The sequence below is a fragment of the Oncorhynchus masou genome, chromosome 12 (assembly GCF_036934945.1).
Source record: "Oncorhynchus masou masou isolate Uvic2021 chromosome 12, UVic_Omas_1.1, whole genome shotgun sequence".
Classification (NCBI taxonomy): Eukaryota; Metazoa; Chordata; class Actinopteri; order Salmoniformes; family Salmonidae; genus Oncorhynchus; species Oncorhynchus masou.
Window position 1 is genome coordinate 24,590,637 of NC_088223.1, and position 118,142 is coordinate 24,708,778.

A 118,142-nucleotide genomic window follows, 5' to 3' on the forward strand; every position below is an offset into this window, starting at 1 on the left:
GAGCCGCGCGTCAGGGGGGGTGGTACTGTCACGACTTCCGCCGAGGTTGGCTCTCCTGCCTGTTCGGGCGGTGCTCGGCGGTCGTCGTCACCGTCCTACTAGCCACTACCGATCCCTTTTCGTGTGTCTGTTGGTTTTGTCGGATTGGTTTCACCTGTGTGTAGTTTAGTTAATTAGTGTCTGTATATGTAGTAGGTTGTCCCGCCCTTGTTTTGTGCGGGATTGTTATTTGTTTTCATTTCTGTTGGTGTAGTACTTGTGTCTTTATTCTCCGGTCTGTCTTTGATCCTGTGTTGGATTGTTCACCCTGTGTGTGTTGGGTTGACCGTGTTTTTTGTTCACCGGAGAATAAACTGTCATATCACTATCTGCTCTCTGCCCCTGATTCCACCCACCTTGATAAGACGTGACAGGGTCAGAAGTTTACATACACTCAATTAGTATTTGATAGCATTTCCTTTAAATTGTTTAACTTGGGTCAAACATTTCTGGTAGCCTTCCACAGCTTCCCACAATAAGTTGGGTGAATTGTGGCCCATTCCTCCTGACAGAGCTGGTGTAACTGAGTCAGGTTTGTAGGCCTCCTTGCTCACACGCGCTTTTTCAGTTCTGCCCACAAATTTTCTATGGGTTTTGAGGTTAGGGCTTTGTGATGGCCACTCTAATACCTTGACTTTGTTGATCTTAAGCCATTTTGCCAAAACTTTGGAAGTATGCTTGGGGTCATTGTCCATTTGGAAGACCCATTTGCAACCAAGCTTTAATTTCCTGACTGATATCTTGAGATGTTGCTTCAATATATCTACATAATTTTCCCGCCTCGTGATGCCATCTATTTTATGAAGTGCACCAGTCCCTCCTGCAGCAAAGCACCCCCAGAACATGATGTTGCCACCCCCGTGCTTCATGGTTGGGATGGTGTTCTTCGGGCTTGCAAGACTCCCCGTTTTTCCTCCAAACATAATGATGGTCATTATGGCCAAACAGTTCTATTTTTCTTTCATCAGACCAGAGGACATTTCTCCAAAAAAGTACGATCTTTGTCCCCATGTGCAGTTGCAAACCGTAGCTTTTTAATGGCGGTTTTGGAGCAGTGGCTTCTTCGTTGCTGGGAGGCCTTTCAGGTTATGTCGATATAGGACTTGTTTTTACTGTGGACATGGATAATTTTGTACCTGTTTCCTCCAGCATCTTCACAAGGTCCTTTGCTGTTGTTCTGGGATTGATTCGCACTTTTCGCACCAAAGTACGTTCATCTCTAGGGGACAGAACACGTCTCCTTCCTGAGCGGTATGATGGCTGCGTGTTCCCATGGTGTTTATACTTGCGTACTATTGTTTGCGCAGATGAATGTGGTACCTTCAGGCATTTGGAAATTGCTCCCAAGGATGAACCAGACTTGTAGAGGTCTACATTGTTTTTCTGAGGACTTTGCTGATTTCTTTTGATTTTCCCATGATGTCAAGCAACGAGGCACTGACTTTGAAGGTAGGCCTTGAAATACATCCACAAGTACACCTCCAATTGACTCAAATTATGTAAATTAGCCTATCAGAAGCTTCTAAAGCCATGACATAATTTTCTGGAATTTTCCAAGCTGTTTAAAGGCACAGTCAACTTAGTGTATGTAAAATGTAAATTACTTGTGTCATGCACAAAGTAGATGTCCTAACCGACTTGCCAAATCTATATTTTGTTAACAAGAAATTTGTGGAGTGGTTGAAAAATTAGTTTTAATGACTCCAACCTAAGTGTATGTAAACTTCTGACTTCAACTGTATATATTGCCATTAGTATATTACCATAAGTACTTATACACTATTTTCCTGCTACTAGTCACTTTTCAACCCTGTTTACATGTACTTTATATCCGCCGATCACGCCTACATTGACACTCTTGTACACACACACCCTGCTACCATACTGTTTATTGTTATTATTATTATTTACCCTGATACCAGTCATTTTCTACTAATCCCTACCTACATGCTACATAGCTACCTCAAATTACTCCAGTATCTCTGCACATTGTAAAATTGGCGTTGACACTGACCCTGTCTATAGCTTCCTCTCTTACTCATTGTGTTCTTTATTATATACTTTTTTATTAGTTAAACTATTTTAGATATTGATTACTGCACTATTGGGTAGAGCTCACAAGTTAAACATTGCACTATACTTGTGCATGTGACAAAACGTTAACATAAACTTGAATGCAATGTTTTTGTTTTTACCTCATAAATTGTACTTCAGCTAATCTCTAAACCCAGAACCAAATTGGAAATATTTGATTAATGTTTAACATTTTAACTTAAAGGCTGTCATGAGTGACTGTCTATATCTCAGTCACACACTATTCCCTATGTGCAGTAGTGCACATAGTCCCATAGGGATCTGGTCAAAAGTAGTGCACTATCTAGCGTGTTAGGTGCCATTTGGGACGCAACCTATACTTCCAAAAATAAAACAATTACAAGATCCCTAATCCCTTTGATCAGGTGCCATGATTTCTTAGGGTTTATGACTAATTTCGTTTTATGGGTGGACGTTCTGGCCGTTTACAAATATGATCACTTTCAAAATCATGCTGTGATCCGTCCATCTTATCAGTCACGTGCACTACTCCACTTGAGATCATGTGCACTTGAGATAAGAAATACTCACACTGTTGCCATCTCTGCACTAACACTTGTCTTTTCTTACTAGAAATATCTAATGTTGGACTTTGCTTATAGCTGCTTTATTGAGAAATAATGCAATTACCATAACTTATGTGTGGTTTTTCACCTAGCTACCTTGTTAAGATCAATGAACTAACTGTAGGTTGCGCTGAATAACAGCATCTGCTACATGACTCAAATGTAAACATAACAACATGACAGATGAGACCAGCTGGGACCATGCAGTTGAAGCAGTTTGATTGATCTCAGGCCAGACATCATGTCTGATTCTTGATAGAACGTGCAGGACAAGTGTCAACATTTTAACACATCTTGGCTAGTCAAGTTCATGATTTCCCAATGCTGGATGGTAACTGGGATTCCCAATGCTGGATGGTGACTGGGATTCCCAATGCTGGATGGTGACTGGGATACTCAATGCTGGATGGTGACTGGGATACTCAATGCTGGATGGTGACTGGGATACCCAATGCTGGATGGTGACTGGGATACCCAATGCTGGATGGTGACTGGGATACCCAATGCTGGATGGTGACTGGGATACTCAATGCTGGATGGTGACTGGGATACCCAATGCTGGATGGTGACTGGGATACCCAATGCTGGATGGTGATCGGGATACTCAATGCTGGATGGTGACTGTTATATCGAAGAATCAGGCAAACATAATGACAGATGAGGCCAGTTATGACCAGCTGAGGCCATCTCTTGCCAAAAATCACATTTGATTCAATCTGTGGAGGAAGTGTCAACACTTGAAAGAATAGCCATCTTCCATTCTTAATGATTTTCCAATGGCTGGATGGGGATTGTAAAAGTATTGTTATGAGTGAATCAAACCCTACTCTTCTCGTTTGCCCCTCCTCTCAAACCCTACTCCTCTCGTTTGCCCCTCCTCTCAAACCCTACTCCTCTCGTTTGCCCCTCCTCTCAAACCCTACTCCTCTCGTTTGCCCCTCCTCTCAAACCCTACTCCTCTCGTTTGCCCCTCCTCTCAAACCCTACTTCTCTCTGCCCTAAATAACATCACAATGTGTTCAAATCCATTCAAAGATGACGTGTGACACACTTTTCCCTTGTTGTACATAACACTCTAATCTGTTTATTCAAAATATTTCAAAAGATGCTGCTTGACACACTTTCCAACCTTTGCCAAATTTCTGTTTGTTTTGTTTCCCTATTGATCTTTTCTCACAACACACCAGGGCCCATATTCATCAAGAGTATCTGAGTAGGAGTGCTGATAAAAGATCCGTTTAGCCTTTTAAATCATAATAAGTAATATTATATGGACAGGGGGACCTCTGATTCTAGATCGGTACTCCTACTCTGAGATGATTTGTGAAAACAGGCCCAGTTATCAAGTTCCATGGACTCAGCCAGCCAATATCTAGTATGTTTGCTTTCCCTGTGAAATGTTTGCTTTGGATTGTACAGAGTAATGAAAAGAACCCACAAGGTGTGTTTGCTACATGAAACATATTAGTTCCCTCAAGATATAAGATGACTAACTCGTCAAACATTGAAACCATTCAATAAAAAACACATTTTTATTTCAATATAATTCCATGGAATGAACAAGACTGAGGTAAAAGATACACCAATGTAACAAGTCCTACAAACCTCCAAGTATCTGCATGCTTTATCTGCATGGCCTGTGAGTGATAATGTTCGTTCAAATCCATGGTTTCAACACCAGGGCAGGGAAGCTGTATTGCGTCAACTGAAATATTACAAAGTTCGTCCCAAATTGCACCCTATTCCATATTTAGTGCACTAGGACCATTGGTCTAAAATAGTGCATTAAATAGGGAATAGGGTGCCATTTTGGACATAATGAAGAAAAAAAAAGTTTTACCCCCAAATTTCAATCTTGTCTCATCGCTGCAACTCCCCAACGGGCTTGGGAGGCAAAGGTCGAGTCATGTGTCCTTCGAAACATGACCTGCCAAACCGCGCTTCTTAACACCCGCCCGCCAGCCACATCAATATGTCAGAGGAAACACAGTTCAACTGACGACCGAGGTCAGCCTGCAGGCGCCCGGCCCACCATAAGGAGTCACTATAGCACCATGAGCCAAGTAAAGCCCCCTCCGGCCAAATCCTCTCCTAACCCGGACGACACTGGACCAATTGTGTGCCGCACTATGGGACTGCTGATCACGGCCAGTTGAGACACAGTCCGGGAATGAACCTGGGTCTGGAGTGACGCCTCACACACTGAGATGCAGTGCCTTAGACCTCTGCGCCACTCAGGACATAACCACTATTGCCTCGATATCAATACAGCAGAAATTAATGAATGAATGGGTTGTAAAATGCGTCAAGGCATAGAAATGCAAGTGGCCTTGAACAGAAGCATCAGATAATATGGATTGAACAGCCATGGAGTCCATTCTACTACACAACCTGTTTAATCACTAAAAGGCAGCCATGATTGTTTTCTGAATGACACGGTATGGCACATCTTATTTCCATATAGGCTGAGAATGAATTTGTGTCCCAAATGCTACCCTATATAGTGCACACATTTTGACCAGAGGGTCAAAAGTAGTGCATAGGGTACCATTTGGGATGTAAAATGGACCTCTATTACAGCAAGGACATAAAATAAAACAATTGCTATCCCTGGGATAGAAATGCTTTCTCTTTTACAGGGTTATAGTAGTTATATGCATTTCGATTTTCTTTCACAAAGTGGATGAGAAATGTATTCGGTTATCAGCGGTGTGGCAGCTTTGCCATTCTCATTTGCAAAGTGGAAGGCAAATCAATTGTGCAGAAAAGTCCAAAAGGGACAGACAGATACTGGTTTAAAGTAGGGGAAACAGTGCCACCGTCTGCCCCACGGCCATTGTTAGTGTTTTGTTGACAAAGCAGAGTTGGGGAGTGCTGCACATTCAAGGGAGAAGAAAATGGCAGTACTTATACTGTTCTTCTATCGGTCGTGCAATGATGTCTGAGACGGTGTTCGCTGTTTGCAGTAACTTCTTTGTTGCTGTAATGTCGCAAACTGACCTGGCAGTTTAACCATTAAGGATTACAACTTTAACAGAGGACTTGATGAACAGAAAGATTAAAAGTCAGCAACATCCATGTGTGAACTCAACTTTTTTTAATTATTCTCTAATGGCCAGTTTCCCGGACACAGATTAAGCCTAATCTTAGACGAAGAAGAACTTTCAATGGTGAATCTCCTTTGAACATGATTTTTAGGCTTAATACATGTGTCCGTGAAACTGGACCTAATAGTTTTAGCCAGGACTTGTATTGGACAGAGTGTTACATTCTGTTACAAGAGCCCACTCAACGAACCACCATGGTCAAATACTATGTACTATATTCAATACATCAAATAATGCAAACATTTACATTTCATATTTTTGTCACGTTCTTAACCGCTGGGCTACCTACCGCCTGCATACACTTGTATATCACATTTCACAACACGTTTACAATGATTTCACATATTCAGTGTCTTAGATTAGCACTAACATAGAAATAAATAATTATTTACCAATTAGGTTTTCCTCATTGAAAAGGGCCTTACCGCGTCAATGACCCAGTTGCATAGAACTCACCATAGAACTAAAGTGAATGGCAGCCAGGTGTGCCCACAGACCTAAGGCTGTGTCTCAAAAGGCAATCTATTCCCTACATAGTGCACTACTTTTGACCAGTGCATGGTCCAAAAGTAGTGTCATATGAAGGGAATAGGCTGCCATTTGGGAAGCAGACCTCGTTTCCTGACCAACATTCATTGTCCTACTGTATCTATTCACGTATGACCTCAGGCAGTAAAATATATCAGAACTGTAACAGTGTTCCTAAATAGATCACTTTACTTCCTGGATTACTCCAGAGACTTTAAATAGAAAGACTATACTATACTATACTATACTATACTATACTATACTATACTATACTATACTATACTATACTATACTATACTATACTATAGGGGGATGGAGACACCATCATCATCACCATCATTAGAGTAATATCCCCCAATTAAAGGTGGATTTAAAATCCTGGTGTTGTACTGCTCAGGTGACTCAGGTGCGCTCTAGTGTCATAGAGACCAGGCCTAAGTCCCAAATGCCCCCCTATTTCCTATATAGTGCACTACTTTTGACCTGGGCCCTGGTAAACAAATAAAAGTAGTGCACTGTGATGGGAATAGGGTGCATTTAGCATGCAGACTAGGTTCCCTCGGGCAGGACTCCCATACTCACGGGAACCGTACCCTGACACCTGCTATTGTTTTGTTTGTGGCTCTCTGGTAGATAAAGGAACAGGTGAAGGGGGGTTGAGAGGGGGACAGGTGCGTCACACTTCTCTGGTTTCGCCTCTTTGGTTTCATCAGTTCAGCCAGTACTGCCTGGGAGAGAGGGAGACACACAGAGAGAGAGAGAGAGAGAGAGAGAGAGAGAGAGAGCGAAGATAGGGAAGTGCGATGAAGGAAAGGATTTGCTGGTCTTGTGAATTGCAGAGTCAAATTCTTTCAAACAGTGCTGCAAAGAGATAGAGAGGGGGATATTACTGAGGGAGAGGAGCTGGAGACAAGATTACATCATTCATACGCACACAGAGACATACACTGGAATATTACTGCTTCAGACACACACAGAGAGAAACAGACACCAATACACAAAACACACTGCACCTAAATAGAAGAGGACATGAAGACTGGCAAGAAATCCTTCATAGGTAGGAACTTCTTTCATTTCTTGTGTGATAATAAGCTTTATCTGACAACGCCTATCCCATGGGTGACATGTTTGAGGCCATTGTTGTAGGTCTAGAACAAGTGGAGTTTAAATATAACTTTTCGTGCTTTATTGTCTTCATTTCACTTTGTTTGTTTCTCTCTTTCAGTCTGTTCCATCATCTCTTTCAGATTCTCTTTCCTTCCTTTTTTTACGTGACTTACTTCTTATGGTCTCTCTCTAAATAATTTAGTCAGGGAGAGAGGCAGGATTTCATATCACCTCCTGCTCCATCTATCTATCAATCACACCTCTATCTGTCCCATCACAGGTGACATAATCCACTTTACTCTTATAATCATCACTCACCTGGATGGTAGGGAGCTGCCAGTAATCACTAAACACGCTGAGATTATGTACGAGGGAAAAGAAAGTGACAGGAAATATCAGACAGACTGAACACTTTGTTTAAGCACACTCTGTTCTTTGAATGTAAGTGCATTCCAGCCAGCTACCCACTCATTCATTGCTTCATTCACATTTACACATCTTTAATCATGATCCATCCCATGTATGGATTAGTGAGAGAGAAACAGGGTCGTTCCACAAAAAGAGGGCCTTTTGCATCTCTTTGATATTTTAAGTAGAAATTGTCCACCAATATTGCATTTTAAAATATTGTTATATTAAATGAAGTGCCTTTTAATATAGACCACATGGATTATTCAATAAATCAGATTTTTATAAAGGCTTGCTAAAGTGCGAAGATTCAGCATTTTGAAATATCCCTGCGTCAACCCTGTGTCACTTCTAGGAATATTTCAATTAATTTAACATCATTGTAAAGCCCAAATTATTTTGTTTTTCTTGACAAAGTAATTTCTGAAGATTAGTATTTATTTCATGTGATTAGTCTGTCCCTCATTGTACGGTCAACACTGTTAAGTGAACTGAACTCTCGTTTTAATATGGTAAAACTATTGTTTATATATTTTTAAATTCAAAAGAAACAATGAACATCTAATAGGCAAATCATTTTGTAAAGCAGGTGAGCTGGTTCTACTCTTTTTTGACATTTTCTGGTGTTTTTTGGAATACTTTTCGGGTCGTGTATAATATGATAACGCAGTTACCCATAGACATACAGGTTAGAAATGCTGAAGGAATTTGATTATTTTTTGTGAAGCTTGCATTCAATTGCACCTCCCTGTTGCACAAAACGAGCTTCCATTCCCCCTGTCATGAGGGGATTTATGGCTGGTACTGTTACAGTCAACTCTGTTACTTTCTTTGGCATATAGTATTGTTTTTATTTTACATCTTACGATGGGAAAACATGTTTTTTATTAAGTTGAACATGTGCTTATTATGCCAAAAAAATTTAATTAGGTGAAATCACAAGGTTTTTTGACCAAGCTACACTTTTCATAAGTCACCGAAATTGGTGGAACAACCCAACAAAGGAAGGGGGAAGCAGCATCTTGAAGAGAGAACTTAAGTCACAACACTCCCCATTGATTAATTTATTGATGCTTGTAAACATGAGTTGTGTTGTCATTTTGAATGAATGTGAGTGGTTGTTCTGTGGTATAATCCCTAGACGCTCCCTTGTACCATCCACTGAACCGTGTTGAGCTAGGTAATGCTGTGGAAGTCAGTAGAGCGTGACAGGCCTGTTGTAGAGTAGTCACCTGGCTCTGGCTGCACCAGCAGAGTTGTATCTATTTCCCTTTTTAGTGCACTTCTTTTGACCAGGGTCCATGGGGCTCTGGTCAAAAGTAGTGCACTATGTATGAAATAGGGTGCCATTTGGAACAGCCAAAGAGAACAGACTCAGGGGGAATTTGGCTTTGCCCATAATACAATGGCTATTGGTATTGGTCAAATTAAATATGAATTTAGAATGAATAGTATTAGCAGTAGCTAGTGAAATGTACTAGTAATTATACCATCAGCAGGAATATTAGAAGGTGCGGTTGTGGTAGGCCTGGTATAGTAGGATAAGTTAAAGTTAAAGTTAAGTAACAGTTGGCTTAATGCAGAAGCTTGAAGGACATTGCTAATAGAGTACTTGGTGATGGCGCCAGAATCGTTACATAAACTCTCACCTAAAGTGAGCTTCCGTGGCTGTTAACCATTGAGTTGATGTTGAGTCATTGGGACTCAAAGGCACATATCCGTATCCCAGCTGACTGTGATTTGAATATCAGTCATCTCTGTTTCTGGGAATTGTAGAAGGAAATGGAGTTGTACGTAATGCTACCGTACAGATTGTGCTAGGATGATGAGTTAAGCCTCCTACTCACTCGGACCTGAAGCTGCATTGCAGTGTTCATTGTTCAAGGACCCCAACATCTCCAGTACTCTAGTCTCTGTGGGTCGACTTTGAATAATGCCAAAGTTTCCTTGAGCATAGACAGAATGGACAGCACAGACGTAGATAGGTACAGAGAAAGAGCAATAGAAGGGAAGAGGGAGGGGTGGGATGATTCTCTCGAGGAAATTGAGAAAAAAGGGCAATCGAGAAGCAGTAGAAAAGGCAAAAATGATGGACGTGGAGAGAGATGGGATGTAGCAGGTGAGAAATTGTAGGGAATTACACTGGAGATTCATTACTCAACCGGGCGACTCACACCAGGTGGAGGGGACGGGGGGGGACGGGGGAATCAATGGAGCTGCTGGCAGCATAACTGTGGGGGCAGGAAGTCAAAGCCCTGGGCTAAATCCCAAATGGAACCCTATTCCCTACATAGGGTAGTGCACTATTGGCCCTGGTCAAAAGTAGTGCACCATGTAAAGAATAGAGTGCAATTTGGGACGCAGACCTGGACACTACCTCCCTCTCTTAGACAGTCAGAGGGAGAGGGAGAGGCTGGCTCCCCCGCCCACTACCCACTCCTCCCTGGAGCCACGACCCACCTAGAGTGAGTGGTGCGGGGGAGGCCTGGATGTGCGCCCCCCTCCCCTGGTGGTTCCTTCAGCCCAGCAACAGCAGCAGGTTAACCAGCCAGGTGGGGGTCTAGCTGCACAGCAGGCCCTGCCTTCCCACCAGATTCATCCAAAACAGATGCAAATGGAACCCTACTCCCTTTGTGCACTAGGGGCCCTGGTCAAAAGTAGTGCACTACAAAGGGAATAGGGTGCCATTTGGGATGCATCCGTGGGGACCTAAACCAGCAACACACTGCCTTGGATGTAAATACTAAACTCAAACATCCGTAGGAGCAGAACATAGAGAGATAGCCAAAAGCAAGTAGCCAAAACAACGCGAAGTAGTAACGTAAAAGAAGACAGTCAGGCTGGGGACTGGGGTTTAATAACAGATAGTACTAACAGAGGCATTTATCAGCCGCTGCTGGCGAGGACAGGGGTCCTTGGTGAGTAGTGACTCATCATGGGTAGTATTCACCAGTGGAAATGTTGCCTATACTACCACCTGTCTGCTTGGCATGAATCAGACAAAGAGATGGTGGCAAATGAAGGGCTTTTTTTTTAGGATTGGGAGGATGCTAAATATAACCGTTAAGGCCATTATGTGGTGTTGTTGTGTGAAATAGTGTTGTTTAATGAAATAGAGAAAGGTCATCTTTGACTGTTAAACATGCAAAGCTTTTAAACTGTAGATTCAGCACCTCTGATTCACCACATGTTTCCATTGCCATAAAGCATCTCCAAAAGCAGACTAAACACAAGTCGCAGGCTTTGAATGACTAATTTGTCAGAAGGAGAATCGGATTGCAGCCAAACCTGGATAGAAGGGAGTTCCCCCATCTACACATTGTAATCCTGATCCTCTCTTTTGGTGATTGTAATGATGTGCGTACACACTAGGAAACCTCGTACTGGCATTATAGTAGATGACAGATGGGCAGGGTCTAAGCATTATTTGATTTCGGAAAATACATGGGACATCAGAACTTTTGTGACACAGCACAGTGGAAAAATATGTGGCAATTAGAAATCCAAAATATACTGTGTGTGTAAAATGTAAATATAAACTGGAAGTAGAAGTCTAGGTGTTGTTGTCCATTAGTTTACTCTAATTAGGGAAGGGGTGATAGGGTTAGGGAAAATAATAAAGAAAAATAGATTTAAAATAATAAATATATATGTTGTACATACATACATTACAAGTCAAAAGTTTGGACACACCTACTCGTTCCAGGTTCTTTATTTTTTACTATTTTCTACATTGTAGAATAATAGTGAAGACATTGACACTATGAAATAACAAATATTGAATCATGTAGAAACCAAAAAAGTGTTACAAAAATCTAAATACAGTATATTTTATAATTGAGAGATTCTTCAAAGTAGCCACCCTTTGCCTTGATGACAGTTTTGCACACTCTTGGCATTCTCTCAACCAGCTTCTGGAAAAAAAGGACAGATTTCCACAGGTCTAATGTCCATTGTTCGTGTTCCAAATTCTGATGCTGGTAACTCAAATAAATGTATCCTCTGCAGCAGAGGTAACTCTGGGTCTTCCTTTCCTGTGGCGTTCCTCATGAGAGCCAGTTTCAATTGGCCCGGTGTCGTCTGGGTTTGGCTGGTGTAGGCCGTCATTGGAAATAAGAATTTGTCCTAACTGAATTACCTAGTTAAATAAAAGGTAACATTGTAACAAATAAAAGTTGGTTCAGAGTGTGCAAAGCTGTCAAAGGGTGGCTAGTTTGAAGAACATAAAATATATTTTGATTTATTTAACACTTTTTTGGTTACTAGATGATTCCATATGTGTTATTTCATAGTTTTGATGTCTTCACCATTATTCTACAATGTAGAAAATTGTAAAAATAAAGAAAAACCCTTACATGAATAGGTGTACCCAAACCTTTGATTGGTACTGTATATATTGAACAAAAATATAAAATGCAACATGTAAAGTGTTGGTCCCACTTTCTATACGCACAAAAATCGTATTTCTCTCAAATTTTGTGCACAAATTTGTTTACATCCCTGTTAGTGAGCATTTCTCCTTTGCCAAGATAATCCATCCACCTGACAGGTGTGGCATATCAAGAAGCTGATTGAACAGCATGATCATTACACAAGTGCACATTGTGCTGGGGACAATAAAAGGCCACTAAAATGTGCAGTTGTCACAACACAATGCCACAGATATCTCAATTGGCATACTGGCATACTGCAATTGACATATTCCCTACAGGAATTCCACCAACGCTATTTCCAGAGAATTGAATGTTCATTTCTCTACCATAAGCCACCTCCAATGTACGTCCAACCGGCCTCACAACCGCAGATCATGTGTATGGCATTTGTGTGAGCAAGCGGTTTGCTGATGTCAACGTTATGAAACGAGTGCCCCATTGTGACGGTGGTGTTATGGTATGGGCTGGTAGAAACTATGGACAACAAACACAATTGCATGGCAATTTGAATGCACAAAAGTACTGTGACAAGATCCTGAGGCCCATTCTGAGGCCATATTTTTTTTAAGGTATCAACAGATTCATATATGTATTCCCAGTCATGTGAAATCTAATCTTATATTTAACCTTTATTTAACTAGGCAAGTCGGGTTAAGAACAAATTCTTATTTACAATGACAACCTACTGGGGAACAAGTGCCTTGTTCACAGGCAGAACAACATATTTTTTCCTTGTCAGCTCAGAGATTCAATCCAGCAACCTTTCAGTTACAGGCCCAACGCTCTAACCACTCAGCTAACCTGCCTAGATTAGGACCTAATGAATTTATTTCAATTGACTGATTTCCTCATATGAACCAAAACTCAGTAAAATCAATGAAATTGTTGCATGTTGTATTTACATTTTTGTTCAGTATATATTACCAAAAAAATTAAAAATACAACACGTGCACATGATGAAAGCGAGGTGTATTTACTGCAGTACAAACACACAACCAGTCCTGCAGAGCCGGTATTTGTGCACAAAAGAACTTGTGTTAAAATGTGTATTAAAGTCAAGCAAAACTGAAATAGATTCAACTGTGCGTGGGAACTTGAATATCCCTAGCTGTTTTCAATCATTTGTGGTTACAAATGTTCCCTTTAAAGTGTTGATATCACACCAGCATGACAGAGAGGAGGTTATGTGTATGAATAAGGGCTTGATGAGGTCAGGGAATAGCCTCTACCTAAGCTCCTAACAAGGGTTATGTCCAAAATGAAGCACCCTGGAGCACCCTTTTGTATGTATTTTTTACAATTACATGAATGGCACCTTATTTCCTGTAGTGCAGTACTTTTGACCAGTTGTGCACAATATAATATAGGTAATAGGGCCCCATTTGGGACACAACCCAGGTGTCAATGTTGTGCCATCTGATCCTGACAGTGTGTAAATAGATATTTGCTGGGAAAGTATACTACCATAACCTGACATGACACGATTAGCTGTTGTCTTCACACCATTTTGCCTCTTCATGTACTTAGCTTGGCAACATGCTTCCTCTTATATAGTAGGAACTATCGGTCAAATTCAGTCCCGAGATGGGACATCCTTCAAAGTATGCATGACTATCACATGCCATTGAGCAAGCAAAACATCCCAAATGGCACCCTATTCCTTACATAGTTCACTACATTTGATGAGAGCTCTATGGGCCCTGCTCAAAAGTAGAGTGCTCTGTGGGGAATAGGGTGTCATTTGGGACATAGCCTAGGAGTTACCCCTGACAGTTCTCTGTTTTGATCCTGCAGTTTGTTTTAATGTTTTGATCTGCACTGTCACTGTATGCATAGGTCCATAACTGGGCCTTATGTCAGGGAAATGGAGAGAGGCCGTTTTGTAAACAACAGGGTTAGGATTTGATGGTGTATTGTAGAATATAATGTCTTGCAGAATATAAAAGAAAATCACTTTTTTTGTTGGCATATTTTCACCTGCATTTGAATGTTCCTTGCATTGACTTGCTTCCATCCTTTCATAAGAACATATTGGATATTTGCTGATGATGCAAACAGGGAATTGGCTACAGAACTTAAAAAACTTTAATCTTGAAATGCCTTTCTCCAAAAATGGGCCTCGGGATCTTGTCACGGTATTTTTGTGCATTCAAATTGCCATCAATAAAATGCAATTGTGTTTGTTGTCCATAGCTTATACCAGCCCATACCATAACACCACCGCCACAATGGGGCACTCGTTTCACAACATTGACATCAGCAAACCGCTCGCCCACACGACGCCATACACATGGTCTACGGTTGTGAGGCCAGTTGGACGTACTGCCAAATAGTCTAAAATGACGTTGGATGCGGCTTATGGTAGAGAAATGAACATTCAATTCTCTGGCAATAGCTCTGGTGGACATTTCTGCAGTCAGCCTACCAGTTTCAGTGGTATAAAGTACTTAAGGAAAAATACTTTAAAGTACTAATTAAGACATTTTTTGGGGTATCTGTACATTACTATTTATATTTTTGCCAACTTTTACTTTACTACATTCCTAAAGAAAATAATGTACTTTTTACACCATACATTATCCCTGATAGCCTAAAATACTTGTTACATTTTGACAGGAAAATGGTCCAATTCACACACTTATCAACATAAGCTCCATGGTCATCCCTACTGCCTCTGATCTGGTGGACTCACTAAACACAAATGCTTTGTTTGTAAGTTATGTGTTGGAGTGTGCCCCTGGCTATCCTTCAATAAATAAAAAAAATCAATTGTGCCGTCTGGTTTGCTTAATATAATGAATTTGAAATGGTACATTTTAGCAATTCCATTTACTTATATTTAAAACCAAATACTTTTAGAGACTTTTACTCAAGTAATATTTTACTGGGCGACTTTCACTTTTACTTGAGTCATTTTCTATTAATAAGGTATCTATACTTTTACTCAAATATTACAATTGAGTACTTTTTCCACCACTGGCCAATTGTACATTGTGTTGTGTGACAAAGCTGCACATTTTAGAGTGGCCTTTTATTGTCCCCAGCACAAGGTGCACCTGTGTAATGATCATGCTGTTTATTCAGCTTCTTGAAATGCCACACCTGTCAGGTGGATGGATTATCTGGGCAAAGGAGTTATGCTCGCTAACAGGGATGTACATTTTTTTTTTTTTTGAGAAATAAGCTTCTTTTTGTGTTTGGAACATTTCTAGGATCATTTATTTCAGCCCATGAAACATGGTGTGTTTATATTTTTGTTCGGTGTGTTTATATTTTTGTTCAGTGTATTTTTTGAGGCTGGTGACAGAAGTCTGTGTAGGATCAATGCACCTGTTATTCCATTTTTCATTATAAATGATCCAGGGTGCCTTTAATCCTATCGGTTCTAGAGAGATTACAGCCATCCGTATCTTTCCATTGGTAGAAAAGGGGGTTGGGGGAGCGATGTTCAATCTAGCGCGCTCCACCTATGCGCTGCTGCGTGCCTCCTGTCATTCCCCGCCTCCTGCAGGCAAGAGATGGAGCTGCGGAATCCCGTGACATCACTGCCTCTGACAGTTGCTTGGTAACCAAGTGACGTCAGTAAGCCGCTCCTCCTTATACCACGTGTTCAGTATATAACTCCTTGCCGCCCAGCGCCCTGGATAGACATTTTGGACTGATCGTGTTCGCAGGCAGGATTCTCTGTAGCCAGTGCGCATGAAGTGGAGCAATTGGTACTAGAGCAACCAGCGTGTCTTCTCCATAAAGGGGCTTTCTTTTGGCGCTGTTTTACAAGTGGATACATATTTTTATTCACCATGGCTGTTACCAAGGCTCCATGTGACTTGTCTTATTGCAAAATGAGAGGAATTGTGTCAGTCCTCACTGGTAGGCATATTATTTCTAAGTTCAATTATTTTATTTAGAATTTAGTTTCTACACTGTGGTATTTAATAGTATGCATCAATATTCTTTGGATTATGATTTGTAGATGGACTGTATGCTCCTTTACTCATGTCAATGTTTGTGATATAGGCTTTGAGTGTTATTTTTCACTATGCGACGCGGCGGTTCGCCAAAGGAATAGTAATATTTTGTTGCATAACGACTAAATTTGGCACATAATGCCTTATAACGGGATCCATTCCAAAACACTTTTGAACCTCTGAAACATTTTAAAATGAAAGCTTTGAACAGACTTAGTATAGGCATACGGCTATAATTTCTAGACTGTTCACCGCACTGTGATGAAAAATGTAACCTGTTATCTATCCCAGGTAGATAGTAGAGGCCTATCCATGGCCCTAGTTCTGCAATGGTGTAGCTTAGGTCTGATGAAGGGCTGTGTTAAATCTGTGACGTTGTGTTCTCTGGGCGCCCAGCTGACATACATGCTTATTTTTGATTTGCAGCTTTCATCAAGGAGAGGAAAATTGGACTTAACGACTTCATATCGAGGCTGGTGTCAAACCCACATATGTGTCAACAGTAAGTATTATATGGAGCACTTGTATAGCCAAATGAGATGTTTAGATATTATATATGAGCTACCAGCTGCCAATGAAATATGATAATATTATGACAAATGATATTTTCTGAAAGTATAGATATTTATCAAATAATCAAGATATGTGATAGGTGTGCACACAATAGGCCTCTGTGCGACATTTCATCTGCTTCCCATGGCATTAGATTAGGTCTTTGTGTTTATTTATAATTGTATAGGTCTACCTAGGTCAGTGTAAGCTACTGTACATTTCCAATCCAATCAACTGCACGTTACTATTCACATTTTGAGTCAAAGCAGTAATCTGGGGCCAAGCAGGCAAAGCCAGCAGAAGAATAGTTATGTCATGTCAAGTGTGTTCCCGCCATGGCCTCTCCAGTGCTTAAGCACCTTTTCTGCAAATCCCCTGTGTCCCCTTGACTGGGATAACCGGGTAATTCAATTAAGCGCGCACTACACAATATGGTTTGTACTCAACAGCCTAAAAAAGGGCCAGGTGGGGGGTCTAGCTCAGTGGAAAATTCCACAGGGGCTCTTGAGTGGCACAGCGGTCTAAGGCACTGCATCTCAGTGCAAGAGGTGTCACTATAGTACCCGGTTCAAATCCAGGCTGTATCACATCTGGCTGTGATAGGGTGGCACATAATTGGCCCAGTGTCGTCCAGATTTGGCCGGAGTAGGCCGCCATTGTAAATAACAATTTGTTCTTAACTGATTTGCCTAGTTAAATAAAGGTTATATAAAATATACAAAAAAAGAAATACCATCATCAGGTGCTAGGTTGTTATAGCAGTCAGATTCTGGGCTGTTTGTGCTAGTCATGTCTGATCCCCTGGCTTAGAACTACTTTCAGATGGTGCTGCAGGCTACATGGTGTATAAGGAGGGGCTCAACAACAACTGAATAGTCTCTCGGCAGTTAGAGAAAAGAGACCCTTATTGTCTCTCAGGAGTTAGAGGAGAGACCATTATTTACAGTCTTGGCCGGTTTGTATCTCATTTGGGTCAATTATGACAAATGGAACCTTCTCTATCTAACTACTCAATTAAATCACTGTTAAACTCACCATTTTACTGCGATGTCCGACTTTGAAAAATAGTTTGAATCGTAATATTGGCCTGTGATGGCAATCTAAGTATTAGACTACTGTTATAATTTAAACACTCTAGAAAAAACATTGTCAACTTAGAGGTCACTCATCCCTATAAAATCACAAAGTGGCAATGAGTGTATCAGTCAAAATAACCATAAGTTATTTTGAGAATCATAAGTGAAGGAGGATTCCATTCTAACATTCTCTGTTCATTCCTCAGTTCTGAAGTTGACTTCCTCAAGATTGATGAGAACCAGAATGAGAAGCTGGACAATGCTGAGCTCTTAAATCCGGTGAGCATCAGCATAACACATGCCTTGGCCACTGGGACAGACTGAGCCAAAAGGAACCCAATTCTCTATATAGTGCACAAGTTTTTAAAAGAGCCCTATGGTAGTGCCCTATATAGGGAATAGGGTGCCATTTGAATTACCAGTGTGAACTGTAAATAGATAATTTTATCCAGAGCCAAGATGGTCATTCTTAGCTCCTTCTCTCCTCTTCTGTTCTTAGATGCTACTGACCTCCCCCAGAAGCTCACTAGCTGAAGAGCTGGCGATCAAACCATGTGATTTCGACTACCTGAAAATCATCGGCAAAGGGAGCTTTGGGAAGGTGCTGCTGGCTCGACACAGGGAGAGCAACGAGTATTATGCCGTCAAGGTTCTACAGAAGAAAATCATCTTGAAGAAGAAAGAAGTGAGTCTTACTCTACTGATCTTCACCATAAAAACACACAGTCAATACTCCAAGCAAGGTGCAATAGCCACAAACACATACAACCACTCAGTCGCTCGCTCAGTTGCTCTAATTTAAGTATTGCACTGATGTCATTGTGAGTGGTATGCTCATCTTTCTCTTACTCCCTCATCTAGCAAAAGCATATAATGGCGGAACGAAGTGTCCTGATGAAGAATATCAAACATCCTTTCCTGGTGGGGCTGCACTATTCCTTCCAGACTACTGACAAGCTGTACTTTGTGCTTGACTACGTGAATGGAGGAGAGCTGTTCTATCATCTACAGAGAGAGAGGGTGTTCCTAGAACCCAGAGCCAGGTTCTACGCTGCAGAGATCGCCAGTGCTCTGGGATACCTCCATTCCCTGCATATTGTTTACAGGTATGAACTAAGATCCTATCATACACCACCCTCTGGTGGTGACTATATTTCATAGCACATGACAGAAAAAATGCCACTTATAGAAATGTGTACTCTGGTCCAGTGAATAAGGGCCAGTGGTTTAGAGGAAGGTAAACGGACGTAAACACTGTTTATCCACCTTTTGCATAAAAATGCATTAAGTATAGGGAGAGTTGCACTTTCCTAACCCTCTCCCTCCAACTTCACAGAGATCTGAAGCCTGAGAATATCCTGTTAGACTCTGCGGGCCACATCGTCCTGACAGACTTTGGCCTTTGCAAAGAGGGCCTTGCACCCACTGGGACCACCACCACCTTCTGTGGAACCCCGGAGTACCTGGCCCCCGAGGTGCTGCAGAAGCAGGCATACGACCGAACCGTGGATTGGTGGTGCCTGGGATCCGTGCTTTATGAGATGCTCTATGGACTGGTGAGGCATTACCGATCACTGCTCTTTTCAGCATCTCTTTCATGGTTCAGTTTTCACAATGCATTTACCTTAGTTATGATATCCACTATCAATGCATCCCAAATGACACCCTGTTCCCTATATAGTGCACTTCATTTGACCAGAGCTCTATAGACTCTGGTGGGACACCATATGTCACCATGTCAGTTATATATAAGGAATGTCAGTATGAATCACACAAGTACACTGACAATCATGGTGCGTGGTGTGTATGGATTTTGGCCACGTAGCATGTACTGATTTTTGCTGTCTCTCTCCATAGCCCCCCTTCTACAGCCGCAACACAGCTGAGATGTACAACAATATCCTGAACAAGCCTCTCGTACTGAAGCCCAACGTGTCCAACGCAGGCAGAGAACTGTTGGAGGGACTCCTGCAAAAGGACCGCACTAAGAGGCTGGGAGTGAAAGATGATTTTGTAAGTACCCACACACACAGACATAGACACAGACAGAGCAATCAATGTACAACAAACAAATACATTATATGAATAACACACAATAAAAAAATACTACTAAGGTCTCCGTATTGTTCCGTACCAGTGGATTGATGTAGTGTTTTTATCTGCCTCTAGATGGAACTGAAGTTCCACACCTTCTTTTCACCCATCAACTGGGATGACCTGATGGCAAGGAACATCACACCACCCTACATTCCCTCAGTGGTAAGTACATCTACCAACAATGTATACATGTAGTCTTCCAGGTTAACATGAGAGAAGTACAAATGTACCCTTTCTTGTTCACTTCAAGTAGAATTTCCATGTTGTTTTACTCAAATGGTCACAAACTGCATCCCAATGACAGCAATGTATATATTTAGAGGCTGTATGGGTGTGAAATGTGAATTTGATGTTTGTGTTTTAGAGCACGTCTCTAATATAGTGCTCTGTTTGGTTGGCTTTCACAGAGCGGGCCTACGGACCTCAGGCACTTTGACCCAGAGTTCACCCACCTCCCTGTGACCTCATCTCTGTGCAACACGGACGGCCTGCTGGTGACCAGCAGCATCAAGGAGGCAGCTGGAGCCTTCCCAGGCTTCTCCTATGGACCCGCTGACAGCTTCATGTGAAGGACTCCTCTATCCACCTCGATCCTCATCCCCTCCACAGTCGAAAGGGGGAATAGGAACAGACAAACACTGCCTGGGACAATGACCACGCACTGTTAGAGCAGTTTAGGAGGTTTGCATGGCCTGCTAATGGAAATCCTGAGTGACATGCCTAAGAGGCATGAAAAGGGGGTCCAGAAACTCCAGATCTTGTTGGATTGTTGCATGAGGGGTGTAGATTGCATGGGACTCTTATCTTCAACACCAATGGCCCTACCTACTCACCCACCCCAAAACTGATCCAAAGTGTGCCAAGGTGGGAAACAGAGATTATGTTTTGTACTACAGGGAAAAAGGACATTTCTCTCAAATCGATGTGGACTACAACCACTGTTGGAGATAAGGGTGAAGTGCCTGAAGTTTCAAGGCAGCGAGAACAGTACTGTACCCACAGAGCTAGGCAAGAAGAGCCGGCTGCATCAAACCCGCAGACTTTCCAGTCTGTTTGGACTTATGACCCTGGCGCTAGCAGTAGAGAGGTCCATGCCTTCCTAATCTTTCTGCATATATTGAAGATGTACATGTCTGTTCGAGTCACAATGCATTTGTTATCTGTTTGTTATGTGAATGGTCGATTGCACTTGAGGAAACAAGGGTAAAGAAAATGTTTGCGTTGCTTAAGCATCCATTCTGTCTCTTGATCAACTGCATATCTTTTCACCCACAAAATCATATCTCAAACAAGTAGGAAAACACCAGAATGGATAATGAAATTTAAACTATTTTGTTTTGGACCAAATAGGGTACTATGGTACCATCTGAACCAAATTCTACTGGTGGTACTGATGATGATGATAATAGAGCAAATGAATGCCGATGCATAGAAAGCAGACACGGAATATGTTATTTTACAAGAAATCTGCATATCATGTCATGGCATAGTAATTTAATTGTAATCTTACCAAATAATGCATTGGTTTACTATTTTAATGGTACTGTTCATTTTACTACAGTATTTCAGTTTGAGAAATTACAAAGTACTCCTTTTAAAAACACATTTTCCACTTGAATCTTTAACAAAAACCATAGTAATATATTAAGAAGCTCCAAATGTTTAACTATTTATACTCCCTATGTGAACAAAATGTTCTTGCCTTTGTTCTTCTAATACCTGCACTTTTACCCCCCTGAGACTGTGTTGACATATTGTGTTGACATAAATGTTTGTAGACTCATTAATATATTTTTTATCATAAATACAGAAAATGGAGTATACAGTTTTACCAGCAATAATAGGTCTTCTGCAGTAATAACACATTATATCAATCATTATTCTTGCGAGTGAAAGTGATTGCTGTTTTGCTGGCAAAACACTCTAGAGAATCCATTATATTGTTATGTATATCCATTTGCATTGTGTACAGAACTCCTGCTAGATTGATAATAGAAAGGAAATGTACATGCATTTCGTTTTGTAAAGTGTGCCTGTCTGTTCCAGCCATGTTACAGTAGGATAGGTAGGCCTGATCCATTTGTATCTATTTCTTCCGTTATCCTCATGGTCTGGAGACCACGACCTGAAAAGCTGTGCTGCTGCAATGACAAGAGCTTAGACTGAAATGACTCTTTGTAAACAGCGCTAGCGCCGTTCATTTACTGATGGCCCTAAATAGTGCAATAACATTGCAGGCTTGGCAAGAATCACCTTTAATTGATCAGAGATATAATTTTTCCATTAGTCATCATGCCTTAAAAAAATCATCTAAAATGACAGATTATGGAAGATCAGTGTTTACCAGATGTCAGTAGTCAACATGTTAAAAAAGGGCATGAACTGATTTTATTTTATTTGGCCTTAACAGATATAACCTTGTAATGGCTGACAGAACAAATATCTATTCATGATGAAAATCACGTTTTTTTTATTTTTATATAGTGTAAATTGATAAAGGACTGACACTTAATTTGATATGTCACTTTAACTTCCTTGATCCTGCCAAGTCTGAAAATGTTGTTCTGCAAAGAAGTGTTGACTCTGCAGTGAATATCTACAGACCATTCTGTGGTACCGCTTCCTTCTTGTAGAAAATTACAAACAACGCAATACAGTTCTAGGTGATTTTCTTCCATATTTGGAAGCTCTACATATGTTATTTGTATTTTATTTCTCCATATATATTTATTTACGTCATGACACATAATGTACTGTATGTTTAAAGACCAGAGGACAAATTCCTAGTATTGATAAATTAAAATATTGAATTGTTATCTGTTCAAAATGGTAAATAAAATGTATTGACCAAATTCAAATGGAAGTGTGAACCAAGTGATTTTTCTGGAGGCCAGTTAGATACTAAATAGGAGTTAAGAAAATATATGGTAAGTAGAATGCTAAAATAGTAAGTAGTCAGTTTTCGCTGACTACATTCTATTCCAAGGAACATACATTTTTTTATTTAAAAAAAGCACCACACACTTGGTACATTTTGATTGGTGCTGGTCTCCTGGAAATATAGGCTACATTAAATTTTATGCACTGAGTGTACAAAACATTAAGAACACATGCTCTTTCCATGAGACACTGACCAGGTGAAATCTATGATCCCTTATGTCACTTGTTAAATCCACTTCAAATCAGTGTAAATGTGGACAGGTTAGGATTTTTAAGCCTTGACATGGATTGTGTATGGGCACCATTGAGGTTGAATGGGTAAGACAAACTATTTACGTGCCTTTTAACGGGGTATGGTAGGTGCCAGGCACACTGGTTTGTGTCAAGAACTGCAAAGCTGCTGGGTTTTTCATGCTCAATAGTTTCCCATGTGTATTAAGAATGGTCCACCACACAAAGAACATCCAGCCAACTTTACTCAACTGTGGAAATTGCTGGAGCCAATATGGGCCAGCATTCCTGTGGAACGCTTGACACCTTGTAGAGTCCATGCCCTGACAAATCGAGGCTGTTCTGAGGACAAAGGGGAAGGACAACTATTTTTTCCCATACTATTGGTCTGAAAATTTGATACGATCTGATGTGACACGCGTAGTTAGTGCAATCCGGGTTGCTTAGGACGTCCCTACCCTAACCACAAACATTTCCTAACCCTATAGGGGTACGTCGGGATTTTGGCAATGAGGCCCTTTATCTATTTCCGCAGAGTCAGATTAAATCATGGATACCATTTTTATGTATCGGAGTCCAGTATGAAAGAAGCTAAAATTTCAAGAAATGTCAGTGGAAATGTGCATATATATATACACAGTGGGGAAAACAAGTATTTGATAACCTGCAAAATCAGTAGTGTTTCCTACTCACAAAGCATGTAGAGGTCTAATTTTTTATCATAGGTACACTTCAACTGTGAGAGACAGAATCTAAAAATCCAGAAAAATCACATTGTATGATTTAAGTAATTAATTTGCATTTTATTGCATGACATATGTATTTGATACATCAGAAAAGCAGAACTTAATATTAGTAGCTCTTGACCAGGTTTGCACACACTGCAGCAGGGATTTTGGCCCACTCCTCCTTACAGACCTTCTCCAGAGCCTTCAGGTTTCGGGGATGTCGCTGGGCAATATGGACTTTCAGCTCCCTCCAAAGATTTTCTATTGGGTTCAGGTCTGGAGACTGGCTAGGCCACTCTAGGACCTTGAGATGCTTCTTACGGAGCCACTTGTTAGTTGCCCTGGCTGTGTGTTTTCGGGTCGTTGTCATACTGGAAGACCCAGCCACGACCCATCTTCAATGTTCTTACTGAGGGAAGGAGGTTGTTGGCCAAGATCTTGCGATACATGGCCCCATCCATCCTCCCCTCAATACGGTGCAGTCATCCTGTCCCCTATGCAGAAAAGCATCCCCAAAGAATGATGTTTCCACCTCCATGCTTCACGGTTGGGATGGTGTTCTTGGGGTTGTACTCATCCTTCTTCCTCCAAATACGGCGAGTGGAGTTGAGACCAAAAAGCTCTATTTTTGTCTCAGACCACATGACCTTCTCCCATTCCTCCTCTGTATCATCTAGATGGTCATTGGCAAACTTCAGACAGGCCTGGACATGCGCTGGCTTGAGCCAGGGGACCTTGCGTGCTCAGGTTTTTAATCCATAACGGAGCAGTGGGTTACTAATGGTTCTCTGAGACTGTGGTCCCAGCTCTCTTCAGGTCATTGATCAGGTCCTGCCGTGTAGTTCTGGGCTGATCCCTCACCTTCCTCATGATCATTGATGCCCCACGAGGTGAGATCTTGCATGGAGCCCCAGACCGAGGGTGATTGACCGTCATCTTGAACTTCTGCCATTTTCTAACAATTGTGCCAACAGTTGTTGCCTTCTCACCAAGCTGCTTGCCTATTGTCCTGTAGCCCACCCCAGCCTTGTGCATGTCTACAATTTTACCCCTGATGTCCTTACACGGCTCTCTGGTCTTAGCCATTGTGGAGAGGTTGGAGTCTGTTTGATTGAGTGTGTGGACAGGTGTCTTTTATCCAGGTAACGAGTTAAAACAGGTGCAGTTAATACAGGTAATGAGTGGAGAACAGGAGGGATTCTTAAAGAAAAACTAACAGGTCTGTGAGAGCCGGAATTCTTACTGGTTAGTAGGTGATCAAATACTTATGTCATGCAATAAAATGCAAATGAATTACTTAAAAATCATACAATGTGATTTTCTGGATTTTTGTTTTAGATTCTGTCTCCCACAGTTGAAGTGTACCTATGATAAACATTACAGACCTCTACATGCTTTGTAAGTAGGAAACACTGCCGATTTTGCAGGTTATCAAATACTTGTTCTCCCCACTGTATATATTGATATAATAACCATCATATCAAAATAAATGTAGAGTCATGCAATGATGTGTGGTCTTCCCACTATGACTCGTTGGGAAAGCATGCAGTTTATTAGGCTACAGATGAAATAAATTATGATGACTTTCACAGTGTGGTCAAAGTGCAAAATGATGATGCAGGTGCTTCTACACCTGCATTGCTTGCTGTTTGGGGTTTCCGGCTGGGTTTCTGTACAGCACTTTGTGACATCAACTGATGTAAAAAGGGCTTTACAAATACATTTGCATGATTGATGAGTGATTGATGAGTTTGATGCTCCTTTCCAATAAATATCAAGGGTCATATTCTGATGACATGATCATTGATGCTTGGCTGCCGTTTGACAAATAACAATATAATCTCGCTCTTTTATCCATAATAATCTTATTTTGTAGGTTATATGTGCGCAGTTGGCTAGAGCGCACATGCCAATACCAGTGGGCACACTTGCTATATAACGCAACAAAGAAAGTGAGAAAACCATTAGTAGAGTTGAAAATGCGATGGAAACCCATTTAACTTGTGCCATACATCATCAGGCACAGCCTTTTATCTGCGACAAGTCAGTCAATTTGATGCAAACATATCTAAAGTATCCCTTAATTAACCATTTAACATTCAGCTTCAATTGTGGGTAGTGACGTCCCAAAGATCCCGGATTGCAAGGACCTTGCACACGGCGTAACATGAATAATCAAAACTTCCTGCTAAATAGTGGTCGAACAGACAAAGCGGTGTGGATTCAGTACGAAGATATTCGACTAAAGCAAAAATACATTACACCAATGGTAAGGTTAAGTTTGACTAACTCCAATGTAGACCCACGGGCGATAACGATTTCTAACTTTGGAAGGGAAGTTCCAACACGTTGCGGTAATACTCCGTTAGCTAGCATAGCATCCCGAGAGCGTTGGCTAGCTAGCTAAAAACAATGCCGTTTGCTATACGCTAGCTAACACTTTCTAGTTAGCTATGTTCCCGATACTCAGCTAATTGTAATATATAAAACCATATCTATAGATTTTCAATTCCTCCTAGTTTGGTAAAATGAAAAGTCCGTTGGATAAGTAACGTAGTAATTTGGCTGGCTTAGCTAGACATCGTATTTGCTAGCAATAACTGGACTTCACCTTCACAAGCTGTCCTTGACTCTACAAATGTAGAATGTTCTAGTAAGCGTGCCATCGCTAGCAACACTTAATCGCGTATACAGTTCCTGGATAAAGATGAATAGAAATTAGGAACCAATGTTGAGCGTGGAGCAGTTAACGTTAGCACACCTGTTTTGGGCATGCTAATTACTTATTAGTATCCCCCCACTCACTTGTATAGAATTTAACTTGGATTTGCCTTGGAGGCAAAATTGGCTAGCTATTTTACTAACATCTGCACGCTTATCATTGAAATAACAGTCTAAGTCTGCCTCAGACACCCACCACCATAGCTGCCGTTAGCAAGGCTAGTATTTACACACTAAAAGCAGCTGCCACCAGATGTCAGATGTCTTGTAAAAAACGGAATAGTCCGCAGGAAGCCTGAAGTTAATTACATTTAAATGTATTCTGCCTGTTGTCCGTAGTGTTGGTCCTTATGCAGGGGAGATTGAGAAACAAATTAAACGGACATTCCAAACGTGGGTCTATTGTAGACCCACTTCCTCTCTGCTTACCTAGCTATATCTTAATATCTGGGGAAGAGTAGCTTGGTGATTCTAATATACTAAACCTCATGTCAAAATCCTACACGTGCACCATACCTGCCTGCACACGTAAAAGCAAAAACTTGTGCGGGATTTATTTTGACATGTCCATAAGGTAACAGTTAACAGAAACTGCATGGGTCTACAACAGACTCACGTTTGTTCCATTTAGATGTTTTTTCTCAAATTCCCTCGACAGAGTACGTTGAAATTAAATTTTTCCGGCGGACTATTTTTTTTTGTAAACTAACGTTAATTCCCAGGGACGCTACTAGTAACGTTAGTGTGTAAAAACTAGTTGTTAAAATCAGATAGCTACCGCAACCACAGATAATGGCATGCTGCCAGCTTGTCATTGGTTTTTACCTGCGTTAGCTAGCTACTACTATGAAGGTCAAAGCTTATAATTGAGTAGCTTTTAATTAAAATAATTTAATTGAAACCATAGCAGGATGTTATCGAAATCCAGCTAGACAGTAGATTATTTGTTACCAATAGTCCACTAGTCAGAAAGAAGCAAGAACAGAATCCAAAGGTACATCAGTTTTCAATGGGCTGGTTTCCTTGACACAGATTTAGCCTGGTCCGGAACTAAAAGCATGCTGAGCTTGCTTTTTTTGGTCCATGACTAGTTTTAGGTTCAGGCCTAATTTGTATCTGGGAAACGGGCCCTATATGTTATGTTTAATATGAATCAAGTCCAGCTCAATGAGCTACGTTATTCAGAAAAAATGTATACAGTGTTTTCAGAAAGTATTCATATGCCTTGACATATTCAAAAATGTGTTGTTACAACCTGAATTCAACATGGGTTGAATATTTTCTCTCACCCATTTACACACTAACGTGTCTTTAGAAATGTTTGTAAATGTATTGAAAATGAAACACAGAAATATCTAATTTACATAAATATTCACACCCCTGAGTCAATACATGTTAGAATCACGTTTGGCAGTGATTACAGCTGTAAGTCTTTCTAGGTAAACTTCGGAGCTTTGCATTCTTGGATTGTACAGTATTTGCACATTATTCTTTAACACATTCTTCAAACTCTCAAGTTGGTTGTTGATCATCGCTAGACGGCCAATATTCTTTTTAAGTCTTGCCATAGATTTCAAGACTATGTCGTGTCTTTACTATCATTAGATTGAAGACTTAGTTTTTATCAAAGATTCTCTGTAATTAGTATTATGCAATCAAACTGATTAATCATGTAACCGTAATTAACTAGGAAGTCGGTGCACCAATGAAAATATTCAGATTACAAAGTTATCATTTCCTTAAATAACTTTTCAGATATTTTCATATCTGCTCCATAGTCTTCTGATGAATGAATTATTTACTTTACCTCACGTTAGTCTCATTCCAAACGTCGTAAATTGTTGGTTATCTGCACAAACCCAGTCTTCACTATGAGTCATCCATACATCAATTGTCTTAAATTATGTATTTATTACTAAGTAATTCACAGAAATGCATAAACAAACAAACAAGGTAAATATGTTTTCAAGAAATGATAGGGGAACGTGTCCTAGTGGGCTAAACCGGCATCGTGGCTTGGTGGACAAAAGGGGAGTCAGCTGACAAGTCACTACACAGTGATAATTATAACAATTGAAATGCTAATCCTTTGCTCACTCAGGAACAATTGCAATCAATACATATTTACGCTCAGTGTGTCGTCTTGATCGCAGTTGAAAGTTTGTTTCTGTTGGAGAGTTTCGTCCTCTCGCTCTCTAGTTCAGATTGACATTCATTCATTTGTTATAGAATGGATGTTTCGGTGGTTGTTGTTCTTCGCATTCAATGATACCGAATTCCTAGCTTCAGACTAGTAATTAATATCACAGACTTGTTCTTATTCTGTTGGTATCGATAGTCTAATAGTTTAACCACGCGGTATGGTTAAAAGTTTCAGCAATCGTCTGCAACCTTTGTACTCCCGTGATTGAGAGAAACATGGTCAGGTGATAATTTCTCAAAGTTGGGTTTTATTCGGAATTGCAGAAAAGGGGCTGTCCCAGGATGCCTGACCCTAACTGGGCCCAGGGGCGGTCCTCTGATTTAGTTCTCAAAAGGGAATTGGAGTTTCCTTCATTAAACAGTTCAACATCACATTATAAAATTGTGTAAACAGTATCATACTCACTCATTCATCTTATACAACAATTAGATGTAAACCTCATATCTGAGGCTATTATATAAACAGCGTTATGGTAATGTGGCCACAACGTCTCCCATGAGCTTCCACAAGTTGTAACAGCTGGATTCTTCAATCTTTTATACCTTTTCCGGAACATGAAATTTGTTCGCACCTCATGTTCTGTGAGGTGGAAGAAATTCCTTTGTTCTCTATGAAAATTCACTCTCTTATACTGTGTGGCCATGAGGCAGGGTCTTCTCCTCGGGAATTTACGACCTTCCTCTGACCACAGCAGCCTAGTTGAAGGAGGCAAGGGGGAGGCAGGGAGAGGGGGATGGGGCTTGCTGTACCCAAAGAGGGCAACGTCATGACCACTATTTAATAAAAAATTGTAACTAGGCCACTCAGGAAAGCAGACTGAACCATGTTTTCCTCTAGGATTTTGCCTGTGCTTAGCTTTTTTTTTTTTTATCTTAAACTCCCTAGTCCTTGCCAATGACAAGCATACCCATAACATGATGCAGCCACCACCATGCTTGAAAGTATGAAGAGTGGTTCTCGTGATGTATTGAATTTACCCCAAACATAACACTTTGTAATCAGGACATAAATGTCATTTCTTTGCCATATTTTTTTCATGTTTACTTTGGTTCCTTATTGCAAACATAATGCAGAATTTATTTATATTTTTTTCTGTACAGGCTTCCATTTCACTTTGTAATTTAAGTTAGTATTGTGGAGTAACTACAATATTGTTGATCCATCCTCAGTTTTTTCCTTATCACAGCAATTAAACTCTGTTTTAAAGTCACCATTGGTCTCATGGTGAAATCCTTGTGGTTTCCTTCCTCTCTGGCAACTGAGAGGAAAGACACCTGTATTTTTGTAGTGACTGGGTTGATTGATACACCATTCAACGTGTAATTATTAACTTCACCATGCTCAAAGGGTTATTCAATGTTCAACTCCCTGGTCTTTGTGGTTGCATCAGTTTGCAATTCACAGCTCCACTGAGGGACCTTACAGAGATGAACACTATTACACACAGTGATAGTGAACTTATTTATGCTTGCCATAACAAAGGGGTAAAATACTTATAGACATTTCAGCTTTTTATTTCTAATTAATTTGTAAAAATTCCTAATCATAATTCCACTTTGACATTATGGTTTATTGTGTGTAGGCCAGTGACACAAAACGTGGAAAACGTCAAGGGGTGTGAATACTTTCTGAAGGCACTGTAGTGCCGGTTTTCCTGGACAAAGATTAAGTCAAATCAGCACAGTGCTCCTGTAAAGGTCACAATGTCTTATTAGAGGAGGCAATAATAACAGTAAGATCATCATACACACAATGTTTGCTTATCAAGATAATACTCATAGGCAGCACAGAGACATCCCAATTTTAATAAAGTTACATTTTCATTGTTGGACAAGAGAAAAATGTATTTTAACTTGAGAAATCTGAGCCCAAGTATCGTATACAAATGTAAGCAAAGCTTGAAATTATTTTCTTTTAGCCCAACATTTGTATTTGTAATTATGTTCTTGCCCCGTGACTATCCGCTCAACAAAGAAATCCACCCCCAGCTGAATCTAGTTAATGATCACTGAAGTAGACTACAGTATAGCCTATTTAAAAATAATAATAAATAAATAAAAGATTCATACCTCAGTGTCTGTGGAGCAGGTAGGCTTGCTTCATTGTTTTGCATAAAGCATACTACAGTGCCTGTGTGTGTTGTGATTCAGCTGGCTAGAAGTTTAGTGACGGTTCTGAGAACTGGAAACACCATAGGGTAACATCAGCTGATCACTGTACAGTACAGCAGGTTACCTATGTCGACAGCAGGTGCCGTGAGTAGCTCGAGCTTTTGTATGGTTGTCAGGACAACCAAGATTGCATTGGGTTCACAATAGTCTCACAAGCCAGATCTTAACACTATTAGATTATAAAGGCCAGATTCATAATATGCCTATATTCAATAGAAAATGCCAGGGCTGTTTGCAAATCTTTAAACCATCAGATTAAATTCGTATTTCAAATTTTAGAAGTTTACACTCCACTGCGAATGACAGGGATATTTTTGACTTTTTATTTAGTCAAAGGTGCCCTCATTTGAATTCTTCAGCTTTGCCTTTTGGTCTTAGTACTACTAGGCAGTTCTAGCATTATGGATGTTACATTTGCATGCAATATCACAACTTTACTGTCTCAGAATGCACAAAATATAAAATGTAACTTTTAATGTGTGTCTGTAGTACCCCTTGGGGGGAGTGTACAGTGCATTCAGAAAGTATTCAGACCCCTTGACTTTTTCTACATTTTGTTATGTTACAGCCTTATTTTAGGGTTGCAAAGTGTCTGAAACTTTTCTGTAAATTTCCAGAATTTCTCCATGGGAAGTTAAGCCTGGGAATTTTGCTTGAATTCATCAAAAAAGTTAGCTTATAACAGTGAATGTTTTTGTGGGATGCACAAGGCAATTCTAGGTCTTGTGGCATATTTTGGTTAAACTATCCCCAATTCAATAGAATTGCAACCCTATGCATGCACAGTGCATTCTTCCATCACGTGTACAGCTGATGCTCAAGATTTTTCAAAGTAATGAGATACTACTGAGCCCACACTACTACACTGTCTGAGCCAAGGACTACATGCTTTCTGGTAAGTTTTGATTACAATACTGGGTGGGGTGAATATATTTTGTATGACGTACATAATTTTTTTGGTTAACTAGGAAATAGCCTACAGCAAAGTGTGTTTTAAATAATTTCTAACTTATTTACAATGTCTTCTAGTTAGTTTTTGCTACCATGTGGGTTTTAGCTTGCTTGAGCCTGCTCACTGAGTGTTAAGTCACCTGTTTCCATGTTTCATTGTAAAACATGTATCTTACCAAAGCTGTTTAATCTATTTATCTTTACATGGAATTGTATTTTAACTTTTTTTTCTCTTTTTCTAATCTTTACAGGGAAATGCCACTGGCACTATCTGATGTATGGAGACATTTCACTGCAGCTAATGTAGAAGGAATGGCTGTATAAATGTGCAAATACTTTGCCAAATCCTATGTGAAGAATGCAACAAAAGTGCAGAATCATCTGGCCAAGTGCATAAAGTTCGCTCACCGCTCACAACAAGCAACCTCTAACAAAAGTCCCTCTACCTCTATTCGAGGTGAAAATAATGATTCAGACACCTTATCGACAGCAACAGCTCACGGTCCTCCTGGAATCAGGAGTTTTTTTATTCAATGGAGGAACGTAGTCAGAGAAATGCTGATATGAATGTCTTGCTCGAGTTGTATATGCAACTGGTTCACCTCTGATGCTCACAGGCAATGTGTATTGGAAGAGATTTCTGAATGTTCTTCAACCAGCATGCACCCTCCAACCAGACATGCTTTATCTACTCATTTGCTGGATGTTCCAGTGAAGGTCAAGCAAATCATAGAGAAAGCAGACTGTATTGCAATCATCTCTGATGGGTGGTCGAATGTTTACGGGCAAGGAACAATTAACTACATCTCCACCCCTCAACCAGTATTCTACAATGGCACAGACACACCGGTCTCTACATTGCAGATGAGCTGAAGGCAGTCATCAATGACCTTGGACCATAAAAGGTATTTGCACTGGTGACAGACAATGCTGCTAACATGAAGGCTGCTTGGTCTGAAGTGGAGGAGACCTACCCTCATGTCACACCCATTGGCTGTGCTGCTCATGCATTGAATCTGCTCCTCAAGGACATCATGGCACTGAAAACACTGAAAACACTACAAGAGAGATAAGGAAATGCTTAGGTATGTGAAGGGTCATCAAGTTATAGCAGCAATCTACCTCGCCAAGCTTAGTGAGAAGAATAAGAGTATCACATTGGACTTGCCCAGCAACACCTGTTGGGTTGGTGTTGTCATCATGTTTGACAGACTCCTGGAGGGGAAGGAGTCTCTGCAAGAAATGGACATATCAGTCTGCCGATATGGACAGCCCCATCAAGAGGATCCTCCAGGATGATGTATTTTGGGGGACAGTGGTAAAGCAGCCTGAAACCTATAGCAGCAGCCATTGCACGGATTGAGGGAGACAATGCCATCCTGTCTGATGTTCAAACTCTGCTTGCAGATGTAAAATAAGAAATCCGTACTGCCCTGCACACTTCACTGTTGCTCCAAGCAGAGGAAACTGCAGTTCTGAAATGCATCAAAAAGCATGAAGGCTTCTGCCTGAAGCCCATACACGCTGCAGCGTACATGTTGAACCCCAAGTATGCTGGCAAGTGCATCCAGTCTGGTTCAGAGATCAAGGCCTATGGTGTCATCACTACCGTGTCTCGCCACCTTGGCCTGGATGAGGGCAAGGTTCTCGGCAGTCTTATGAGGTTACACTTCCAAGCAAGGGCTTTGGGATGGAGATGCAATATGCCACCTGATGGAAGGGACTTTGTGGATCAGAGACTCATTCGCCTGTTGCCTCCATCATCCTCCAAATCCCACCGATATCAGCCGCCTCAGAGCGCAACTGGTCCTTGTTTGGGAACACACACACCAGAGCACACAACAGGCTGACCAATACAAGGGTTGAAAAATTGGTGGCCATCCTGTGAAATTTGAGGCTTTTTGAGCCTGACAACAAGCCATCCTCAACAGGGTCGGAAAGTCACAGTGAAGATGAGGCCTCAGTCTGATGTTCAAGAGTTTGATATTGAGGAGGTTTAAGGAGAAGACATGGACACCTGAGAGGAAGACAGCAGGCTTTAGTTTCTAGACTATTAGTTTACAGATGTATGTTGAAAACGGTTTTGGGAGATGCGATGAATCATTGGGGATTGTTCAATATTCTCTTTTGTTGTTCAGTGAAATCATTCCATGTGAAGAGTCAACTCATTTAAAGGTTCAATTTGTAACTAAATCGATTTTTTTGGAAGGATTTAATCATTTGCAGGATTTAATCATTTGCAATTGTCTACTTAGGTTTATGTTTCAGTCTCCATATGATATGGTAAATATTTGTAATATTAAATATTTTAATATTTAAATGGTGTTAATATTAATTTGCATATATTCCCATGGAAAGTTTCCACCTCTGAATATTCCCAAAAATGTGCAATCCTAGCCTTATTAAATTGCCCCTCCCCCTTCAATTTACACACACTACCCCATAAGGACAAAGCAAAAGCAAGTTTTTAGAAATGTTTCCACTTGCATTTTTTTACCCCCATTCTTCTCCCCAATTTCAATCTTCTCATCGCTGCAACTCCCAAACGGGCTCAGGAGGCAAATGTCGAGTCATGCGTCCTCTGAAACATGACCTGCCAAACCGATCTTCTTAACACCTGCCAGCTTAACCCGGAAGCTAGCCGCACCAATGTGTCGGAGAAAACAGTTCAACTGATGACTGAGGTGCGCCCGGCCCGCCACAAGGTGTTGCTAGAGAGCGATGAGCCAAGTAAAGTCCCCCCGGCCAAACCTTCCCCTAACCTGGACGACACTGGGCCAATTGTGAGCCGCCCTATGGGACTCCCAATCACAGCCGGTTGTGATACAGCCTGGGATTAAACCCAGGTCTGTAGTGACGCCTGTAGTGATGCTAGAGCATGCAATAGAGGCGTCACTGTAATATCACAACTTAGATCACTGCGCCACTCGGGAGGAAAATGTTTGCAAGTGTGTGTGTATATATATATATATATACATACACAACGGAAATGTCACATTTACATAAGTATTCAGAACTTTACCTTTGGCAGTGATGACAGCCTTGATTATTCTTGGGTATGATGCTGCAGCTTGGCACATCTGTATTTGGAGTTTTCCCCATTCTTCTCTGCAGATTATCTCAAACTCTGTCAGGTTGGATGGGGGACTTTGCTACACAACTATTTTCAGGTCTCTCCAAAGATGTTCAAGTCCGGGCTCTGGCTGGGCCACTCAAGGACACTGACACTTGTCCCGAAGCCACTCCTGCGCTGTCTTGGCTGTGTGCCAAGGGTTGTTGTCCTGTTGGAAGGTGAACCTTCGCCCCAGTCCGAGGTCCTGAGCGTAGGTTTTCTCCAGACGTGAAGCTTGGAATTCAGGTCAAAGAGTTCAGTCTTGGTTTCATCAGACCAGAGAATCTTGTTTCTCATGGTCTGGGACTCTAGGTGCCTTTTGGCACACACCAAGTGTGGTGTCATGTCGCTTCTGTCTGGCCACTCTACCATAAAGGCCTGATTGGTGGAGTGCTACAGAGATGGTTTTCCTTCTTTCGCTGTTTTGAATCCAAAATAGGTGACCTACGTGATTCGTGTAGATCCGATGAGATAAGTTTGGGGGTGGGGGGCTTTGGATGACTACTGGCTGTAAGCGAACAAGTGATGTGTGTTTGGAGATTTTCAGCAAAACACCGTTCCTCAAAGTTGTTGTAATGCGTTAGTTAGTGTGTGAAATGTTAACTAGCTATCAAACTAACCACTATCTGTTCACTAATGTTTTCCCTCTACAGTATGTGGTTAATTTTCAGAATGAGAGAATTAGTTGAAAATGAGGCATTGCTTGTTAAACAAGTGGATTCAGGGATCAAGTGTAGCTGGAGCTGGGCCTGGTTTAACCTGGATGCCACTATAGAGGTGAAAGGAACACCACACACTTTCCCCCTTTCTCACTTTTGCTAGCACATTGTAGAACAGATGTCCACAGCCAGAAAGTGTACATTGTAATAATGTGCCGTGTAGCCCAAAGATATTGCTTTTGTTGAACTTGACAGTAACACGTGTGAGTGAGAGGGGGGATTATCTTTTTGTTTATTTATTTTTTTACTCAGTGAATGTTATTTTTGCACACATGTAGTCTTGTGCACTTAATCGATGTATATAGTGGCCACTATAATAGAGCATAAATAGAATGCCTGTTTCATTCTATTTCTACTTAAGATGTCCTTTTCCCCAAGTGCAATATTTATGTGTGTGGTCACAAACATTCTATTATAAAGGCTGTCATGGCTAACTGCAATATTAGTGTATTGTTGTTTTTTTCTTCTCAAGATGTCAGTGTCATTTGCAGTAAAGACGAGGCAACAAATAACATTGGATTGCTTTCTTTACATTTTTTAGCTGTGAGTTAGGTTCACGTCTACCACTCTTTTACACCCAAGCTGATCATGTAGATAATTTTCTTTGTTTTAATTCGTTAACCTGCATTTCCTCCTAAGCAGGGATTTTTTTTTTGTATGTTTCAGTGGGGGGAGGGAAAGTGTCACCTTTTTGGGCCCTTACCTGTTTGCATCCCTGACGCAAGGCACCACAACCTAAATAGGGGTTTTCTTCTCGTTTTGATATATCCAAATTAACCTTAACCAATTGAAGGTAAACGCCAGGGTTCCCCAACTTGCGGGCTGAATTTGGTTATGGTTTTATTTCGAACCCAAAATTTTCTGAGCAATTAAAAAAACAAAAAATAAAAACATTTAATTGTTGGACATAAGACTGTGAAAACATACGTTCAGTGCAGTGCAGTGTCCACTTACACCCTTTGCTCTTGCCCCTTCCTTTCCACAAATATGCACTTCAGTACTCTTCCATCACCCAGGATTTCTCTGCATATCACATAACTTCTTATCATTCAGGAGAGGCCTTGAGTACACATTACTGCAGGCCACTAAATAATGACTTCTCATACACAGAGCTTGAATTTATCATTGAAATTGATCTCTAAGGATATATAAAATAATTGAAATGACTCTCTAAGGATATATAAAGACAATTATTCATACTAAGAATGCTATAAAACTGATTTATAATCTAACACAAATATATAAAAAAAAATGGTATTATAATTTTTCTGATACTGTTTGCATACAAAATATGCAAATGTTAGATGTACTAATCCACTTTTCAGGACACTGGATGAAGTCTGTATGTTTTGGGTCACTTTAATTAGAAAAATACACTCCCAGGACTATTTTAAAAGATCATTGATAGAAAGATATGTGTTTATCTGAAATAAAGAACAGTACTGCTACATATGAGAAATACGCTTAGAAAATTCACACTAAAATGTATCTTAGCTAAAACACATTTTCAATGTCAACAATTGCTTCAGTAAAAGTCTGAAAAATACATCTCAGAACAAGCGCACACAATGTGGTGAATGCAGAAGCTTCTGAAGCTATGAGCCATCAATATCAACACTTAGATGTTATGGATATCAATGCTGAAAATGGATGGGCCTACTGACAATGAAAAGACAAACCAATTGTAGAATAAATGAAGTTGACAAAAGTTAGCTTTACAGAAAAAGTTGTAAGATGATCTGACGTAAGCTGCATGGTGTACAAAAATGGTTCCTAAAAAATATGTAGTGGTCCGTTTTACTAGGAAGAGTTGTGTAAATGTTTTTGGGACACGTGCCTCGATTTATGTCTATAATTCAGGTGGCTGGCATCCTGTTCATGTGCACGGTTTTCTTTAACAAGTGTCTGATAAATTAGGTCAGGTGGGAAATTCTAAAATACTATTTTCTCCCTTCTCTTCCCGCAAATGCCAGTTAGATCAGGGCTCTATGGCCAGGGCACACCGAGAGGAGGCTAAAGGGGGCGGCCGGTGGCTGAAAATGAGGTTAGATCTTATCCAGTGGACCACCTATTGATACGACAGCTTGCACCTGAACACCTAATGCCGCTCATATAATCCGCAGAGAATACATTTCCTCAAATGTAGGCTAGGTCATGTAAGGAGGCACGCTCCCCTTAATCCAACTGTAAACACCGGAGTGGTGGGGCCACGGTGCACGTGCCTCACCTGCCGCTCCCCTGCGGTAGATTAGGCCGACCGTGCATCACTTCTTCCCCAGTAGGCGACATCACGCCTCACTGTTGATCAACTCCTATGATAGTAGGGTGGGCGGGGGGCACCCGGAGATGCGTCAGGGGGGAGGGGATCATAGCTGGCTACTTAAACCAGTGGTCCTGTCCACTCACCCTGGGCATACCGTGTTTGTGTGAAGCAGTGTCCGGACAGCCTCCCCAGACGAAGAGAGTGAAGATATGTCAGAAGGACGTGGCTCAGCAGACATGGATGACTTGCAGGACCTGCCTGAACTGCCGGTGAGTTGAGTCTCAAGACATTCATCTTAAAGGAATGGCTCGCCGATTTTTGAATGTTACATTTGTTTATTTTGCGTCTCTGCGGGATTTTCTATTGATTCCCTGGGTCATTTCATGGTTTTTCATGGGTATCTGAGTTATTGGCGTTCAAGCAGGCAGAAATCCTGCCGGTATGACGTAGCACCGTGATAAAGTCTCACTACACTGAAAGATAATAGGAATATTACTTTTGGATCAAGAAAACATCTATCATACATGTCAGATTTCAATACAGGCCAATGTCATAACTCGGGAGGATATCTCCTCGAATGAGCCATTGATCATATTTTTACTACATTCCTACCTCAAAGGTGTAATTTAACGGAGGGTCTAGCACATTTTTCCAATTAGTCTGCCTCTTTAGTCCAGAAGGCATTGCATGGTGCCGTTGCCAGAGATATTATAGAAAGGAGATAGGAATCCAATGATTGAAGGAATATGTCGAAACGTGCCTATTTTCCTCAAGTACGTAATGTCACGATTCCAAATCTATACAATACTACAGATAGCAAGTTAATTATCTCACATCTCGGAAAAGATTTGTAATATACTTCTTGTTGACAGAATTGGTGGAAATGTTGGGTTTTTGAGTAGATTTCCCTTTAACATCACTTCACAACTTGCCAGACACTAAAGTTGACACTACCTGATTGACTGTCATAATTTGTTTCTAAGGGTTGTAAGACTTAAAGAACAGTTAACATGTCATTCATGTGTGTTTTACTTTCACAGATCAAGAAGGCAAGGCATGAGCTCAACGTTGGACTGGATAAAGAGCCACGGTCAGTTTGTTTATTTCTAACATGCTTTTTAACATGGCCCATTTTGTCTCTAGAAAGCCACTTCGGATGAATGAGATCTATGTTCTGATAATAGGTGACTGAAAGAGCAGACATTTGAGAGGGTCTGTCAGCTTTTTCAGCATTCTCACATATACTAGAAGATTATTTTGTGATTGTTTCCTGTTGTGGGTTGTACAGTGGTGTTTGTTCTTATTAATGGCCTTTCAAAGATTCTATATGGTGGCTAGACTGATAAATGTATTACTGAATAGTTTGATGGTTCAGTTTTACTTTTCTCTCATTAGCACAGGTAGTGCTGTCTGTGGGTAGTAAATAGGCTTGTGATATTTGGTAAATGGATGTTGTTTTTTTAGGGGATTGGGTTGTGATGACCAGAGCCCCCCTACTCTCTTGGGCTCAGGAGGTCAGGACGACTCCTTCTCCTCCTTGTCTAATGCCCAGCTTGATGGAGGTGAGTTGAATAAATGAAAGCCTGAGAAATAAATGGCTCTAAAAAAAATGCTCATCTATGCCCCTGTAGCAGGTAGATTACGAAGTTTACCAGCAACTCACAAAATGGATGACCGTGATTTGCTCATTTTAATTTAATTTTTGGTGACCTGAGTCTTTTAACCAAAATATCAGAGACAAAATGTTCAGCTGCCCCTATAAGAGTCCTGTGTGCGAGTGACTTGGGATCTGACTAGGGCGTCTCTTCGTTATTTGTTTGAAGCAGCAGACTCAAACTAACATTGAAAAACAACAGACCTTGTGAGAAAGTGTAAATAGCCAAGAAACACGAGGGCAAAGTCTCCCTTTGTGGACTTTAGAGTAAATTAGACCAACTTTTATTGCTGTGCACAGTGCCTCAAAATGAATCTATCAGCACTGCACTTCACTGGCAGGCAGTGGTGTTGCTGCGTGAGGTGGGATATAGGATTCCTATTTCTTTGTGCGATTAGCTATGAAACAAAACAGCAGACATACTTTGAAAATAGCTACTGCCAATTTTTCTAACTCACACGTGCTCATTAGAGGTCGACCGCTTATGATTTTTTAACGCCGATACCAATTTTATTGGCGGACCAAATAAAAAAGCTGATGCCAATTTTTCTATATATATTTGTAATAATGACAATTACAACATTACTGAATGAACAATGAACACTTTTATTTGAACTTAATATAATACATAAAGAATATCAATTTAGTCTCAAATAAATAATGAAATGTGTTCAATTTGGTTTAAATAATGCAGAAACAGTGTTGGAAAAGAAAGTAAAAGTGCAATATGTTCCATGTAAAAAAGCTAAAGTTCTGAGCAAGAAACTTAAACATGAGAACTTATGAAAGCTGGTGGTTCCTTTTAACATGAGTCTTCAATATTCACAGTTAAGAAGTTTTAGGTTGTAGTTATTATAGGACTATTTCTCTCTATACCATTTGTATTTCATATACCTTTGACTATTGGATGTTCTTATAGGTACTTGACTATTGCCAGCCAAATCTCGGAAGGTGATAGGCTTGAAGTCGGCCCTGTGCCTCAATCATTTCTAATAACTGCTGGCAAACGCATTAAAGTGCTGTTTGAATGCATGCTTACGAGCCTGCTGCTGCCTACCACCGCTCAGTCAGACTGCTCTATCAAATATCAAATCATAGACTTGATTATAATATAATAAACACACAGAAATACGAGCCTTGGGTCATTAATATGGTCAAATCCAGAAACTATCATTTCGAAAACTAAACGTTTATTCTTTCAAGGAAATACGCAACCGTTCCGTATTTTATCGAACGGGTGGCAACCCTAAGTCTAGATATTGCTGTTACATTGCACAACCTTCAAGTCATGTCATAATTATGTAAAATTCTGGCTAATTAATTACGGTCTTTGTTAGGAAGAAATGGTCTTCACACAGTTCGCAACGAGCCAGGCAGCCCAACTGCTGCATATACCCTGACTCTGCTTGCAATGAACACAAGAGAAGTGACACAATTTCCCTAGTTAATATTGCCTGCTAACATGAATTTATTTTAATTACATATGCAGGTTTAACAAAATATACGTGTGTATTGATTTTAAGAAAGGTATTGATGTTTATGGTTAGGTACATTTGTGGTTAGGTACATTGTGCTTTTTTCGCGAATCCGCTTTTGTTAAATCATCATCCGTTGGGCGAAGTTGAAATAGGCTGTGCTTCGATGATAAATTAACAGGCAACGCATTGATTATATGCAACGCAGAACAAGCTAGTTAACCTAGTAATATCATCAACCATGTGTAGTTAACTAGTGATTGTTTTTTATAAGCTAAGTTTAATGCTAGCTCGCAACTTACCTTGGCTTCTTGTAGCCACAAGGTCCTTTTGATGCTGCACACGCGTAACAGGTGGTCAGCCTGCCACGCAGTCTCCTCGTAGATTGCAATGTACTCGGCCATAATCGGTGTCCAAAAAGGCAGATTACCGATTTATTATGAACTTGAAATCAGCCCTAATTAATCAGTCAACCTCTAGTGCTCATACTTGACTTTTGAATATTTTCACATTTGCGAATGCACTGCTCTCACTGTAGAGCCCTGCAAATTGACCACCCGCCAAAGTAGCTGGTGAAATAGACATTCTTACCCGCAAATACCTAAATCTACCCACATTTGGTAGGTGTTCATTTTATGCCCTGATCTATTGTGTTTATTTATCCGTTATTTTACCAGTAAAGTTGACTGAGAACACGTTCTCATTTGCAGCAACGATGAATGAGCCAATGATGAATGAGCCAATTGTAAATTGGGGATTATTAGGTGACCGTGATGGTTTGAGGGCAAGATTGGGAATTTAGCCAGGACACCGTGTTTAATACCCCTACTCTTACGATGAGTGCCATGGGATCTTTAATGACCCCAGAGTAGTCAGGACACCCATTTAACGTCTCATCCGAAAGACGGCACCCTACACAGGGTAGTGGGGCATTGGGATATTTTTTTAGACCAGAGGAAAGAGTGCCTCCTACTGGCCCTCCAACACCACTTCCAGCAGCATCTGGTCTCCCATCCTGGAACTGCCCAGGACCAACCCTGCTAGCCAGCAGTGATATGCAGGGTGGTATACTGCTGGCATGTGTGTGTGGGCATATAAGGACTAGATGGAACTTGTAGATGGCGTTAGTGAACATAAGTGGTAGTTCACTCATTGGTGTAGATGGTTGACTGTTGTCTTTTTGATTTCAGGGAGCAGGGACCAGTCTGGTTCAGACAGAGGAGGAGCAGGGCCTCAGGCTTGTGACGAGTCCATGAACCCCTACACACACACTGGTATGTGCACAACATCCTACACAGGGTTTCCTCAATCTTTGATTATTTGAATCAGCTGTGTAGTGCTAGGGCAAAACCCAAAAGGTGGAAACCGCTGCCCTGCACACGCCGGTTCGAGCACAACACTCCTTGGGTCTACACAAGCTTTTCATTTGTCATAGTGAGACCATGTTTTGTAAAACGTGTTTAAGCTGAGGCTTGCCTACCATTGTTCATGTTTTTCCAGCGGTGACCTGCAAAGAGCTCACCATGACAACAGCCTCTGAATATAACTCTCACATCTACCATGGAAGCAGGTGAGTATTGTCTGCTGTCATAGGTTATTCAGTGTTTTCTGGTCCTGGAGACCCAAAGGGGTGCATATTTTTTTTTAAATTGCTAGCACTAACACACCGGATTCAAAAAAACTAATCTAAGGCTTGATAAGGAGTTGATTTGTTAAGTCAAGTGTGTTAGGGATAGGACAAAAATGTGTACATCTTTGGGTTCCCAGGACCAGGATTGGGAAACACTGGGTTACTTGTATGTTGGGACTTGCACGACAGTTCAATTCAAACTTTATTGTTCCCGCAGGGAAATGCTTTGTGCAGCCAGAAGTAATCAGTGTGTGATGACTTCTAGTTCTACTGTATAAATGTTAATGTAAGAATATGTCTGTGGAAACTCTAGACATTAAAAAGTTCTGGTCAGGACCCATATTTATCAAGTGTCTCAAAGTAGAAGTGCTGATCTAGGATCTGGTCCGCCCTGTCCATAATAATCTGAACTAGATCAGTAATATTTATCTGAGACACTTGATAAATGGGGGCCCAGGACCATATTCTCAATGCGTCTCAGGGTATGAGTTCTGCTCTTGGATCAGTTTGGCTTTTTAAATCATCATGCATCTGATTACATGGACAGGGCGGACCTGATCCTAGATCAGCACTTATACGCTGAGACAATTGATCAATGCAGGCCCAGCTCTCCACTGCATGCTATTGGGAAGAGTTTTCCTCCAGTAGTTCTCACAGTCCCCGTCTGTCCCACAGCCCAGCCGTCACGTCGTACAGCAGCCAGGTGGCCTTCCCTCCTCTGACCCAGTCCACTGTGTACACCTCCTTCCCCCAGGCAGGACAGACCTACGGCCTCCCACCATTCGGTCAGTCCTTGATCTTTCTCGCTCTCTCACACACACAACAAACACTATTCACCTCCCTGGTCTTCTCCTAACATCACCTGCACAATAACCCAACACTACGCTTCTGTTCGTTCATTATTACGCTTGTTACGCTACGTCAAGCTTTTGCACTGATTCAAATGCCCTAAAATTTCCAATAATTTTCACTCCTTTGACTGAAAGGTCTTTCTTTAACTCTTTTCCTTCTCTACATCTTTTTTAAATTTCCTTTTACAACTCCCTCTCCTACCTTTTGCTCCCTCTCTCTCCCCCTCTCCCTCTCTCTCTCTCTCTCTCTGTCCATCCCTCCCTCAGGTGCTATGTGGCCAGGTGTTAAGACAGAGACAGGGCTGCCTGATGCAGTGCCTTCTGTTGGCCAGCCTGGGTTTCTCAGCTTCAGCTCTGCATATACCTCAACCCAGCCAGGCCAGGTGCACTATTCATACCCCAGCCAAGGCAAGCCATCGCCATCTATCAATCTCACCACCCTGACTCACATCATATAACCTAACGTAGCAGATGTAGACAGACGCCTGAGACGATTCCCTACTTCTGTTATTCAGCGCAAATGGAAGTTAGGTTGAAAATACTGTGTTCCTGAAAACCGGAAACATCCGCTTTCTGTCAACGCTACTAAGGATTCACCTCATAATAATATGCTTGATTCACACTACAGGACCAAACTGAGCCAACCTGTGCTGGGCTGGCCTGGCCACGCATCCACAATAGTTGCTCTAACTGTTCTGGAAAAGGCAATGTGGAAGAAAAATATCCAACCCAGCACATTACGGTTCTGAACAGTCCCATAGTGCAAGTCAGGCACAAGCTTACTGGACAAGGAAATCGGTGCTATGATTTATGCAGATGTGTTTTTGCACTTTTCACTACTACGGTTACTGCGCTCACTGGCGTGACTGATCTATTCATTGAAATGTATTGAGATGAAGTATTAATTCTTGTCTGCGTTTTTCCAATGTTTTGAGGTGTCTGTTTTCTCTGCCAGGCTCCAGTTTCACTACATCCAGTGTGTACACTAACATCCCCTCAGCTACCACGGCTACACCTACAGTGACTCACCAGGTAAGGACTGGCTAGCTTTGACCAGGGAAATTAGGGCCTCAAAAAGCAACACAAATTAATCTGAAAGGTCTCTGTTAGGGCTGTCGGGGTCATGAAATTTTGGCAGCTGGTTATTGTCATGCAAAAGTCTGCTGGTCTAATAGTAATTTACCATTAATTAACATAAACATGTTTAGCATCTCAAGGCTCCACTCATAGAAGCAGCATACAAGCCACTAATATGTGCCTTTTTGGAACATCTACATTTAAAGTCTAATAAATAACTGTAATATACACCATCACAATACATTCATTATTAAAAAATGAAAAATACATTTTATTTTAGGTGGTCTAAAGAAAAATGGTGGGGGTTTTTTCAGAACAGAATGAGTTGGCCTTATTGTATGTTATCTGACTACACTGTGCCATAGGCTGTAGGCTTGTTAATTTAGCTGACCAGATATGCTTATAAGTCCAGTGCCACTATTATATATTATAATTGTTTTATTTCGCCTTTATTTAACTAGGCAATTCAGTTGAGAACAAATTCTTATTTACAATGATGGCCTAGGAACAGTGGGTTAACTGCCTTGTTCATGGGGCAGAACGACAGATTTTTACCTTGTCGGCTCAGGGATTCGACCTAGCAACCTTTCGGTTACTAGTCCAACGCTCTAACCACTAGGCTACCTTTTATAGTATGAATCATATAATTGAACTTAGCTAAATAAAATAGAACAGATTTTTTTTCGGAGCGAGAGCGTAAAAGTGAGAATTTGAAACCGTTCCTATATGCTAGATGTAGAGTTTATTTGTATTAATTTTTGGGGGCTACTTTAGTCATAAATGATACAAACATTAGAAGGCCGTAGAAATCCAAAGATATTTAAGCTGCATGAAAAAAAAAGTTTGCGCTCTGTTCCATGCCTCAGGTTGCACACACTGTTCTCTCAAGTGATCATATTTTCACCCATCAGACTATTCTCACTTTAGTCTTGTCTTTACCAATATGTAAAATATATTTAGATTTAGAATGGCACATTTATCAAATGGGCAGGAACAGGGTCAAGACAAAAAATACATGTCATCCTTATGCACTGGAATAGAGAATGGAGGCCAGTTTCTCCGACGGTATGTTTTGTTCACTCATGTTAGGTAACCTCTCCGGTAATTTCGCTGCACCACAGGTGATATTCATTCCGCCCAAACTCTCTGCCATTGGCTCTCCAACCCTGTTCCAGCAGGTACCCAGTGCTTAATTTGAGAAACCAAGTGAAATCTGTTCGGGGACATCGATAGTAACATGTTTTCACAAAACATTTTTCATTAAACTGTTGACAGCCCCTCTCTGTGCGCTGGAGATAGGAATGAAGTAGATGGAAACTCAAGAGTGGTGAGATATTCTCTAAAAATCCCTATTACTAAGCTATTCAAAATCTTAAACAAATTCACTATAAGTGTAGGCTAAATCAGAATTTGTTTAATATAGGCTAGAACATGTACCAAAGATATGAGTATTTAAAATAAATAAAAACATGTTTTTCTGCCATGTGTATTATTCATTGGTTATGTATTGTATAACGGCCCAATCGTTTTGGTGGGGGGGGGGCTTGGGCTTATATAGGCCTATGCTTATTAGTAAGCTGTAATATGCCTATGGGTATTTTTGAATGAACCGTCTCCTTAGAAAGCGCTGTCCCATTTTTTTTAGTTGTTAGGCCTTGAAACAACATCCAGAATGGCCATGTTCTACTCCGTTTCAACCTATTGTTGAACTTCTTTCTTCGAATTTATCAATCACAATGGTGAGTTTTTGATGTGAATTTTTTTTTTTTCATTGCATTTGCATTGTCAGTGGTTAGAGGGACAATAGAGCCCTGAGTAGCTGGCCATTAGGACCTGAAGATCGTTAGCCAGTTGGATAGGCTACTGCTAAGGCATGTCCAGAGTGCATAAGAGGAGATTACCGTGACTCAACTTTCATGTAGAATTTTACTGCGGTCATGACTGCCGGTGTGGCGCTAATATGGTCACTGCAACTGCCCTAGTCTCTGTAGCAAAACGTCACTGGAGCATATGTAAAGTTACAACCTACGGCAAGACCAAAATCTCTACACAGAGACTTCAGTGTGGTGCAGGGTCAAAGCACAATGCATTTACGGAGTATGTCTAATGGAGTATGGCTGCCTCACAACTGCCATACTTTTGACTAGAACCCTGTGGGACACAGCCTGTAAATCCATCCTTGATTGTTTCATGTCCATTCTCTGTATGTGTCTCTCATGCTGCAGGAGTTCAGCAGCTATAACTCTCTGGGCCAGGCCCAGTTCCCTCAGTACTACGCCCCGCCTCCTAGCTACTTGCTCGCCGGCCAGCCCAATAGCGAAGGGAATGGATCCAGTGTGGGTGTGGCTGGCTATCCAGCCATCAAGACGGAGGGCAGTGCCTCCGCTGGACTGCCCAGCACTACAGGTACTTCAGCCTTACCTCATAACAATAGCTAGTACCATCTTACCTAGGGTTATAAAGCTACCGGTAGTTGACAAAAGTAAATGTTATTTTGGTAATTAACAGAATCAATAGCTATCTATGGTAACTTTGGTAATTTATACTTGAATAACTTTTAACAAATTCTTATATAGTATTCATTGTTTATCAGTGTCCATTAGTTTTTGTCTAGTAGATAGGCCAACATGAATCTAGAGAAAATATCCAAATTAATGAGAAAAAAACATCTAATCAACAATTTCATTATTTTCAAATAACTCTGTCACCTTTCCATTGATTGACGTTTTTCACAACTGCCACCAGTTTGATACCAAAACATTGACGAATAATACATATTAAAATAAATGGGTGGGGAAAAATATAAAGGATATTAAACACCAAGGGTTTATATTTAGGATAATGTTTTACAGCTTTGTCATTATATTTTGTTAAAATCATCTTGTTTAATTAAAATAGTTTACATGTGATGAGGCCACATAGAGGGCCAGAGATCATTAGACACCTGTAAAAACCTGAAGTACCCAAAAGGGCCATTAGATTTATTGTGATAGATTACATAAAATCCTTGAGAGGCCAACATTCTGGTAGTTTACTGGTAAACCTTGAAAGTTTCCAGTAATATACCCTCCCTTTGCAACCCTAGTCTTACCGTATGACCATGCAGGTATCTATAGGTACTTCTGATAACTCCCATTATCGGTGTCACAATGCCTTACCGGATGAATGTCAGTTCCATGTTTAGAATATAGCTGGATGAATTACACTGGGATCCCGTAGTTAATGTGTTATCAACATTGCTTTGATTACGGGCTTGTTAGGCCATTTAGGCTGAGGTGTTCAACATTCAACATGGGAGATTGTGTCAGTGCTCAACTGAATTGTCAGCTATCAATCCACAACCTGTCTGCCCTCTCCCTCAGACGCATCTCCACGTGAGAACCTCCCGACCGGAGTGGCCCTCCCGGCAGGCGTGGCTCTCCCCACGGGGGCCCGGGACCAGGATGAGGCAGGGAGGAGGAACCCTGCTGGCAAGGCCAAGGGGAAGGCCAAGAAATCAGACAGCAACCAGCCCACTGACAACGACCTTGAGGTAACTATAGGACCCACATGAACAGATGCACAACCACTTACTCACTCATTCACATACAAATTTACCAGCTACTAAGATGAGGTTATTTTTAAAGTAACTTTCCAGTGAAAATCTCCCTTTTTAAATGTTGTCTAACTCGTACCCAAATAATGTTGTTGACTCATCCTATCTTCGTATGTGGCCAAAGCATACATAAAAAAATCTTTAAAAAAATCAAAAACCCCACCACAGACTGTTTAAAAATGCAGTCATTCATATACAGACTTACAAATTAACCAGCTACTCAGGTGACTGGTTCTTTAATTGTCTTTGTTATTTATGTATCTGCTCTACAACATGTTATTTCGTTTTTACATGTTCATGTAATTTCATTCCTCTCCCGTCTTTCAGAGAATCTTTCTCTGGGATCTGGATGAGACGATCATCATTTTCCACTCTCTGCTCACCGGCTCCTTCGCTCAGAAGTTTGGCAAGGTGTGTCTTTGGGAATTAAGAAACATTGGGGAAATCGCAACTATCATGTTTTGCGCTGTAATCTATTATTTTACACGTCTGTATAATAGAATGAATTTCTCTGATGTGGTAAGATTTCTATTGAAATTAATATAACCTCTGTCCTGTTGGGGTTCTGTAGGACCCTGCCACAGTACTGAACCTGGGTCTTCAGATGGAGGAGCTGATCTTTGAGCTGGCAGACACACACCTGTTTTTCAATGACCTGGAGGAGTGTGACCAGGTCCATGTTGAAGACATGGCTTCTGATGACAATGGACAGGATCTGAGGTATGGACATGTCTTCAGTTATGATGCTGCTGGAAACAACCAGTAAATACAAAAGGCCATACTATTTAGCTAAATAGTGATGATTTGTGATGCTTATATCAGGAAACGGTAGAGACTCAGTGACCCTAATTTCCTCGCTCGCCACATACAATCCTCTCAGCACCTATAACTTCCTGGCGGACGGCTTCAACGGCCCCAGTGGTGGAGGGGCCCCAGGGGCCACTACTGGAGTCCAGGGTGGAGTGGAGTGGATGAGGAAACTGGCCTTCCGCTACCGCCGTCTAAAGGACCTCTACAACGGATACAAATGCAATGTGGGAGGTGAGATGTGTGACAACTGTGTTTGTCTTCAAATTTGGACTAATCACCAGACTGTGACTTACTGGGAAACCCTTAGGGCACGGTGTCCAAGCACTGATGACATCTGAATATTAATATCCGCAGTATTACTTTGAGACGTTAAAGTTGAAGCATTGTTCAAATAAAAACGGTATGCTTTTGTGTACTCTTGCCGTGTCATAGTTTCGCCTGGGAGGAATATTCCTGTTTGTGCACAGCCATTTTTTTGTGTGCAGCATCCTAGAATGTAGAATCTAACCAGACATTGATATAACAGCCAGATCTAAAGCCAGATACCAATAGATGGAAAAAGAATAGGTTGTAAATGTGTTCCTGCGCCATCTCCTGGTTGCTGTGGTAATAACCTCTAAATGCCCTGCTCTGATGGCATTGTTTTTATATACTGCATCAATGCAAGAAATTAGTGATGCTGTATTTGTTTTCTTGGGCTTTTCCTAATAACACATCTAACGCCTCTGCTCTCCTCCAGGCCTGCTGAGTCCCATGAAGAGGGAGCTGCTCCTTCGACTGCAGTCTGAGATGGAAAATGTGACGGACGCCTGGCTCAGTACGGCACTCAAATCCTTGCTGCTCATCCAGTCCAGGTCAGCACAGTGAGTTTGACATTTTAAACAATCTTTGTTCTTATTTTACAGTGTAATTTGATGCGGGGGGGGTTGTAGTGGAGTTTATTGTGGCCTTACTCTCCATGTGTGCATCCGTGTCCACAGAGGTAAGTGTATGAATGTCCTGGTGACGACCACCCAGCTGGTGCCTGCTCTGGCCAAGGTGCTGCTCTACGGCCTGGGGGACGTCTTCCCCATAGAGAACATCTACAGTGCCACCAAGATAGGTAAACTAAACCACTAACACACAGACCTTAACCCATGTTCTCCATAGCTGTGGGGTTTAAAGGATTTGTATTTGATCCAAGGTGGATGAAATGGATTAAATCCAGCATTTGAGTATCTCAGCTGAAAGTCAATCTACTAGTGTGTGTCCTTGTGACTATTTTTACTTATGATTTTGCTGTGGTCTTTCTGTAGGGAAAGAGAGCTGCTTTGAGCGCATCGTCTCTCGCTTTGGGAAGAAGGTGACCTATGTGGTGGTAGGAGATGGCCGTGATGAGGAATTTGCAGCAAAACAGGTAGGCCTATGTGCATTTGGGTATCGGCTGCATATTACAAGGTATTAAGACTGAACAAACAGCCGGCAATAATTATTCTGTGTTGCATACAGTATGTCAAGTAATTTTGGTATTCACCATTTACACTCAACACTGCAGTAAATGAGTCTTGGTGTATTGATTTGACTGTTGGTATCTCTGCTCTGTTTTTGCAGCACAACATGCCTTTCTGGCGTATCTCCACCCACGGGGACCTAGTATCCCTGCACCAAGCTCTGGAGCTAGACTTCTTGTAGAGCGGAAGGGATAGAGGTCTGACACAGAGGGAAACAGTCAGTCACACCACTGTTCGCTTGTGGAGTGACTTATTTTCTTTATTATTATTAGGTACTTGGCTCCACCCCAGCCCTCTGAAATACACACACACACACACACCTGCTGGCCCTAGTGAGTTACTCTTGCCCCAGTGTGATGGCCATGGACTAAACTGAAGTGGACTTGGGGGTGGCAGTGGTTGGGGAGCAGACTGGACAGATATACTCTCTGATGCAGGGCTCCTGCCCAGCAGCACTCTCCCTATGGCAGCTATCCTGGCACTGGGGCACAGCAGTCAGAGAGGACACAACTAAAGGGAAGAAGACAAACCTCTGGCTCCACAACTCACAGGCTGCTGTTCCTCTGTGTGCATCCCAAATGACACCCTATTCCCTATGCAGTGCACTACTTTTGACTAAGTAGTGACTATATATGGAAAAGGGTGCCATTTGGGATGCACGCTGTCTCTCATTCGTGGATTGACCAAAGCAAAGGTCTGCAGCACTGTCGGGCATCACGGACGGACGCTTTGGATTGTTTTAGAGCCCTCGGTAGCTATACATGAAAGGATAATGTCACAAAATGAATTATTTTTCTAATTTTGGGGTTATTTTGCACTCATTCCAAAGCTTGAAAACAGGATTCAATGTTACTGAGGCAGCATTGATGGGGGTTGGGAATTGTTTTAGTTTTTCTAAGCATATGATGAGATGGCTACTTAGGAATGACCTTCAATTGCCTTCTGGATGTAACCTTTCTACTAGTTATACTCTAGTACTGACAATGTGCTCCATGGAGATAGAATGTTGTGCTCATTATAAAACCACCCTTCTCTCAGCTGTCCCGACCTCTCCACTGTGTCAGACTTCAACAGCCTAACAGTCTTCTGTGGTCTTTTTACATAAACTGATGTGTGGCAAAGACAATGACTCAATGAAGAACCTAGCCTGTATTTCACTGCATGATATCTATGGACCCCAGGTTGCTGTATATTATTACCTAAGATAAGCCAAACCAGGCCTTTCTGTAAATTAACTTTAAGACTAAGGATGGGCCTTCAAAACAATGTGTAATTTCTTCAGCATTGTGCTGAAGTTCAATGTGTGTACATGTATACATAACCTTTTAGAAGCTGTCCCCACTGGGCTAACTGTTCCTCAGAGCACAGCCCTAAGTGTCCTTGAATTCCTGCAAAGGGACTTAAACTTGACAAATAGCATTTAAAAGCAGTTTGCTGAAAGGAATGGCAAATGGCACAATCCAATCACATGTTGTTTAAGATACAGTGCAATTGTTGTTATTGTTCAATACTGGAAATTACGTTAGACCAAGTCACAGGAGGTTTGTCTGGTCAATCTGGTCCTGATTACCTCACATGGCAGATATTTTCCATCAAAGATCAACTGCTTGAGTCATTGATAAATGGAAATGTGTGTAGGTCGCAATTGTAAAATCAATCTTTAGCTGATTTGCATGGTGTGGGTCACACAACCCCCAGATACCATTATTTCAATGTGGTGGGTAACTTACCAAAAATATGTGTTGATTTATTTCCCAAGTGTTTCCCACAGTTTCCAAATACCACAGATGTTCCTATCGTCACATTGGTAATTCATCTGTGAACTAGCTGGGGTGCCCAAAAAATATACAGCCGCTGCCTGCTTGCAGTGTAGTCAGTCGATCTACCCTCATCATTATACATATTGGGGGGGGAACAGGGATGACCGTGCAATACATTTCTGGTCAGTGGTAATGGTATGCCTGTTATTAACTGGTCTATATTTCAAGGGACATTTTGTTGCCGCATGTAGCTAGCTGGTCAAGAGAGGTGGTTAGAGGGTTGATATTATTAAAGCCTGGTCTGTGTGAGATTATGACTAAACAATACTGAGCCTGAAGAAGATTTGGCAATTTTACACACCCCTGCAGCTTGACCGTTAAGAATGTGTTCTTTGTGTATTTGTTTGCATCTTTCTAGAGTGTCTTGTACATATTTGTATTGTGCCTTTTTAGCCATCTATATTGTATATGAATATATCATCTCTAAGGGAAATACTTAAGTTGTGTTAAATGCATTTATCAAAGATGGTTGTTGTTACACTTTAGTTTAAGTGTTATTTTACTACTCATATCTTCTTCTTTTTTTACCGTCATTAATCGGTGCTGAAATCTTTTATTTTAACTATCAGTAGCACTGAAAAGCTTACTGTATGTGAATAATGTATTTTTTCCTTTTGAATAAGTTTTATTTTCTTGTTTTGATTGTCCTGCCGATGACAAATGTTACAGCGGAAATTCTCTCCTTTAAAGACGATTCGCAGCTTTGTTCACCAAGTCATCGCATCCTTCCCTTTTGTTGAAAACTGAATCCCAATGCTGTCATGTAGCATTTCTGAGTCGCTGTGACTGGCTTTTACCGCTTAGACAATCAAATCTGTATCACATGGTACTTTGAATGGTGCCCAGATCCACCGCCTACGGTGAAGCATGTATATAGACTTGCAGTATGTTTGGTGTATGTTCTCCTAAAACAGTACATGTTACTACCTAATGGAGTTGAGAGGAAATGGATGCATTGTAAAATGATGAATTAGATCCTTTAGAATGGAAGGGGGACATGGCATTTTGTGGAGTTGACACACATTTGGAAGTCAGCATACCCAAACCAAAATCCCTTTTATTGTTTTGTTTTTTATTGTTGAACTGTTCATTCGATCATCTTTAGTTTTGTTTGCCTTTCACCCTTTTTGATTGGTATGATTTAGTTTGTTTTATCTTAGGTGTTTACGGTGCATGTATTTCTATCAGTGATGGTTTCTGATTTAAAGTACTCTGTTGCTAAACAAGTTGATTGTTTAAAAAAAATGGTCTGCTTTTTGCATTTCCCTTGGATTTGTGTTGAAGACTAAGAACTATGTACAATTTTATAAGTGCATTTTGACAAGTCTCTGTTGGCTGTCATGTAGTGATTTACATTTCAAATGCAAGGAGCTATGAAGGCACAGCTTTGTAGGGACATATCTGGCTCAACTCGATCATGTTATTTCTTGAATACTCCGCTAGTGTGACTATCTTCTGTAGAAAAAAAGCCTTGACGATAAAACATGTAAGGGACGTGTTTTCCCACCCCACTTTTTTTGTCTGGGACCAGAACACTGTTGAAGGCCCAATAAGGTTGTCCTGTGTATAATAACACTCAAGGCAATTGTAAATACAAATAAAATGTCTTTGAAAGTGCCTGGTTTTCATTGTCTTTGCACATTTTATGCAAATGTACACCATAAAGTGCTTCAGAACCTCTCGCTAGCAGCTGTATGAAAGAGATTGTGTGAGAGATGACACTTATTAAATCCCCTGAGGTTATTACCATCGAATCCTAAAAATGTCCACGCTGGAGGCCCTGCTAACGTTTCAGTATGTAACCCTGATCCGCTGTGGTCACGAGACTGCAGTAGTAAGAACTTCATGACAATAATACACATTTCTGGAATGTTTACCGTGCTATGGGAAGCTCAATTCGTCTAATAGTATGCCCCGGTGACTTCAGAGGCTCTGTCCCCTTCCTCTGATGGAATGTACCACCGGCTCGGTTCAAATCGTCGGCAGCTCAGAGATCAGAAATGTTTCGATTTCTGGATTAACTACCTTGCGCTATCCTGGGGCACAAGGTTGTTAAGGCTATTACTCAGTGGCTTTCTTCCATGCTATGCCAGAGGCCTGGGTCTAACAACTTCAAACTGCCTAATTCGGAGCTGCTAAAGCAGGATTTTAAAGAGCTGATAACTTTAAAAGATTCAATACGGCGGTAAATCTGTGATCACAAATGTGATCACTGTCCTGTTGCATGTATTAAAACCCTTTGATGCATACAATCACATATTTGTGATCATTGTTGAGTGCACGGTCCCTGCAGCGAACCATCACTAATATGATTGGAACAGTAGCAACAGAACGTATTGTAATGACCTGACTAGATCATAAATGAACAATTGTCCAGACAGAGGCTTGAGTTTGCGAATTGACGGTTTATTAAACCAACTTTACACAGGCTACTGTTTGGGCCGTAGCACACGCCAAAAAGATGACAGATAACCCACAAGCCAATCGTGACCTTCTCTTGGGAAGCCCAGACGTAAGAGAGCGAGAACAAAGGCTGAACCTGGTCTTAACTTCCAATGCTCCACCCCCCTGCCCAACCCCCCTCCACGCCACTCCGCCAACCACCAGGATGCCCGGCATCAGAACATTCCAGGCATTCCCGTGATTGGCAGATAGCAGGTTGATTGACATGTCGGACCCCGCGAACACCGGGTACTGGTCAGTACAACACAACCACCTCCTAGCCTAACACATAACACACAGCTGTCTGTGCGGGTCGCTACAGTATGATGCAACAAACGCGTCTAAACTATCATTGTCTGAAAAGCATCCAAATAATATTTTGTACTAATTGGAAATAAGTCTTCACAACTTTATTCCTCAATTTCATCTTTTATTGTAAAAGATAAACGCGAACGTCATCCAAACATCACCCGAACACATCCACAGCCAAACTCATTCCATAAACCAGTCTAAATAACAGGTTACGCTGACCAAAACATAAGTTAGTAACCTGACAGTTAGACTTATTTACCACATCTCTGGTGAGTACAAGGGAGAAATGCAATATTGTTTAGAAAAGCGATGCGTGTCAGCTAAATTAACAGCAGTTAAATGATTTATGATGGCAGCCATGTTTGTTTGACAAGTAAATACTCCCTAATCCCAGAATGCCATTCACTAAAACGCAAATAAACTAATTAAAAGATGTCTGCACCCTTTGTCTGAAAAATATGAATTTAGATTTGTAATATGCTGAAAAGTAGCCAAACTTCAATGTACTTGTTATAATGTATACAAGAACTGGAGCACATGACTTGACAAGTCGTTTACAGTTTTTGACAAATCACAAAGCAAATAAAATGTTAGCACCTCACAGATCATCACTTCAAATAGAAGCCGACTGCCCAGTTTAACCATACGCGAAAGTTTATCAGGGTTGTCAAGTTTGGATGAAACCACTATGATGGGGGATTTATCAATAAACAGGGGCAAACACAGGAGAAGTTTATAAGTTAAATACAAAATAAAACCCCTGGAAGGGGGAGTGGGGTATGTGCTGGCAACCCTGAGGTACCATAGTTACAATCTGATGCCAAATTCAAACAACTGGGAACTCAGAAAGACAACTTTGAACTTTTTGAACGGTCATCCAACTCGGGCCTCTTTCTAGAGCTCCAACTTTCCGACCTGAAGATCACTGACATCATGATTTGACCCAGAGGAGGTGCGGTATATAGCCAATATACCACGGCTAAGGGCTGTTCTTAAGCACGACGCAACACGGAGTGCCTGGACACAGCCCTTAGCCGTGGTGTATTGGCCATATATCACAAACCCAATAAGGTGCCTTATTGCTATTATAAACTGGTTACCAACACAATTAGAGCAGTAAAAATACATGTTTTGTCATACCCGTGGTATATGGTCTGATATACCATGGCTGTCAGCCAATCAGCATTCAGTGCTGAACCAACCAGTTTATAACCTAATTATCCAACATTTCGACAGAAAAGCTGTCTTCATCAGGGTATAATGACAAACACTATGGGGAACGAGTTTAGTGTCTCAGGACACATACAAGTGTCTGTAATCATGGCCGGGTATCGCCTGATATCATTGGTTAATTCCCAGATATAAAAATAACATACAAAAAACATGAATGGATAGCGTACGATCGTAGATACAATTTGGCTACACACATTTACAATGAGTAGCATAATCCCAATGGTTTCAGATCAAAGTCTACATTGAGACCAAATGGAGCAAGGGTCTTTAAATGAAATATCCAGGCATCCTCTCGTTTTATTAATAAATTGTCGAGGTCACCCAATCTCCTAGGGAGGGTGACATGTTCGATGCCGATATAACGTTGGGGCGAAATCGAGAGGTTCACTTACAAAACGTGAGCCGCAACTGGGTAAATCGGGTTTTTGCACCTAATGGTGCTACGATGCTCCGAGGGGAGCTGTTCTGTGAGTGGTCTAATAAAAAGTCAACAAAAGTCGATAAAGGGGACGTTACTGTGTCAATGCCCGCTACAGTGGGGCGCCCTGCAGGTTTTGTAACATTCTTGTGTAATTTCGGCAAAGTATATAAAGTTACAATTTTAGGGTGTTGAATAACCAAAAAGTCGTGTTTTTTTTTGGTGATCTGACCAGAACTTAAAACCCATCTAGGACAGTAAAGATAGTGTTCTGAAATTAGGAAGTGGGGTCACTTCTGAGTTTCTTGTAAGAGGTGTTGTCAAGCAGTTGTATATGACACTCCTTTACATAAACTGTACTATTCATGAGTACAACCGACCCACCCTTATCAGCAAGGCGGGTAAGGACTGATGTATCGGATTGTAAATCAAGCAATGCTTGTGTTTCATTCTCTGTTAAATTATGGAAGGATATATACTCCTGTTTTGTTCTGAAGGAGATTACCAACATATTTTTCAACGAGTCTGCAATATGTCTCAATAGAGTGATTGTGATTGGCTGGAGGTATAAAATAACTCTTACTTCTAAAAGAAGTTGGAGTATGTGAGCAAACTACATGTTCAGTTGAAATATCACGATTAGGGGAGCTGAAGTTTTCCATTAAAGGGATGTTCCAACAACAAACAAACACTGCTAGCCAGCACCTCGCCTAAACAGGTGTTCTACTCTGCTAGCCAGCACCTCCCCTAAACAGGTGTTCTACTCTGCTAGCCAGCACCTCGCCTAAACAGATGTTCTACTCTGCTAGCCAGCACCTCGCCTAAACAGGTGTTCTACTCTGCTAGCCAATCTCCCAATCTCCCTTTTTAAATGTTGTCTAACTCGTACCCAAATAATGTTGTTGACTCATCCTATCTTCGTATGTGGCCAAAGCATACATACATTTTTTTTTTTTAAATTCAAAAACCCCACCACAGACTGTTTAAAAATGCAGTCATTCATATACAGACTTACAAATTAACCAGCTACTCAGGTGACTGGTTCTTTAATTGTCTTTGTTATTTATGTATCTGCTCTACAACATGTTATTTCGTTTTTACATGTTCATGTAATTTCATTCCTCTCCCGTCTTTCAGAGAATCTTTCTCTGGGATCTGGATGAGACGATCATCATTTTCCACTCTCTGCTCACCGGCTCCTTCGCTCAGAAGTTTGGCAAGGTGTGTCTTTGGGAATTAAGAAACATTGGGGAAATCGCAACTATCATGTTTTGCGCTGTAATCTATTATTTTACACGTCTGTATAATAGAATTAATTTCTCTGATGTGGTAAGATTTCTATTGAAATTAATATAACCTCTGTCCTGTTGGGGTTCTGTAGGACCCTGCCACAGTACTGAACCTGGGTCTTCAGATGGAGGAGCTGATCTTTGAGCTGGCAGACACACACCTGTTTTTCAATGACCTGGAGGAGTGTGACCAGGTCCATGTTGAAGACATGGCTTCTGATGACAATGGACAGGATCTGAGGTATGGACATGTCTTCAGTTATGATGCTGCTGGAAACAACCAGTAAATACAAAAGGCCATACTATTTAGCTAAATAGTGATGATTTGTGATGCTTATATCAGGAAACGGTAGAGACTCAGTGACCCTAATTTCCTCGCTTGCCACATACAATCCTCTCAGCACCTATAACTTCCTGGCGGACGGCTTCAACGGCCCCAGTGGTGGAGGGGCCCCAGGGGCCACTACTGGAGTCCAGGGTGGAGTGGAGTGGATGAGGAAACTGGCCTTCCGCTACCGCCGTCTAAAGGACCTCTACAACGGATACAAATGCAATGTGGGAGGTGAGATGTGTGACAACTGTGTTTGTCTTCAAATTTGGACTAATCACCAGACTGTGACTTACTGGGAAACCCTTAGGGCACGGTGTCCAAGCACTGATGACATCTGAATATTAATATCCGCAGTATTACTTTGAGACGTTAAAGTTGAAGTATTGTTCAAATAAAAACGGTATGCTTTTGTGTACTCTTGCCGTGTCATAGTTTCGCCTGGGAGGAATATTCCTGTTTGTGCACAGCCATTTTTTTGTGTGCAGCATCCTAGAATGTAGAATCTAACCAGACATTGATATAACAGCCAGATCTAAAGCCAGATACCAATAGATGGAAAAAGAATAGGTTGTAAATGTGTTCCTGCGCCATCTCCTGGTTGCTGTGGTAATAACCTCTAAATGCCCTGCTCTGATGGCATTGTTTTTATATACTGCATCAATGCAAGAAATTAGTGATGCTATATTTGTTTTCTTGGGCTTTTCCTGGTAATAACACATCTAACGCCTCTGCTCTCCTCCAGGCCTGCTGAGTCCCATGAAGAGGGAGCTGCTCCTTCGACTGCAGTCTGAGATGGAAAATGTGACGGACGCCTGGCTCAGTACGGCACTCAAATCCTTGCTGCTCATCCAGTCCAGGTCAGCACAGTGAGTTTGACATTTTAAACAATCTTTGTTCTTATTTTACAGTGTAATTTGATGCGGGGGGGGGGTTGTAGTGGAGTTTATTGTGGCCTTACTCACCATGTGTGCATCCGTGTCCACAGAGGTAAGTGTATGAATGTCCTGGTGACGACCACCCAGCTGGTGCCTGCTCTGGCCAAGGTGCTGCTCTACGGCCTGGGGGACGTCTTCCCCATAGAGAACATCTACAGTGCCACCAAGATAGGTAAACTAAACCACTAACACACAGACCTTAACCCATGTTCTCCATAGCTGTGGGGTTTAAAGGATTTGTATTTGATCCAAGGTGGATGAAATGGATTAAATCCAGCATTTGAGTATCTCAGCTGAAAGTCAATCTACTAGTGTGTGTCCTTGTGACTATTTTTACTTATGATTTTTCTGTGGTCTTTCTGTAGGGAAAGAGAGCTGCTTTGAGCGCATCGTCTCTCGCTTTGGGAAGAAGGTGACCTATGTGGTGGTAGGAGATGGCCGTGATGAGGAATTTGCAGCAAAACAGGTAGGCCTATGTGCATTTGGGTATCGGCTGCATATTACAAGGTATTAAGACTGAACAAACAGCCGGCAATAATTATTCTGTGTTGCATACAGTATGTCAAGTACTTTTGGTATTCACCATTTACACTCAACACTGCAGTAAATGAGTCTTGGTGTATTGATTTGACTGTTGGTATCTCTGCTCTGTTTTTGCAGCACAACATGCCTTTCTGGCGTATCTCCACCCACGGGGACCTAGTATCCCTGCACCAAGCTCTGGAGCTAGACTTCTTGTAGAGCGGAAGGGATAGAGGTCTGACACAGAGGGAAACAGTCAGTCACACCACTGTTCGCTTGTGGAGTGACTTATTTTCTTTATTATTATTAGGTACTTGGCTCCACCCCAGCCCTCTGAAATACACACACACACACACACCTGCTGGCCCTAGTGAGTTACTCTTGCCCCAGTGTGATGGCCATGGACTAAACTGAGGTGGACTTGGGGGTGGCAGTGGTTGGGGAGCAGACTGGACAGATATACTCTCTGATGCAGGGCTCCTGCCCAGCAGCACTCTCCCTATGGCAGCTATCCTGGCACTGGGGCACAGCAGTCAGAGAGGACACAACTAAAGGGAAGAAGACAAACCTCTGGCTCCACAACTCACAGGCTGCTGTTCCTCTGTGTGCATCCCAAATGACACCCTATTCCCTATGCAGTGCACTACTTTTGACTAAGTAGTGACTATATATGGAAAAGGGTGCCATTTGGGATGCACGCTGTATCTCATTCGTGGATTGACCAAAGCAAAGGTCTGCAGCACTGTCGGGCATCACGGACGGACGCTTTGGATTGTTTTAGAGCCCTCGGTAGCTATACATGAAAGGATAATGTCACAAAATGAATTATTTTTCTAATTTTGGGGTTATTTTGCACTCATTCCAAAGCTTGAAAACAGGATTCAATGTTACTGAGGCAGCATTGATGGGGGTTGGGAATTGTTTTAGTTTTTCTAAGCATATGATGAGATGGCTACTTAGGAATGACCTTCAATTGCCTTCTGGATGTAACCTTTCTACTAGTTATACTCTAGTACTGACAATGTGCTCCATGGAGATAGAATGTTGTGCTCATTATAAAACCACCCTTCTCTCAGCTGTCCTGACCTCTCCACTGTGTCAGACTTCAACAGCCTAACAGTCTTCTGTGGTCTTTTTACATAAACTGATGTGTGGCAAAGACAATGACTCAATGAAGAACCTAGCCTGTATTTCACTGCATGATATCTATGGACCCCAGGTTGCTGTATATTATTACCTAAGATAAGCCAAACCAGGCCTTTCTGTAAATTAACTTTAAGACTAAGGATGGGCCTTCAAAACAATGTGTAATTTCTTCAACATTGTGCTGAAGTTCAATGTGTGTACATGTATACATAACCTTTTAGAAGCTGTCCCCACTGGGCTAACTGTTCCTCAGAGCACAGCCCTAAGTGTCCTTGAATTCCTGCAAAGGGACTTAAACTTGACAAATAGCATTTAAAAGCAGTTTGCTGAAAGGAATGGCAAATGGCACAATCCAATCACATGTTATTTAAGATACAGTGCAATTGTTGTTATTGTTCAATACTGGAAATTACGTTAGACCAAGTCACAGGAGGTTTGTCTGGTCAATCTGGTCCTGATTACCTCACATGGCAGATATTTTCCATCAAAGATCAACTGCTTGATTCATTGATAAATGGAAATGTGTGTAGGTCGCAATTGTAAAATCAATCTTTAGCTGATTTGCATGGTGTGGGTCACACAACCCCCAGATACCATTATTTCAATGTGGTGGGTAACTTACCAAAAATATGTGTTGATTTATTTCCCAAGTGTTTCCCACAGTTTCCAAATACCACAGATGTTCCTATCGTCACATTGGTAATTCATCTGTGAACTAGCTGGGGTGCCCAAAAATATACAGCCGCTGCCTGCTTGCAGTGTAGTCAGTCGATCTACCCTCATCATTATACATATTGGGGGGAACAGGGATGACCGTGCAATACATTTCTGGTCAGTGGTAATGGTATGCCTGTTATTAACTGGTCTATATTTCAAGGGACATTTTGTTGCCGCATGTAGCTAGCTGGTCAAGAGAGGTGGTTAGAGGGTTGATATTATTAAAGCCTGGTCTGTGTGAGATTATGACTAAACAATACTGAGCCTGAAGAAGATTTGGCAATTTTACACACCCCTGCAGCTTGACCGTTAAGAATGTGTTCTTTGTGTATTTGTTTGCATCTTTCTAGAGTGTCTTGTACATATTTGTATTGTGCCTTTTTAGCCATCTATATTGTATATGAATATATCATCTCTAAGGGAAATACTTAAGTTGTGTTAAATGCATTTATCAAAGATGGTTGTTGTTACACTTTAGTTTAAGTGTTATTTTACTACTCATATCTTCTTCTTTTTTTACCGTCATTAATCGGTGCTGAAATCTTTTAACTATCAGTAGCACTGAAAAGCTTACTGTATGTGAATAATGTATTTTTTCCTTTTGAATAAGTTTTATTTTCTTGTTTTGATTGTCCTGCCGATGACAAATGTTACAGCGGAAATTCTCTCCTTTAAAGACGATTCGCAGCTTTGTTCACCAAGTCATCGCATCCTTCCCTTTTGTTGAAAACTGAATCCCAATGCTGTCATGTAGCATTTCTGAGTCGCTGTGACTGGCTTTTACCGCTTAGACAATCAAATCTGTATCACATGGTACTTTGAATGGTGCCCAGATCCACCGCCTACGGTGAAGCATGTATATAGACTTGCAGTATGTTTGGTGTATGTTCTCCTAAAACAGTACATGTTACTACCTAATGGAGTTGAGAGGAAATGGATGCATTGTAAAATGATGAATTAGATCCTTTAGAATGGAAGGGGGACATGGCATTTTGTGGAGTTGACACACATTTGGAAGTCAGCATACCCAAACCAAAATCCTTTTTATTGTTTTGTTGTTTATTGTTGAACTGTTCATTCGATCATCTTTAGTTTTGTTTGCCTTTCACCCTTTTTGATTGGTATGATTTAGTTTGTTTTATCTTAGGTGTTTACGGTGCATGTATTTCTATCAGTGATGGTTTCTGATTTAAAGTACTCTGTTGCTAAACAAGTTGATTGTTTAAAAAAAATGGTCTGCTTTTTGCATTTCCCTTGGATTTGTGTTGAAGACTAAGAACTATGTACAATTTTATAAGTGCATTTTGACAAGTCTCTGTTGGCTGTCATGTAGTGATTTACATTTCAAATGCAAGGAGCTATGAAGGCACAGCTTTGTAGGGACATATCTGGCTCAACTCGATCATGTTATTTCTTGAATACTCCGCTAGTGTGACTATCTTCTGTAGAAAAAAGCCTTGACGATAAAACATGTAAGGGACGTGTTTTCCCACCCCACTTTTTTTGTCTGGGACCAGAACACTGTTGAAGGCCCAATAAGGTTGTCCTGTGTATAATAACACTCAAGGCAATTGTAAATACAAATAAAATGTCTTTGAAAGTGCCTGGTTTTCATTGTCTTTGCACATTTTATGCAAATGTACACCATAAAGTGCTTCAGAACCTCTCGCTAGCAGCTGTATGAAAGAGATTGTGTGAGAGATGACACTTATTAAATCCCCTGAGGTTATTACCATCGAATCCTAAAAATGTCCACGCTGGAGGCCCTGCTAACGTTTCAGTATGTAACCCTGATCCGCTGTGGTCACGAGACTGCAGTAGTAAGAACTTCATGACAATAATACACATTTCTGGAATGTTTACCGTGCTATGGGAAGCTCAATTCGTCTAATAGTATGCCCCGGTGACTTCAGAGGCTCTGTCCCCTTCCTCTGATGGAATGTACCACCGGCTCGGTTCAAATCGTCGGCAGCTCAGAGATCAGAAATGTTTCGATTTCTGGATTAACTACCTTGCGCTATCCTGGGGCACAAGGTTGTTAAGGCTATTACTCAGTGGCTTTCTTCCATGCTATGCCAGAGGCCTGGGTCTAACAACTTCAAACTGCCTAATTCGGAGCTGCTAAAGCAGGATTTTAAAGAGCTGATAACTTTAAAAGATTCAATACGGCGGTAAATCTGTGATCACAAATGTGATCACTGTCCTGTTGCATGTATTAAAACCCTTTGATGCATACAATCACATATTTGTGATCATTGTTGAGTGCACGGTCCCTGCAGCGAACCATCACTAATATGATTGGAACAGTAGCAACAGAACGTATGATGCAACAAACGCGTCTAAACTATCATTGTCTGAAAAGCATCCAAATAATATTTTGTACTAATTGGAAATAAGTCTTCACGACTTTATTCCTCAATTTCATATATTATTGTAAAAGATAAACGCGAACGTCATCCACAGCCAAACTCATTCCATAAACCAGTCTAAATAACAGGTTACGCTGACCAAAATATAAATTAGTAACCTAACAGTTAGACTTATTTACCACATCTCTGGTGAGTACAAGGGAGAAATGCAATATTGTTTAGAAAAGCGATGCGTGTCAGCTAAATTAACAGCAGTTAAATGATTTATGATGGCAGCCATGTTTGTTTGACAAGTAAATACTCCCTAATCCCAGAATGCCATTCACTAAAACGCAAATAAACTAATTAAAAGATGGCTGCACCCTTTGTCTGAAAAATATGAATTTAGATTTGTAATATGCTGAAAAGTGGCCAAACTTCAATGTACTTGTTATAGTGTATACAAGAACTGGAGCACATGACTTGACAAGTCGTTTACAGTTTTTGACAAATCACAAAGCAAATAAAATGTTATCACCTCACAGATCATCACTTCAAATAGAAGCCGACTGCCCAGTTTAACCATACACGAAAGTTTATCAGGGTTGTCAAGTTTGGATGAAACCACTATGATGGGGGGATTTATCAATAAACAGGGGCAAACACAGGAGAAGTTTATAAGTTAAATACAAAATAAAACCCCTGGAAGGGGGAGTGGGGTATGTGCTGGCAACCCTGAGGTACCATAGTTACAATCTGATGCCAAATTCAAACAACTGGGAACTCAGAAAGACAACTTTGAACTTTTTGAACGGTCATCCAACTCGGGCCTCTTTCTAGAGCTCCAACTTTCCGACCTGAAGATCACTGACATCATGATTTGACCCCGAGGAGGTGCGGTATGTAGCCAATATACCACGGCTAAGGGCTGTTCTTAAGCGCGACGCAACACGGAGTGCCTGGACACAGCCCTTAGCCGTGGTGCATCGGCCATATATCACAAACCCAATAAGGTGCCTTATTGCTATTATATACTGGTTACCAACACAATTAGAGCAGTAAAAATACATGTTTTGTCATACCCGTGGTATATGGTCTGATATACCATGGCTGTCAGCCAATCAGCATTCAGTGCTGAACCAACCAGTTTATAACCTAATTATCCAACATTTCGACAGAAATGCTGTCTTCATCAGGGTATAATGACAAACACTATAGGGCACGAGTTTAGTGTCTCAGGACACATACAAGTGTCTGTAATCATGGCCGGGTATGGCCTGATATCATTGGTTCCCAATTCCCAGATATAAAAATAACATACAAAAAACATGAATGGATAGCGTACGATCGTAGATACAATTTGGCTACACACATGTACAATGAGTAGCAAAATCACAATGGTTTCAGATCAAAGTCTACATTGAGACCAAAGGGAGCAAGGGTCTTTAAATGAAATATCCAGGCATCCTCTCGTTTTATTAAGAAATTGTCGAGGTCACCCAATCTCCTAGGGAGGGTGACATGTTCGATGCCGATATAACGTTGGGGTGAAATCGAGAGGTTCACTTACAAAAAGTGAGCCGCAACTGGGTAAATCGAGTTTTTGCACCTAATGGTGCTACGATGCTTCGAGGGGAGCTGTTCTGTGAGTGGTCTAATAAAAAGTCAACAAAAGTCGATAAAGGGGACGTTACTGTGTCAATGCCCGCTACAGTGGGGCGCCCTGCAGGTTTTGTAACATTCTTGTGTAATTTCGGCAAAGTATAGAAAGTTACAATTTTAGGGTGTTGAATAACCAAAAAGTCGTGTGTTTTTTTGGTGATCTGACCAGAACTTAAAACCCATCTAGGACAGTAAAGATAGTGTTCTGAAATTAGGAAGTGGGGTCACCTCTGAGTTTCTTGTAAGAGATGTTGTCAAGCAGTTGTCTATGACACTCCTTTACATAAACTGTACTATTCATGAGTACAACCGACCCACCCTTATCAGCAAGGCGGGTAAGGACTGATGTATCGGATTGTAAATCAAGCAATGCTTGTGTTTCATTCTCTGTTAAATTATGGAAGGATATATACTCCTGTTTTGTTCTGAAGGAGATTACCAACATATTTTTCAACGAGTCTGCAATATGTCTCAATAGAGTGATTGCGATTGGCTTGAGGTATAAAATAACTCTTACTTCTAAAAGAAGTTGGAGTATGTGAGCAAACTACATGTTCAGTTGAAATATCACGATTAGGGGAGCAGAAGTTTTCCATTAAAAGGATGTTCCAACAACAAAAAAACACTGCTAGCCAGCACCTCGCCTAAACAGGTGTTCTACTCCGCTAGCCAGCACCTCCCCTAAACAGGTGTTCTACTCTGCTAGCCAGCACCTCGCCTAAACAGGTGTTCTACTCCGCTAGCCAGCACCTCGCCTAAACAGGTGTTCTACTCCGCTAGCCAGCACCTCGCCTAAACAGGTGTTCTACTCCGCTAGCCAGCACCTCGCCTAAACAGGTGTTCTACTCCGCTAGCCAGCACCTCGCCTAAACAGGTGTTCTACTCCGCTAGCCAGCACCTCGCCTAAACAGGTGTTCTACTCCGCTAGCCAGCACCTCGCCTAAACAGGTGTTCTACTCCGCTAGCCAGCACCTCGCCTAAACAGGTGTTCTACTCTGCTAGCCAGCACCTCGCCTAAACAGATGTTCTACTCTGCTAGCCAGCACCTCGCCTAAACAGATGTTCTACTCTGCTAGCCAGCACCTCGCCTAAACAGGTGTTCTACTCCGCTAGCCAGCACCTCGCCTAAACAGGTGTTCTACTCCGCTAGCCAGCACCTCGCCTAAACAGGTGTTCTACTCCGCTAGCCAGCACCTCGCCTAAACAGGTGTTCTACTCTGCTAGCCAGCACCTCGCCTAAACAGGTGTTCTACTCTGCTAGCCAGCACCTCGCCTAAACTGGTGTGCGTTTCTTTCGCCTCCAGATTCATCTGTAAAAGAGACCTTGGTCTCATCATGACTCCCTGTCAAAATAAAGTTTAAATATATATTTTTAAAGGACCTTGGTATTTTCACCAGTGTGGGAAGGGCTCACACAGCCATCTGTCATGTGGATTCCATCTCCACATGTGACAGACCATTTAGTCATTGTGGGTAAATTGTGACTGAATGACTAATTGAGACTGACTGCAATGTCGGCTGCAATGTCAAACAAGCCCATACAGCCTTCTCCGTGTTCTGGAGGTCTCTGATGATCAATTCAGGAGTAGAACTTATCAGCTAAGTTCCTCATCCTCTTATTGACTCTGATGACCGGTTCTGTAGGACCCATTCTATGACTCATAAGCCTAGAGTCCACTTCGTCATGGCAATCTGAGGTGAGATCCTCTGGCTCTGACCTTGGCTCCGGCTCGAGGCAACGCTCGTCTTCTCTCAGCTGTGTGATCTTTGGGTGACTGTACTTGTAGTATATCACCTTAAGACCGAGCCCAACAATGTAGAATGAGATCATAATGCCAAGGATGACATAGGGATTTAGTGGTAGTTCAAAATATGGAGGGTTCTTCTTCATCTGCCACACCCAAAGACCACAAAGCATACCAATATCCACTCCTATCCAGGTGTGGTCGAGGGTGCTCTGGCACCTGGTGTCCCCCTATATCACATTGAACCAGCTGAAATACCAGATGAGTCCTATGGTGGCCCGGTAGAGCCATTCTCCACCAGGGCTGTCCATGAAGTCTGGTTTGAGTCGCTAGGCGAAGAAAAAGAGAACCATCCAGGAAGACAGGAAGTGGGCAGTGATAAAGCAGGGGAAGGCTGAGGCAAAGAGGGCGACTGCTGCCACACGCGGACCAATAAGGAGCAGGTTCCACAGGAAGTAGACCACGGAGGAGAACCAGCCCTGCTTGGCCTTGTCAGGGAGGAGGATGCGCAGGGAACGGTGGTACATGGTCACACTGACGGCGATGGCAGATGCTGAACCAAGTGCCTTCAAGACTGAGGGATAGAGAACACCAACACAGGATGTTAAATAACAGACTGATCAACTAACTGACAATGGATGAAATTATAAAAATGTATCATAATGTTTGGAGTCTGTACTCGTAGATTATGTAGGGTCAGGAGAAAACTCTGAAGCCTAGTTACAGGACAATACCAGCCACAATGTGTCATACCTCTAGGACTGTCACATTTGGCTCCCTAGTTTTTGCACTACTTTTGACGAGGGCACATAGGGCTCTGGTCAATGTTGTGTATGATATAGGGAATAGGGTGTCATTTGGGACGCAGTCTCTGTCTATACATGTACGTACTTGTGATGGGCTCAACCTCTCCCCTCTGGACAATGATAGTGATCATGAGGACAAGCTGTGGGGTGCTCTCAGAGAAAGCCTCGATGAGGCACAGCAGGCTTAGGTCATGGGTCAGATACACAGCATCGCCGCCCATGTAACGCTTTCCACAGCAGAAGCCACATATCGAGATCCTCACCACACCAGCATATCTAGAATGACAGCCAAGCAGTATGTGTAACTTGAGACTATATTCACCATCTTAATTCTATAATACAAAGAAGTGTGGTTACAAAGGTGTTTCTTCCTTGAGATGAGTGGGAAACTCTTTCAGAGAACTGCTACTCATTTACTTAAATGATGTACTACTTCATGAATGTACAACTCTGACAATGTACTCTGGAATGTTTATGTATCTTTTAAAACATGGTATTAGGCAATTGTATTTGCTGTATTTTTCCTGTCAGCCGGGACTATTCCTTTCAACTGCAACACAATCAGTGGATCAGAAAGGGAAACAGAGAAGGAGAATTCTTAAAGGAGCCTTGCTTGCCAGACTCACAAGGACTCTGAAAACAACCTTTTTAGACTATAAACACGGCCTGTGCTGTTTCCAGTTCAACACCAAGTAAACACAGTTGAACTCCACCTGAGGTAGACTCCCATCTGGAAAAGATGTAGGATCTTGAGAGAGCAGAGGTTCTTCACAAGGCTCTCAGTCCTGGTCTCAGTCCCGTCCTTGTCATAGTGGTACCACAGCCAGTTGAAAGCCTGGACCAGGGCTGAGGAACCTAGGAGTAGGAACACCAGCAGTCCCATGAACACATAGTCCTCTTCCTGATAAAAGACACCACCGCCCACGCGTCCAGTCCCACGTCCAGGAGAAAGAACACCAGCAGTCCCATGAACACATAGTCCTCTTCCTGATAAACAGACACCACCGCCCACGCGTCCAGTCCCACGTCCAGGAGAAAGAACACCAGCAGTCCCATGAACACATAGTCCTCTTCCTGATAAACAGACACCACCGCCCACGCGTCCAGTCCCACGTCCAGGAGAAAGAACACCAGCAGTCCCATGAACACATAGTCCTCTTCCTGATAAACAGACACCACCGCCCACGCGTCCAGTCCCACGTCCAGGAGAAAGAACACCAGCAGTCCCATGAACACATAGTCCTCTTCCTGATAAAAAGACACCACCGCCCACGCGTCCAGTCCCACGTCCAGGAGAAAGAACACCAGCAGTCCCATGAACACATAGTCCTCTTCCTGATAAAAAGACACCACCGCCCACGCGTCCAGTCACACGTCCAGGAGAAAGAACACCAGCAGTCCCATGAACACATAGTCCTCTTCCTGATAAAAGACACCACCGCCCACGCGTCCAGTCCCACGTCCAGGAGAAAGAACACCAGCAGTCCCATGAACACATAGTCCTCTTCCTGATAAACAGACACCACCGCCCACGCGTCCAGTCCCACGTCCAGGAGAAAGAACACCAGCAGTCCCATGAACACATAGTCCTCTTCCTGATAAAAAGACACCACCGCCCACGCGTCCAGTCACACGTCCAGGAGAAAGAACACCAGACCACCGACTGTGAAACTGAAAGTATGCAAACAGTAAAGTCCAGACAGTTTAAGTACACACACTTCCAAACAAATCTCCACGCCTCCAACATGTTTTGTAGAAGGAGAAGAGAAATATGTAAAGCACATTGCCATACAACAGAGAGGTAAGTTGTACACAACCTGAGCAGATGATAAAAGACAAGCAAATGAACAAAGTTACTGAAGTCCCTATGGATCCTCATGTAACATACAGTTAAAGTACAACGGTTCCATACTTGCTACAGCACTTCAATGTACATGTTTGAAGACCGAGGCGTGTGAGCATTACTCATATGCCCACACACAGCCTGCTATCATAGACTAGGTGTAACATTTAGTTTACTAAGACACTCAAAATAGTATGATATATATATATATATGGTATGGTATGGTTACATAAAAATAGGCAAAATGTAACATTTTACTAAATGGAGTGTTTCAGATATACAGTTCATACAGAAGAATACAAAATGCTCTGAGACTAGGTCGCCACATGATATGAGATTATAGTATAATGGGCCCTAATGCCACGTTCAGCAATTTACCCATCTAACATCAGCTTGCTTGTGCTGAGGTGGTGGTAATATTTGAGCTGCATCCTTTAAAAAATTGACACAAAATATATATCATAAAGTTGTGGGTGAGTTTCCCATTTTCAATTTGGTTAAATGGGCAGTGAATTCACTGTACCAGACACAGACTTTCTCTCTCGATATTATTTTGAAGACACACCTGTAAGTAAACACAGGATTCTTATTTAGTTGATAGTCATCTGTTGTATTTTGCATGTCATGTATTCCAGGTACACTGTTATTGTATGAGTGTTTATTCTTTCGTGACTAATACATCTTATTAGTCGATTTGAGTAAATGCATTCCTCTTTTATAGAGTACTCTTTGATTAGCTATACCTTCATAATTTAGTAGGTATTTTAGTACATGTTATTTACACTATAGGCTACACACAGCATGATGCATAGGCTCTAACTTTACATCTCTGGCTAGGATAGATTTGATAAATTAAAGAATGGACCGTGGTCACTATAAACAGTTCATACAGTGGCTCGTGAAAGTATTCACCCCCTTGGCATTTTTCCTATTTTGTTGCCTTACAACCTGGAATTTAAATTGATTTTAGGGGGGTTTGTATCACTTGATTTACACAACATTCCTACCACTTCGAAGATACAAAATATATTTATTGTTGAAAAAAAAACACAAAAAACAGAACCCCCCCACCTTTGGAAGACAAATTTGCGACCAAGCTTCAACTTCCTGACTGATGTATTGAGATGTTTCTTCAATATATCCATATAATTTTCCTTCCCTGTGATGTCCTTGCTGAGTGGCCTTTCAGGTTATGTCGATATAGGACTTGTTTTACTGTGGATATACAGTATATCACAAAAGTGAGTACACCCCTCACATTTTTGTAAATATTTGAGTATATCTTTTCACGTGACAACACTGAAGAAATGACACTTTGCTACAATGTAAAGTAGTAAGTGTACAGCTTGTATTAAAGTGTACATTTGCTGTCCCCTCAAAATAACTCAACACACAGCCATTAATGTCTAAACCTCTGGCAACAAAAGTGAGTACACCCCAAGTGAAAACGTCCAATTCGGGCCCAAAGCGTCAATATTTTGTGTGGCCGCCATCATTTTCCAGCACTGCCTTAACACTCTTGGGCATGGAGTTCACGAGAGCTTCACAGGTTGCCACTGGAGTCCTGTTCCACTCCTTCATGACGACATCACCTTCCGTTTGAGGATGCCCCACAGATGGTCAATAGGGTTTAGGTCTGGAGACATGCTTGGCCAGTCCATCACCTTTACCCTCAGCTTCTTTAGCAAGGCAGTGGTCGTCTTGGAGGTGTGTTTGGGGTTGTTATCATGTTGGAATACTGCCCTGCGGCCCAGTCTCCGAAGGGAGGGGGATCATGCTCTGCTTCAGTATGTCACAGTACATGTTGGCATTCATGGTTCCCTCAATGAACTGTATCTCCCCAGTGCCGGCAGCACTCATGCAGGACCAGACCATGACACTCCCACCACCATGCTTGACTGTAGGCAAGACACACTTGTCTTTGTACTCCTCACCTGGTTGCCGCCACACACGCTTGACACCATCTGAACCAAATAAGTTTATCTTGGTCTCATCAGACCACAGGACATGGTTCCAGTAATCCATGTCCTTAGTCTGCTTTTCTTCAGCAAACTGTCTGCGGGCTTTCATGTGCATCATCTTTAGAAGAGGCTTCCTTCTGGGACGACAGCCATGCAGACCAATTTGATGCAGTGTACGGCATATGGTCTGAGCACTGACAGGCTGAGCCCCCACCCCTTCAACCTCTGCAGCAATGCTGGCAGCACTCATACGTCTATTTCCCAAAGACAACCTCTGGATATGACGCTGAGCACGTGCACTCAACTTCTTTGGTCGACCATGGCGAGGCCTGTTCTGAGTGGAACCTGTCCAGTTAAACCGCTGTATGGTCTTGGCCACTGTGCTGCAGCTCAGTTTTAGGGTATTGGCAATCTTCTTATAGCCCAGGCCATCTTTATGTAGAGCAACAATTCTTTTTTTCAGATCCTCAGAGAGTTCTTTGCCATGAGGTGCCATGTTGAACTTCCAGTGACCAGTCAGTATGAGGGAGTGTGAGAGCGATGACACCAAATTTCACACCTGAGACCTTGTAACACTAACGAGTCACATGACACCGGGGAGGGAAAATGGCTAATTGGGCCCAATTTGGACACTTTCACTTAGGGGTGTACTCACTTTTGTTGCCAGCGGTTTAGACATTAATGGCTGTGTGTTGAGTTATTTTGAAGGGACAGCAAATTTACACTATTATACAAGCTGTACACTCACTACTTTACATTGTAGCAAAGTGTAATTTATTCAGTGTTGTCACATGAAAGGATTTACTCAAATATTTAAAAAATGTGAGGGGTGTACTCACTTTTGTGATATACTGTAGATACTTTTGTTCCTGTTTCTTCCAGCATCTTCACAAGGACCTTTGCTGTTGTTCTGGGATTGACTTGCACTTTTCGCAACAAATTACATTAATCTCTAGGAGACAGAACGCGTCTCCTTCCTGAGTGGTATGAAGGCTGCGTGGTCCCATGGTGTTTATACTTGTGTACTATTGTTTGTACAGATGAAAGTGGTACCTTCAGGCGTTTAGAAATTGCTCCCAAGGATGAACCAGACTTGTGGAGGTCTACGATTTCTTTTGATTTTCCCATGATGTCAAGCAAAGAGGCACTGGGTTTGGAGGTAGGCCATGAAATACATCCACAGGTACACCTCCAATTGACTGAAATGATGTCAATGAGCCTATCAGAAGCTTCTAAAGCCATTACATAATTTTCTGGAATTTTTCAAGCTGCTAATAGGCACAGTCAACTTAGTGTATGTAAACTTCTGACCCACTGGAATTGTGATACAGTGAAATAATCTGTCTGTAAACAATTGTTGGGAAAATTATTTGTGTCATCCACAAAGCAGATGTCGTAACCGACTTGCCAAAACTATATTTTGTTAACAAGAAATTTGTGGAGTGGTTGAAAAACGAGTTTTAATAACTCCAACCTAAGTGTATGTGAACTTCCGACTTCAACTGTATATTATTTTATACTAACACAATTGCTAAGAGAAATTTTGTTTAACAAGTAATCTTTTTTATCTTAAAGATAGGGGTAAAAATGATTGGCATCCCCGTTTCAAATACTATACCTCCCCTTGTCAGGAAAATGGCACTGAGCCTTTTTCTATAATGTTTTAAAATGTTTTGGAGAACAGCTTTAGAAGGAGCAAAATAGCCCCTTAAATTTTACATGACATTTTAGTCATTCAGCAGACGTTCTTATCCAGAGCGAAATGCAGTTAGTGCATTCATCAAAGATCCACCATATGTTACAGTAGGTATGAGGTACTTTTCTGTATGTGCACATTTTTCACGCAAAAACCACCACTGGTGTGTGTGGCCAAAGAGCTCTATTTTCATGTCATCTGACCATAGCACCAGTTCCAATGCCATTTATCAAACTCTAGGTGTTTAAATTTGGCCACGCACACCAGTGGTGGGTTTTGCGTCAAGTGAAACATTTTTTTTATTTTTTTTTATTTTACCTTTTATTTAAGTCAGTTAAGAACAAATTCTTATTGTCAATGACGGCCTAGGAACAGCAGGTTAACTGCCTTGTTCAGGGGCAGAATGACAGTTTTTTACCTTGTCAGCTCAGGGATTCAATCTTGCAACCTTTCGATTACTAGTCCAACAATCTAACCACTAGGCTTCCTGCCGCCCCATGCAGGAAATAACCCCATACTCACTGTAAAATATGGTGGTGGATCTTTGAGGTTATGGGGAAATTTTGCTTCCACTGGTCCTTGAGCTTTTGGACAAGTAAAACAATCTGTCCTACTTGTCCGAAGAACTAGTGGCTAAAAAAGCTAATGTCAATTCCTACTGAGTCAGTGTCTCTGTTACACCGACACCATGGTTGTGTCCCAAATGGCACCATATTTCCTATTTAGTGCACTACTTTTGATCAGAGCCCATAGACCCATAACTACTATGGGGCCTGGTAGAGCACCATATAGGGAATAGGCTGACATTTGAGCCCATATGACTGGAACAGAGCAGTCAGAACAGCATCACCACAGGGCTGAACTTACTGTGGGCCTTTCAACATGAGTGTGTCAGGAAAACACAGCAGACATTTTGTCTTTTCATAACAAAGATACAAACATTAATACAAATGTGGTCACTAATTAGTTTACATTGGCTTGCTGATTATAGCTGGTTTATCTTTAATAGGCTACAACTACAAATCAAATTGTATTTGTCACATACACAAGGTTAGCAGATGTTAATGCGAGTGTAGTGAAATGCTTGTGCTTCTAGTTTCGACAATGCAGTAATAACCAGCGAGTAATCTAGCCTAACAATTTCACAACTACTACCTTATACACACAAGTGTAAAGGGATAAAGAATATGTACATAAAGATATATGAATGAGTGATGGTACAGAACGGCATAGGCAAGATGCAGTAGATGGTATCGAGTACAGTATATACAGTGCCTTGCGAAAGTATTCGGCCCCCTTGAACTTTGCGACCTTTTGCCACATTTCAGGCTTCAAACATAAAGATATAAAACTGTATTTTTTGTGAAGAATGAACAACAAGTGGGACACAATCATGAAGTGGAACGACATTTATTGGATATTTCAAACTTTTTTAACAAATCAAAAACTGAAAAATTGGGCGTGCAAAATTATTCATCCCCCTTAAGTTAATACTTTGTAGCGCCATCTTTTGCTGCGATTACAGCTGTAAGTCGCTTGGGGTATGTCTCTATCAGTTTTGCACATCGAGAGACTGAATTTTTTTCCCATTCCTCCTTGCAAAACAGCTCGAGCTCAGTGAGGTTGGATGGAGAGCATTTGTGAACAGCAGTTTTCAATTCTTTCCACAGATTCTCGATTGGATTCAGGTCTGGACTTTGACTTGGCCATTCTAACACCTGGATATGTTTATTTTTGAACCATTCCATTGTAGATTTTGCTTTATGTTTTGGATCATTGTCTTGTTGGAAGACAAATCTCCGTCCCAGTCTCAGGTTTTTTGCAGACTCCATCAGGTTTTCTTACAGAATGGTCCTGTATTTGGCTCCATCCATCTTCCCATAAATTTTAACCATCTTCCCTGTCCCTGTTGAAGAAAAGCAGGCCCAAACCATGATGCTGCCACCACCATGTTTGACAGTGGGTATGGTATGTTCAGGGTGATGAGCTGTGTTGCTTTTACGCCAAACATAACGTTTTGCATTGTTGCCAGAAAGTTCAATTTTGGTTTCATCTGACCAGAGCACCTTCTTCCACATGTTTGGTGAGTCTCCCAGGTGGCTTGTGGCAAACTTTAAACAACACATTTTATGGATATCTTTAAGAAATGTCTTTCTTCTTGCCACTCTTCCATAAAGGCCAGATTTGTGCAATATACGACTGATTGTTGTCCTATGGACAGAGTCTCCCACCTCAGCTGTAGATCTCGGCAGTTCATCCAGAGTGATCATGGGCCTCTTGGCTGCATCTCTGATCAGTCTTCTCCTTGTATGAGTTGAAAGTTTAGAGGGACGGCCAGGTCTTGGTAGATTTGCAGTGGTCTGATACTCCTTCCATTTCAATATTATTGCTTGCACAGTGCTCCTTGGGATGTTTAAAGCTTGGGAAATCTTTTTGTATCCAAATCCGGCTTTAAACTTCTTCCCAACAGTATCTCGGACCTGCCTGGTGTGTTCCTTGTTCTTCATGATGCTCTCTGCGCTTTTAACGGACCTCTGAGACTATCACAGTGCAGGTGCATTTATACTGAGACTTGATTACACACAGGTGGATTGTATTTATCATCATTAGTCATTTAGGTCAACATTGGATCATTCAGAGATCCTCACTGAACTTCTGGAGAGAGTTTGCTGCACTGAAAGTAAAGGGGCTGAATAATTTTGCACGGCCAATTTTTCAGTTTTTGATTTGTTAAAAAAGTTTGAAATATCAAATAAATGTCGTTCTACTTCATGATTGTGTCCCACTTGTTGTTGATTCTTCACAAAAAAATACAGTTTTATATCTTTATGTTTGAAGCCTGAAATGTGGCAAAAGGTCGCAAAGTTCAAGGGGGCCGAATACTTTCGCAAGGCACTGTACATATGAGATGAGTAATGTAGGGTATGTAAACACTATATTAAGTGGCATAGTTTAAAGTGGCTAGTGATACATGTATTACGTAATGATGGCAAGATGCAGTAGATGATATAGAGTACAGTATATACATATACATATGAGATGAGTAATATAGGGTATGTAAACTCTATATTAAGTGGCATTGTTTAAAGTGGCTAGTGATACATTTTTTTTACATCAATTTCCATCCATTTCCATTATTAAAGTGGCTGGAGTTGAGTCAGTGTGTTGGCAGCAGCCACTCAATGTTAGTGGTGGCTGTTTAACAGTCTGATGGCCTTGAAATAGAAGCTGTTTCTCAGTCTCTCGGTCCCTGCTTTGATGCACCTGTAGGCGAGGTCAGGTTTTTATGATCAACGAACTTCACAATGAAGTTTGCTTTGAGTATAAAAAAGGCTAGAAAAATACAGCAACTTTCAGTATAAACATATAATGTGAACAATTTTACCTTTTGGATTGACTTTGGTCTGATGCACATATTTACATCTGTTTACACATTCATGTCCTCATTTTGTACATTACTTATATTCTATATTTACATTTTGCACATATTCCATATTAACATTATGTACATTACTTGGATGTTTACCTAGACCAGAACAACCATAATATTGTAATAAATTACCCACCCACTTAACTTGATAGTTATCTAGAATGAGAAGTTCTTCATAATGTGGGAAACTGGTGGGGGAATATACTGTATGATACCTAAAGAAATCCATGTAGGAAAATACAAATGATAGGAGATAACACTAGTTGGAATGACATCCCTGAATGTAATGTGATAACCCGGTTCCGGGTTGGAGCGAGCGGTCGCATCTACACTTCGGTCCGCAGGTAGTATAACTTTTATTACATTTTCATTACATTTCATTATAGTACAACGGTTTGATTTGTCTAATCTTAGCAATTTCTTCTTAGCTAGCTACATAGCCGTCTTTGTATCAAAGATAATTGCGTAATTATCGTATTTCTTCGTCCTAACGTAGTCTACACTGCTATCTGCCCAGCAGCTAGCTAAGCAGCTAGCTAACGTCCACTGTCCACCAGCACTGTAGAAACTATTACACTCAACTGAACGACTCGATTAGTGTAGTGTTAGCTAGCTACATAGTTGTCTTTGCTGTCTTCGTATCCAAGATAATTGTGTAGTTTAGAGTGTGTAGACTTAGAGTGATTATCTTAATTTACCGAGGTTAGCTAGCCAGCTATTTGTCGTCCTTAACGTAGGAGATGCTGCTAGCTAGCTAGCCAACAGCTAGCCAACGTCTACCGAATTGAACTTCAACTACCCGGTCAACATTCCGCCTCGCCCCACAGGTAGTATCACATTTTCATTTCACTTCATTACAGTACAACGGTTTGATTTGTTTGATCGTAGCTAGCTAGCTACATAGCCGTCTTTGTATCTAAGACAATTGTGTAGTCTAGAGCGATTTTCTAGGTTAGCTAGCCAGCTATTGTCGTTCTTTTAACGTAACGTAACGCAATCAACACTGCTAGCTAGCCAGCTAGCCCCCGAATAGCAGCACTGTAGAAACTATTACAGTAGAACGGTTTGATTTGTTTGATCGTAGCTAGCTAGCTACATAGCCGTCTTTGTATCTAAGACAATTGTGTAGTCTAGAGCGATTTTCTAGGTTAGCTAGCCAGCTATTGTCGTTCTTTTAACGTAACGTAACGCAATCAACACTGCTAGCTAGCCAGCTAGCCCCCGAATAGCAGCACTGTAGAAACTATTACACTCGACGGAACGACTTGATTAGTGTAGTGTCAACATCGCAGCCACTGCCAGCTAGCCTACAAAGTCAACAACGCAGCCACTGCCAGCTAGCCTACTCCAGCAGTACTGTATCATTTTAGTCAATAAGATTCTTGCTACGTAAGCTTAACTCTCTGAACATTCGAGACGTGTAGTCCACTTGTCATTCCAATCTCCTTTGCATTAGCGTAGCCTCTTCTGTAGCCTGTCAACTATGTGTCTATCTATCCCTGTTCTCTCCTCTCTGCACAGACCATACAAACGCTCCACACCGCGTGGCCGCGGCCACCCTAATCTGGTGGTCCCAGCGCGCACGACCCACGTGGAGTTCCAGGTCTCCGGTAGCCTCTGGAACTGCCGATCTGCGGCCAACAAGGCAGAGTTCATCTCAGCCTATGCCTCCCTCCAGTCCCTCGACTTCTTGGCACTGACGGAAACATGGATCACCACAGATAACACTGCTACTCCTACTGCTCTCTCTTCGTCCGCCCACGTGTTCTCGCACACCCCGAGAGCTTCTGGTCAGCGGGGTGGTGGCACCGGGATCCTCATCTCTCCCAAGTGGTCATTCTCTCTTTCTCCCCTTACCCATCTGTCTATCGCCTCCTTTGAATTCCATGCTGTCACAGTTACCAGCCCTTTCAAGCTTAACATCCTTATCATTTATCGCCCTCCAGGTTCCCTCGGAGAGTTCATCAATGAGCTTGATGCCTTGATAAGCTCCTTTCCTGAGGACGGCTCACCTCTCACAGTCCTGGGCGACTTTAACCTCCCCACGTCTACCTTTGACTCATTCCTCTCTGCCTCCTTCTTTCCACTCCTCTCCTCTTTTGACCCCACCCTCTCACCTTCCCCCCTACTCACAAGGCAGGCAATACGCTCGACCTCATCTTTACTAGATGCTGTTCTTCCACTAACCTCATTGCAACCCCCTCCAAGTCTCCGACCACTACCTTGTATCCTTTTCCCTCTCGCTCTCATCCAACACTTCCCACACTGCCCCTACTCGGATGGTATCGCGCCGTCCCAACCTTCGCTCTCTCTCCCCCCGCTACTCTCTCCTCTTCCATCCTATCATCTCTTCCCTCTGCTCAAACCTTCTCCAACCTATCTCCTGATTCTGCCTCCTCAACCCTCCTCTCTTCCCTTTCTGCATCCTTTGACTCTCTATGTCCCCTATCCTCCAGGCCGGCTCGGTCCTCCCCTCCCGCTCCGTGGCTCGACGACTCATTGCGAGCTCACAGAACAGTGCTCCGGGCAGCCGAGCGGAAATGGAGGAAAACTCGCCTCCCTGCGGACCTGGCATCCTTTCACTCCCTCCTCTCTACATTTTCCTCCTCTGTCTCTGCTGCTAAAGCCACTTTCTACCACTCTAAATTCCAAGCATCTGCCTCTAACCCTAGGAAGCTCTTTGCCACCTTCTCCTCCCTCCTGAATCCTCCTCCCCCTCCCCATCCTCCCTCTCTGCAGATGACTTCGTCAACCACTTTGAAAAGAAGGTCGACGACATCCGATCCTCGTTTGCTAAGTCAAATGACACTGCTGGTTCTGCTCACACTGCCCTACCCTGTGCTCTGACCTCTTTCTCCCCTCTCTCTCCAGATGAAATCTCGCTTCTTGTGACGGCCGGCCGCCCAACAACCTGCCCGCTTGACCCTATCCCCTCCTCTCTTCTCCAGACCATTTCCGGAGACCTTCTCCCTTACCTCACCTCGCTCATCAACTCATCCCTGACCGCTGGCTACGTCCCTTCCGTCTTCAAGAGAGCGAGAGTTGCACCCCTTCTGAAAAAACCTACACACGATCCCTCCGATGTCAACAACTACAGACCAGTATCCCTTCTTTCTTTTCTCTCCAAAACTCTTGAACGTGCCGTCCTTGGCCAGCTCTCCCGCTATCTCTCTCAGAATGACCTTCTTGATCCAAATCAGTCAGGTTTCAAGACTAGTCATTCAACTGAGACTGCTCTTCTCTGTATCACGGAGGCGCTCCGCACTGCTAAAGCTAACTCTCTCTCCTCTGCTCTCATCCTTCTAGACCTATCGGCTGCCTTCGATACTGTGAACCATCAGATCCTCCTCTCCACCCTCTCCGAGTTGGGCATCTCCGGCGCGGCCCACGCTTGGATTGCGTCCTACCTGACAGGTCGCTCCTACCAGGTGGCGTGGCGAGAATCTGTCTCCTCGCCACGCGCTCTCACCACTGGTGTCCCCCAGGGCTCTGTTCTAGGCCCTCTCCTATTCTCGCTATACACCAAGTCACTTGGCTCTGTCATAACCTCACATGGTCTCTCCTATCATTGCTATGCAGACGACACACAATTAATCTTCTCCTTTCCCCCTTCTGATGACCAGGTGGCGAATCGCATCTCTGCATGTCTGGCAGACATATCAGTGTGGATGACGGATCACCACCTCAAGCTGAACAGAGGCAAGACGGAGCTGCTCTTCCTCCCGGGGAAGGCCTGCCCGTTCCATGATCTCGCCATCACGGTTGACAACTCCATTGTGTCCTCCTCCCAGAGCGCTAAGAACCTTGGCGTGATCCTGGACAACACCCTGTCGTTCTCAACCAACATCATGGCGGTGGCCCGTTCCTGTAGATTCATGCTCTACAACATCCGAAGAGTACGACCCTGCCTCACACAGGAAGCGGCGCAGGTCCTAATCCAGGCACTTGTCATCTCCCGTCTGGATTACTGCAACTCGCTGTTGGCTGGGCTCCCTGCCTGTGCCATTAAACCCCTACAACTCATCCAGAACGCCGCAGCCCGTCTGGTGTTCAACCTTCCCAAGTTCTCTCACGTCACCCCGCTCCTCCGCTCTCTCCACTGGCTTCCAGTTGAAGCTCACATCCGCTACAAGACCATGGTGCTTGCCTACGGAGCTGTGAGGGGAACGGCACCGCAGTACCTCCAGGCTCTGATCAGGCCCTACACCCAAACAAGGGCACTGCGTTCATCCACCTCTGGCCTGCTCGCCTCCCTACCACTGAGGAAGTACAGTTCCCGCTCAGCCCAGTCAAAACTGTTCGCTGCTCTGGCCCCCCAATGGTGGAACAAACTCCCTCACGACGCCAGGACAGCGGAGTCAATTACCACCTTCCGGAGACACCTAAACCCCACCTCTTCAAGGAATACCTAGGATAGGATAAGTAATCCTTCTCACCCCCCCCCCCCCTAAATGATTTAGATGCACTATTGTAAAGTGGCTGTTCCACTGGATGTCAGAAGGTGAATTCACCAATTTGTAAGTCGCTCTGGATAAGAGCGTCTGCTAAATGACTTAAATGTAAATGTAAATGTAATGAATCTACCCCATGTTTCTGGTCCCCACTAGTCTCTGTGTTCCTGGTAGTTGTTGCATGTCTCCCTGGTCCTCCTCCTGTTTAACCAGACAGCAGCCAGGAGGACCCAAAAGTAGCAGCAGCTTCCACACTCCCAATGATGAAACCTGCATTGTCATTCTCTGGAACTGAACAGAAAAAAATATGTTAATGAATTATGGGTACTTGTTTAGGCGTTGGTCTTAGTATGACATGACATAAGTTAGGGACACTCCTCCACAGCTTCTCAGTGCTTACAAAGATCATATTACAGTTCTTATTGTAAATGTCCATGAGAAAATGGTAATTGGCTATGCAATTTGAAGTCAACCGTGCAGACATTAATTGCAAGTGATGTAATTATGATCTGTGGTATTCCAACTAGTTTTGGATTAAAACTCAACTGTGCCGTTGATGAGTAAAAAATGGTCCCCAAAATTGGACTTCATTGGCCAGGAAAGAGGACACCTTTCCACACAGTAAATGCTTTATCATTGAGGTAATTTGTTTTTATTTTGAACGTTTGGTATGCTAAGTTTGGGAATTTGTGGTTTATGAGGTAAAAAATAAATTAATAGCCTATGACTATATGCATAGAGTTAAATGTTTTACCAATATTCAAAGGCAACAATTATCAATTAACATGACAGAGGTCCTTTTTGTAGACTGTAGCCTCTCTACAAGTATGCCGTAACATTCACAGTTTCTCTGTATGATAATAATTACTAACTCCAGTTGGTCTTGACCACCTGAGTGTTCCAGTCTGATGGTGACTTCATCCTCAGGGTATAACGACACAGGGCAAGACCCAGATGCAGACATAGGAGGCAGATGGTTCGAATCTCTGATATTTATTGAACAACCAAGGGGCAGGCTAGAGGCAAGTCGAGGACAGGCAAAAGTTAATAAACTAGGTCAGAGTCCAAACGGTACAGGGCGGCAGGCAGGCTCGAGGTCAGGGCAGGCAAGAGGTCAAATCAGAGTCTAGTAGAGAACAGGAACTCAGAAAATACGTTGGTAAGCTTGACAAGACGAATTGGCAACAGATAAACAGAGAACACAAGTATAAATACACTGGGGGTAATGGGGAAGAGGGTCAACACCTGGATTGGGGTGGAGATGAGCACAAAGACTGGTGGAACAGATCAGGGTGTGATACAGGGTTCTTGTTGGACCATACAGCTTGAGGTGTTGTTGTTGTCCCACTCCTTAGGGTCCACTGTCAGACGAGACCTCATCTGGAAGGTCCCGTCGTGGTTGGGGAGGGTCTCTCCATACTTCACATCCTCATGGATATCCTGTTGTCCTCTCATCCGCATCACCATCACTCCTCTGGGGTAGAAACCTGTAGCATGACATGTCACAACTGGAGAGGAGGGGGTCTTCTGGAGGATAGACACTGGGGGAGAGAAATGGGTGTGGAAAGAAAGGATGGAAGAGAGAGAAGGGTGGGGTAAAGACACAGAGATGGGAGAGAAAGAATGACAGGGAAAAGATGCAGAGCAGAATAAGGAAGTTGTTATTAACAATGCACAGTGTTAACAGTATTGTGAATTATGTACAATTCAATGCACACATTTAAAAACTCAACAGTATTAAATACAAATTGTGTATGTAGAATAAATTGTCCCAGTGTTTCTGTACCTATCCTCTGCAGAGTACTCTTCCCATTCTGCAGATACTTCTTGAGACATGTTATACACCTCTGGGTGAGGTAATGCTTATACCCCTCATTGACAGCTATGTTACTGTCATACTTGTGTTTGGTGATGACAGCCTGTGGCTTTGGAGTGACCCATGTCATTGTCTTTAGGTCAAATGAGATGAAATCCTCTCTATCATGACCATACTGGAACAACACATCAGTGATACCAGTCTCTTCATCCCACTCACAACCATACATTACCTGGGATATGTGCACACCAGAGAGAGAGAGGCAACGAGAGAGACCGAGTGAGGTTCAGAGTAAGACTTGTCAAGATATCATCACAGTGCACTGCTTTCTCTGTTCGTTGCTTTCTCTCTTATCAGAGACTCACAAAGGGAGGAGGCTCTGCTGTTGGTTACAGAGGAGGGTAATTCACACACACATGCTTAGTTAAGTTGATATTTAATACTGATGTTAATAAGGGTGGTTTATCATCACTCACCTGCAGTCTGATTGAAGCGCTGCTGGGAAACAACCAGGTTGGTTCCGGTTGAGCAGCTCATTACCAATGTACAGCTGAATGTTTCTCTCCCAGTAGTCAGGCCCCTCTGACTTGGCTATCCACTCCTGTTTATGAGTCATTCTGCTGATGTTACTGTCATAGTAGGAGAAGGGATTTCCATTCACCAGCACCAAAGTCACGAACTCTGGCAAGTCTGGTATTCCTGATGTCCCAGAGTACTAACAAACCGCAGGGAATGCACAGCTGGAAAGTAGAAATATTCTACAATTACCACATATACAGTAACTCTATGTACTAACTCAACAATAGTATGTAATAAATGACACAGAAGATAGACATACTGACAGATACTGTAGGTTAGTACCTATTGAGAGATGGTGTGGCTGTTCAGTTAAACAGCTTTTTAGGTACAGCCATTTATTACCGTATTGGAGACCCTTTTTCCTCCAGAAGAGCCTGAATTCTTTGGAGCATGGAAAAGTTACTCAATTGGTATCATGGGACCTAATGTGTGCAGGGAAAACATTACCACCACCACCAGCCTGTTCCGTTTTTTTTGCTGATAGGAGTGAAACCCGGTGGGGCCGCCTGCTGCAATAGTCCATCCGTGACACGGACCGACGAGATGTGTGTTACGAGATGCCATTCTGTAAACAACTGTTGTACTGTACTTTTATTTGCCTGTTCGGGGCCGCCTGTTATCTTGCATGATTCTTGCCATTCACCTTCAACCTCTCATCAACAAGCTGTTTTTGCCCACAGGACTGCCTCTGACTGGATGTTTTTTTTTGTCACACCCTTCTCAACCCTCGACACAGTCTTGCGAGAAACGTCCAGGAGGCCGACCGTTTCTAAAATTCTGGAACTGGCGCACCTGGCACTGACGATCATATCACTCTCAAAGCCGCTTAGGTCACACATTTTGCCCATTTTAACATTCAACTGAACACTAACCCAATGCCTGTGTGCTTGCATTATATAGCAAGCCATGGCCACATGAGTAATTGGTGGTGTACCTAATAAACTGGCCACTCACTGAGCATACTTTTGAATGTTATTCTCTGAATGATGAGATGGGGATAATGTGCACTATTTCTGAAAACCAACTTTGAAATTCTAGTAAAGTAGAATATTAATAAATTCCCCATTAAAGTAGTTCACAATTGGCTCCTGGCAGCACACACATTAACTTCAGCATGCTAATATTTTTTTACTGTATGATTTTATGTTTTACTATGTCCCGGTCAGTCAACTTGTCAAGAAATAATGAAAAATAGTCATTTTTACCAATCCAACAAAAGGCCTGAGGAATGCCACATTCAAAACAACTGGGAACTCAAGAATATGAGGTCAAATCATGAAGTCAGTAATCTTCTGGTGGGAAAGTCAGAGCTCTAGAAAGCAGTGACCATGTTGTGCTGCTGCCATGTCATGTGTTGCTAACATGCTGTGTTGGTGTCTTAGGTCTCTCTCTATGTGGTGTTGTGGTGTCTCCCTTGTTGTGATGTGCATTTTTGTCCTATATAAAAAAATTTTAACCAAGCCCCTGTCCACGCAGGGGGCCTTTTGCCTTTTGGTAAGCCGTCATTGCAAATAAGAATCTGTTCTACACTGACTAGTTAAATAAAGGTGAAATCAAACAAAAGGCTCCCGAGCGGGAATTCACGATTTGGATGAGATTTCAAAAAAAAAATCTCAGTCTGTGCTCGTTCTTTTCCCCGGAGTTCCCAGATGTTTTGCACTGAAGTCGAATGTTGGAGATTTCCAGGTTCTCAGTTCTGAGTTCCTAGTTGCTTTGAATGCGGCATAAGCCAGGGGTAGACAGCCCTGGGCCTCTACGCATCAGTGCTGATCTAGGATCAGGTCCCCTATGTCGATGTCCTCCTATTCATTATGATCTAAAAGGCCAAGCTGATCCTTAATCAGCACTCTGACTCTGAGTAGTTTGATACAGGCTTTCGAATGCTGGTGCCTGTACATGTGTCAGTGCCTATCAATGATTTATGTACAGAAGAGAATAGACATTTTACAATGATGGCATTATACCGCCTGGTACGGCAACTGCTCCGCCCACAACCATAAGGCTCTCCAGAGGGTAGTGAGGTCTGCACAACGCATCACCGGGGGCAAACTACCTGCCCTCCAGGACACCTACACCACCCGATGTCACAGGAAGGCCATAAAGATCATCAAGGACAACAACCACCCGAGCCACTGCCTGTTCACCCCGCTATCATCCAGAAGGCGAGGTCAGTATAGGTGCATCAAAGCTGGGACCGAGAGACTGAAAAACAGCTTCTATCTCAAGGCCATCAGACTGTTAAACAGCCACCACTAACATTGAGTGGCTGCTGCCAACACATTGACTCAACTCCAGCAACTTTAATAATGGGAATTGATGGAAATTTATGTAAAACATATCACTAGCCACTTTAAACAATGCTACTTAATATGTTTACATACCCTACATTATTCATCTCATATGTATATACATCTCATATATATATACTGTACTCGATACCATCTACTGCATCTTGCCTATGCCGTTCTGTACCATCACTCATTCATATATCTTTATGTACATATTCTTTATCCCTCTACACTTGTGTACATATTCTTTAGCGTTGGACTAGTAACCAAAAGGTTGCAAGTTCAAATCCTCGAGCTGACAAGGTACAAATCTGTCGTTCTGCCCCTGAACAAGCAGTTAACCCACTGTTCCTAGGCCGTCATTGAAAATAAGAATTTGTTCTTAACTGACTTGCCTAGTAAAATAAAGGTAAAATTAAAAATAAATAAGGTAGTAGTTCTTAGGTGAGATTACTCGTTGGTTATTACTGCATTGTCGGAACTAGAAGCACAAGCATTTGTGTATGTGACAAATCATTTGATTTGTTTTGGTAAGAGTGAGGCAGGGCAAAGTTGACAAACGAAACAACCTTATTTCAAACAGAATAAAAAACGCCATTATTTGTTATTATTTGCTGATGCAGCGTGAACGCAGAGTAGCAAAGTAATAAGACACTAACTTGGTTTGTTCGGTTGTTAAAACACTTTGAAAGAACAGTCCCATCAAGTATAGATGCTGGCTCACATATCTATGGATCAAAAACAGACTCCATCTAAGCGGAGTAAATTAAAGTATTAAGGGTCTGTAACGATCGTCGTCCTCCTCGGATGAGGAATAGGAAGGATCAGACCAAAACGCAGCGTGGTAAGTGTCCATGTTCATTTTAATAAATAAACTGAACAGTGCAATAACCAAAAAAAACAACAAAGAGAGAGCAGGAACGAAACAGTTCTGTAAGGTGCAGACACACAAAACAGAAAACAACTACCCACAAACACAGGTGGGAACAGGCTACCTAAGTATGGTTCTCAATCAGAGACAACGATTGACAGCTGCCTCTGATTGGGAACCATACACGGCCAAACACATAGAAATACACCACACAGAACAAAACATAAAATGAACAACATAGAATGCCCACCCCAACTCACGCCCTGACCAAACCAAAATAGAGACATAAAAAAGGAACTAAGGTCAGGACGTGACAGGGTCGGACTGGCCATGCATGAAAATTATGTTGCGAAGCAGGAATTTGAGCCAATTTAAAATTTGTTACAATCGGCCACATCACAGAAAAACTAGGCAGGGTAAAGCTCCTATGTTTACAAAGTGAATGTATCAGTTTGTATTGCTCACAAACATAACTTTTACTTTATCTAACAGTTTGTGCATTCATCAACAAAAACATAGTAAAAAGAAATTATGCAATAGTACAACGACCGGTAAAGTTGTCTGTTGATTGCCAAAGTTGTCTTTTTGGTTTAGGGACCGAGGAGAAAATGCAATAACTTGTGGAAAGATGGTTTCTGTGCAAAATGTCAAAATGTCATCAGATGGACAGGTTTATAAGTAAATGAAAAGCTGAGAAAATGATGAAACACATTCCTGATAAGATAACAAGTTACACAGGCATTAAAATTCTCAACATATGCTGAAAGAAATAAAACATTTCTCTATTCCTGTTCCCAGACAAAATTAACATTTGTTTTATAGTTTTACTGTAAGAAGGCATCATTTTGCATGAGTTAATAAAAGTGGTGTAAAAATTAATTTAAAATACTTTAAAAACCTCTCTGGGATATATGGGACTCTAGCATCCCAACTGGCCAACATCCAGTGAAAATGCAGAGTGCCAAATTCAAATAAATTCCTATACAAATTCAACTTTCATGAAATCACACATTTACTATATCAAATTAAAGCTACACTTGTGAATCCAGCCAACGTGTCAGATTTAAAAAATGCTTTATGGCGAAAGCAAACGATGCTATTATCTGAGGATAGCACCCAAGCAAACAAACCCAGACCATCATATTTCAACCCTCCAGGCGCGACACAAAACGCAGAAATAAAGATATAATTCATGCCTTACCTTAGATGAGTTTCTTCTGTTGGCACTCCAATATGTCCCATAAACATCACAAATGATCCTTTTGTTCTATTAATTCCGTCGATATATATCCAAAATGTCAATTTATTTGGCGTGTTTGATCCAGAAAAACACCGGTTCCAACTTGCGCAACGTGACTAAAAAATATCTCAAAAGTTATCTATAAGCTTTGTTCAAACATTTCAAACTACTTTTGTAATACAACTTTAGGTATTTTTTAATGTAAATAATTGATCAAATTTTAGACGGGATGATCTGTGTTCAATACAGGAGGAAAACAAAGTCTAGCTAGCCTCTGTGTAACGAGCCTCTAACAAAGAGTACACTTCCCTCCAGCCTCATTCTGAACAGTGTTACTTCTTAGTTTCTCAAAGGAAAACCCTCAACCAATTTCTAAAGACTGTTTACATACAGTGGAAAAAATAGGAACTGCAAGAAGGTCCCTTAGAAATCTGGATTCTCAATGAAAACCCATTGAAAAGAGTGACCTATCTGAATGGTTTGTCCTCGGGGTTTCGCCTGCCAAATAAGTTCTGTTATTGTCACAGACATGATTCAAACAGTTCTAGATACTTCGGAGTGTTTTCTATCCAAATCTACTAATAATATGCATATCTTAGCATCTGGGCATGAGTAGCAGGCAGTTTAATTTGGGCACGCTTTTTATCCAAAATTCAGAATTTTATTTTACCTTTATTTAACCAGGCAAGTCAGTTAAGAACTGTAACGGTTTTCTTCATGCGAAAGAGAGTCGGACCAAAATGCGGCGTGGCTATTGTGATTCATGTTTAATGAAAACTATGGAAACATGAATCAAATACAAAAAACAACAAACGTAATGTGAAAACCGAAAACAGCCTATACTGGTGCAAAGTAACACAGAACAAGGACAATCACCCACGAAACACTCAAAGAATATGGCTGCCTAAATATGGTTCCCAATCAGAGACAACGATAAACACCTGCCTCTGATTGAGAACCACTTCAGACAGCCATAGACTAACCTTGAACACCCCACTAAGCTACAATCCCAATACCTGTGAAAAAAACCCAAAACAAAACACACCACATACAAAAACCCATGTCACACCCTGGCCTGACCAAATAGATAAAGAACCACAAAATACTAAGACCAGGGTGTGACAAACCCCCCCCCCCCCCCAAGGTGCGTACTCCCGGCCGCACACCAAAACCCATAGGGGAGGGTCCGGCTGGGCGTCTGTCCACGGTGGCGGCTCTGGCGCGGGACGTGGACCCCACTCTAACAAAGTCTTAGTCCATCTTCCTTGCGTCCTTAGATAGGCAACCCTTGCCGCTGACCTTGGCCTAGTAGTCCTCACCAAGGACCCCACTGGACTGAGGGGCAGCTCGGGACTGAGGTAGCTCGGGACTGAGGGGTAGCTCGGGACTGAGGGGTAGCTCGGGACTGAGGGGTAGCTCAGCACTGAGAGGAAGCTCAGCACTGAGAGGAAGCTCAGGTAGGTAGTTGGCTCTGGCAGATCCTGGCAGGCTGGCGGTTCTGGCAGATCCTGGCTGACTGGCAGATCTGGAAGAGTCTGGCTGACTGGCGGATCTGGAAGAGTCTGGCTGACAGGCGGATCTGGAAGAGTCTGGCAGACTGGCGGATCTGGAAGAGTCTGGCTGACTGGCGGATCCTGGCAGACTGACAGCTCTGGCTGCTCCATGCTGACTGGCAACTATGGTTGCTCCATGCTGACTGGCGGCTCTGGCTGCTCCATGCTGACTGGCAGCTCTGGCTGCTCAATGCTGACTGACAGCTCTGGCGGCTTCTTGCAGACTGGCAGCTCTGGCAGCTTCTTACAGACTGGCAGCTCTGGCGGCTTCTTGCAGACCGGCAGCTCTTTGCAGACTGGCAGCTCCTTGCAGACTGACAGCTTTGGCTGCTCCATGCAGACTAGCAGCTCTGGCTGCTCCATGCAGACTGACAGCTCTGGCTGCTCCATGCAGACTGGCAGCTCTGAACAGGCGGGAGACTCCGGCAGCGCTGTAGAGGAGGAAGGCTCTGGCAGCGCTAAACAGGCGGGAGACTCCGGCAGCGCTGGAGAGGAGGAAGGCTCTGGCAGCGCTGGAGAGGCGAGGCACACTGTAGGCCTGATGCGTGGTGCTGGCACTGGTGGTACTGGGCCGAGGACACGCACAGGAAGCCTGGTGCGGGGAGCTGCCACCGGAGGGCTGGTGAGTGGAGGTGGTACAGGGTAGACCGGACCGTGCAGGCGCACTGGAGCTCTTGAGCACTGAGCCTGCCCAACCTTACCTGGTTGAATACTCCCGGTCGCTCTGCCAGTGCGGCGAGGTGGAATAGCCCGCACTGGGCTATGCAGGCGAACCGGGGACACCGTGCGCAAACACTCAAAGAATATGGCTGCCTAAATATGGTTCCCAATCAGAGACAACGATAAACACTTGCCTCTGATTGAGAACCACTTCAGACAGCCATATACTAACCTAGAACACCCCACTAAGCTACAATCCCAATACCTGTGAAAAAAACAAGACAAAACACACCACATACAAAAACCCATGTCACACCCTGGCCTGACCAAATAGATAAAGAAAACACAAAATACTAAGACCAGGGCGTGACAAGAACAAATTCTTATTTTCAATGACGGCCTAGGAACAGTAGGTTAACTGCCTGTTCAGGGGCAGAACGACAGAATGCTGCCCCCTATCCTAGAGAAGTTCAGTATTTCTCTGTACTTTACTTTACTTTACTATTTACATTTTTGACTACTTTTTGTTTTACTTCTACATTCCTACAGAAAATAATGTACTTTTTACATTTTCTGTGACACTCAAAAGTAGCGGGACAACTTCCGGTGAAACTGGAGGGCGCGCAATTCAAATAAATAATCATAGAAATTATGGATATTAAACATTTAGGAACATACAAGTGTCTTATATCGGTTAAAAGCTTAAATTCTTATTAATCTAACTGCACTGTCTGATTTACAATAGGCTTTACAGCGAAAGCATGCCATGCGATTATTTGAGGACGGTGCCCCCACATCAAAATATTGTTCCACCAGCACAGGTTTCATAAATTCACAAATAGCGATAAAATATTCACTTACTTTTTGAAAATCTTCCTCTGATTTGTCATCCAAAGGGTCCCAGCTACAACATGTAGTGTTGTTTTGTTAGATAAAATCCTTCTTTATATCCCAAAAAGTCTGTTTAGTTGGTGCCATCGATTTGAGTAATCCACTCAATCAACATGCAGAGAAAGGAATCCAAAAGCTACCGCTAAACTTTGTTAAAACAAGTCAAAATACGTTTCTATTTAATCCTCAGGTACCCTAAATTGTAAATAAACTATAATATTTCATACAGAAAGAAGTATGTTCAATAGGAAAATTATATTAGCAGGTGCGCATCCTCTTCGTCGTGCGCGCATAGACTGATTTCTAAGTCTGTATCCCAGTACTAAAACTCACAATTCTTCCTCGTTTGGGAAGAAACAAGCCTGAAACCTTGAACAAGGACTACTGACATCTAGTGGAAGCCATAGGAATTGCATACTGGGAGCTGGATTTAATTTTTTCCCTATACGTTCTAATGGAGGAACATGGGCTCTCAAAACAAAAAATATGTCCGGTTTGGTTTTTCTTTGAATCTTCTCCTACCATATCTATTGTGTTATAGTCTCTTACATTATTTTACCATTTCTACAAACTTCAGAGTTTTCTTTCCAATGGTACCAATTATATGCATATCCTGGATTTAGGGCCTGAGCAACAGGCAGTTTACTTTGGGCACGTCAGTCAGGCGGAAATGGAGAAGAATAGACCCTAGCCTGTAGAAGTTTGAATGCTTAGCCGGACAGCACAAGGGCCCAATTCATACACTTGACCAGGGAGAACATCCCTGGTCATCCCTGCTGCTTATGATCTAGCAGACTCACTAAACACAAATGCTTTAGTGAGTGTGCCCCTGGCTATCCGTACATTTTAAAAACAAGAAAATGCTGCTGTCTAGTTTGCTTAATATAAGGAATTTGAAATTTTTGTACTTTTACTTATGATGCTTAATATAGGGAATTTGAATTATTTGTACTTTTACTTTTGATGTTTAACTGTTCAATAATCACGTTACTCCATTTTGTTTATTTTGTTTCTGTGGGCCCCAGCCTCGAACTCAGGCCCTGTGTGTAGTTAACTGACCCTCTATTCCCATTCATCGCCATTTTACCTGTTGTTGTTGTCTTAGCTGATTAGCTGTTGTTGTCTTACTCGTTCTTGTCTTAGCTAGCTCTCCCAATCAACACCTGTGATTGCCTTATGCCTCACTTTATGTCTCTCTCTAATGTCAATATGCCTTGTATACTGTTGTTTAGGGTAGTTAGCATTGTTTTATTTTACTGCAGAGCCCATAGTCCCACTCAACATGCCTCAGATACCTATTTTGTCCCAGCTCCTACACATGCGGTGACCGCACCTAGCATAACTAGTGCCTCCATAGATGCAACCTCTCATATGTTCACTCAATGCCTTGGTTTACCTCCACTGTACCCGCACCTTACAATACCCCTATCTGTACATTATGCCCTGAATCAAATCCTACCACGCCCAGAAATCTGCTCCTTTTATACTCTGTCCCATACGCACTAGACGACCAGTTTTGATAGCATTTAACCGTACCCTCATCCTACTCCTCTGTTCCTTGGGTGATGTAGAGGCTAACCCAGGCCCTGTGTGTCCCCAGGCGCTCTCATTTGTTGACTTCTGTAACCGTAAAAGCCTTGCATGTTAACATCAGAAGCCTCCCCCCTAAGTTTGTTTTACTCACTGCTTTAGCACACTCCGCCAACCCTGATGTCCTTGCCGTGTCTGAATTCTGGCTTAGGAAGGCAACCAAACATTTGGATATTTCCATCCCCAACTACAACATTTTCCGTCAAGATAGAACTGCCGAAAGGGGAGGAGTTAGCCTGCAAAGTTTTGTCATACTATCCAGGTCAATGCCTAAACAGTTCGAGCTTCAAATTTAAAAAATTAATCTTTCCAGAAATAAGTCTCTCACTGCTGCCGCATGTTATAGGCCCCCCTCAGCACCCAGCTGTGCCCTGGACACCATATGTGAATTGATCGCCGCTGCCTCCCCCCATCTATCTTCAGAGTTTGTTCTGTTAGGTGACCTAAACTGGGATGTGCTTAACACCCTGGCCGTCCTACAATCTAATATAGGTAACCTCAATGTCACACAAATTATCAAGGAACCCACCAGGTACAACCCTAAATCCGTAAACATGGGCATTCTCAAAGATATGATCCTGACCAACTTGCCCTTCAAATACACCTCTGCTCTTTTCAATCAGGATTTCAGCGATCACTGCCTCATTGCCTGCATCTGTTATGGGTCTGCGGTCAAACGACCAGCCCTCATCACTGTCAAACACTCCCTAAAACACTTCTGCGAGCAGGCGTTTCTAATCAACCTGGCCCGGGTATTCTGGAAGGATATTGACCTCATCCCTTCAGTAGAGGATGCCTGGTTGTTCTATAAAAGTAATTTCCTCATCTTAAGTAAGCAGGCCCCTTTCAAAAAATGTAGAACTAAGAACAGATATAACCCTTGGTTCACTCCAGACCTGATTGCCCTCGATCAGCACAAAAACATCCTGTGACGCATCGAATAGTCCCTGTGATATGCAACTTTTCAGGGAAGTCAGGAACCAATACACACAGTCAGTTAGGAAAGCAAAGGTTAGCTTTTTCAAACAGAAATTTGCATTCTGTAGCTTTAACTCCAAAACGTTTTGGGACACTGTAAAGTCCATGGAGAATAAGAGCACCTCTTTTTAGCTGCCTACTGCACTGAGGCTAGGAAACACTGACACCACCAATAGATCGATAATCAAGAATTTCAATAAGCATTTCTCTATGGCTGGCCATGCTTTCCTCCTGGATACCTCAACCCTGGCCAACAGCTCCTCACCCCCCACAGCTACTTGCCCAAGCCTCCCCAGCTTCTCCTTCACCCAAATCCAGATAGCAGATGTTCTGAAAGAGCTACAAAACATGGACCCGTACAAATCAGCTGGGTTAGACAATCTGGACCCTCTCTTTCCAAAATGATCTGCCGCCATTGTTGCAACTCCTATTACTAGTCTGTTCAACCTCTTTCATATTGTCCGAGATTCCTAAAGATTGGAAAGCTGCCGCAGTCATCCCACTCTTCAAAGGGGGTGACACTCTAGACCCAAACTATATAGACCTATATCCATCCTGCCCTGCCTTTCTAAAGTCTTCTAAAGCCAAGTTAACCTCTTGATGCTCTGGGGGCGCTATTTCATTTTTGGATGAAAAACGTGCCCGTTTTAAACAAGATATTTTGTCACAAAAAGATGCTCGACTATGCATATAATTGGTAGCTTTCGAAAGAAAACACTCTGACGTGTCCAGAACTACCAAGATATTTTCTGTGCGTGCCCTAGAACGTGAGCTTCAGGCAAAACCAAGATGAGACGGCATCCAGGAAATGAGCAGGATTTTTGAGGCTCTGTTTTCCATTGTCTCCTTATATGGCTGTGAATGCGAGAGGAGTAATTCTGCCCTTTCTGTCGTTTCCCCAAGGTGTCTGCAGCATTGTGACGTATTTGTAGGCAGATCATTGGAAGATTGACCATAAGAGACCACATTTACCAGGTGTCCGCCCGGTGTCCTGCGCCGAAATTGGTGCGCAAAAGTCAGCTGCCAGTATTTTTCCATGGGATTCAGAGAGGAAAGCAAGCTTCCACGAACGATATATCAATGAAGAGATATATGAAAAAACACATTGAGGATTGATTCCAAACAACGTTTGCCATGTTTCGGTCGATATTATGTAGTTAATTCGGAAAAAGTTTGACGTTGTAGGTGACTGAATTTTCGGTTCGTTTCGGTAGCCAGATGCGATGTAGAAAACGGAACGATTTCTCCTACACACAGACGCTTTCAGGAAAAACTGCGCATTTGGTATGTAACTGAGAGTCTCCTCATTGAAAACATCCGAAGCTCTTCAAAGGTAAATGATTTTATTTATTTGGTTATCTGGTTTTTGTGAAAATGTTGCGTGCTAAATGCTACTCAAAATGCTATGCTAGCTTTGCATACTCTTACACAAATTAGTCAATTTCTATGGTTCAAAAGCATATTTTGAAAATCTGAGATGACAGTGTTGTTAAGAAAAGGTTAAGCTTGAGAGCAGACGCATTATTTTCATTTTATTTGCGATTTTCAGAAATCGTTAACGTTGCGTTATGCTAATGAGCCTGAGGCTTTAGTCACGATCCCGGATCCGGGATGGGGAGTTTCAAGAGGTTAACAAACAGATCACTGACCATTTCGAATCCCAATGTACCTTCTCCGCTGTGCAATCCGGTTTTCGAGCTGGTCACGGGTGCACGTCAGCCACACTTAAGGTACTAAACGATATCATAACCCCCATCGATAAAAGACAGTACTGTGCAGCCATCTTCATTTACCTGGCCAAGGCTTTCGACTCTGTCCATCACCGTATTCTTATCGGCAGACTCAACAGCCTTGGTTTCTCAAATGACTGCCTTGTCTGGTTCACCAACTACTTCTCGGAGTTCAGTGTCAGTCAAATTGGAGGGCCTGTTGTTCAGACTTCTGGCAGTCTGTATGGGGGTACCACAGGGTTAAATTCTCGGGCTGGCTCTTTTCTCTCTATACATCAATGATGTTTCTCTTGCTGCTGGTGATTCCTTGATCCACCTCTACGCGGATTACATCATTCTGTATACATCTGGCCCTTCTTTGGACACTGTGTTAACAAACCTCCAGACGAGCTTCAATGCCATACAACTCTCCTTCCGTAGCCTCCAACTGCTCTTAAACATTAGTAAAACTAAATGCATGCTCTTCAACCAATCGCTGCCCGCACCCGCCTGCCCGACTAGCATCACTACTCTGGACGGTTCTGACTTAGAATATGTGGACAACTACAAATACCTAGGTGTCTGGCTAGACTGTAAACTCTCCTTCCAGACTCATATTAAACATTTCCAATCCAAAATGAAATCTAGAATCGGCTTCCTATTTCGCAACAAAGCCTCCTTCACTCACGCCGCCAAACATACCCTCGTAAAACTGACTAGCCTACCAATCCTCGACTTCGGCAATGTCATTTACAAAATAGCCTCCAACACTCTACTCAGCGAATTGGATGTAGTCTATCACAGTGCCATCCGTTTTGTCACCAAAGCCCCATATACCACCCACCACTGCGACCTGTATGCTCTCGTCAGCTGGCCCTCGCTACATATCCGTCTCCAGACCCAATGACTCCAGGTTATCAAAAAGTATTTTCTAGGTAAAGCTCCACATTATCTCAGCTCACTGGTCACCATAACACCCACCCATAGCATGCGCTCCACAAGGTATATCTCACTGGTCATCCCCAACGCCAACACCTCCTTTGGCAGCCATTCCTTCCAGTTCTCTGCTGCCAATGACTGGAACGAATTGCAAAAATCGCTGAAGTTCGAGACTGATATCTCCCTCACTAACTTTAAGCATCAGCTATCTGCGCAGTTTACCGATTGCTGCAGCTGTACACAGCCCATCTGTAAATAGCCCATCCAACTACCTACCTCATCCCCATATTGTTTTTATTTACTTTTTTTGTTGCTCTTTTGCACACCAGTATTTCTACTTGCACATCATCATCTGCACATCTATCACTCCAGTGTTCATTTGCTAAATTGTAATTATTTTGCTACTATGGCCTATGTATTGCCTTACCTCCTTACTCCATTTACACATATTGTATATAGATTTTTCTATTGTGTTATTGACTGTACTTTTGTTTATCCCATGTGTAACTCTGTGTTGTTTATTGTCGCACAGCTTTGCTTTATCTTGGCCAGGTCGCAGTTGTAAATGAGAACTTGTTCTCAACTGGCCTACCTGGTTAAAATAAATGTCATGCATAGGTGTAATAGGTGGCAGGGAAGTCAGGCGCAGAAGAGTCAAACTGAGTGTAAAATGGAGTCTTTTAATAAAGTTCCACGAGTATGCTCCATAACAATAAATGAACAAACAAACCAAACATGGGTACGAGGACCCGACGCGCACCTATGCAACAATCACACTATACTGACAAAAAACAATCTCTGACAAAGACATGAGGGGAAACAGAGGGTTAAATACACAACAGGTAATGAATGGGATTGAAAACAGGTGTGGAACAGGAAGACAAGACAAGACAAGACAAGACAAAACCAATGGAAAATGAAAAAAGGATCAATGATGGCTAGAAGACCGGTGACGTCGAACGCCGAGTACCGCCCGAACAAGGAGAGGCAACGACTTCCCCCCCTGATGCGCGACTCCAGCTGCGCGTCGACACCCGGAGGGCGAGGTGCAGGGCGAACCGGATGGAGACGGTGGAATTCTGATAACATGGAAGGATCTAACAGGATCTATCCTCCACTGGAACCCAGCATCTCTCCTCCAGCCCGTACCCCTCCCAGTCCACGAGGTACTGAAGGCCCCTCGCCCGACGTCTCGAATCCAAAATGGATCGAACAGAGTACGCCGGAACCCCCTCGATATCTAGAGGAGGCGGAGGAACATCACGCACTTCAGCCTCCTGGAGCGGGCCAGCCACCATCGGCCTGAGGAGAGACACATGGAACGAGGGGTTAATACGGTAATGAGTGGGTAGTTGTAACCTATAACATACCTTGTTCACTCTCCTCAGGACTTTAAACGGCCCCACAAACCGCGGACCCAGCTTCCGGCAGAGCAGGCGAAGGGGCAGGTTTCGGGTCGAGAGCCAGACCCTGTCCCCTGGTGCGAACACTGGGGCCTCACTGCGGCGACGGTCTGCGCCAATTTTCTGGCGCCTTATGGCACGCTGAAGGTGGACGTGGACTGCCTCCCAGGTTTCCTCAGCGTGCCGAAACCAATTGTCCACGGCAGGGGCCTCGGTCTGGCTCTGATGCCAAGGAGCCAGAACCGGCTGATACCCTAATCCACATTGAAAGGGAGTAAGGTTAGTGGAGGAGTGACGTAGCGAGTTCTGAGCCATCACTGCCCAGGGCACGAACTTCGCCCACTCCCCCGGCCGATCCTGGCAATAAGACCGCAGAAACCTACCCACATCCTGGTTAACTCTCTCCACCTGCCCATTACTCTCGGGGTGAAAACCTGAGGTAAGACTAACCGAGATCCCCAGACGCTCCATGAACGCCTTCCAGACCCTTGATGTGAACTGGGGACCCCGATCAGACACTATATCCTCAGGCACCCCATAGTGCCGGAAAACGTGTGTAAACAGGGCCTCTGCAGTTTGTAAGGCCGTAGGGAGACCGGGCAAAGGGAGGAGACGACAGGACTTTGAAAACCGATCCACAACGACCAGGATCGTGGTGTAACCCTGTGAAGGTGGAAGATCAGTCAAAAAATCCACCGACAGGTGCGACCATGGCCGTTGAGGAACGGGTAGAGGTTGTAGCTTACCTCTGGGCAGGTGTCTAGGAGCCTTGCACTGGGCGCACACCGAACAGGAAGAAAGATAAATCCTCACGTCCTTAGCTAAAGTGGGCCACCAGTACCTTCCTTCAAGACAGCGCATCGTCCGACCTATCCCGGATGACCAGAGGAGGGTGACGTGTGAGCCCAATATATCAATCGGTCGCGGACAGCAGACGGAACGTACAGACGACCAGCTGGACACTCAGGGGGAGAAGGCTCTGCACGTGACGCCCGCTCAATGTCCGCGTCCAGCTCCCACACTACAGGCGCCACCAGACACGAAGCTGGGAGTATGGGAGTGGGATCCATGGACCGCTCCTCTGTGTCATACAGCCGAGACAATGCGTCTACCTTAACGTTCTGGGAGCCTGGTCTGTAAGAAAAAGTAAACTCAAAACGAGTGAAAAACATGGCCCACCTTGCCTGGCGAGGATTCAATCTCTTCGCCTGCCGGATGTACTCCAGATTGCGGTGGTCAGTCCAGATGAGAAAAGGGTGTTTAGCCCCCTCAAGCCAATGCCTCCACACCTTCAAGGCTTCTACGACAGCTAACAGCTCTCGGTTCCCCACATCATAGTTTCGCTCCGCCGGGCTGAGTTTCTTCGAAAAGCACAGGGGCGAAGCTTCAGTGGCGTACCCGAACGCTGAGAGAGCACTGCTCCTTTCCCAGCTTCGGATGCGTCCACCTCCACTATGAATGGCAAAGAGGGATCCGGATGAGCCAGCACAGGCACCGAGGTAAACAGAGTCGTCAGGTGCTCAAAAGCCCTGTTCGCCTCAGCCGACCACTGCAAGCGCACCGGGCCCCCCTTTAGCAGTGAGGTAATGGGAGCTGCCACCTGACCAAAACCCCGGATAAACCTCCGGTAGTAATTGGAAAACCCCAAAAAACGCTGCAACTCCTTTACCGTGGTTGGAGTCGGCCAATTACGCACGGCTGTAATGCGGTCGCTCTCCATCTTCCCTCCTGAAGTGGAAATCCGATGCCCTAGGAAGGAGATGGATTGTTGGAAAAACAAGCATTTCTCAGCCTTGACATATAGATCATGCTCCAACAGGCGACCAAGCACCCTGCGCACCAGGGACACATGCTCGGCGCGTGTAGCAGAGTATATCAGAATATCATCGATATACACCACTACACCCTGCCCGTACAGGTCCCTGAAGATCTCATCTACAAATGATTGGAAAACTGATGGAGCATTCATCAACCCATATGGCATGACCAGGTACTCATAATGACCTGAGGTAGTGCTAAATGCCGTCTTCCACTCATCACCACTCATTTACATTACATTTAAGTCATTTAGCAGACGCTCTTATCCAGAGCGACTTACAAATTGGTGAATTCACCTTCTGACATCCAGTGGAACAGCCACTTTACAATAGTGCATCTAAATCATTTAAGGGGGGGTGAGAAGGATTACTTATCCTATCCTAGGTATTCCTTGAAGAGGTGGGGTTTCAGGTGTCTCCGGAAGGTGGTGATTGACTCCGCTGTCCTGGCGTCGTGAGGGAGTTTGTTCCACCATTGGGGGGCCAGAGCAGCGAACAGTTTTGACTGGGCTGAGCGGGAACTGTACTTCCTCAGTGGTAGGGAGGCGAGCAGGCCAGAGGTGGATGAACGCAGTGCCCTTGTTTGGGTGTAGGGCCTGATCAGAGCCAGGAGGTAGTGCGGTGCCGTTCCCCTCACAGCTCCGTAGGCAAGCACCATGGTCTTGTAGCGGATGCGAGCTTCAACTGGAAGCCAGTGGAGAGAGCGGAGGAGCGGGGTGACGTGAGAGAACTTGGGAAGGTTGAACACCAGACGGGCTGCGGCGTTCTGGATGAGTTGTAGGGGTTTAATGGCACAGGCAGGGAGCCCAGCCAACAGCGAGTTGCAGTAATCCAGACGGGAGATGACAAGTGCCTGGATTAGGACCTGCGCCGCTTCCTGTGTGAGGCAGGGTCGTACTCTGCGGATGTTGTAGAGCATGAACCTACAGGAACGGGCCACCGCCATGATGTTGGTTGAGAACGACAGGGTGTTGTCCAGGATCACGCCAAGGTTCTTAGCGCTCTGGGAGGAGGACACAATGGAGTTGTCAACCGTGATGGCGAGATCATGGAATGGGCAGTCCTTCCCCGGGAGGAAGAGCAGCTCCGTCTTGCCGAGGTTCAGCTTGAGGTGGTGATCCGTCATCCACACTGATATGTCTGCCAGACATGCAGAGATGCGATTCGCCACCTGGTCATCAGAAGGGGGAAAGGAGAAGATTAATTGTGTGTCGTCTGCATAGCAATGATAGGAGAGACCATGTGAGGTTATGACAGAGCCAAGTGACTTGGTGTATAGCGAGAATAGGAGAGTGCCTAGAACAGAGCCCTGGGGGACACCAGTGGTGAGAGCGCGTGGCGAGGAGACAGATTCTCGCCACGCCACCTGGTAGGAGCGACCTGTCAGGTAGGACGCAATCCAAGCGTGGGCCGCACCGGAGATGCCCAACTCGGAGAGGGTGGAGAGGAGGATCTGATGGTTCACAGTATCGAAGGCAGCCGATAGGTCTAGAAGGATGAGAGCAGAGGAGAGAGTTAGCTTTAGCAGTGCGGAGCGCCTCCGTGATACAGAGAAGAGCAGTCTCAGTTGAATGACTAGTCTTGAAACCTGACTGATTTGGATCAAGAAGGTCATTCTGAGAGAGATAGCGGGAGAGCTGGCCAAGGACGGCACGTTCAAGAGTTTTGGAGAGAAAAGAAAGAAGGGATACTGGTCTGTAGTTGTTGACATCGGAGGGATCGAGTGTAGGTTTTTTCAGAAGGGGTGCAACTCTCGCTCTCTTGAAGACGGAAGGGACGTAGCCAGCGGTCAGGGATGAGTTGATGAGCGAGGTGAGGTAAGGGAGAAGGTCTCCGGAAATGGTCTGGAGAAGAGAGGAGGGGATAGGGTCAAGCGGGCAGGTTGTTGGGCGGCCGGCCGTCACAAGAAGCGAGATTTCATCTGGAGAGAGAGGGGAGAAAGAGGTCAGAGCACATGGTAGGGCAGTGTGAGCAGAACCAGCGGTGTCGTTTGACTTAGCAAACGAGGATCGGATGTCGTCGACCTTCTTTTCAAAATGGTTGACGAAGTCATCTGCAGAGAGGGAGGAGGGGGGGGGGAGGGGGAGGAGGATTCAGGAGGGAGGAAAAGGTGGCAAAGAGCTTCCTAGGGTTAGAGGCAGATGCTTGGAATTTAGAGTGGTAGAAAGTGGCTTTAGCAGCAGAGACAGAGGAGGAAAATGTAGAGAGGAGGGAGTGAAAGGATGCCAGGTCCGCAGGGAGGCGAGTTTTCTTCCATTTCCGCTCGGCTGCCCGGAGCTCTGTTCTGTGAGCTCGCAATGAGTCGTCGAGCCACGGAGCGGGAGGGGAGGACCGAGCCGGCCTGGAGGATAGGGGACATAGAGAGTCAAAGGATGCAGAAAGGGAAGAGAGGAGGGTTGAGGAGGCAGAATCAGGAGATAGGTTGGAGAAGGTATGAGCAGAGGGAAGAGATGATAGGATGGAAGAGGAGAGAGTAGCGGGGGAGAGAGAGCGAAGGTTGGGACGGCGCGATACCATCCGAGTAGGGGCAGTGGGAAGTGTTGGATGAGAGCGAGAGGGAAAAGGATACAAGGTAGTGGTCGGAGACTTGGAGGGGAGTTGCAATGAGGTTAGTGGAAGAACAGCATCTAGTAAAGATGAGGTCGAGCGTATTGCCTGCCTTGTGAGTAGGGGGGGAAGGTGAGAGGGTGAGGTCAAAAGAGGAGTGGAAAGAAGGAGGCAGAGAGGAATGAGTCAAAGGTAGACGTGGGGAGGTTAAAGTCGCCCAGGACTGTGAGAGGTGAGCCGTCCTCAGGAAAGGAGCTTATCAAGGCATCAAGCTCATTGATGAACTCTCCGAGGGAACCTGGAGGGCGATAAATGATAAGGATGTTAAGCTTGAAAGGGCTGGTAACTGTGACAGCATGGAATTCAAAGGAGGCGATAGACAGATGGGTAAGGGGAGAAAGAGAGAATGACCACTTGGGAGAGATGAGGATCCCGGTGCCACCACCCCGCTGACCAGAAGCTCTCGGGGTGTGCGAGAACACGTGGGCGGACGAAGAGAGAGCAGTAGGAGTAGCAGTGTTATCTGTGGTGATCCATGTTTCCGTCAGTGCCAAGAAGTCGAGGGACTGGAGGGAGGCATAGGCTGAGATGAACTCTGCCTTGTTGGCCGCAGATCGGCAGTTCCAGAGGCTACCGGAGACCTGGAACTCCACGTGGGTCGTGCGCGCTGGGACCACCAGATTAGGGTGGCCGCGGCCACGCGGTGTGGAGCGTTTGTATGGTCTGTGCAGAGAGGAGAGAACAGGGATAGATAGACACATAGTTGACAGGCTACAGAAGAGGCTACGCTAATGCAAAGGAGATTGGAATGACAAGTGGACTACACGTCTCGAATGTTCAGAAAGTTAAGCTTACGTAGCAAGAATCTTATTGACTAAAATGATTGAAATGATACAGTACTGCTGGAGTAGGCTAGCTGGCAGTGGCTGCGTTGTTGACTTTGTAGGCTAGCTGGCAGTGGCTGCGATGTTGACACTACACTAATCAAGTCGTTCCGTCGAGTGTAATAGTTTCTACAGTGCTGCTATTCAGGGGCTAGCTGGCTAACTAGCAGTGTTGATTGCGTTACGTAACGTTAAAAGAACGACAATAGCTGGCTAGCTAACCTAGAGAATCGCTCTAGACTACACAATTGTCTTAGATACAAAGACGGCTATGTAGCTAGCTAGCTACGATCAAACAAATCAAACCGTTGTACTGTAATGAAGTGAAATGAAAATGTGATACTACCTGTGGAGTGAAGCGGAAGTTAGTTGAAGTTCTATTCGGTAGAGGTTGGCTAGCTGTTGGCTAGCTAGCTAGCAGCATCTCCTACGTTAAGGACGACAAATAGCTGGCTAGCTAACCTCGGTAAATTAAGATAATCACTCTAAGTCTACACACTCTAAACTACACAATTATCTTGGATACGAAGACAGCAAAGACAACTATGTAGCTAGCTAACACTTCACTAATCGAGTCGTTCAGTTGAGTGTAATAGTTTCTACAGTGCTGGTGGACAGTGGACGTTAGCTAGCTGCTTAGCTAGCTGCTGGGCAGATAGCAGTGTAGACTATGTTAGGACGACGAAATACGATAATTACGAAATTATCTTTGATACAAAGACGGCTATGTAGCTAGCTAAGAAGAAATTGCTAAGATTAGACAAATCAAACCGTTGTACTATAATGAAATGTAATGAAAAATGTAATGAAAAGTTATACTACCTGCGGACCGAAGTGTAGATGCGACCGCTCGCTCCAACCCGGAAATCTTGTCACTCTTAATACGCACCAGATTGTACGCACTCCTGAGATCCAATTTTGTGAAAAAACGTGCCCCGTGCATTAACTCAATAACCGTATTGATCAGAGGTAGCGGGTAACTATATTTCACTGTGATTTTATTAAGACCTCGATAATCAATGCACGGGCGTCAACCGCCATCCTTTTTTTCACAAAAAAGAAACTCAAAGAGACGGGTGAAATGGATGGCTGAATGAACCCCTGATGCAGGGATTCAGAGACATATGTCTCCATAGCCTCCGTCTCCGCTTGCGACAGGGGATACACGTGACTCTTGGGATATGCAGCGTCTACCAGGAGATCTATCACACAATCCCCCCATCGATGGGGTGGTAATTGAGTCGCCTTCTTTTTACAGAAGGCGAGAGCCAAATCGGCATATTCGGGGGGAATGCGCACGGTGGAGACCTGGTCTGGACTTTCCACCGTAGTAGCACCAACGGAAACCCCTAAACACCTACCTGAGCATTCTCGCGACCACCCCGTGGGAGCCCTCTGTGGCCAAGAAACAGTTATGACAAACTAACCAGGGTAGGCCTAGCACCACAGAATACGCAGGAGAATCAATAAGGAAAAGACTAATCTTCTCCTTGTGACCCTCCTGCGTTATCATACACAAAGGTGCGGTTACCTCCCTGATAAACCCTGACCCTAATGGTCGACTATCTAAGGCATGAATAGGGAAAGGCATATCCACAGGAACAGTAGGGATCCCTAAACTATGAGCTTGACTTTTATTAATGAAATTCCCAGCCGCACCTGAATCTACTAGTGCCTTATACTGGGAATGCAGTGAAAAATCAGGAAAAGAGACAGAGACAAACATTAGTGCATCAGAGGGCTCTGGATGAGAATGGTGCCTACTCACCTGGGGTGACGCCAGAATGCCATGCCTGCCCTCTCTATTCCCAGAGGAACCAACCCGGCACCGATCAGCAGTGTGCCCTCTGCGACCATGAATGGTGCTCGAGCAGGAACCCCCTCCGGTCTCCCTGCGCACCATCCCTCCCAATTCCATAGGTTCGGGAGAGAGGGTGCGGGAGGATGGAACAACCAGACCCGAGTCTAGACGTCCACGAGTAGCCAGCATGTTGTCCAGCTTGATGGACATGTCCACCAGCTGGTCGAAGGTGAGGGTGGTGTCTCTACAGGCCAGCTCCCGACGGACGTCCTCGCGTAGACTACAACGGTAATGGTCGATCAGGGCCCTGTCGCTCCATCCAGCGCCGGCAGCCAAGGTCCGAAACTCCAAAGCAAAATCCTGGGCACTCCTCGTCTCCTGCCTCAGATGATAGAGGAGCTCACCCGCTGCTTTGCCTTCAGGTGGGTGATCGAATACTATCCGGAATTGGCGGGTGAACTCCTCAAAATGGTCCAACGCCGCATCCTCCCTTCTACACACAGCGCTGGCCCATTCCAGGGCTTTCCCGGTGAGGCATGAGACGAGGGCGTAACTCTTCTCACGGTCAGATGGTACTGGGGAGGCCGTGGCTAGATATATGTTCAGTTTGAGGAGGAAACCCTGGCAGCCGGCAGTATCTCCGTTGTATCCCGTGGGTAGGGATAAATGGATCCTCGATTCCGGAGAGGAAAAAATGTTCACTGGAGATTCCGGTTGTGGTGGTGGTGGTGCTGGAGAAACTCCCTGTCTCTCCCAGCGATCCATTTTCTGGACAATGTGCTCCATGACGGAGCTGATACAGTCAAGCTCCCTCGCTTGTTCCTGAACGCGTTCCTCAAGGTCCATGGGCATAGTGTCCTCTCCTGCTGACTTCATATATATTGGTCAGAGATTCTGTCATGCATAGGTGTAATAGGTGGCAGGGAAGTCAGGCGCAGGAGAGTCAAACTGAGTGTAAAATGGAGTCTTTTAATAAAGTTCCACGAGTATGCTCCATAACAATAAATGAACAAACAAACCAAACATGGGTACGAGGACCCGACGCGCACCTATGCAACAATCACACTATACTGACAAAAAACAATCTCTGACAAAGACATGAGGGGAAACAGAGGGTTAAATACACAACAGGTAATGAATGGGATTGAAAACAGGTGTGTGGGAAGACAAGACAAAACCAATGGAAAATGAAAAAAGGATCAATGATGGCTAGAAGACCGGTGACGTCGAACGCCGAGCACCGCCCGAACAAGGAGAGGCAATGACTTCGGCAGAAGTCGTGACAATAAAGGTAAAATTAATACAAATAAAAAGTATATTTTAGCAATTCAATTTACTCATGATACTTAAGTATATGTAAAACCCAATCGTTTTAGACTTTTACTCAAGTATTTTACTGGGTGACTTTCATTTTTACTTGAGTCATGTTCTATTAAGGTATCTTTAATTTTACTCAAGTATGATAATTGGGTACTTTTTCAACCACTGGTTATTATTATATTATGCTTCATGTGAGAGGTTATAGGCCTACATTCGTGTCCGTATGAATTTAAATGAGGAATATTTAGTTCTTTCATGTATACAGGGATACTCGTGAGCGGTATATCAAAGGTGCATGTAAACAGCTTATCCCGAAAATGGTGCCGAAGAGGATGGCTGACGTTTTACATGCCTGTAATCAATTGTGCTTTTTTGTTCATTTTTTTGCGTTGTTTTTGTAACTTTAAAAAAAAAAATATTTTGTACATAATGTTGCTGCGTCCGTCTCTTATGACCGAAAATAATTTATGGCCATCAGAACTGGGATTACTCACCACGGACTGGAAGAAGAATTTTTCTTTAATCAGTCTGAAACAACTCTGGTGGGAAAATGTGCATATTGTTTTTATGCAGATTTCAGAATATTTGCATGACAATCTGTCATCAATTGGATGAAAAACTAGATACTGAAAGTATGAAACAGTCCGCAAAGAATGAATAAATTACTATGCAAAGCAGGATTTTGAGCCAATGAAAATTTGCTACAGTTCCTCACATCACTAAAAACTAGGCCGGACAAAGACATGGTTGTGAAGTGAAAGTAGCTTTCCTTGCTAACTCACACACACAACTTGTAACGGTTCTCTTGAGTCCAAGGAGAGGCGGACCAAAATGCAGTGTGGTTATTATTCATGGTTCTTTAATCAAGAAACAATACATGAATAGACTAACAAACCAAGAAATGTGAAAAACCAAAACAGCCCTATCTGGTGCAAACACAGAGACAGGAACAATCACCCACAAAACCCAACACCAAACAGGCTACCTAAATATGGTTCCCAATCAGAGACAATGACTAACACCTGCCTCTGATTGAGAACCATATCAGGCCAAACATAGAAATAGACAAACTAGACATGTAACATAGAATGCCCACTCAGATCACACCCTGACCAAACAAAACATAGAAACATACAAAGCAAACTATGGTCAGAGTGTGACAGTACCCCCCCCCCTCCCCTCAATGTGCGGACTCCGGCCGCAAAACCTGAACCTATTGTGGAGGGTCTGGGTGGGCATCTGTCCGCGGTGGCGGCTCTGGTGCTGGACGTGGCCCCCACTTCACCATAGTCTTAGTCCGCCACCTTGTCCGCTTCCACGGCGACCCTACTAAAATGACCCCACTGGACTGAGGGGCAGCTCGGGACAGAGGGGCAGCTCGGGACAGAGGGGCAGCTCGGGACAGAGGGGCAGCTCGGGACAGAGGGGCGCCTCTGGGCTGGGCTGAGGGGCTCTGGCTCAGACTGGCGGCACTGGCGGCTCCTTGCAGACTGGCGGCACTGGCGGCACTGGGCAGACTGGCGGCACTGGCGGATCCTGGCTGACTGGCGGCATTGGCGGATCCTGGCTGACTGGCGGCACTGGCGGATCCTGGCGGCTCCTTGCAGATTGGCGGCACTGGCGGCTCCTTGCAGACTGGCGGCACTGGCGGCGCTGGGCAGACTGGCGGCAATGGCGGCGCTGGGCAGACTGGCGGCACTGGCGGATCCTGGCGGCTCCTTGCAGACTGGCGGCACTGGCGGCTCCTTGCAGACTGGCGGCACTGGCGGCTCCTTGCAGACTGGCGGCAATGGCGGCGCTGGGCAGACTGGCGGCACTGGCGGATCCTGGCTGACTGGCGGCACTGGCGGATCCTGGCGGCTCCTTGCAGACTGGCGGCACTGGCGGCTCCTTGCAGACTGGCGGCACTGGCGGCTCCTTGCAGACTGGCGGCACTGGCGGCTCCTTGCAGACTGGCGGCGCTGGGCAGACTGGCGGCGCTGGGCAGACTGGCGGCGCTGCCGGCGCTGGGCAGACCGGCGGCGCTGGCGGCGCTGGGCAGACTGGCGGTGCTGGGCAGACTGGCGGCACTTGCGGCGCTGGGCAGACTAGCGGCGCTGGGCAGACTGGCGGCACTGGCGGCGCTGGGCAGACTGGCGGCGCTGGCGGCGCTGGGCAGACTGGCGGCGCTGGCGGCACTGGGCAGACTGGCGGCGCTGGCGGCACTGGGCAGACTGGCGGCACTGGCGGCGCTGGGCAGACTGGCGGCACTGGCGGCGCTGGGCAGACTGGCGGCACTGGCGGCGTTGGGCAGACTGGCGGCACTGGCGGCGTTGGGCAGACGGGCGGCTCAGGCACCTCTGGGGCAGACGGGCAGCTCAGGCGGCGCTGGGCAGACGGGTGGCTCAGGTGGCGCTGGGCAGACTGGCGACTCAGGCGGCGCTGGGCAGACGTGAAGCTCCGGCAACGCTGGAGAGGAAGGCTCTGGCAGCGCTGGACTGAGGAGCTCTGGTGCCTCTGGAATGAGGGGCTCTGGCGCCTCTGGAATGAGGGGTGGGAGCTCTGGCAGCGCAGAACTGGCGGGAGACTCCGGCTGCGCTGGAGAGGAGGAAGGCTCTAGCAGCGCCGGAGAGGCGGGAGACTCCGGCAGCGCTGGAGAGGAGGAAGCACCTGTAAGGATGAGACGGAGAGACAGCCTGGTGCGGGGGGCTGCCACCAGAGGACTGGTGCGTGGAGGTGGTACCGGATAGACCGGACCATGCAGGCGCACTGGAGCTCTTGAGCAACGAGCCTGTCCAACCTTACCCGGTTGAATGGTCCCAGTCGCCCTGCCTGTGCGGCGAGGTAGAATAGCCCGCACTGGGCTATGCAGGCGAACCGGGGACACCGTGCGCAAGGCTGGTGCCATGTAAGCCGGCCCAAGGAGACGCACTGGAGACCAGATGCGTAGAGCCGGCTTCATGGCACTTGGCTCGATGCCAACTCTAGCCCGGCCGATACGCGGAGCTGGAATGTACCGCACCGGGCTATGCACCCGCACTGGGGACACCGTGCGCTCCAAAGCATAACACGGTGCCTGCCCGGTCTCTCTAGCCCTCCGGTAAGCACAGGAAGTTGGCTCAGGTCTCCTACCTGGCTTCGCCACACTTCCTGTGTGCCCCCCTCCAAGAAATTTTTGGGGCTGCCTCTCGGGCTTCCTTGCCAGCCGTGTTCCCTCATATCGCCAGCTCCTCTCTCCGGCTGACTCTGCTCTCCTAGCTGCCTCCACCTGTTCCCATGGAAGGCGATCCTTTCCCGCCAGGATCTGCTCCCATGTGTAGCAACCCTTGCCATCCAATACATCGTCCCATGTCCATTCCTCTTTGCGCCGCTGTTGCTGTTGCCCGTTACCACGCCGCTTGGTCCTGTTGTGGTGGGTGATTCTGTAACGGTTTTCTTGAGTCCAAGGAGAGGCGGACCAAAACGCATCATGGTTATTATTCATGGTTCTTTAATCAAGAAACTATACATGAATAGACTAACAAAACAAGAAATGTGAAAAACCAAAACAGCTCTATCTGGTGCAAACACAGAGACAGGAACAATCACCCACAAAACCCAACACCAAACAGGCTATCTAAATATGGTTCCCAATCAGAGACTATGACTAACACCTGCCTCTGATTGAGAACCAAATCAGGTCAAACATAGAAATAGACAAACTAGACATGTAACATAGAATGCCCACTCAGATCACACCCTGACCAAACAAAACATAGAAACATACAAAGCAAACTATGGTCAGGGTGTGACACAACTACTGAAATCTGACACGTTGGGAGTCTATTTATTTTAGAGTATTTTAATTGCACACTTGAATCCATTCAATAACAAAAGAGAATAAAAAATACATTATATGCAAGAAGAAAAACCCACACATGGTTTGTTCCCTTTCTCATTGTATTGATAACACATTTTAAAGAATTGACACAAATACATGTTTTGCATTATCAAATGCATGCCAGATTGTGATTCCATCAAAATAATTTATAATAGGACTAATAATTATGTTAGGAAACAAATATCAACAGTCTGATAAAGCTCTTTTGACATGATGCTCTACAATACGTCTTCTTGTCACGATTTACTAAGAGTGGTGGGTGGAATCAGGCGCAGAGAGCAGGGTTCAGTAATTTGTCAATTTATTCTCCGGGCCACAAAAACGGTCACGCCAACACACAGGGCGCATACAATTACCCAGCCCAAACACAGGACCAAGATAGTCCGGAGAATAAACACACGAAAACCACCATACAACAGAGTAACAAAAAACAATCCCGCACAAAACAAGGGCGGGACAACCTACTATATATAAGGGCACTAATTAAACTAAAATACACACTGTGAAACTAATAAGACAAAACCAACAGTCCAAACGAAAAAGGGATTGGTAGTGGCTAGTAGGACGGTGACGACGACCGCCGAGCACCGCCCGAACAGGCAGGGGAGCCAACTTCGGCGGAAGTCGTGACACTTCTTGTTTGTCTCCCTACCATCAGACTCTGTTTCTCCCCTCTCAGCCTCTCTGACGTTCTGTCTCCACCTTCCACCAGCATGTGCCAAATAATCAGACTGTTCACAGCCAGAAAAGTATGTTACACAACAGGGAACAGGCACCAATGGCAAGCAAGCACAGAAAAGATTGGTGCTGAGAGGTCATTTTAGGTTGTTGTTTTTTTAATGCATATTTACAAGTAGATTTAAACTAAAATGTTATCCAATAAAGTTAGGGGTTCAACAGCAAAGCTGGGAAAGGTGATGAGGAGAGAAAGCATGAAGCTACTGTAGACTATTGAGGAGCACCCGAGCAGCTCTGTGAGAATCAGCCTGAATTAACTTGAATAATTAATCTTTGTTCTCCTGTTTGAACTCTTCACTGTTGCATTAAGATCATCCACTGCATTTCACACAACTGTATATATTTATTAATTCATGTATTTAGCTGCTTTATTACCTGTACTTAAGCAGGGAGATTCTATTTTAGACCCTGCCTATGGGGAGCAGACACCAGAAAACATGTTAACATAGACACGATTGAGTGTACAAAACATAATGTACACCTGCTCTTTCCATGTCATCGACTGACCAGATGAATCAAATCAAATCAAATTGTATTTGTCACATGCACCAAATACACCAGGTGTAGACCTTACAGTGAAAAGCCTGGATAGCCATTTGATTAGATGTTCAGGAGTCTTATGGCTTGGGGGTAGAAGCTGTTTAGAAGCTTGGACCTAGACTTGGCGCTCCGGTACCGCTTGCCGTGCGGTAGCAGATAGAACAGTCTATGACCAGGGTGGCTGGAGTCTTTGACCATTTTTAGGGCCTTCCGCTGACACCACCTGGTATAGAGGTCCTGGATGGTAGCAAACTCGGCCCCAGTGATGTACTGGGCCGTACACACTACCCTCTGTAGTGCCTTGCGGTCGAAGGCCAAGCAATTGCCATACCAGGCAGTGATGCAACCATGCTCTCGATGGTGCAGTTGTAGAACGTTTTGAGGATCTGAGGACCCATGCCAAATCTGTTCAGTCTCTTGAGGGGGAATAGGTTTTGTCGTGCTCTCTTCACGACTGTTTTGGTGTGCTTGGACCGTGTTAGGTTGTTGGTGATGTGGACACCAAGGAACTTGAAACTCTCAACCTGCTCCACTTCAGCCCCTTCGGTGAGAATGGGGGTGTGCTCGGTCCTCCTTTTCCCGTAGTCCAGGTGAAAGCTCTGATCCCTTAAATTATGTCACTTGTTAAATCCACTTCAATCAGTGTAGATGAAGGAGAGGAGACGGGTGAAAACAACTATTTATGTATTTAAGTAGGTGCCAGGTGCACCAGTTTGTGTCAAGAAATATAACACTGCTGTTTAAAAAAATGCTCAACAGTTTCGTTTCCCTTGTGTATCAAGAATGGTGCACCACCCAAATGACATCCAGCCAACTTGACACAATTGGGTAATTAAGGTGTCCTTCATTTTTTTGTACACTCAGTGAAGTTATTTAATAGAGCTGTTTCTCAAACAACATTAACTTAATTATAGGAATTTGTTGTAATAACAGTCAAATCAAGTCTTGATTAGGCTATAGGACGAAAGGCATAACCATCAATCAAATATGAAAAGTCGGCACTCAAAGTCAGCACACATCTAATTCTTGAATTCTTACTGTAAATCACGTGATGGTGACTAAACGACTGTTTGGCTGTTGAGTTTCATTTTCATCTTTGCAACTTCCTCAAAAATGGTGAGTAGCTTTTTTTGCACCGTCTGTTGAGAAGAAAAATAGACCTAAAAGGCAAAAATGAACAATTGAACACACTATCTTGTATCCACCTATCGATTTAGCCAAAACAACTCGAAATCCATTCAAGACTTTTGACGCGCAGGAACGTGCGCACGTAAAAGGCAATAAGGAAACCAAATTTCATTTCAGAATTGGTTAAAATTATGTTAGGATCAGGGTTTAGATAAGGTAAGTGTCAGTATTATGTTTTGTTAAGTCGTTTTGCAGGTCAGAAGTGTCCTAATAGCCTCTGTCCCCGTTGCCAGACACGTCTATGCAAATATTAGGTGTAGTCTACTATATTTGCTCAGTCCTCTTAAAAACGTAGCTATTTCAGTAAATAATTTGGCTAATTTGAAATTAATATGAACCTTCTAATGAGTTTTCATATCAGCAGTATCAGTTTATTGTATAGGCCAAGTGATCTATTTAATGGTTATGACTTCATCTTTCTCATGACAGGACGCCAAACAACAGAAGAAGTAAGCCTTAACATATTCACCATTAACATGAACTCTTCTTTTGATATTTCAATATATTAAATAATTGCATACTTATTTATTTAATAAAAATCTTCTTCTGTCATAACTGACAAAAAAAAATCTATTTTAGGGCAGAAGAACTTCTATTGGCTGAAGCAAGTTTTAGGAGAAATGCCTTCAGAATCATCCAAATAATGATTGAACTATGCAATGAGAAGCCTGGCTGTAGGGTGTATGTGGATGAGGTATGTATGCGTTTGAAGGTGTCATTGGATAGTTTATCTTCTTTTCCTGCATAAAACGACCTCAACAAATATGAATGAATGGATGGATGGATGGATGGATGGATGGATGGATGGATGGATAGAGTCATCCAGAAATTAGGGTTATGCATCCAAAGAGACAATCATTTAATTTGTACATCTCATAGCAAACCTGTGTTTGTCTCTAAGATTCTCCACAGCATCTTCTTCTTAGGTTTCATTCATAAACCCCAACAATGCACCCCCAACGATATCCTTGGTGAATTTATGCCTCAAATGGAGGGGATTTTCCCGGGACCATTTGAGAATTACAACAGTAAACTGCCAAGACGGACTCCGTTCTCCTCTGTGCTGGATATGGTAAGTGTTGTGTTGATGAATGCTTTTTATTATTATACCGTATTAATTCAACTGAGAAAGGACAAAGCTTCAATGACTTCAATGCTATATGCAGCAACAATGTCATACTCGTTTGGACCAGACAGCATCAGATAGATGGCATACCAGTAGAGAGACAGAGGGGCGCTGTTTTACTCGCTTGGATGCTTTCTCCTGTGAGATACTGTACATTCAGACTTGCAAATTTACGGAAAATTCTGAAACACAGAGAGAAGTCTGGCTTCCTTTGGTATCCATGAATACACGTCATGGCCCACAAGGGCTATTCCTATCCTACGATGTCTACCGTTTGTAGAAAGAATGTGGACAGTATATTGCGGAGAAACTTTTGTAAAGTATTCACAAAAACATGTGTGTGACCTGCTCTAACATAATATATTGATCTGCTCCTATCTGTATATATTTGTGTAAATCATGCTGTGAATAGTTCAATAAGTTTTCTCTGCAATATACAGGCCACCCTTTTTATCTTTTTGGGGATTTTACCTGACCTGTCTTTTGATGTCTGTTGTCATCTACTCCCAGGTGGTCTCCTTGCTTGGACCAGACAGAGAGATCAATATACTGGAGAGACTGAAGGAAATCGCCAATGACATGTCAGAACCCAAGAGTAAATACCAGTTCACCTCCTCGACCATCTGTGTCTCTCAAAGGAAGGATGTTCAAAGAAGTTACTATGGAGCGTCCATGTCCTGCACGGGGAAGAAAGAAGGACAGATTATGATCGCTGTGTCCTGTCTGTGTACCTGGCACTACAGTGTATCCAATGCCGTGATGACATACAAGCCAGATAAGAACAAGAGAAAGAACTTTGATGGCACCATGAAACTACAAGAGTATGTAAAGTGCCAGGCTTCCAATGTGAAGAGTGGGGAGAAGATGCCTCCTTGCAGGTCCTGTGGTCATCTTTTTGGTCTGGAGGAACCAAGCAATCAGATGTGGCCCTATGGGAACTGCGCAGAGGCAGAGAGCTTGAGCAAACTGCTCTATGGAGAGGAAGAGATTGTTAAGAATGTAGTACCATCAGTTGATTGCAAAATGCGAGAGCAAGTGGTGAAGGAGGTAAAGGCTCACCTGGAAGAGAAGCTCCAAGAGTCAGAATTTCAATGGGATTCTTCCTATTACATTCCACAGTAGATTGTCAGAGAAACGCATGTGCGCACACGCACACACACACTAAGTTTACAGATATACAGATGCACATTCCTACTGTGACACACTGAGATCCAAAACATTAAACATATAATCATAGCTTGGTGCGGGGCTAGCAACATGTGATTTGTGTCTGACAGCTAGCATTGAAACATTGCCAAAGCAGTGAACCACTCTGTGCATATAGTATACAGTATAACTGCTAGGCTATAGCTATCGGCTCTTATCAATGATATCTGTGAGGTAGATGGTTCTTTTAGAAGGGGACCGTTGTTTAGAGTACCTCATGGAGATACCTGAAATTGAATTTAATATTCTAGTCTAGACAAAGCATTTAACATATATATATATATATATATATATATATATATATATATATATATATATATATATATATATATATATATATATATTTTTTTAAATATGATTTTAATTGGGATTTTAAACTTTATTTCTGTATACTCTAGTTATTAATGCACATTTTTACTAATCTGTAACAAATTACTAATACTGTAAACGTTGGTGTGAATTCATGTCTGGGTTGATTTCTAGCTATTTGAGGAATTAATCTAATAAAGGAACTTACATTGTAACCATTGTAATGTAGCCTATGTTCTCATTTGTGTGTGTGACAGAGAGATTTTCAGTGCTTACTGTTCTTAGTTTGCAAACGGAAGGGTGAAGAGAGTTGAAATAGCAGAACAAAAAAAAGGATGCTGAAAAGTGAAGTGCAAGTATTCATGGTATTGTGTATTGGTATATTGAAGTGAATATACTGTATGTGTGTGGGAAGAGACATGTCCTAGGATTAATAAAAACATAAGGTTAACAACCTGCACAAATAAATTGCAGTTACTTATGTGACACATGGATATGGAAAGACCAAGGGCTTTATTTTCGGCTGCCGCTGAGGTGCAAGTGTCAAACGCACTGTAGTTTGCTATTTTATCAAGTAAAAACTGGCGCACTGGCATTTCCCACCCTTTTCGCCAGGTTTGGCAATTTTCCTTCCTCAGTCTCCCCCTATTCTGCTCCTCCATCTCTGTACCTCTCCCTCTTTTCTTCTTCCCTCTCCACCCTCATACTCCCTCCCTCTCTCCCTCTTCCTCCATCTCTCCACCTCTCACTTTCTCCCTCTGTACCTCCTCCCCCGTGTCAAAGAACAGTCAGAAATAATTCTAGTTTGTATAAAGAACTGAAGTTGAGGGTCTGTTAGACCCTTTTTACTTTCTCTATTTGTATGTTCTCCTTTCCCTCTCTCTTGATCTTGAGGTAGAGATCACATGATGGGACTCCAGCTGATTGGAGACCCATAGTCACACACGCATACACACGGTGCACAAACTCAGTTTCTATTCCAAAAAAAAGATTGAGCCCGTACCATGCCTCAGTGATGGCAAACACAAAGCTCAATGTGTCTGTGTCTGCCTCTCTGTTGTGGCATCCTAGGAAACGGAATTTCCCGTTGAAGTAGAGGGAGAGTGCTGATTGACTGAGCTATCTGGGGGCTCACCAATGGAGTTATGCCATTGGCCATTTGCTAGATTGGCCTGATACTGACACCCCGCATCAGCACCCTTCCCCCTCTCCCTCTCTCTACTTTCTCCACCCTCCTTTTCACTGTTCTCTTCTCACATTCCATCTCTCCCATACAATTTTTCCAGAAACGACAATGATCTACCAAGTATAAACCAGACTTCTATCCCAGTAACAGTCAGTAGAAATAGGAACGCTTGGTGAAAATTATACTGTATAGAGAATAAGAGGGAAGAAACAAAACTCCACTACCCTAGTAAAAACATCCTATAGGACTAGTGATTTATAGGACGAGTGATTTTTTTTCAATGGGATCCTATATAATTCTCACAATCCTATAGGATTTTGTGTCACCTGTATCAGAATCCCATTGGAATTCTACTGGAGTGTGTTTTTTCCTATTGGGAATCAAAAGTAATCATATTAAACCTTAGGATTTTGTATCAACACTATCAGAATTGGACTACTTATTTTCCTATGTGAAATCAAAAGTAATCCCATTTTAACCTCTAGTGTTTTTCTTAACTTTTTGCTTTTATTCATTTTTTGTCAACAATACAAAACATGCACATACAAACACTCACCAACATCAACAACATTCCCCTTGCCCAGACCCACCTGCTCACCTCTCCCATCTCCAGCACCCATCACTCTCCGCCACATGGCCTCAAACTGCACCATTTTATTTCTCTCCATCGCCCATGCACTTTCAACATTTAGATAATAAAGCATTTGACCTTTGCATTGTGGAGGATGGAGGAATGGTTTATTTCCAGTTTTTAAGTATGTTTTTCCTGCTGATTGATGAGAAGAGTATCGTCCAGCCCATCGGGTATCTTACTGCACCCTCATATGCCATGTCTTGAAAGTTGCAGACAGGCAGACATACAGATTAAAAGTACATTTATTCTATAGGTCCAAACTCCACTATGGCCAAGACCAAAGCGCTGTCAAAGGACACCAGAAACAAAATTGTAGACCTGCACCAGGCTGGGAAGACTGAATCTGCAATAGGTAAGCAGCTTGGTTTGAAGAAATCAACTGTGGGAGCAAATATTAGGAAATGGAAGACATACAAGACCACTGATAATCTCCCTCGATTTGGGGCTCCACGCAAGATCTCACACCGTGGGGTCAAAATGATCACAAGAATGGTGAGCAAAAATCCCAGAGCCACACGGGGGGACCTAGTGAATGACCTGCAGAGAGCTGGGACCAAAGTAACAAAGCCTACCATCAGTAACACACTACGCGGCCAGGGACTCAAATCCTGCAGTGCCAGACGTGTCCCCCTGCTTAAGCCAGTACATGTCCAGGCCCGTTTGAAGTTTGCTAGAGAGCATTTGGATGATCCAGAAGAAGATTGGGAGAATGTCATATGGTCAGATGAAACCAAAATATAACTTTTTGGTAAAAACTGAACTCGTCG

At 43.2% G+C, this 118,142-nt stretch overlaps 4 protein-coding genes and 2 pseudogenes across 9 annotated transcripts; 4 read left to right on the forward strand and 2 right to left on the reverse strand.

Annotated features, from left to right (window-relative positions):
• Positions 1-7,113: 7,113 nt before the first annotated feature.
• On the forward strand, positions 7,114-22,833 carry LOC135549737 (serine/threonine-protein kinase Sgk1-like). 2 transcript variants are annotated; one of them, XM_064979992.1, is made up of 9 exons: positions 7,114-7,391; positions 16,677-16,752; positions 18,085-18,157; positions 18,378-18,563; positions 18,740-18,984; positions 19,215-19,434; positions 19,736-19,891; positions 20,048-20,137; positions 20,383-22,833. In XM_064979992.1, the coding sequence occupies exons 1-9, from the start codon at positions 7,364-7,366 to the stop codon at positions 20,542-20,544; spliced, it is 1,236 nt and encodes a 411-aa protein (XP_064836064.1). In that variant the 5' UTR covers positions 7,114-7,363; the 3' UTR covers positions 20,545-22,833. The 2 variants fall into 2 exon arrangements, with proteins under 2 accessions (XP_064836064.1, XP_064836063.1); XM_064979991.1 differs by lacking the exon at positions 7,114-7,391 and adding an exon at positions 15,911-16,152.
• A 3,194-nt stretch (positions 22,834-26,027) lies between these two features.
• On the forward strand, positions 26,028-54,033 carry LOC135549738 (eyes absent homolog 3-like). Of its 4 annotated transcripts, none has more exons than XM_064979994.1 (18): positions 26,028-26,143; positions 38,184-38,283; positions 39,055-39,104; positions 39,479-39,576; positions 42,334-42,417; positions 42,644-42,713; positions 43,449-43,558; positions 43,892-44,032; positions 44,580-44,656; positions 46,927-47,107; positions 48,064-48,233; positions 48,624-48,707; positions 48,868-49,016; positions 49,177-49,337; positions 49,846-49,969; positions 50,087-50,208; positions 50,402-50,502; positions 50,697-54,033. In XM_064979994.1, the coding sequence occupies exons 2-18, from the start codon at positions 38,224-38,226 to the stop codon at positions 50,775-50,777; spliced, it is 1,863 nt and encodes a 620-aa protein (XP_064836066.1). In that variant the 5' UTR covers positions 26,028-26,143; positions 38,184-38,223; the 3' UTR covers positions 50,778-54,033. The 4 variants fall into 4 exon arrangements, with proteins under 4 accessions (XP_064836066.1, XP_064836065.1, XP_064836067.1 ...); XM_064979993.1 differs by having other exon boundaries at positions 38,187-38,283; XM_064979995.1 differs by having other exon boundaries at positions 38,187-38,283; positions 49,846-49,960.
• A 145-nt stretch (positions 54,034-54,178) lies between these two features.
• Positions 54,179-63,364, forward strand: LOC135549279 (eyes absent homolog 3-like). Its single transcript, XM_064979298.1, has 8 exons — positions 54,179-54,250; positions 57,959-58,042; positions 58,203-58,351; positions 58,512-58,672; positions 59,184-59,298; positions 59,427-59,548; positions 59,742-59,842; positions 60,037-63,364. Exons 1-8 carry the CDS (start codon positions 54,179-54,181, stop codon positions 60,115-60,117), a joined length of 885 nt encoding a protein of 294 aa, XP_064835370.1. The 3' UTR covers positions 60,118-63,364.
• Positions 63,365-67,350: 3,986 nt separating this feature from the next.
• On the reverse strand, positions 67,351-71,811 carry LOC135549280 (XK-related protein 8-like; annotated as a pseudogene).
• An 11,179-nt stretch (positions 71,812-82,990) lies between these two features.
• On the reverse strand, positions 82,991-84,937 carry LOC135549281 (major histocompatibility complex class I-related gene protein-like; annotated as a pseudogene).
• A 27,829-nt stretch (positions 84,938-112,766) lies between these two features.
• On the forward strand, positions 112,767-115,775 carry LOC135549740 (uncharacterized). Of its 2 annotated transcripts, none has more exons than XM_064979997.1 (5): positions 112,767-112,842; positions 113,344-113,363; positions 113,494-113,608; positions 113,816-113,986; positions 114,551-115,775. In XM_064979997.1, the coding sequence occupies exons 1-5, from the start codon at positions 112,840-112,842 to the stop codon at positions 115,160-115,162; spliced, it is 921 nt and encodes a 306-aa protein (XP_064836069.1). In that variant the 5' UTR covers positions 112,767-112,839; the 3' UTR covers positions 115,163-115,775. The 2 variants fall into 2 exon arrangements, with proteins under 2 accessions (XP_064836069.1, XP_064836070.1); XM_064979998.1 differs by lacking the exon at positions 112,767-112,842 and adding an exon at positions 112,856-113,070.
• The last annotated feature ends 2,367 nt before the right edge of the window (positions 115,776-118,142 follow it).

What these genes read in the sequence shown, in the direction of transcription:
- LOC135549737 (XM_064979991.1), top strand. Translation starts at nt 16,083, where the DNA reads ATGGCTGTTACCAAGGCTCCATGTGACTTGTCTTATTGCAAAATGAGA. An exon ending in AACCCACATATGTGTCAACA is followed by an intron (nt 16,753 to 18,084) that starts GTAAGTATTATA and finishes TTCATTCCTCAG; the next exon opens with TTCTGAAGTTGACTTCCTCA. An exon ending in CACCCTACATTCCCTCAGTG is followed by an intron (nt 20,138 to 20,382) that starts GTAAGTACATCT and finishes TGGCTTTCACAG; the next exon opens with AGCGGGCCTACGGACCTCAG.
- LOC135549738 (XM_064979994.1), top strand. Translation starts at nt 38,224, where the DNA reads ATGTCAGAAGGACGTGGCTCAGCAGACATGGATGACTTGCAGGACCTG. An exon ending in GACAATGGACAGGATCTGAG is followed by an intron (nt 49,017 to 49,176) that starts GTATGGACATGT and finishes CAATCCTCTCAG; the next exon opens with CACCTATAACTTCCTGGCGG. An exon ending in CTACAGTGCCACCAAGATAG is followed by an intron (nt 50,209 to 50,401) that starts GTAAACTAAACC and finishes GTCTTTCTGTAG; the next exon opens with GGAAAGAGAGCTGCTTTGAG.
- LOC135549279 (XM_064979298.1), top strand. Translation starts at nt 54,179, where the DNA reads ATGTCCACGCTGGAGGCCCTGCTAACGTTTCAGTATGTAACCCTGATC. An exon ending in GTGGTCACGAGACTGCAGTA is followed by an intron (nt 54,251 to 57,958) that starts GTAAGAACTTCA and finishes CCCGTCTTTCAG; the next exon opens with AGAATCTTTCTCTGGGATCT. An exon ending in AGGAATTTGCAGCAAAACAG is followed by an intron (nt 59,843 to 60,036) that starts GTAGGCCTATGT and finishes CTGTTTTTGCAG; the next exon opens with CACAACATGCCTTTCTGGCG.
- LOC135549740 (XM_064979997.1), top strand. An exon ending in GACGCCAAACAACAGAAGAA is followed by an intron (nt 113,364 to 113,493) that starts GTAAGCCTTAAC and finishes AATCTATTTTAG; the next exon opens with GGCAGAAGAACTTCTATTGG. An exon ending in GTAGGGTGTATGTGGATGAG is followed by an intron (nt 113,609 to 113,815) that starts GTATGTATGCGT and finishes TTTGTCTCTAAG; the next exon opens with ATTCTCCACAGCATCTTCTT.